This window comes from Pelodiscus sinensis, chromosome 24 (assembly GCF_049634645.1).
Source record: "Pelodiscus sinensis isolate JC-2024 chromosome 24, ASM4963464v1, whole genome shotgun sequence".
NCBI classification, from domain to species: domain Eukaryota; kingdom Metazoa; phylum Chordata; order Testudines; family Trionychidae; genus Pelodiscus; species Pelodiscus sinensis.
In genome coordinates, this window is record NC_134734.1 from 21,178,374 (window position 1) to 21,295,316 (window position 116,943).

The following is a 116,943-nucleotide window of genomic DNA, read 5'->3' on the forward strand; positions in this document are numbered from 1 at the left end:
ATAATTACTATACATAGAAAATTTGAATCAGGAACTCCTAAAGCTTCCATTACTCCTTCTGTCACTAATTTGAATTATTTTGTGATTTGTAACAGTAACCATTTTCTTTGTACTAACATGACAGTTGAATAGGCGACTTGATTTTAATTTTGTTAGCAAATACTTTTAAAGAACTGTAATCATAAGTCATGACTTTTTTTTTCTGATGAAGAGAAAAGTTATTTAAACCAGTGTTTCTCAAAATGGTCTGCGGACCCACTCAGAGAGCTGCTACCAGGCCACTCTGGTTCGTTTACTGGCTCTGCAGTCTCAGAGCCTTGTGGCTCGCATTGGCTGTAGTTTGCCCTTTGCAGTTAAGGGGAGCCATGATGCTTCGTGGCTTCGGAGCCAATAAGTAAACAAACCGGAGGAGCTTGGTAGTGTAGCAGCTTTCTCAGAGTGGGTTCGCAGACCACTTTAAGAAAGTGATTTTAAACCTTTCACCCACATATTCTGGTGTTAAGTAGTAGATTCAGCTAATTTAAGTGGCAGGATTGTTGATGCAAAATTTGGTAGCTGTAGGTAATTGTAAAGTATGGCTTTATTTTACACACACAAATCCACAAACAAACTCTTCAAACTATAATTGATTTTTCAAGGTTGGAACATTAGCTCTGATCCTGTCCTTTCATCTTGGGCAGTCAATTACAGCAGTGCAAAATGGATATCCAATACTGTCAGATCAGGGTAGTAACCTTTTATACCCATTTCATACTGGGGGAGTGACTGCACAAGGTAGAGGTTAGAATTGCCTAAGGGTATGTCTAGACTACATGCCCCTGGCGACAGAGGCATGTAGATTAGGCTACCCCGCATAGGAAAATGAAGTGGCGATTTAAATAATCGCTGCTTCATTTAAATTTAAATGGCTGCCACGCTGAGCCGATCAGCTGTTTGTCGGCTCAGCATGGTAGTCTGGACGCTCCGCGGTCAACATCAAAGGCATTTGTCAACCTCCCAGGTAAACCTCATCCCAGGAGGCATACCTGGGAGGTCGACAAATGCCTTTGATGTTGACTGCGGAGCATCCAGACTAGCGCGCTGAGCCGACAAACAGCTGATCGGCTCAGCGCGCCAGCCATTTAAATTTGAATGAAGTGGCGATTATTTAAATTGCCGCTTCATTTTCCTATGCAGGGTAGCCTAATCTACATGCCTCTGTCCCCAGAGGCATGTAGTCTAGACGTACCTTAAGGAGGCTGTGGAATCTCCCACCATTGGAGACATTTAAGAGTGGGTTAAACATCTGTCAGGCCTGATCAAGATGGTGCTTGGTCGTGCAGGGGACTGGACTTGATGCCCTTTTGATCAATCCCTTCCAGTTCTGTTGTTCTATGTTTACGAATGCAGGATCTCTGTCATCTTAATCTGGTGGTCCTGCTTCAGTCTGTAGCTGGAGTCAAACTTTCTGAGAATATACTCTGTCAGGACTTCAAGGGAGGAATAAGCAGCTCACCGAGGCTATGTCTACACTGCGCATTGTTGCACAATCATATGCAAATGAGGCACTGGGATGAATATTGCTGCACCTCATTTGCATACCTAATGAGCCACCATTTTTGCGGCACAGGCTTTTGCACAAGGAGCTGTCTACACTGCTCCTTCTTGCACAAAAAGCCCCTCTTGTGCAGTCATTCCACCACTTATTTTCAGGAAGAATGGCTCTGCGCAAGAGGGTTTTTTGCACAAGAAGGAGCAGTTTAGACAGCTCCTTGTGCAAAAGCCTGTGCTGCAAAAATGGCAGCTCATTAGGTATTTAAATGAAGCGCGGCGATTTCATCTGTACCTCACTTGCATATCTTGCGCAATAATGCACAGTGTAGACATAGCAGTAGGATCTGGGGGCTGGGCTAGATGGTTGGAGATAGATTTTTTTTTTTTAAAGCCATAATATGTTTGTTGCTAAACAATATGGTCTACATAATTCCGCTCCAAGTTTCTAGTAGGATTAGTCATTTTTGGCTGTCTTTTTGGCACACTAGTGCTTCTGTTTATACTCTTTATTTATACCCAGATGCTGATGCTGCTTACTGTAGCTCACTGTGAACAATGAAAGGGACTTAGTTCGGGGGCTTCTCAATGTAGGAAAGACTCAAGTTTGTATTAATCTCAAATTCTAGATTTTCTGTAATTACACTAATTCTCAGAGTAAGCCTGTCTTGCTCATTATATGACTGAGTAGAATCTAAGGCATGAACTTATGATGTGTGCACCACAGGAACAAAATATGAGAACTGAGGGATGGCTGGTGGTAAAGAGTGCTCCTTGTAACTTCCCAAAAATCATCTCACCCCTGTGACCTAAAGCCCAGGAACCACCTTTCAGCAATTAGCCTGCATTCTGCAGCACAAGCTGGCTTGAAGTACTCCTTCAGTATCTGCTCTAGAGCTTTAAAATATGCCGCTCCAGCATAAAGAGACAATCTTATTCATCCTGTTCTTTAAAAACCAAACATCCTGTTTCTTGAGCTATCCTGGTTCAATAACAATCTTAAATGTTAACTTTGTGTTGCTTGTTCTGTGTGTGTTATTTCGGTGGAGGACAGTATAACATTAGAATCCTGTTCTCCTTAAACTAGGGCTTTGCTACTTAGGTTGTACTGAATATGGTCTGTTAATTGCTGGGGGAGTTTAAATGTAGTGATGATGATGGAATTGGGAGGGCTAATTTCTTTTGTAAAAGTGGGTTTTTTGTAATGTTTAACAAGTTTAGCTATCTCCCCTACAGCTTGGGGAATGTTAGTCTGTAACTTGACAAACGAGCAATTCTGTGGTATTGTAGAGACTAACATGTTATATATAGTATCATGAGCTTTTGTGGGCAAAACCCACTTCTTCAGATCAGCTGGAGTGGAAGAAAACAGGAACCCAGATTTATAACAGGAAAAAAAAGGTGGGGGTGGAGCCTGTCAATTGTAGTACCAGTGCTAATGGAACTGCGGGGACTGGAAATGTCCCATACTTAGCTTTTGATGTAAATGAGGTGTGAAATGCACGGAAGGCTGGCTTCCGCTACAGCTCCTTTTAAAAATGTTAATTGTGGCTCTATATCTATCCTCTTTTCTTCAATCTCTTGTGGGATAGGCTGTGACACTATACAACATCCTGTTATCTCTTCCCACAACGGTCTGGTGCATGCCTTTGCAAAAAGGGGCTGGTGGCGAATGAGCTGCTGGGATAGTTGTGATGCTGCTCTCTGAGGCAGAAAATGGGTGTGAAATAGGTTGTCAGGCTTGAAAGAGGTTGGGAAGAAAGTATCTGAGGGTACATCACATCTACACAGCTACATTATTTTGAAATAACTTAGTCTGCACCTACCCAGCAGGCCGTTATTTTGAAAGAATGTTGAAATACTGGCAAGCCAGAGGACTTCTTACTCTGCCTCCTGTAACCCTCACTGTAGGAGGAGTAAGGGAAGTCGGAGGACGAGGGCTCGATTTTGAAATAAGTGCTGTGTAGATGCTCCCAATTTTGAAATAAAGTCTGTGGCCCTGTGCGAAGTACAGGGTGGGTCACTCCACACAGTGGGCAGTGGGGAGGTGTGTGTGTGTGAAGGCTGCTGGGAGGGAGCAAAAACCAAGCATGAGGCTGGGAGGAGAGTGAGAGCACAAGGGTGGGGGAGAGTGCAACCATGCTGGGAGCATGGGGGAGAGTGCAAAGGATGCTGGGAGCATGGCCAAGAGTGAGGGAGAGCGCAAAGGATGCTGGGAGCATGGCCAAGGGTGGGGGAGAGCGCAAAGGATGCTGGGAGCATGGCCAAGGAGGGGGAGAGTGCAAAGGATGCTGGGAGCATGGCCAAGGGTTGGGGAGAGCGCAAAGGATGCTGGGAGCATGGCCAAGGAGGGGGAGAGTGCAAAGGATGCTGGGAGCATGGCCAAGGGTGGGGGAGAGCGCAAAGGATGCTGGGAGCATGGGTCGGGGGGAAGAACGCAAAGGTTGCTCCAGGCCACGCCCTTTCCGGTACAGGCCCGTGACTGGCCTGACGCCCTCCCCTCCAAAGGAGGGGGAGGGGCCTGTTCATTTGTTCACGCTCTTTTCCCGCCTCACTCCTGAACGTTCCCCCCCGTCATTCGCGCATGCGCGATAATTGGAGAAAACGCGTCAGTTCACGGGCTATGGTTGTTTAGGAGAGCGGCTCGCATGCGCAGAAGCGTGTGTGTGTGCGGGGGGGGGGAAATGAGACCTTCGCGCATGCCCAATATACTCCCCAACGCTTACGAGAGGCTCCGCACATGCGCACACAGTAGGTGGCCTGTGCCTCTTGAGCGTCTCGCGGCCGGAGGGGCCCGGCGTGTGCGTAATTAGCACGGGCCAGAGAGGGGTTGGCGCATGCGCACGAGGTGTCTGTGGAATCTTGGTGGGGTCGAGAAACCTAGTACAAAATGGCGGCCGGTGGGCGGGCTCCGAGCTGTGGTGGGGATGGCGAGTAACCCAGCCCCTGGCAGCCAGCTAGCCGGATAACGCCTCGGCGAGCAGAGGAGGGCCCCGACCCCCTCAGGCGAAGGGTCCGAGAAAAGCCCCCACAAAAAGCGTGGGGGCGGGGCCTCCGAGGAGGGAGACGGCCTCGCGCGCCCCCGCGGCCATTGGCGGCAGCGCGGCGCTTCGCGCGAGCACGCGCACGGCCTGCGTCGTGCGCGCGCTCCGGCGAGGGGGGTGCGCGTGAGAGAAGCCGGGCGGGGGCAGAAGGACCCTTGGTGTGGCCACGGGGAGGGGGAGGGGCCCTCGAGCGCAGCCCGCGGACCGGACCCGCTGCAGCGGAGGGTGTCTCGCCGCCGGGGATCCAGAGCAGCTCCATTGGGGGGGGAGGGGGGGAGTAAAGCTGCGTGTTCGCGCCCCGCTCGCTCTTGCAGCGCGCGCGTGTGGCTGGCGGGCAGGCAGCACCCGGGGGCGGGGGAGCCGCTCGCCTCGGGGAGCCGGGGGGGGAGGTTACATGCAGCCTTCTTCGGACGCTGCCCCGGTTAAATACAGCACCCCCGCGCCGCCGCCGCCAGCCCAGCTCGGCCCGCGGGCGCGCGCCCGGGCGGCACGCTCCCTCCCCCGCGCGCGGGGGGAGGGGAGGGCGGCTGAGCGGGGCACGCGCTCCCGGCCGCGGCGGTAGCGGCGCGGCGGCTGCTGCTTGTGTGCGACCAGGGGAGGAAGATGGCGGCCGGCGGCGGAGGCAGTAGCAAGGCCTCCTCCTCCTCCTCGTCGTCGTCGTCCTCGGCGGGGGCCCTGGAGGCCTCGCTGGACAGGAAGTTACAGTCGGTCACCAACACCATGGAGTCCATCCAGGGCCTGTCGTCCTGGTGCCTGGAGAACAAGCGGCACCACAGCACCATCGTGTACCACTGGATGAAGTGGCTGAGGAGATGTGAGTGGGGGGATGGGACTCTGGGGGCAGCACGGTGGGGGGGGAGCCCCCCGAGCATCATCTGCCCCTGGACGAAAGGCCTCAGGAGAGGTGACGGGGGGCACCGGAGGGAGGTGGGGGGGGCGGGGCATCTCGGGAAATAGGCACCACAACCCCATAATTTTTCACGGCAGGAAAGAGGGAGGCCAATGTAATGACTCGCTGCCCAATCACCGACACAGGTTCGGCAGCGTCACGGGGGATTCTTCCTTCTGGGCTGCTGTGAACTCCAGATGGGGTGGTCCCAGAAAAGCAATCCCTAGGGATTATTTTGGGGACGTTCTCTGGCCTGTGTTATGCCGGGCAGGGGAGGGGATCACGATGGTCCCGTCATGGCTTGGGCTCCGTGAATGGGGGAGTGGAGGTTAGGATGGACGTACTGGGGGCAGAGAGAGACTCTGGGGAAATAGCCCCTTTCTTTCTTTCACTTGCTTCCATGTTTAATCCTTTCTTCCCATTTTCCAAACTACGTTAATGCAGGTATATTCCCCGACATGAATCCACCTGCAGTTATTCAAACCTTATAATTGAATTATGCGATCTCATGTCACTTATATTAGGATCCACCCCCACGCCTTTAATGTGTGTCTTGTTTATAGTCCCTCACTCTGCATCAGGTTCTCAGTGGCTTCCCTTAGATGTTTAAGCCATCCCCACTCCTACTCAAATGGTTCCTTTATTATGTTTTAGATACTTGGAAAACAAAACTATCACGCTATCTATAGTTGGTAAAATTAGAGATGTTTGCAAAATACGTTGGTTTTCTTGGCTTGAAAAATGCTAGTTCTTTCAGTAATTGATAAATGATTTGTGGTGATGATAGAAGTGCATGGTACCTCTTGCTATATTTTAGAAAAGATCTGTTTCAGTATTTAAAAAAAATACTGCTTTTAAATTTGTAGTGATCTTTTGGGAACCCAGTTATTTCGTGTGAATTTCTAAATTGATTGAAATTTTTATTCATAGCTTAAAATTTGTGTGTGTGGTATTTGATTCACAAGCAGAAATCTTCTGTTTTAAATGGATGTGAGTGTGTAACATTTATAGTAATATAGACATTCGAACACAAAAGTCCAGAAACTGTAGTGAGAATCTAACAGTGTTTGGGGAGGGGAGGAGGGAGTGTGGTACGGGTAAGAGGTTGAAGTGGAGGTAACTACCACCTTGTATTATGTTTCAAACATATTTAATAATTGATATATAGTCTCTTTCCAACTTTAGTTAAGAGTTAAGTCTCTTGGAGGCATAATTCAGAGAAGAAATTTTTGGAGCATGTAACTTGTAGACAAGCTGTTACAATCTCTTACAATTTTATCAGATTGGCATTATCAGTCCTGTGTTTGTTGCTTTACTATTCTAACCAGTAGCTGAGTGAGAGTCTCCAGAGTCTCAGTTCTGCTCTTATTTATACTTGCATCTGGAAAAATGTAATCTCTAATTCCATGGGGGGGGGGAGGGAGAGGATGTAAATCAACCTTCCAGAATATCCATCCTCATTTTTGGGGTCTAGGCACAGGCTTCATTCCTCCTCCCCAAAATAACAATCTTTTTAGATGTGGATAGAAGGAAGAGTATTGGATATTAAAAATCAAATCTAGAGAGCACCGGCCATTGCTCTTTCGTGGACTCTAGAGGAGAGATTAATGTTTTTTGCTACTCTAAACTATGGTTTAATCATCTTTGTTGGAATTGCTTTTTCATATGTCAGTAACACATTCAAATCTTGTCTTAGTATGAGTTTAAATAAGTAGCATTACAACTTTTTATGTTGCACTTAAAGTTTGAAGTAATTTATTTTCAGTATTAAAGATTGATTCTCTAAGTTGCTGAATGCCCTATTTCCCTCTAAAAAAACTTAAAAAACAATAATGGACCTGTAGCACCATGTAGACTAACCCCACCCCCCAAAAAAAAATAGTATCAAGAACTTTGGTGGGCACAACCCACTTGTTCAGATGACAAATACTATTTCCCCCTTTTGACTTGGATTATATTTGAGTGCTCTCCATGGGTGGAAAGCAGGATTGAGTCCTCATTCAGGAACTGTCCTGAACTTGCATAATTTATTCTAATCTGAGCATGCTGAGAATGCCTTGAATTAATTGGCAAAGTTGATTGTAAAGTGTCATGGATCTTTATACTTCTGAGGTGCCGTTATTAGGGTTTAATTTGCAGGTTTTTAGATGTAGAGATGATGGTGAGTAGTTATTACACACCGTTTTACTTGTTCAGATTTTTTAAATCACACCAATTCTTCTTAACAGTCTGAAAATCTCAACAGTAAGACTTGCTTGACATTTGGAATAAATGTCAATGAAAATTAAGGTTTTGAAGCAGTCTGCAAGTAAAGGGGCCATTTTATGAGGATGGGCCATTCGCAACCCAGCTAACATGGGGGTCCAAATATAAAATCAACTAGTTTGCTTGCCTTTTAACCAGAATAAAAACCACTTTACTGTTGAAATTTTCAACTTGACAGATGTCTTGACTTAATCACATACAGTTTAAAAGTTTAACATCAAAAGTTGTAAAATTAAACTCAGATATGTGAATTCTGAGAATTGAGTCTGTCTTCTAAGATTGTTTCTTTGTGTAGTTGATGGATTTCCATTCTGTACGGCTGAATGCAGTGCCTTGCATGTTCAAAAACTTCAGAGGGGTAGCCGAGTTAGTCTGTACAGGATAAACTTAAAAAACAAACTCGGCTACCCCTCTGAAGTTTTAGGATTGTGATTTCTTGGCAGAGCAAAATAAAATAGTTGTTAATTTTCTTCTGTTTCACTAGTTTGACAAGGAGTTGTCTCTTTTTAATGGTAAAATGTAAATATCAGAAAATTAGTTCTTAAGAAACTGCTTTTGTCAAAACCTTTAATGACCTCTTCTCTTCTTCCATTTTGCATCTGCCTTTGACACCATTGATCATGCTCTTCTTGATAGCCTTCCTGGATTGTGTCCTCTCTTGCTTCTCCTCCTGCCTCTAATGGCTCCTTCACTGTGGTGTTTGGAGCATCATTCTCATTGGGGATGTAAAATCACAGTTAAACTGTTGACCGGTTAAACAAAATGTTCAGCAAGTTAACTCTGATCCTTCAGTGGGGAAGCTGCTCTGGCCAGGCTGGAGTGCCCTGTAACTGCTGTTGCAGCACAGCCAGCTGGAGTTCCACCTGCCCTGCCTGAGGTGTGATGTGGCACAGGCCACCAATGTAGCACAGCCCAGCCAAAGTCCCGCTTGCCCCCGCCCTGTTCCTCCTGGGGCCATAGTGGCAGGGGTAGGAGTCCTGCCTGCCCTTCCCAGGCTGGGGTTTAGGACATGGCTGAGGTCCTGCTTGCTTCTGTCTGACACGAGGCTGCTACTGCAGGCCTGCCTGCCACCTGGCCTGGTTAACTGGGTACCTATCCAGGTAAGCTTAATGCTTACCATTTAAACAGGTAACTGTTTACATTCCTAATCCTCCTCATACCCACATTTCTGTGCAGGTTTCACAGTTTTCTGTCCTTGGGTCCCTTCTTCCTCTATATCTTATCCCTGGGTAATCTCACCTGCAAAGACAATTCAGCCGCTATTTCTCTTTGGTTATAATTAGGGATGTTAGAGTTTAACCAACTAACTGTTTAACTGGTTCCTGGGGGAGGCGGCTTCACTGCAGCAGGGCAGTGAAGGTTCACTGCGGGCTCTGCAGTATAAAGCTGTGAAATTTCAGATTTAAATATCTGAAACTGAAATTTGATTTTTAAATCTTATGAGCATGGATTTCACCAAAATGGACTCCGACATTTGGAAAGCCCTGAGCATCTTGAAAACGTGTATTTAGCAGCATGTTGTGCAGATGTGAGACATGGGTGATAACCAGGGCTTGACAAACGGTGGCGAAACCTACTCACTAGCCCCTCACTACGCATGCGCAAGACCTGCATTGTGCATGTGTGTGCCGCCAGTGAACGGGGTGGCCAGCTGAAATCTACTCGCCATGGTCGAGTAGATTCAGTGATTTGTCGAGCCCTGATGGTAACGAAAGATTCAAAGAGAAGGATATTGGTGTTGGAGAGGAGTTGTTATAGAAAGATCCGGAGAACAGGATGGATGCAGAAGGTCACCAATAAGGAATTATGTAGGAAGATACAGCTGAAAGAGAACCTGCTGCAGAAGATTGTACAACGGAAGCTACAGCTATTCGGGCATATCTGCAGAATGAACGATGAGTGAAAAGTTAAGACCTTGGTATTCAGCATAATGGATGGTCCGAATAGGCAGGGCTTGACAGACCGGGGCGAAATCTACTCGCCAGATCCACATTGCGCATGCGTGCGCAGCCGGTGAACTGGGCAACCGGCTGAAATCTACTTGCCCCAGGCAAGTAGATTCACTGATTTGTGGAACCCTGCAAATAGGAGAGGCAGACCCCACAAAAATGGGTAGATATAGTAGATTGGTACGGAGCTAGTCTACAGAAACTAAGCCACTCAGCACTGGACAGGGAAAGATGGAAGGAAATAGTCAGGAAGGCATCGGACACCAACGGGTGCTGAGCCCATGGTTTTTGATGATGATGATGAATGATGCAGCCTCCATCACCCCTACTTGATAGATTTTTCACTTACCTTTGTGTGTTCTTCCATTTTGCCCCTCAAGCTTTAGAGGAACTCCACATAAGCACCACAAAACTAATTATTCTCCTTCAAATTCTGCCTCAAAACTCTCCTTTTCTATCAACCCCACAAAAGCTGGGCAACAGTTAAATGACTGTTCTGAGTCCATTGCCTATCAGGATGATTATTTCCTCATATTCTCCTCTCTGCTCTGTATCCACTTGTTGTTCCTTGTCTTATATTTAGGTTATAATAAGCTGATTGGTTCACACACTGTCTGTCTGTGTTCTGTTTGTACAATGCCTAGCACAAATGAGTCCTGATCCATGAGTAGGTTAAATGGTACCATAGTAATACAAATAATAGCTGGCAACAATTAAGAAAATTTGACTTGCTTTTATTTTCTGAAGCTCTTAAATGTAAGTCCTGTAATTCTAAAACCCTATAAAAATATCTAATAGCTGTTGTTTGCTGAGCGACTCTTGCAAAGGGTAGAATCAATAAGTTGAGAGGTGGCTTTGTCCTAGAATTCTTAGTTTTTTGTAAGATTAGGATGAAGGTACTGTAGAACCCTGTTATCTAACCCCCCATTAACCCTCCTGAGCTGAACATAGCTCCAGAATTAGGTGATCTATCCTGAGCTCTCTAGATGGCACTGCAACCTTTTAGTTTTCCATTCTTTGGATTATCCACATTTTTTTTATTATCAAATTGTGCCTTGGCCCCAATCAGATTGGATAAACAGGGTTCTACTTGTTAGAGTCCTGTGTGAGACTATTCTTTAGTTCCACCCCATAGTTCTCATTTCCTACTGCTCCTGCATTGTTGAATTTCTATCCTGCTATTGAGGCAGCAGGTCCTGTGGGATCCTAGTCCCACTGCGGGGCTCTACTGCTTGTCCTCATATTGAACTTAAAAAAAAAAGCTTGATGTTTACGCTGCTTAGAGGAGTGAAGGTGTTAAAGAAAGCATTGTGCAATACCGTAGTTGGTATTTCTGAAATAACACTTGCCTTATACAGTATTTTGGGGGGATTTATAAAAGCATTGGACAAACAAAATTTTTTTTTCTATGAATTAGGGCCGTGGTCCCCAACACGGTGCCCGCGGGCGCCATGGTGCCCGCGGGGGCATTTCAATGCGCCCGCCAGGTGCTCGGGGCTGGCTTGGCCCCGGGCACATGGCGCACGGGCGCTTGCAGGGGGAGCGCGCTTGTCGGGGGGAGCGCCGGGCACTCGGCGGGAGGGGGGGGGCGCCGGGCGCGCGGCACTTGGCGGGGGGGGGGGGAGCGCCGGGCGCGCGGCACTCGGCGGGAGGGGGGGAGCTCCGGGCGCGCGGCACTCGGCGGGAGGGGGGGAGCGCCGGCTCCGGGCGCGCGGCACTCGGCGGGGGGGGGAGGAGCGCCGGCCCCGGGCGCGCGGCACTCGGCGGGAGGGAGGGGGGCCGGGGAGCGCTGGCCCCGGGCACGCGGCCTTTAGAGGGGGCGCTGGCCCCAGGCAGCGCTGGCCCCGGGCACGCGGCCTTTAGAGGGGGCGCTGGCCCCGGGCACGCGGCCTTTAGAGGGGGCCCTGCCCCCGGGCACGCAGCTATGGGGGGGCCCCGCCCCCGAGCGCACGGTAGGTGGGGCCCCGCCCCCGGGCGCGTGGATGGGGGGGGCGCCCTCGGTCCCCGCCCCCTGGCGCCCGGCGGGCAAACGGCCACGCCCCCTGGCGCCCGACAACCTAAAAAGGTTGGGGACCACTGAATTAGGGTATCATTTGTGGTGACATTAGCGCCACATATGCTGTTTAAAAACATAAACAAAAATAATTGATTTTTCATGCTTGAGGTTGCAAACTCTGGTCAGTAAGAAATCTTTCCACTCAAACCTGCCACTTGCACACTTGGCTAGATTCTCATTCAATAGTTTCTACTAGGGATGTTAAATATCAGTTTATTGAATAGTTGAGTAACCTCATGAATTCTTATTGGTTAGTTGACCAGTCTATAGTCCCCGCGGGTGGGACCAGCAGCCAGTGCATTCTGGCCTCACTCCTGAAGAGCCCTCTGCAACTGTGTGCTGCTGTGTCTGATATAGAAGCAGCAGCACGGAGTGCCAGGCAGGAGCTGGTCCTCGAGGGGAGCCAGTTTAAAAACCAGCTTTCCTGGCAGACAGGCTGCCTGTTGGCCAGTACTGCTGCCTCTGATAAAGAAGCAGCAGCACGGGATGGCAGCAGCTCCTGTCTAGAGGATGTCTGCACTCCTGGACCCAGCGTGACCCAGAACTAAGCTGCTCATGCAGCTCCTAATACACTTCAAATGTAGAGCCACAGTGGGGGTAGGTCCTGGACCTAGCATGAGCCAGGACTAAGCCGGTCTGTCTGCTTGCCCAGTTCCTTATACACTTTAAATGCAGAGCCGCAACAAAGTAGGTTCCAGACCCATCACAAGCCAGGAGTGATACTGGCGGGGGGAAGGGAAATGCATATAGTCTATTGTATTGATCTATATGCTTTTTCTAACCAATTAATTGACTACACTATTACATCCCTAGTTTCTACTAGTGATGTGAAAGAGTAAATGTTTACATTGGGGTGGGCAAGCTAAGGCTCAGGGGCTGGATCCGGCCCTCAGCTTTCCTGGATCCGGCTCCCCAAGGCTTGGAGTCTCCCCCCCCCCCCCCCCCCAGCATTGGGGAGCATGTGCTGGTGCTCCAGCCCTGCCATTGTCCCACCCTGAGGCTGGAGTACACAGAATCTACTGGCTTGGGCTCCCTTAGGCTCTAGCACGTGAAGGGAATGCAGGGAGTGTCTTTCTCCTCAGTTGGGAACCATGTCAGTGAGGAGGTTGGGGGTTTTTTGTTTGTTTTGCTTCTCACGTGTGTGTGGCCCTCAATTGATTTTTTTTCCAGTATCATCTGCCCAAAAAAGGTTCCTCACCCCTGGTTTACATGGTTACCTGATGAGCCTGGGCTCATTGATTAACATGCACTGTTACACGCAGGCCCTGCCCCCCCCAAGCTGCTGTCTCTGAGCCGTTACATGCGGTGAGCTGGCTTAAGAAGTGGGCAGCAGTGCGGGGGGGGGGGGAAGGGACATGCCTGCATGTAACCGGTGAGGTTTAACTGATGACCCTAGGCTCATTGGTTAACTGTTTACACTATTGCATCCCTAGAAACCAGTTCACATCCCTTTTATCAACTCTGGTTTATCTGAGCATACTTTTTTGTAGTTTTGAATTGGAAAGGGTTAGAACCAATTGTCCTAACTGAAAAAATAAATCTTATTTCTGCTTTCATGGATGTGTTAAAGTTCAACATAATTAAAACTATTGTGATGTTTCATGTGTTGGATTATCTGTGGCATAATTGACTTTAGCTGATTTTATTTGGTATGAAAAAATTTATAGGGTGGTTGGTTTAAATAAGCCTGAAACTTGATTTAATCAGCCTGTCAAAGCCAAAACAATTATTTTAAATAAATAAATAAATCCTTAAGTTATAATTTTCTTGCAGTCTGACTTTATTGCATTGCATAGAAGATTTATCAGTTTGTGGAAGCAATGCAATTGTGATAGTGCATCCAATGACCAACACATTAATTTAAAGAAGTGATATAGAATTGTTAATAACATAATGGTAAACCTTAGTGTGATGGGACAGTTGTATAGTAGAGGAATACATCCATATTTTAAAATTTGACTTGCTCTTTGTAATTGACTTATTTTGGATATCACTCATGTATTAGCACAACTCTACTGAAGAGGGAGTTTTTAAATTCAGAATATCATTTGGGGAAGGCAGCAGGCCTTATGGGTGGAGTTCTGCCACTGGCCTGCACTCTAGGCAAGTAATTGTTTCCCTGCCTCAGTTTCCCCATCTGTAAAATGAATAGAAAGATACTCTTGTAAAACCATGTTAAAAACCTGTGATAAAAAGCACTAAAGTAGAGCTAAGAATTATTTTTATTAAATAACAAATCTTAAATTTTTTTCATGTTGGTTTTTCTATTAAGTAGTTTAGGCCCCAAATTTATGTTTGTGTCCTGTTTCAGAACTGCTACAGTAGTTAACAACATCATGAAAACTGCAGGAAATCTCCACATTAAATAATTGCAACAATAACAGGCTATAAATACTTGAAAATGTACTTTTTTGCTAGTCAGTAACGATTGAAAAGATTTCCAACTGTACAGTGAGCCTGACATGAGTTTTGTAAGTTTCACTTTTCTCCTCCTGCTTGGACCCTCCTGTAGGCAGGAGCAGAAGAGGCAATAGACTGTTCTGTTTTTGCAGGATTTCACTTGGGGAAGGATCAATTTATCACCCTCCCATTAGCAGCCTTTACTGCTTCTGCTTTTACACTTGGGGAGCTGCAGTGACTAGGAGTAGAAGAGTCTCATATAAACCTCTTGCTGTTTGAGAGGGGCTAGACATGAAGACTTCATCTACACTGCTGGTTTTGCCTGCAGTGAGTATGCAGATGAGGCATGGATTAGCATATCACCATGCCTTGTTTGCATAATTTATGCACACTGTTTTTGTGCAAAGGGTTTTTGCAGGGGCAAAAAGTAGTGGGGATGGGTTTTTTTGCCCCAGGAGAGGCATAAGGATCTTGCACAAAATGGGGGTTTTGCCCCCCAAAACCTGTCCATGCTACTTTTTTCCACAAAAAAGTGCATAAATTATGCAAATGAGGTGTGGTAATATACTAATCCATGCCTCATCTGCATACTCACTGCAGGCAAAACCAGCAGTGTAGATGAAGCCGAAGAGTAAAGAGCTTCCACCTATTCCAAAGAGATTGCAGAAACATCAAAGGCAACAGACAAATTACTGTGGCTTCTCCATGTTTCAGGTCTGCAGGATGAGTAGCATAGTGAAATTTTACAAGTTTATAATCGGTTTCACTTCACTGATGCAGCAGCTGGAGGGCATCATCCCACAGGGAGATTCAGCCTCCCCTTCCCAAAGCTGGTGGAGTATGGGGTGGGCAAGAAGAAAAGTAGCAAGCTATTTAGATGGGAAGGGGAAGGAAGAGGCACTTGTGCATGCACATTCTCTCTCTGAATGCAGATACCCCACTCTTGTTGTTTTGCTCCCTCATTCTCATCAGTCAGGAATGACAGAGATAAGAGACTTCCTCCTGTTAGTCTACTGAACATAGCACTCCCTCTGTCATTTGCTAGCCGAAGTTGACACACAAGAGTGTATGTGAGTGAGCAGTAGCAGCTAAGACCACTTGGGACTTCTTGGTCAGAGCTTGGGGTGGAACGTTCAGTCTTTCTTAACTGAACACTGGCGTGTTAGTGTCTAGTAAAATATTCAGGTCTTCAAGTTAGTCCTCCATTGGATGTCTCCCTAAGTGATTATGTATAGTAAGTACCTATGAAGCAGAAGTGACTTAATGCTTCAGAAACACGTTAGTACTAGATGCAAATTCTTTGCAACTGGTCATCACACACACTTTTTAAAATAAGTCGCCATGGACACTTGCCACAGGTGAAGCCAACAGTGCTAAACTAGTTTTGACTAGCTTATGCTGTGGCTTTTCCATTTGATAGTTTTCTGGTTATGTACTGAAAAGATATTCTCATAACAGCTTTATTTTTAATTTTTGTTTTCTGAAGACAAAAGGTATAGAGAGAAAATTGTAGATTTTACTACTGTGAGAATTAATGCTTGTTTTCAGGTTTCTAATAAGGATGTCAGAGTTTGACTGACACTTTAACCAACATCATTAACCAGTAAGCATTAGCTTGTCAGTTGAACACAGCTGGCTCCCAGGGAGGCTTCGCTTGTGGACTTTGCAGTATAAAGCTAAGCTTTAATGTAGAGCCCACTGCATGCATAATCACTAAGATTTTTGGTGGCTACGTGGTTATTATATTAACATGTTTTAATATCTTTTGTTTTTAAATTATGAATATGCTTATGCCATACATAATGGATTAAAATCATAGATGCAACTAGTGCAGGGGCAGGGCATCCAGTCTGCCCTGCTAGACCCCAAAATGGCTGGCAGATCCCCTCCACCAGGGGCACATGGCACCTAGAGGGAGCAGTGAGATGCAGAGGGTAGGGGGGGACTTTGCATGCCTCCAGGCTAATTGGGACCTGTGGGGGGGGGGGGGGGTAGTGTGCAAAGTCTCCTCCCCTTTTTCTCCTATCCCCCCACCTTCTGCCAGGGGCACATGGTGCCTAGAGGGAGCCACCAGCTGTTAAAAATGGCTGGTGGTTCCCTCTGTGCACCACATGATTCTGGTGGGGACGGACGACAAGAGATGTTGTGCAGTTCCCTGCCCCCAGCTACGATGATCAGCCTGGGGGCAGGGGTGCATGTGAAATCTTCCCCCCGCCACCAGAGGTGCGTGACACATAGAGGGAGCCTCCAACTGTTCAAAACAGCCGGTGGTTCCCTCTACGTGCCTGACTCTTGTGGGAGATGAGAGGTCATGTGCACCCTCACTCCCAAGCCCAGCTTCCAGCTGCAGTGATTGGCCAGGGGAGTGCGCATAGTCTGTCACCCCCCAGGGGTGCACGGCCCTGAGTGGCACATGGAGGAAACCTCCTTGAGCAGCCTGGGACTGCCGCAGGAGGGAGTCTGCCTCCCGGATCCTGTTGAGCAGCTGGCTGGGAGCCTCCTAAGGTAAGTGACTCCTGGCTAGCTCCTGCCTCTTGCACCCCAGCCCCTCCCACTTCCTAACTCCCTGCCCCAGGTCATCATCCCATCCTGCCTTAGGTCACCACCCAAATCCACTGCACTCATATCCTGACCGAGGTCACAATTCCCTCATAACCTTGTACCCTCTGCTACACCCTTCTCCCAGATCAAAATTCACTCCTCTTCCCTCCTGGACCCTGCACCCCAAACATCTGCCACAGGTCACAACCCTCTATTTCACCTAAGCTCTCTTTCAGACCCCACTTCCTTTCTTGCACCTTACTATTTTCTTCCACTATTTGATCTGAGGAAGTGGGTCTGGCCCACAAAAGCTCATCATCTAATAAACCATCTTGTTAGTCTTTAAAGTGCTACATAGTCCTGTATTTTGTTTCTCCCTTCATGGGTGAGGCATACCAGTTCTGGTTAACTGGTGGGCGCTGGAGGAGCTCCCTACCCACCATGGGTAGGGAGCTGTTCCAGCCCCAAGGGGCCCACTGAAGCCAGGGGTGCTACAGCCTGGCCAGAGCAGCCCCTGGCCGCAACCACACTGAAGGCAGGGGCACTCCAGATCAGCTGTAGGGGGAGAAGGGGTGCTCCAGCTAGGCTGGAGTGCCCCCTCACCATCCCCCTTTAATCGATTAGCCAGTTAAACATCATGTTTAGCCAGTTAATCAGTTAAACAGTATTTCACATCCCTAGTGGTGGTGGCCTCTCCTTGCAGAGACCATTACCCTGTAAATATAGCTTCCGACCCCTCTACAGATTGTGCCCTGGCTCAAGAACTATAGCCCTTTCCCTAGGCTCTGTAGAGACTTCACTCTTCTTGGACAAGCTGCTAGTTGAAAGACCCTAGTTTGCTCTCTCATCTTCTCTCATGTAGTAATTCAAGTAAATGTCAAACCCCTGCTACAAAATGGATGTTCTAACTTGGAGTGGGGGTTGCAATATAGGGTAGCCCCTAAAAATAAATGGTGCTTACAAAACATGATTGAGTTTATAATTTGACACAGACCTATCCCAGTCTCACAAAGTTATAAACTTAAAAAACAAATAATATGGTAGCACTTTAAAGACTAACAAAACATGTAGGTAGTAGTAGAGAGGTAGCCGTTAGTCTGATCTTGGTAAAACAAAAGGAAAAACTATGTAGCACTTTAAAGACTAACAAGATGGTTTAATAGGTGATGATGAGCTTTCCTGAGCCAGACCCCCTTCCTCAGATCATATTCTGAAAGAGAATTGACATGACCATATATACCAAAGGAATACAATGAAAAAAGTGAACACATTATTAAACTGACAAATCAGATTTAGAACAGAAGGTGGGGAGAGGGAGGGAATAGCTGTTTATAAGTCAATGAATGGCTAATCAGGGGTGATAAGTGGGGAAGCTCTCTTTATAATGTGTAAGGTAATTAGCATCTTTGTTAAATTTGACAATGGGCCTTAAGCATGAATGAAAGTTCTGAAGTTTCTCTCTGTAATCTGGTGTTAAAGTCTCTCTATATCCAGGTAGTTTAAAATGCAAACTGACAGATTTTTCCTTGTGAAGTTGTCTGATTTGTGAGTATTAATTCTTTGGCGAAGTCTGTCCAATATATATAGCAGAAGGACACTGTTGGCACATGATGGCATAAATTATATTTCTGGATGAACAGGAATGTGTGTCCTTGATCGTATAACTGACATGGTTAGGTCCAGTGATGGTGTCACCAGAGTAAATATGTGGACAAAGTTGGCAACGGGGTTTGTTGCAAGGGAAAGTTCCAGGGTTGGTATTAATGTGGTCAGGGCTCGACAGATCAAGCAATCTACTCGGTCTGCGCATGCGCTTCTGCGCGGCTGGCGAGCAGGGCTCGCCGCCGCTTGGCGAGTCCTGAATGTGGTATGTCCTGTGGTTGTTAGTAAGAATCTTCCTGAGGTTAGGTGGTTGTCTATAGGAGAGTAGTGGTCTGTCCCCCAGAGCCTCTTGGAGTGTATCCTGTTCCAGTATAGGTTGTAGGTTATTAATAATGTGTTGGAGGGGTTTGTTGGGATCTATAGGTGATGACAAGTATTGTTCTATTTTTGGTTTTCTTGGGCTTATCTTGAAGTAGATGGTTTTTGGGTATTTGTCTGGCTCTTTCAATTTGTTTTTTTATTTTCCCCCAGTGGGTAATTGAGATTTACAAATGCTTGGTAGAGATTTTGAAGTTTCTGGTCTCTCGTCAGTGGGATTAGAGCAGATGCGGTTGTATCTAAGTGCCTGACTATAGAGGATGGATCATATGGTGTGTCCTGGATGGAAGCTGGAGGCATGTAGGTAGTGTAACAGTCAGTGGGTTTTCTGTAGAGTGGTATTTAATTTTCCATTAGTGATTTGTACTGTGGTGTCCAGGAAATGGATCTCTCTTGTAGAATGGTCCAAGCTGAGATTGATGGTGGGGTGTAGGTTGGTAAAGTCTCTGTGGAATGCGTCCAATGTTTCTTGGCCATGGGTCCAGATCATAAAGATGTCATCGATGTAGCTTAAGTAAACGGGGATAAAAGGGGACGGGAGCTGAAGAAACTCTGTTCTAAGTGAGCCATAAAGATGTAAGCGTACTGTGGGGCCATGCTGGTACCCATGGCTGTGCCGCTGAACTGGGGTATAACTTGTCTCCAAATTGGAAATAATTGTGGGTGAGAACAAAGTTACATAGGTCTGCTACCAGATTGGTTGTGGTATCCTCTGGGATAGTGTTTCTAATTGCTTGTAATCCATCTTCATGTGGAATATTGGTGTAGAGAGCTTCTACATCCATGGAGGCAAGGATGGTGTTATCAGGGAGGTTATCGATGTTTTGTAGTTTTCTCAGGAAGTCAGTGGTATCTCGGAGATAGCTGGGAGTGTTGGTTACATAGGGTTTGAGGAGAGTCTGTACATAGCTGGATAATCTGGTAGTGAGTGCCAATATCTGAAATGATGGGTCGTCCAGGGTATCCAGGTTTATGGATTTTGGGAAGCAAACCGAACAATCCTGGCCAGGGTTCAGGTGTTTTTGTGTGAATTTGGTCCCGAGTAGAGGTAGGGAGTTCCTTAAGGAGACAGTGTAGTTTCTTTTGTTGTTCTGACGTGGGTTCAGATATGAGAAGTCTGTAAAATGTTATATTGGAGAGTTGTCTAGGCGGTATCAGCCCACTTCTTCAGATGACTGAAGTGTTGGATGTCCAGAACCAAAATTAAATAGGAAAGAACAGAGGGAAGAGGCAGTGGGTATATAAATATCAAAGGGAAAACTGAGCTGGTATATAACAGGCAAAACTGATAGCCTATAAGCACCTAAAGCGGGGTTTCCCAACCTATGGGTCCGGACCCAAATATGGGTTGCCATTACATTTCAAAAGGGTTGCCAGGTGTCTCCCCAGGTGGCTCTTAAGGAGCCATTCACACTTTTTTAATTGCCCTGGATCACCAAGTCTTCCTGAATTGTAAAAATGGGTCCCCATCTGGAAAAGGTTGGAAACCACTGACCTAAAGACTGGATAGTTAAAAGAAGCAGATAAGGACCATTAGTTAGCATTTAGAGAGGAAGAGGACTAACACCAGAATCTACACAAAGAATCATTGGCACCTTCGTCGTTTGGTTGGTTGATAATGTCCCAGCCATCCAGGGATTCAAACCATTGGCATGAGAATTAAACTTGTGAATCACAAAGTGGTTCACTTAAGGCAGGCATGTCCAAAGTCCGGCCCGCGGGCCAATTGCGGCCCGTGTTCTGGTTTAATACGGCCCCCCAGGTAATTTGGCAATATCTATCTTTTATGGCCCCCCAACGAATCCATATGTATTGAGATGAATACATTGTAAAATCTCAGTTAAAGTCAGTTGGTCTAAATCAGTTATAAATATATTTGGACACAACATGTATATTTGGTGTTATGTTCCTGTTCATATCTTTTGAACTTAAAAGTTGACAGACAACCTTTATTACCAATAATATGTAATATACTTTACAATGTTCCTGACATATATTTCAGCTTCCTGGATTTTTTTTTTTCATCTGGCCTTCAGATATGAAAGGCAGAGTGATTTAACACCTGTTTAGATTGGTCATCCATGTGACGAAATGAAAAGTATGCCGTTTGCAATAAACTTTGCATAAAATAGTTAATTTGCATTTAATTTTAATGGTTTAAAGAATGTCAGGCAAAATGGTCGGCCCTCACGCATGTTCACTTCATCAAATCTGGCCCTCTTTGAAAAAAGTTTGGACACCCCTGACTTAAGGAGACATCTTCTAGCTAGGTCTCCTGCAATAATAGGATGTTAGAGATTATAACACTTTGTACACCAACAACTTATTCTAAACCAAGGTTGGGAAAGAATTTTCCTCAACTCATATTGGCAGCAACACTGAATTTTTTTTAGTCTCTCATATTGTGGAGCACAGATCATTTTCTAAGATAATTTGTGTATATCTCTGTTAATAACTGGCATTGGTTCACCTCAGTCCCTTTTTCTCTCTGCCTGTGCCACACACTTGCTTAGTCTCATGAGAGCTGTTCTACTTTGATCCTCATTCTAATTCTTGGGTATCGGGTTGTGTTCAGTGGCAAGTGATATGCAGAAGGTTAGACTCGATCTGGTGGTCCCTTGTTGCTTTGCATGCTGATTCTAGTAGAAGTGTCAAGTACCAACTATGATGATGCCATATGCTAGTGCTTTCTATTTGTCAAGCACAGACTGGTGAAGTTAATTGAGTTTTTTTCCAGTTTATTACAAATTGGCTTTAGCAGGGGGAAACAAGAAAGAGCTCATCTTGACAAATCATAAGATTTGTCATTATACTTTCCCTTAACTAAGGCCATCATCCTGTCACCAAGTTGAGCATATCCCTTGATACCTGTACTAGACCCTTCCTCCCCCTTCTCTAGATGCGTCTATGCAGGCCCACAGAGAAGTGATGATTCATTTAGCCACATCTCCTTTCCAGAGGTTCAGAAATATAACGTCCTACAAGTGTTTGCATTAAGCATCCTTAACTTCATTCCTTGGAATAAATATAGGGTGTGACCAGTTTCAGTAAATCAGGGACAGCAATTGTAAAAGAAATTTGGTCAGTGTTTAAATTTGCAACATGTGAATGACTGCAAAGTATTCTCTTTAGTGTGTGTTCACTGGCTGAACTACAGGGAATGATTTTTTCAGTATAACCCAAGGCATGGATTTAAACTAGGGATGGGCAGCCAGGAATGGTGGATGGGCTTCATGAGTGAGCCTCGTTCACCTCAGTGGGCAGCCTGTGGCCTACTGGGGTTCCATTTGCAGCTTCAGGGTCTCCCTATTTGCCCCTCCTTCCCTGCATGCCTCTCGGTTCCCTGCACTTCCTGCTCCTTCCCCCTCCCTCCCAACACTTTTTGAGGAGCTGCAAATCGCCTGATTTGTGCTCCATCCGTACTCTTCCCCTTCCCTCCCAGAGTTGGAATGCCACAGGTTCCCCACCACTGATTTAAACCAATGTAGTGATATTGGTATAACCCCCTGTGTCATCATTCTTTCTAGTACAAGACTGCTGTTTTTCATGTAGCTTGTTGCTTGGGATCCAAAAGTGAAAAGATAAATCTTCTGTCTGAATAAAAGTGTTGGGGAGGGCGCTTATCAGTCGTTTGAAGAAGTGGGCTGTGCCCATGAAAACTCATGATACCATCTACATGTTTTGTTAGTCTATAAAGTGCTACCAGACCATTTATTGTGTTTAAGTGTATCCTGTACAGACTAGCTCGGCTGCCCCCTGAAGTTTCTATCAGTATAGTGTTAGCGGATAAAACTACCTCATGGAGACAAGACCCTAAGATCTATAGGGTATGTTTACACTGCAGATAAACACGCATAGCTGACTTGTCAGCTGATTCAGGCATTTACAACTGAGGTTTAGATGCCTGGGCTTGAACATCTACGCAGCAGTTTTGTAGTCCTGTAGTCCAAGTCAGCTGACATAAGCCAGCAATGTGTAGACATATCTGTAGAGGCCTCTAGCCTGGTTTAGATCTTATCTAACATGTTGGAGACACTGCGAGTGAATACCTCTTAATTTGTGATAGATACGTTAAAGGTACTGTAGAACTTCAGAGTTACGAACATTGGAGTTACGAACTGACCAGTCTACTACACACCTCATTTGGAACAGGAAATATGCAGTCAGTCACCAACAGAACTAAAAGGGGGAAAAGCAGCAAATATAGTAGAGTACTATGTTTAAAGAAAGGGAAAGCATTTTTTCTTCTGCATAGTCAAGTTCAAAGTCGCGTTAAGTCAATATTCAGTTGTAAATGTTTGAAATAACCATAACATTTTTTTCAAAATTATGACATTTTCAGTTACAAACAGTCTGTCTTCCTGAGGTGGTGTTAACTCATTTTACTGTAACAGCTATTAAAATCAGAACATAGCATAGCTCCAAGGGAGTCTCTTTGGTCATCTGTGTCCAGAGCTGCTTCACATAATCTTTTGTTGTTGTTACTGTTATTTGACTGTTTACCTGATATATCTCTCCTAATCTCAGTGAACAATCCCATTGAATGAAAATTAAAATCTGTATTTCTCCTAGCACTCTTACTTTTGAAAGTTAAAATATCTAGCTTCTATGTCAGATGCAGTGCAGCAAAATAAAATAAACTTTACCTAGTACTTCCTGCACAGTCAAAAAATGACACAGCAGGGAACGACACAACAGCTAGGGGAGTGAGGGACAGAAGAGACATTTCATGGATCAGTTTAGGATAGTGGTGGGCAACCTGTGGTCCATTGGGGTCTATGTGTGGTCCACAAGTCATTTTGTTTACCACTGCCCTTGCATTCAGTTGTCAGATTCCACTGGTTTTCGTCTGCGTAGTTTTTCCTACCAGTATTACAAAAGTACCACACACTTAAAACCAGGGTACAGATGTGTGATGTTTGCCCACTAAGTTATGATAGTTGCGTGCTTTCTCTGCATCCAATCAAAGTGTTCCTATGGTTCATTCATCACACCCTGCAACTTCTAAGTATATAAGCACAGTTTGCAAAACTACCCTATCCTGGGAGACCATCTTGATTGCGAAAATCTTGCGCCCACAGAGATAGATGGCCACTTGTGTGGCCATTCGCTAGTCATGTCTGAGCAGCTCAGGCAGCCCCTGGGTCAGTCACTGGAGCATTCCCAGGATACGAAGCCCTATCCTCCCAGCATGGGTATTTTTACAGTAGGCCCCATTCCCCCAGCATGACTATGGGTTAGTCATGGGTATTTTTAGTAAAAGTCATGGATAGGGATGTTAAATTTTGATTTCACTAATTGAATAGTCGATGCAATTTGCATTGACTATTCAATTAGTTGATAAGGGTGCTTCCGCCTTTGAAGTGTAGCAACACTTCAAAGGCGGAAGTGCTGCGGGGAGCACGGGGCCAGCAGGGGACTCCCCCGATGACCCTGGGCTCCACACAGTGCTGCCACTTGAAAATGCCTTAGAGAGCCCGGCATCAGGTTCCACGTGGCGTGCCGTGTGGAGCCTGGGGTCAGCATGGGTATCCTCAGCTGACCCCAGGCTCCATGCTGCACTGCCGCTTTGAAATGCCACTTGTAACCCGGGCTCCCAGCTGGCCCTGGGCTGCACTTGGCATTTCAAAGCGGCAGCACTGCGTGGAGCCCAGGGTCTGGCCTCAGGCTCTATGTGGCACTGCTGCTTTGAAGAACCTCCTCTTCTCTTCCTCCCCGCCCCTCCAACTACCTCTTTCTGATAGAGGCAGCAAGGAGGGAGAAGCGACTAGTCATTCACATCCCTAGTCATGGAGAGGTTCTGGGAATTAAGCAGGCCTGTGCCCTGTCCATGATTGTATTATACCCTTGACTAAATCTTGGGAGTGCTTACGGGGAGGCCAGCGGGTGCTGGGTGGGGCAGTCTGGAGGGCACTGTGGAAACTGGGGGTTGGGTTGAGGGCGCAGGTGCTGATGGATATCTCAGGTGCTTGGGCAGGGTGATCTGGGGTGCACTGCTGAGGTGGGGATTGCTGGTGCTGGCAGGTTCCCTTCCTGGTTTTTCTAAAGCAGCAGCATCTATGCATTGGCAGGTCTACAGCTCCCATTGACAGGAACTGCAGTCAGTGAGAGCAGTGGGGGTGGAGGCAATGCATGGAGCTAGGAGCTATGGGGAAGGAGGGACATGTTGCCACTTTAAGGAAGCCCCACCACCCAGATCTCTCACTCTCTCCTGTCCTCCAATACCCAGCCCTGAGACCCCACCGAAACACCTTTCCTGCTGCTGGGGGGATGAGTCCCAGTGATCTGGGTTGGGATGTAATAGTGTAGTTGATTAACCAATAAGCAATGCCATAGACTACATGCTATCCTTCTAACCCCCTCTCTTCTCTCCCCCTCCCCTCCCCCCAGTAAATTTTTTTAGGCTGGCCAGCAGCCTGGCTCAGTCCTGGCTTATGCCAGGTCTGGGACCTAACCCCGCTGCAGCTCTGTATTTAAAGTGTATTGGGAATCGGACAACAGGCAGCCAGTTTACAGGTGTGAAATTAAAAAAAAAAAAAAAAACAATCTCTTTGCATATTAACAGTGTCATTATATATGATCATGTATGAGACTTGGAATAGCATCAACAACTAGAGGAAAAGTTTGAGACTGCTGTAGTGGTGGGCCAGTGGTTTCTACTGGCTGTGTATATATAGCAATTGTATATCCTTCTTCCCAGTAGAGAATATTTGCTTTCCTTGCAGGAAAGGGTTACACCTGTGCTTCTGACTGACACATGGTTCTTTTCTCAGTGGTGTTGGTAGGAGCATAATGAAATTCGGGAAGTCCTGATTGGAATTGTATTGCTTTGGATGGACAGTAGGGAAGGAGCTTTATATTCTGAACAGATGGTGGTTCCTTCTAGGGGCCCAAGCCCCTGGCCGCAGGAGGAGACTTCACATGCTCCCATCATGCCCAGGTCAATCAGGGCCTGGGGTGGGGGAGGAGGGCACAGGAAGTCTCTTGCTCCCTGCCCACACCCTGCAAGGGGGCGCCATGCTTAGATTCAACCACCAGCTGAGCAACAGCTAGCGATTGACTCTAAGCACCGCGTACCCCTTGCTGGGTGAGAGAAGACTTTGCGCTCTCCCCCTTCCTCCAGGTCTTGATTGGCCTGGGGGCAGGGGAGCGGCAGGACATCTGTGAGCCAGATGAATCCACTTGGTGGGCCAAATCCGGCCCATGGACCCTTTTGCTCACCCCTGGACTAGGCACACAGAGGGAAAGCAGCAAATGGCTGGCCTGCTTGTGTCTATCAGCTTGCTCTTTCTGATGTGAGAGAGAGAGAGAGAGGGAAGCAGTATATAATACTACTTTGGTGAAGCTGAGTGGTTTGGTGTGTGGGTTTTTTTTTTTTTTTTTCCATAACCGCCCTGAGTTGAATGAAGATGCAGCATGAGTAGTCTCCCGGGGAGTACCGTATCCATCCCTCTGCAACCAGAGAATTGCTTTGTTGTGCAGCCTTTTGTGGGGGGAGGGAATGAATGTGAAAGGAAGGTGGGAAGATTCTGGAAGCCTCCTGGAAAGAGAGGCTGAAAGAGTGGATGGGGTGTGGCGGTAAACAATGGTAAATTAGCATCTCATGTAATAACTCTTATATTGAATATGCAGAAGGTGCTCACATTAAAGAATGATGGACTGAGATATAAAACTTGAAAATAGATGACTTTATACTGCTCTGTACCCATAAATGGTACCCTCGTGTGCCATCTTATCAGTTCAAAATTTTTTTTAAATCCCATTTTTGTAAGCACCTTCAAATACACACTGAACACTTTCTAAACAATCCTTTACAGACATTTTTTCTCAATTTTCACTGCTTTCTGTTGATTAAGGATTGTTTCATTGAGGGGAGATCCTGCTATACAGGGGAGAGCAAGTAAACTGATTATCCACAAAACACTCTCAAATACAAAGCAAACGATCTGAAAAATGAAACTAAAATAGCAAAGAAAATTTACTATTTTATGGTTTATTCTACTTTAGATTAGAGACTGAGAATGTATTCACTTAATTGTACCTTTCATGAGAGGATTTTGAAGCAATTTCCAGGATGAAGTTCCATAATATACATGAGATAAATAAATTGTACCCAATTTTCAGATGAAGTGGAGGCAGTGAAGTGATTACCTAAAGTCACAAGCAAAACTTTAGCAGAACAATGCATAAAATTTGGGAGTCCTGACTCCCAGTTCCCTGTTTTAACTCCTAGTCTTGTCATCATTAAACCATTAAAAGAAAAATGTTGCTGAAAAAATTGTAAGATGTTTATAAAACTTCATCAGAAATGCTAATGGTACCCTTTCTTTGCAGTAAGACTGAATTTTGTTTTCATTTTGTCTTTAGCTGCTTTTCCTCATCGATTGAATCTATTTTACCTGGCCAATGATGTCATACAGAACTGTAAAAGAAAAAATGCAATTGTATTTCGGGATACATTTGCAGAAGTGCTTCCTGAAGCAGCTGCTTTGGTTAAGTAAGTGATGTTTTTGCTTATGGGTAGCTTAAAATGTGAATTTTCATTGTGATTTCCGTAGCAGATCAAGCTATATGGAAATTTTAGCAATATTTCAAAGGTATTTTCATATCTACTCAATACCATAAATTGTGCCACTTTTAAAAAAAATTGATATAGTACAAAGATTATTAATGCACACATCCTTATATTTATATTTGCAAAGAACAGAACCTCTTGCATTAGAACATTTGTTTTTATTGATTTAAAAAAAAAAAAACTTCTGCTGGAGGAGACATAAACACCATTCAACCAGTTGAGAATTTTGTTGGATGGGAATGGAAGTGTGTGTGTATTTGACTGTATAGAAAGTTCTTAAATGGTATGAAATGTTTTAATTATATGAAGTGTCTGACTAGAAACATGATAAAGTAAAACATGAACAAATTATCTGTAAAAAGCACCTAATAATCTATGCATACTATGCAAATAAGGTGTAATTTGAGGGCTTTTTTTGTCAAGGTTTCTTTTTTTCTACTCCCTTCTTTGTTTCAAAGAACATATTTTATAAAAACAAGTGAAGGAAGATAGAGGGATTTGGTTTTTAGTCATATTAATATCACTTTCTCTTATTTTGCCTTCCATCTTCTTGAGTTATGCTGTCATCCTGCTCTTTAACTCCTTATTTTTAATCTTAATCTGTATATGCTACTGTACTTAGTGTTCTTAAGGATTTAAAAGTCTTTCATAGAATCATAGAAATGCATCTTTGGAGTATCTGCAAAAATAACAAGGAATCCTGTGACACCTTAGATTAATATATCTATTATAGCATAAACTTTTGTGAGTAAACCCCACTTCATCAGGTGAATTGGAGTGGAAATTACAGATGCAGGAGTGTGTATGCATAAGGAAGAAGATGCTTGTATTAATGAAGCTTATATTCACATTTCCACACCAAATGCTATGAATGAGCCACTTCTACCCTGATTTGATTAACTTCATTAGCACAAGCAAGTGCCTTCCTCATTTCTACAGACAGGTAAAGAGAGAAAGCGAGGAAGCGACTAGAATGCCAAAATTATACCAGATATCTGTCACATCAGATGTCTGTTACTGAGGCAAGACTAGAACTTGACCTCTGTGCTGCCAGTTACTCAAGGTTGAGTTAGGTATAGGATATGTCTATACTATAGATCGGGTCAGCAACCTTTCCAAACCAAAGAGCCAAACTACATCAAAATTCAGAACAAGTGGTCAACAAAGAGCCGTATAAGAATGCTCATGTGCATTACTGAAAATATGCAACTTAATATTATTGATAATTGATATGATTAATAGCATAAATGAAACATTGTACTCAAACTTTATTTAATGGGACTTCTGCTGCTGCATCTTTTCGCATATTTCTTTGATGTTTATATCATAACTGGCAAAATCCAGCTTCATGCATGCATTCAGGCTGTCTTCTGTCAATCTTATGGCAGAGACTGGGAAGGTGGGGGTGCAGGAGTTTGGGTTGGAGTAGATAAGTGGCTTAAGGCAGAGGATTTGGGTATATGATAGACTTGGCGCACAAGATAGTGTGTGGGGGGGTGTAGGAGTGTTTATGGCAGCAGACTGGGGGTTGTGGGGTGGCTTAGGGCAGTGGGGGGTCAGGTATATGATGGACTCAGGGTTGGTGTGTGGAGGGGTGCAAGAGTGTTATGACACTGTGACCAGATGGGGACTGGACCCTAATTGGGGGCTTGTTGGCCAGGCTTCACTTTTAAATAAAGTAAAATATTATGTCCAACACACAAAGGTTTAAACATTGTCTTTATTAATGGCAGGAGTGGGGAGCCTTTTTTGGGTTGGGAACCACACAAATGAGAAGCAGGGAGGAAAAAAAAAACTGAACTCCAACTCTCACTGATGTGGCCCCCAACTGAAACACCTCACTCCCCTGGTGTTCCAGCCCCATGATGGAAGGAAGAGACAGAGAGGACTGAGGTTCAAGGCCTCAGGCCAGATTTGCTCTTCTGGGGTTCCAGTGTTTGTGGATTTTGGGTCCTCCCCTCCCCAGGCTCTGGGGTGGAGTAATAAATGAGGAGTTAAGTGTGCGGGACAGGGCTGCTAGTGAATGGGATGGGGATAGGGATGCAGGATCTGGGCGGGAGGTGAGGTGTGGGTGGGAGGGTGCAGGAACAGGCTGGAAGTAGGGTGTCTGGTCAGGGGGAGTGGGCCAGGGGCAGGAGCAGGTTTGGGGCAGACTATCTGGCCAGGGGACAGGGAGCAGGAGTGGACTGGGGGGCAGGGTATCTGACTAGGGGGCAGGAGCAAGCTGAGAGCAGGCTAGCTGGCTGGAGGGGGTGAGTGTGGGGTCTGGGCATGAGGGTTGGGGGGCCACTTATTTGCTTTCACGCCACATGTAGCATGGTCTCCTGCTACTCCCATGGGCCAGGCAGGATTTTCAGGGGAAGCCTGCAGGACGTGTTTCCCTGGGGAAAGAAAATGGCAGTGCACATGGAGCCATTTTTGGTTCCTGGTTCTCCATAGGCTGGGGGGAAGGAAAAGGCTGGTGCATGGAGCCATTTTGTTCCCTGCATGCTGGATCCAGCATGGAGACCCAGGGCTTTTTACCCCCGTTCCCTTCCCCCCTGTATGAAGCCGATACTAGCATTCCAGTTTTGCTGGGGGGCTGTAAGGCTGTAGCACCAGTGTTGGCTCCCTGCTGAGGGGGCTGAGTTGGGGCTCCAGAAGAGCCATATCTGGCTCCCTAGTGAGCCATATTTGGCTTGCGAGCCATAGGTTGCTGACTCCTGCTGTAGGTGCTAGACTAGTGCAGCAGCACCATATTGGAGAGCCTTGCTACTGCAACAAAGGGGGTTTTTCCATCACTGTATTGAATCCAGAGGTGGGGAGCCGTTTTTGGGTTGTGGGCCGCTAATCCACATCAAACTCAGTCTGGGGCTGCACAAAAGTGAGGGGGGAAAAACACCTCACTGACAGACGCAGAAAGATACCTCCCGCATTCCCTTTGCACACCAGAGCCAAAGGGACCTGGGTTAGTAGATTTTGTGGGCCCACCTAGGCTCTAGGATATGGCCAAAAATGAGTGATTGTTGCCAACTCTTGGAGGCAGAGTTAAAATTGCATTGCAGGGTTAGCATACCTTAACTTCTTATATTCTGGGTTTTAGAGGTTTAAGTTTACCAACTTGCCTCTCTTTGGAAGGTTATGAGGTAAGGATGTTAAGAGATGGATAATTGGCTAATCATGTGGTCGATACAATTTGTATCGACTACACAATTAGTCGATAAGGGAAGGCGCTCTGTCCTAGCTTTCGCTGTTCCAGGAGTTACCTCCGCTGTGGCTCTGTAGTTGAAACGTAGTAGGAGCCAGGTGGCTCTTATACATTTAAAATGCAGAGCTGCAGAGGTTCCGGACTGGCATGAGCTAGGACTGAGCTGGCCTTGCTCAGTCCCAGCTTGTGCCGGGTCTAGCAGCCCATGTCCACAAGGGATCCCAGTTGGGGCAGGGGCTGCTTTGCAGCAGCCTCCCCTACCCCCTGCCTTCCCCTGCTGCTACCTCTGGCTACAGTGGGTAGTGGGACAGGTGGCACCACGGAAATGGTACTGGGGGAACCGGCTATTAAGCCATTCTCCCCCTCCCCCCAAGCACTGGCTCCTGATACAGAGGAGGCAAGGTGGGGGAGAGGGGTGTAGCGACTTGTCAACTTGACTACCCAATAAGCTTATGCTTATCAAGTAGTTGAGTGCTCGCTTACATCCCTAATATGAGGCACCAACGGTTAACTTAATTCTTCATAAACTGCAGTTTTGCCTATGTAAGTTTAATATTGATGGTGCCTGCCAATGACGGAAATGTGTGTGCCTGGGCTGGTAAAATCCCAGCTAAAAAGTTAAGTGGTTAAATGGAATGTTATAAACATTCCATTTTAACTGGTTAACCTGGATGCTCCAGGTTAGAGGCTGCTCCAGACCAGCCTGGCTGGAGCAGTCTGCAGCGTGGTGCAATGGGCCCAGCCGGGATGGAGCAGTGCGAGCTGCTCCAGGCTGGCTGGGCTGCTGGTTAACCAGCTACCAGAAAGCCTTGCCCAGTAATGGTGAGGCTAACTGGGCTACCCGTTAACATCGCTAATACAAACTCTACTTTCCCACTTATACCACAAGACTGACTAGTGGTATTTTAATCATCTTTCAGAAAAGTCCACTCCAGGCAGCTGAGTGAGTAAAACTTTCAACAGGCAGATCTACCTGACTACCGGTTTAAATGGGTAATGGAAAAGCTGCTGCCTCTCATACATGGTTAGCCATGTATATGCATTTCAACTTGGGATGTGAACATGTACATGGTTAACTGATGAGTCTGTGCTCATGGATTAACATGCACGGTTACACACAGGGCACCCCCCCTTCCTCCATCTGATGCAGAGGCAGTGTGGGGGTGGGAGGTTGAGAGCCCATACGCATGGGGATCTGGCTTAAAAGCTGCCTCCCCTCCCAAGTGTAAATTTTAAGCAGTTATATTTATGTAAATAAACGCATTTTAATAGTCCTAATTTTAACACCCCTAGAAAACACTACTCACTCCTTTTATCCTCTCCCAATGCTGTATGTCAGGGTAACTTGGTTTGTCCACTCTTTAACTTACCTATCTTGGGGTATTTCTATACTTCAGTGAAAGGCCTGCTGCTGACTTGAGTCAGCTGCCTTGAAATCGTGGGACTTGGGTCGTAGGTCTAAAAATTGCAGTGTAGATTCTTAGGCTGGAGGCTGGGCTCCGAGACACTATGAGGAGGGAAAGTCGCAATCCAGGTTTCAGCCTATGACTGAGCATTTACGTTGCTGCACCCCAAGGACTGTAAGCCTAAGTCAGTTGATGTGTGCACTGAGACATGCTGTAGGTTTTTTTATTATGGTCTAGATGTACCTTTGGGGTATGTGTACACAGCAAAGAAAAACCTGCAGCTGGCCTGTGCCACTGATTTGAGCTATGGGGCCGTTTCAGTACTGTGTAGACTTCTGGGCTTGGTCTAGAGCAGGGCTACTCAACCCATGGCCCGATTGTTTGCGGCCCGTGGTGCAGTTTGGGTTGATAAGCATTTTAGTAGTTAAATTCTTGATCTGTCATTGCACATTAAAGGTGCTGTCGTATGAGTGGAAATTGGGTAAATATTGCATTTTATTAATATCAGCAGAACTGACTTAAATGGGGCTTGCATGTTATGTAGTCTTGCTTAATCTTTGTATTTATGCCTGTCCATGTGAAAGAAGTTGTTTGCACATATATTTCCATGTACATACAATCACATTTAAATTGTGGCCCTCGACGTGTGCTGTGGGTATCATTGTGGCCCCTGGGCTTCCAAAGTTGAGTAACCCTGGCCCAGAGCCCTATCTCTGGGACCATGGGAGCCCAAGTCTGGAAATCTACATGGCAATGAAACAGCCCCACAGCACAAGCCCCCAAACCTGCGTTTGCTGGCATAGGCCAGACATGGGTTTTTCTTTGCTATGTAGTTTTACCTTTGGAGATCTTTTCTGCATCTCTTGTATAGGGAAGAATGCAATTCTGCATCTTTCTAGGCTTGATGAATGATGATTCACAGTGCAAAAATTTATTTTGACTTTCAAACCCCCAAGCACAATCCTATTACAACCTCTCAAACTGTAAACCAATAGTACTTGGCTTCAAACTGATGGTTTCCAACTAACCCCTGTCAGTTTGTACCCATCAAAAGATGCTAAAAATACATCATCCCATTATCTGAGGAACTTCCCGCCATTGTTGAGTTTGAATGTGCACAGGCTGTAGATTAACTTCTGTTCTGTTGTTCAGTGCTGCTACTATTGACTGAGTTTTTGCCTGGCAAAGTATCTTAAACTGAGGTGAGTTGACTATAAAAAACATACAATTACAACCATTTATAGTGAACTTTCAGAGATGCTGTGGTGGAAAGGCCTCTAAAGTTCCTTGCAGATTAGTTTTGTATTTCCAATTAGTTTATTATTCTCAGGTTCTCTAGGGTAATTGCTTCTGCTGAGCAGGCCCTATGTTCATATCTGGCCACTTGAGATTTTACTGTATTATTATTGGAGCCTGTGTACATCATCATTTGCAAGGGATAGTACTCCCTATAGTAGCCAACAACTGATGATTAAGTGCTACTACTTGATTTTCTTTCCTCTCCTCTCTCCCCCACTAATTCTGCTCTCTCCCTCCCCCATGTTGTTTCTGGAATTGTTTATTTATACTTGAATTTTTGTATCGATTAAAGAAATCTTGGGGGTGGAAATGCTATTTCTGTTGGTGGTGTTTCAAATTTGTCTGAATATAGCCCTAGAGCAGAGCTGGGCAAAATAGACCCAGGGGCTGGATCCCGCCTGCGGGCCACCCTGCCAGGACCCTCAGGCACACAGCTTCTGCGGGTTTTAAAGTACAGTCTGCTCTGGAGGGAGGGGAAGGCTTGGAATGATCTCCCTTGCCCCCAGCCCAATCCTCAGCTCCTATTGGCCAGAAACAACTGGCCAATAGGAATTGACCCCAGCCAATCTCTCAGCTCCTATTCACTGGAAGCAACCAACCAATAAAAGCTGAGAGATTGGCCTGGAGGATGGGGGCAGCACAAGCCTCTTCCCTGTCCCGGAGCCAGTGGAGGGAATAGCCTGCAGCCCTAAGTGATCTGGGGCTGCAGGAGCCCAGCCTGCCTTTGGGGTGCTGGCTAGGAGATGCTTAGGTAAGTGCCTCCCAGGCAGAGCCTGCCTCTGGCACCCCTGTGCCTCCTGCACCCCAACTCCCTCCCCCAGGTCACCATCCAAACCCTCTGTACTCCCCTACCCCATTTCACAACTCTCTCCCAGGCTCTATCCTCTCCTGTACCCCTCCCCCAGGCCAGAATCCTCTCCTTCACCCAAACTCCCTCTCAGACCCCACACCATCTCCTGCATCCCAGTCCCTTACCCTGTGCTCCCTTCTGTACCCAGCCTCCATCCTAGACCCCACACCACCTCCAAAGAAAAGTGTTGCCCTTGACCACTTTCCAAAATCTTGGGGTGGCCCCCTCACAAAAATTATTGCCCACCCCTGTCCTAGAGTGTGTTGGCTAGTCCCAGCCATCACCGCTGCTTAAGGATGGATCTTGAGAAGCCATTAGCATTTAGGCCACATGTTCACAGTGGGGGAGATCGACGCTGCTGTGATTGATCTTCCAGAGTTCGATTTAACAGGAAATTGAGCTCAGAGGGTGCCACTGTCAGTGCCGGTACTCCTATTCCTTGCAAGGAGTATGAGAAGCTGATGGGAGTGTGTACTCCCGTTGGCCGCCTGCTGTGGAGGCTGCGCAGAAACTCAAATTAAGGTACATTGATTCCAGCTACATAATTAACGTAGCGGGAGTGGCTTTGACTTTCCCTTTTAATGTAGACCTGGCCATACAGGAAATTGCTGCCTTTCTTCACTGGTGTAAAAAAATCTCAGAATTGTTTGAGAGGGGAATTTTGTAGATTTCACATGACTTCAAGTTCCCAATTCTTGTCCCTCCTGTGCTCTCAGAAGAGGGCCACGGACATCCTAAAACCTTTTATGTCTTTGAGAAATCTAACTTTTTCTGTTAAATGTTAACATTGGATACCTGGTCAGGTAAAACCAGATCACATTGAGTCAACTGTAGTTCTTGATATCTGTGTGGAATTTGTCATTGTCATTTTTGAAGAAGCGGAGACAATATATTGAGCCATCTAATAAGTTTGTCTGATGTATTCTTGCGGTTAGGAACTATATCTTTCCCAAAGCTGAACATAATCTTAAGAAGTCACTGTCATGAATCTGGGAAAGTTAAAATTGTTTTGTGGGTTTTGTCTTTCAGAAGATGCTTAAAATACCTCCTGGGTTTTTTTCTGTCAGCCTTTCAATAAAATTAAGACAATCTCAAGTGCACTTCCTCAAAGTATGAACTCTTGTCAGTATTGACCTTGTTCCTGCTTCTCAGTTTGGTTACTGAGAGGACAACTTTTAAGATTAAGTCTTAAAGTTACTCAGTACTTTAGCTGAAAGATTTATAGCCTAGGAGAAAAATGTCTGTGCCAGAAGACTTCCATCATTTAAGAGAGCATAACAGCTATGCAATGTATTTGTGTGCTGTATTTAATTGTAACATTTTATTTAGTACATTTCTAAACATGTAATTTACTCTGCCTGCCTTTTGAATTTCCTTCTTCCCTGCCCTAGCTTCATTCTTCTCTTTTCATCTAAGATATTGGACAAGCTTTTCTTTAGTTATTTTAGAGAGACTGTTTTCTATCTTTCTCTCCCACCCGGTTATATCTTTGCTGAAGTAGTTATTCTTCAGCCACGTGTCTGCTTGTGGGAACATCAACACTGCAACGGTCAGTCTTCCAGCGTTAGATTTAGTGGGTCCAGTAAAGACCCGCTAAATCAAACTCAGAGGGTGCCACCGTATGCGCTGGCACGCCTACTCCTCTTGAGCAGTAAGGGAAATTGATGGGAGCAGTTCTTCTGTTGACCTCCTGCTGTGAGGACGGCACTGAATCTCAGCTTAAGTTACATTGACTTCAGATACATTTTTTACATAGCTGGAATTGCAGTCTTTAAGTCAACCTTTTCCCATAGTGTGACTCCTGCCCTGTATTTTGTCCATCCCATTTTCCCCCCAGAATGCTCAAAATACTTCTTTTTAAATGTATTCTGTTGATCTGACCAATCCATGCTCATTTCCTAGAAAAATCTACCGAATATAATAGCCAGGTGATAAAATTAACTGAAAGGCCCCAGTGCCACAGAAGGAATACAAAGGCAGTCCCCTTTCCCTCCAAATCTGCCATGAAAGAGGAGACTGTGTGGATTATTTCTGTGACCTCTGACTAATAAAGTGTCTGAAATTTGAAGCTTACACTTCCCATTTTTCTCACTGCTGGAAAGGAGATGCATTTTTCCCTCTTATTCTCCCTTCTTCACTTCTTATTCCAGAATTTCTCTAGCTTTTGCATGTATACTGGCGTGGAACTTTGAAACAATCTGTCCCTCTGTATTTTAGGTGCTCCTCCTCAGTTAACAGCTTCCTGCTGTTCTAAACTTTCACAAGCAGCAACAGAAAGAAGTTTAGCCAACACCTGACAATTTCACTATGGGCCACAGAGATTTGAGCCAGTCATCTGATGAAGTTGGTTTTGCCCATGAAAGCTCATGATACTATATACTTTTACTAGTCTCTAAGGTGTCACAGGACTACTTGTTTTTTAGTTACAGACCAATACCGCTATCCCTCTAAGATTGTGTGGCACTGTTAGTTCATTCTGCCTTTGATTTAGGAAGACCTGAGCAGAGGCATTTGAAGGTGTCTGTCTGCTAGTTTAGAGTAATATTTTTTCACATTTGGAAGGTGGTCTCTTCAACCATAAGGGCCACAAATTAAAGCTATTCTGCAAAAGTCAGGTGTATTTAGCAGAGAAGGGTTTCTGCTCACCCTGGATTAAGCATTAACTTCAACCTTTGGATACTAATATAGGGCTTCTATTGAAGTGCCCCTTGCCTGCTTTTGGCAGCAAAACTTGAACCTGAATCATAAAAGATACTTTTATGTTTTTGACAAATGGGAATGTATCAGTTGTAAGGATCAGTAAAAGCTCTGCAAATGTCTTCTAATTGTCTGTTTCAATGTATATTACAAAATACATTGAATCAAAAAAAAATTGACTGTGTTTTTGCCCTGACTGTGCTGCGTTTGCAAGAAATACTGTGTGGCATCTTAAATTGAGAGAATTGTGTGAATTAACTCGTGTGGTATCTGGATACTTTGAAAGTAGTTATTTGGAGGGAGGCAGGTTATTTCATTTTCCTATCAATTTACCCTTCAATCAGGAGTTAATAAGGCAAGACACTTGACTTGAAAGAATATTGATCTTGTGAGATGGTAATTAAATTAGTCTGTCCACCCTACATCTGCATTCCACATGGGTGGAATGGCAAAATCTCCAAAACTGAGTGGTTCTTAGAGGCACAGAAAGGAGAATATGTGGTCTGAGACTAGAATTCGCTGATCACAAAGGTATGCTCGCCACAGTAGTAAGATATCAGAGTATGCAAGGGGGATTCTGTGACTTCATGTCAATGTTAGTACAGTGCCTAAGGAGTTTTGATAACTGGTTGTTGAAATCTAAGACTGTACACTGCAGTTGTACTGCTGTAACTGCAAGGTATAGTAGCACTAGGCCATGTCTACATGGAGGAAATTGACTGGCATAGCTATTCCAGAATAATTATTCTGATGTAATTTAGCTCTTCTGGAATAACTCCCCTGTGGATGCTATTCTGGATTAAAAGTGATTTTATTCTGAAATAAGTTTCAGAGAAGTAGCCATGTTAGTCTGTTTTAAATAGGAATGTGAAAATGTAACTGTGTAAGCAGTTAACCAGTGAGCCTGGGCTCATCAATTAATGGTTACATGCAGGCTCCCTGTATGCACAGCACCCTGCGTGTATGTAACTGTGTACTCAATGACATTTTCACCGCTTACATGGTTACTTAATTGCTAAAACTAGGGATGTTAAAATGCATGCCAAAACAATGAGGCGTCCTATGGCACCTTAAAGACTAACAAATTTATTTGAACATAAGCTTTCATGGGCTGGAAATTCTGGAATAGTTACTGTATTTTGTGAGCAGACTAATTAAAAAGTCACTTTTATTCCAGAATAGTGTCTTTCATGGGGAACTATTTCATAATACCAATATCAGACAATATCTTATTTGTTCAGGGTAAAACTGCTAGTTTTCTATGTGCTAACCTTGTCCCAGTTCAACACATGCTTAATTTTAAGCATAAAAATTGACTCCATTGACTTAGGTATCTTATTGACTTGGTACTCACCTACAGACATATCTAAAATCTTTTAGAAATTTGTTTAAACATTGCAAAGATTACATTTCCATCATACAGTTTTCCATCGTAGAATAACGGAAAATTATATGGTGACAACACACTAAAATTGAATGCCTTTTTTTTTTTTTTTTTTTTTTTTCAGGGATCCATCAGTTTCTAAATCTATAGAAAGAATCTTTAAAATCTGGGAAGACAGAAATGTATATCCTGAAGAAACCATTTTGGCACTAAAAGAAGCTTTAAGTAAGTCCTTTATATTTGCCATTCTTAATATAAGAGCTAAATTACTATGTATAATAATTAAATGGTCTGAAGTCAATAAAACACTGTCACTGTTTAAATGCATTAATTGCTCTTTCTGCATTTTCAGGAATTTAAAAAGGGAAAGCTTAGAGTAATATGAATTAGCTTTTTAATTATTTGTTGAACAATTCTGTTTAAAGCCATTAAGTCCTTTGATTTTTAACTATAGTGTAAATTGTAATTGTATGAGTTGATAGCAAATATATATTATGTTTAAGGTATCTCTAGTGAGATAAATAGAAAGGAACATAAACACTGTCAAATCAAGTGTAAACATGTAATAAGAAAAGCAAAAAAAGATTTTGAGGAACAGCTAGCCAAAAACTCAAAAAGAAATAACAAAATGTTTAAGTACATTAGAAGCAGGAAGCCTGCTTAAAAAGCCTGTGGGTCCCCTAGATGATCGAGCTATAAAAGGAGCAATCAAGGACGATAAAGCCATTGCGGAGAAATTAAATGATTTCTTTGCTTCAGTCTTCACGGCTGAGGACGTTGGGGAGATTCCTGAATCTGCACCATCCTTTGTGGGCGATGAATCTGAGGAACTGTCCCAGATTGAAGTGTCATTAGAGGAGGTTTTGGAACAAATAGAAAAACTTAATGTTAACAAATCTCCGGGACCGGATGGCATTCATCCAAGGGTTCTAAAAGAACTTAAATGGGAAATTGCTGAGCTATTATCTGTGGTTTGTAACCTATCCTTTAAATCGGCTTCCGTACCTAATGACTGGAAGGTAGCCAACGTGACACCAATATTTAAAAAGGGCTCTAGAGGCGATCCTGGCAATTACAGACCGGTAAGTCTAACTTCAGTACTGGGCAAATTAGTTGAAACAATAGTAAAAAATAAAATTGTGAGGCATGAAGAAGAACATAATTTGTTGGACAAAAGTCAACATGGTTTCTGTAAAGGGAAATCATGTCTTACTAATCTATTAGAGTTCTTTGAAGGGGTTAACAAACATGCAGATGAGGGGGATCCAGTACATATAGTATACTTAGATTTTCAGAAAGCCTTTGACAAGGTTCCTCACCAAAGGCTCTTGTGTAAATTACATGGCCATGGGATAAGAGGGAAGGTCCTTTCTTGGATTGAGAACTGGTTAAAAGACACGAAACAAAGGGTAGGAATAAATGGTAAATTTTCAGATTGGAGAGGGGTAACTAGTGGTGTACCCCAAGGGTCAGTCCTGGGACCAATCCTTTTCCACTTATTCATAAATGATCTGGAGAAAGGGGTAAGCAGTGAGGTAGTAAAATTTGCAGATGATACCAAACTGTTTAGGATAGTCAAGACAGAAGCAGACTGTGAGGGACTCCCAAGAAGATCTCACCAAACTGAGTGATTGGGCAACAGAATGGCAAATGAAATTTAATGTGGATAAGTGTAAAGTAATGCACATCGGGGAAAAATAACCCCAACTATACGAACAGTATGATGGGGGCTAATTTGGCTACGACAAATCAGGAAAGAGATCTTGGAGTTATCGTGGACAGTTCTCTGAAAACTTCCACACAGTGCAGCGGCGGTCAAAAAGGCAAATAGGATGCTAGGAATTATTAGGAAAGGGATAGAAAATAAGACCCAGAATATCTTACTGCCCCTGTATAAAACTATGGTACGCCCACATCTTGAATACTGTGTACAGATGTGGTCTCCTCACCTCAAAAAAGATATTTTGGCCTTGGAAAGGGTTCAGAAAAGGGCAACTAAAATGATTAGGGGTTTGGAACGGGTCCCATATGAGGAGAGGTTAAAGCGACTGGGACTTTTCAGTTTAGAAAAGAGGAGACTGAGGGGGGATATGATAAAGGTCTATAAAATCATGAGTGGTGTGGAGAGGGCTGATAAAGAAAAGTTATTTAGTAGTTCCCATAATAGAAGAACTAGAGGACACCAAATGAAATTAATGGGTAGCAGGTTTAAAACTAATAAAAGAAAGTTCTTCTTCACACAGCGTGTAGTCAACCTGTGGAACTCCTTGCCAGAGGAGGCTGTGAAGGCTAGAACTATAATAGAGTTTAAAGAGAAGCTGGATAAATTCATGGAGGTTAGGTCCATAAAAGGCTATTAGCCAGGGGATAAAATGGTGTCCTTGGCCTCTGTTTGTCAGAGGCTGGAGAGGGATGGCAGGAGACAAATCGCTTGATCATTGTCTTTGGTCCACCCTCTCTGGGGCACCTGGTGCTGGCCACTGTTGGTAGACAGGATACTGGGCTAGATGGACCTTTGGTCTGACCCAGTACGGCCGTTCTTATGTTCTTATATGTTAAAGGAGTTCTGAGCATCATGCCTACACAGAAGCTAGTTGTTAACTATATGGAATTTGTGTCCTTGGCTCCTCCCCTTTATCTTGAGGTTTTGGGACATTCAGACTTTACATCTACAACTTCAGTTGATACCAAGAGTTCATCTGGGAAGAGCTGAGTAAAAAAAAAATCTTCCATTTTCTCTCCATAGAGGTTGAATATTATTGGTAAAATATCTACCATATTCGGGGGAAAAAATGGAAACCTCCATTATAGTATGGATAGTTTAAGTCTTCAATTGCTTATGTAAATATATTTTTTTAAACCAGAGATACCAAATATTAACTGAGTGGCATGCACAATAAACTAACTAATGGAAAATCTATTCTTTCTGAATGTGAAGGAGACAAGAGCATAATTCTGTTTTCCCTGATTATATTGTTCATAGTTAAAACTGTTTTTCTGTTGCTTGTTTAAATGTGGCTTTATCTGATGTCAGTAATTGTTACTTGAGAAATAGAAATCATGTACTTGCTTCCTTGGTGAACAAAAAGACGTTCACTTAAACATTACAAATCCATAAAAGCGAATTCCGTATGTGTGTTTGGTTAATGATTGGAATCTCATACAGGTTTTGTAATTTAGAAAAAAAAAAACCTTCTAAATTTGATTTAATATTTCTTAGCAAATAAGTTTGTCTTGCAACAAGCTTTTTAGTTGAATGCAAGTCTTTTTAATTTAGACTTTGGGGTAAGTAAATGCTCATTTAAATTTCAAAACATACCTTACTATTTCCCCTAAAATGTGTGGGGTTTTTTTCTATCTGCTTTTTTTCCCCAATCATAATTCACTGTTTGAGATTTTAAAGAGCAAATTGTCAGGCTCTGATTGTTGAATCCTCTGTTCTTTTAAAGGGGAACAGACTTTCTTTACAAATAGAATGACCATCGTAAAAGTTACTATATTCTTGAGTAAACTTAATTTGCCTTGGGCATTCAACAGCTCATCTAGGAAAGTTGTTTTATGGATTTTAAAACAAATTTCTGTTAATCTTTTACCATGCAATCATATGACACCAAAACCAGAGAACTTTAAAGGAATCCCATAATGCCAGACTGCAAAAAATGAAATGTTTTCCAGGTACCACTTTCAAAACTCAGAAGCAGCAGAAAGAAACTCTGAACAAACAACCGAATAAGCCGTGGAAGAAATCTCAAAGTAAGGAAACCATGTCAGCTATCTGAACTAATATTAAAAATGCCTTCTTGAGGAACAGAAGAATGACTAGTGCAAAACTGGCAAAGTACCTGGTCTCTAAGTATGATCAAGCATGTGTCTTCCAGACTTGTGAAGTTCCTTACTGGCATGTGTAAAACACCAAGGAGTTGCTGCTAGAAAATCACTTTTTAAGGAATGAAATGTGAATAAAACTTTAAAGAGCAAATGTTATGAACAGTATTAAAAAGATCTGGTGGAACTTCTTGGAGACTGGCATTAGAATATTCAGAAATGAAGAGAAGACAGAAATGATAACCATGTACATTGGCAACAGTGAAACATGGTGGACATTCCCTTCAAGTTCAGGAATACATCTTCAACAGCAAACTAGATTCTAAGATAATGGAATACTTACAGTGAGGCAGTGCAGTTAATGAATAATTGAAAACTATCAGGATTACAGTTTAGTAGCTGGAACCACATTTATAATGTACCAGTCTCTAACCTTGCAATAACTATAATATGGAAAATCCTTGAATTGGCAAGAAAGCAAGATGATGGAACATTAGGTGTAAAACTTGGCAAATGCCACTGTAAGAGTGCTGAGACTACTGGACTAGAAGGACAATAAAAGGGGACAGGCGGGTTGGAATCTTATTACCAGAAAAAAATCAGCCACAAGATGTGTATGGAAAATCATTTTCTAGACTAATGGCTAAGGGAGTTAGCATGTCTTATGCGATCATGTTGTTATTAATTTCTGTGCTAGTTAAGTAACAAATGGATTTAGATCTCATGAAATGTGATTGCATATTTTTTTCTCCGCAGTTTCTCAGTCTCTAAATGAAATGTTAGAACATAAGTGTAAGTGCAGGGAAATCTTTAAGGAAGGAGATTGGTTAGACCAAGTAAAGGTGTAAGTGATGCATCGTCCCAAGGAAATTCTAAACTCAGTGGGTCAGTTATCGGTGTCTAAAGTTCAGGAAATAGGATTTTCTTTTCTTCAGAAAATTATAAACTAGCACTCAAGGTTAGTGGATGAATCTTTGCAAGAAATGTATATACAGTAGAGCAGGAAAACATTTTCCACAGTAACTGTTTATGCAGTGCATAAATTATATGGAAAAATCTACAGTCTAACTTGTTGACTTCTGAATCCTAGCTCTGTGCTTTCTAATGTTTCTGAAAAGCAAATAACAGAGTGACAGCTGTGCAGAGGGGGAAGTATAATGAAATAACAAATTTCTATGTAAGATATACACAAGATGCTAACAAACGGTCTCTTCTGAGTTTTGACTGCAGTCAATACTGTGTGTTTGTTTTTGTAATTGATATCTTAATTTACACATTTTTATACCAACAGCATCCTCAAATCCAAAAGCTGCTCTAAAGTCGAAGATTGTTGCTGAATTCAGAGTAAGTTAAGCAAGTCAAGATATCTTTTGTATTAATCTCTGTCCTTTCACTGTAATGATCTCAACTAGTTTGTTTTACAGGCAGTCCCCGGGTTACGTACAAGATAGGGACTGTAGGTTTGTTCTTAAGTTGAATCTGTATGTAAGTCGGAACTGGCGTCCAGATTCAGCCGCTGCTGAAACTGACCACCAGTTCTGACTTACATACAGAATCAACTTAAGAACCCCAAGCGTCCCCAAGTCAGCTGCTGCTGAAACTGATCAGCAGCTGATTCCAGGAAGCCCGGGGCAGAGCAACTCTGCCTCGGGCTTCCTGTAGTCAGCGCTGGTCAGTTTCAGCAGCGGCTAAATCAGGACGCCTGGGGCAGAGCAGCTGGGGTGCTGCTGGGTTGCTCCAGTAGCGCCACTCCTCGGCACTACGGGACCAACCCAGCAGCACCCCATCTGCTCTGCCCCAGACGTCTTGATTCAGCCGCTGCTGAAACTGACCAGCAGCGGCTGAATCAGGACCAGAGCAGCTGGGGTGCTGCTGGGTTGGACCAGTAGCGCCCAGAGCGGCGCTGCGGGACCAACCGGCAGTACCCCAGCTGCTCTGCCACAGGCGTCCGGAGAAAAGCCTAGTCTGCTGGGGGGGGCGTACTAGCTGCGCCCCCCTCTCCCACCCCAGCAGACCAGGAAGACACGGGCGGCGGACCAAGACGCACCGCGGTCCCGCCGCCTGGGTCCTCCGCGGCTTTGCTCCCAGTCTCCCTGGTCTGCTGGAGACCAGCAGACCAGGGAAACGGGGAGCAAAGCCTCTGAGGACGCCGGCAGCGGGACAGCCGCGGGGCGTCTGGGCTGTCCCGCTGCCGGCTTCCCCCGCGGCTTTTCAAAGCCTCGGGGAAGCCGGCAGCGGAGCAGCCCAGGTGCGCCTGGGGTGCCCCGCTGCCCGAGCCCCCCTGCGGCTTTGCAAAGCCTCGGAGCAGCCGGCAGCGGAGCAGCCCAGGTGCGCCTGGGGTGCCCCGCTGCCCGAGCCCCCCCCCACGGCTTTGCAAAGCCTCGGGGAAGCCGGCAGCGGAGCAGTCCAGGCGCGCCTGGGCTGCCTCGCTGCCCGAGCCCCCCCGCGGCTTTGCAAAGCCGCGCGGGGGGGGGGGGGGGGGCGCTCGGGCAGCGGGGCAGCTACCCCGCTGCCCGAGCCCCTCCGCGGCTTTGCTCTGCGTCTTCCTGGTCTGCAGACCAGGGAGACGCAGAGAAAGCCCCAGAGTACACGGGCGGCAGGACCGCGAGGTCCCGCAGTCCGTGTACTCCAGGGCAGCCCCATTCGTAACTGTCGGATCCGCGTAAGTCGGGGACTGCCTGTATATCCAAGTGTTGTTGGGGCTTGATTTGAAACTATTGCCCTCCATGTTTATTTGTTCATTGCTGTATAGTGTGCACAATGCCCTGAGGCTGTAAGCTCTGCAGAGCTGTAGCTTGTTCTGTAATGTGTTGTGTATGTTGGTGCTATTTAAAAATAGGGTGTGGAAATAGAGCCAGGGAGTGGGGACAGGTCCCATTTTGCTATGAAATTAAGCAGATAGAGGCAATTAATTCTTTTACATAATTTAGAATTACCTGCTGCAAGAAAATAATTTGCTGCCTTGTTAAGAACTGGACCTTTTGTAATCACAGAGTATAATTATATGATTGCACATGGTTTTAATCGTAGGTCTAGAAGGGACCTCCAGAGTAAGGATGTTAAAATGTGTGTAATTGGCTAATCATGTAACTGGTTGCACAGTTACACACAGGGTGGCAGTCAGCTTACCGGGAGCTGTCTTAAAAGCCAGTTCCCAGCACACACCAGTTCCTGCCTGCCACTCTGCTCCTGGGGAGCCAGCTACTGTCCCGCCTACTGCTGCTCCCCAGAAGCCTGACTAGGAGCTGCATGTAACTGTTTGGGTAACCAGTAAGCTCATGCTTATCAGTTACCTGTTGAAATGGCTACTCTCTTACATCACTATTTCAGAGGTCATCTAGTTCTGTGATTTTCAAAGTCCAGGTCGCAACCCAGTACTAGTTCATGGAAAGTCAGGCACTGGGTTGCCTTGCTGTAAGGTGCCAAGGTGACTAGCGGGGGTTTTAAGGCTAGCTTCCTGCCTGTCCAAGCACTGCAGACCGTGCTGTGTCCTGGAAACAGTCAGCAGCAGGTCCAGTTCCTAAGTGGAAGCGAGTAGCAAACTCTCACGAGATTAAAAAGGCAAAACAAGCCAAAAAATGAAGCTGTGTCAAAATAAGCTCCATCCATTTGTGCGTGGCAATATCTGGAGACAAACAGGAACCAGCCAATGGGAGTGGGGAGCCACAGTTTGGGGTGAGGACAGCTGCTGGAGCTGGAGCTGCTGCTGGCCAGTGTTCTAGGACAGGCAGGAAGCTGCCTCGCCATCCCATTGCATCACTGACCGGGAGCCACCGGAGGTAAGCCTATGCCCCAACAATCCCCTATCCCAGCCCTGAGCATCCGTAAACCCAGAAATCCCTCCATACCTCAAACACCTCATCCCTCAACCCCATCCCATAGCAAAAGTTATTTTACTGCTATAGCTTAAAGCAGGTCCCTGAATGGAGTTAGCTATACTGGGAAATGGACTTTTTGCCATTATAACTGCATATACCCTAATGCTTTTGTTTGTACAGCTACGGCAGTTGAGGGTATAATTTTTTCCACACGCCTAACGACAGATGTAAATATTAGTTAAAAAAACCATATAGCGGATTAAAATGTTAATAAGTTATCCAGTTAAACATTTAACTGGGGAATTAGAGGTGCAGAGGGGTATTACAGTACACTCACATTTTACACTGGGGCTTCTGTCTGCCAGTGCCAAGGTAGCAGTAGAATCCTGGGCTTCAGCCAGCAGCTGAGTTTAATCGTTAACCGTTAACTGAAACTGAGAAGGCTGATGCTGTTTGGTTAACTGGTTAAACATTTACATCCCTACACCTAATTAGTATCTATGCCAGCAAATCTCTCATTTACCATACTTAGAGGTCTGATCATCACCTTGTGGTTTCAGTTCCGTTTGGTATGACTTACATGAATTCAGAGAAACATATGGTTTATTCCAGCATCAGTGGAAAAAGCCTCTGCTTTGATAAGTGGCAGTTTCTCAATGGAATACTTATTTGTTACTTAAAAAAAGGTCCATGGTGGTAACACTTCAAAATCATGGCTTCTCTTCTGCAGAACGTAATGAGGCTTTTGTTGTTTTTTCAGCCACAGTCCCTCGTTGATGAATTGTTGTTTTATAAACGTTCAGAAGACCAGATAGAGTTGAAAGAGAAGCAGCTTTCTACTATGAGGGTGGATGTATGCAGCACTGAAACACTTAAATGCTTAAAAGGTACAAGTCATGTTATCAAAGGAAACCATTTACGAGTAGTTTTAGTAATTCATTAGATTTCTGCCTTTGTTTGCTAATGAATTTCAGATTGTACTTTGACATCATTTAGCATTCTACAATTAACGCACTTTTGGAAGTTTCAACTCCTTTTATTTAAAAATATACAGTACTTCAGAAATCTGCTTTTTTGATCCAGTACACTACAGCAGTATTGATTGATAGCTGTTACTGTAATATTTCATAAGCCACAGGATGGAAATGTTTGATTTTAGTTATGAGCACATCAGCTGCCTTTGAATGTACATAATCTCCCAATATCTTGGGTTTCATGTATAGTAATCTTTTACAATGGTTTTTAATTAGTTCTCCTAGTGCATGTTTGAATGTATTTATTTTTCAAATAACTTTAAAATGCACATTGTGCCCTTATAAAGTACAAAACTCCAGAGTACTTGTCCCCAAGGTGTAGTAACACTTTCAGCTGTGAGATTGAGCCTGAGATCTTGTGCACCAGAAGCATGACTCTGCTTCTTGAGCTAAAGGTGTAACTGCAGATAGCCCAAATAGGCTGTAGCCTTTGTAGCTGGCTATGAGAGCGGGATGGAATATTTCATCAGTTTAGTACCTAGCTTGCATGGAGGTAAGAGCCATGGGCCAGATTTACAAAGGTATTTATTTAAGTGTGTAACGTTGCAGATTGGCATCTGGTGAGATTTCAGAAATGCCCACCTGTAGCTTTAGACACCAGTTGCTTAGTTCTTCAAAAAAGCTATAATAATTTAAGATTAGGGAAATTATGTAAACTTGAGTATCTGGAACAGAGTAGAGGGGGTTGACTGCAGCACCATCTACAACCGATTTTTGGCGTATCTTTGACCCACTAAGTTGACTATTGTGGCTTGATCTAAGAGCATCAATCCAGGCTGTTGTGTAGACACAATCTAATTATCTCCTAAAAACAGTGAAGCGCACATATCAGCTTACTGAGCATTAATTAGTGTGTGTGTGTGTGTGTGTAGAGCTGTGTTTATTCTAGGTGAGGTAATCTGCATAATGTCATTTGTCTTTAATATCTCTCTCAGACAAAACAGGAGGAAAAAAGTTTTCCAAAGAATTTGAAGAAGCAAGTTCAAAGTTAGAAGAATTTGTAAATGGTTTAGACAAGCAGGTGAAAAATGGCCCCTCACTAATTGAAGTGCTTGAGAATGCTGGTATCTTTTATGAAGCACAGTATAAGGAAGTCAAGGTAGTAGCAAATGTAAGTGCAAAACTTTCCCCAGTAGCAAATATCTTATTGGTATTGCATTACTAATAACAGGACCTAATGAAGTATACAAACTGGTATGATTATGGATTATAGAAATCTGTTAAATCATCAAGCCCTCTTAAAGTAATAACTTGGCTAAAACTTGGGGATATGTATGAAGATAAATGCTAAAATTATTTAGTTCAGTTTTCCAAAATGTCTTCTGAGTCATGCAGATAGATAATCAGGGTTTATCTGCATGTTAAATTTTGTATTAGATAAATGATTGATAAAATCTCCTTGTACTAATGAATGATGTAGAAATTTTGAGTTTAAAAAGAGAGCAGAAATGATGGAGGTCCACTAATGAGCTCATAATTTGACTTATCCTTTTTCTTGTGTTTTGCAAAGTTTTTGCATGTGAAGAAGGAAAAGTTTCATTTATTAGGCTGAGTGTAAAGTTAACTACAAGAAGTTGAATACCTTTAGTAATCAGAGATTGACCTTTGGGTCCTCATTTCTTGAAGCATTAACAAAAATGGATCTGAAAAGATTCTTCCAACAAAAACATTAACTAAATGGAAGAAGTAGTTACATGAATATCCCTTCTGAGGCCTTTGCTCTACCTGTCAGATTGAAAAGTGAAATACATAATGCGGGGGCAGAGTTGAACATGCTGCTATTGATACTATAAATGTTACAAAGATACGTTGTTTTCCTTTAGAAAAAAGGACACCAACTTAAATATGCTTTTTGTGTGTGTATTAGGCTTATAAAACATTTGCCAACAGAGTGAGCAATCTAAAGAAAAAATTAGATCAACTGAAAGCAACTCTTCCTGATCCTGAAGAGTCTCCTGTCCCTTCTCCAAGTATGGATGCTCCATCTCCAACTGGTTCTGAGTCCCCTTTCCAGGGAATGGGAGAAGAGGATGTCGTCCAGTCTCCAGTGGTGGAAAGTGAGACATCTCCCTCTCCCCAACCTGTTGCAGACAATCGGGATGTGGAGGACATGGAACTGTCCGATGTGGAAGATGACACGTCTAAAATCATTGGTATGTTCTGTGGAAGTAGCCATAAAATAGGCTTATCATTTTATACAATACTGTCTAGGCAAAACAGCTTTTCAAACCTCATTTAGGAGTAAGATGACGAGAAACTTTCCTTCTTTTGGGAACATTGCCAGTGCTCCAGCAAAAACAGGGAAGCTATGATGTTCCTAACTTAAAAAACCTCTCCATGTCCTGCTGTGAAGGCAGGGGACTGGACTCGATCTTTCACGGTCCCTTCCAGTTCTATTTTATTTATTTATAGATATAGATATAGATATATCTCCATATATGAGGCTGTGCTTAAATACCTAGCAGTTCAGTAAAGGGCATGAACAATGCCTTTTCCACTGAACCTTTAAATTAGTTTGTGTTAAACCTGGGACACACAGAGAAGCTTGCAGCTCTCACGCCAGAAGAATTCTGTGAAGCATATTGAACATTCCATGTTATCTCTTTTATGTTTGAATTAGTGGAGGAAAGGAAGGAGAAACAGGTTGCTCCTTCTTCAGCACCTGCAAAGACTGAAAGTGTCCCAAAAGCAACACCCTCCATAGTGGTCGCTGCTACACCAGCAGTAACAACTTCAGCTCCGACTCCACCAACTCCCAAGACAGTGAGCACAGTCCCTGTCCCTCCATCGCCAGCACTTGGTCTGCCAAACCTTGCCAATGTTGACCTGGCAAAGATCAGCTCCATTCTTAGCAGCTTGACTTCTGTTATGAAGAATACAGGTGAGGCTCTGAATTGCAGCTTGTGACTGAGTGTTGCTTTTCAGCAGAAACAGGATTCTGCAGTGTACAAGCAATAATTTCCTTGCTCAGATCTTTTTTTTGTTTCTGTACCATTTTAGAAGCAAACCATTGAATTGTAATTCAGTCTGTACTTCAGACAGAGAGCTGTAACTTACTGATACTAAGTGCCCTCTCATATTAGTTTTTAAATCTTCTTTCTAAGTCAGTGGTTCTCAAAGTGGTGTCCACAGACCATGACCATCTTGCAGGTGGGCTTGGGGCGTGGCCCTCCTCTCTAAAGCAGGAAGCCGTCACTGGCACTCCATCCCCATCATTCTCTTCCCCATCCTCCCCCACTGTAAAGTTGGAGTACCAGCTCTGGCTTCCCGCTGCAGGGGCATGGAGGGAGGCGAATCTCATGGGCAGGATCCAGCTTGGAAGCTTATCCCACTGCTGCCATTGGCTGGAATCCTAGCCTATGGGAGTGGCAGGAGGCAGAGTCAAGTAAGTGCCCCCATCCCCTCCGTGCCCAGACCCTGCACCCCCAACCCCTTCACACACACAGCTTCCCACCAAGACCCTGCATCCAACCTCCTACCAGACTCCCCCCTCATCCCCTAACCCTCACGCTGCTCCTGCAGCCTATCTCCTGGCCAGAACTTGCCCCCTCACCTTCTGCTGCGCCCATTTTGTCATCATGGGTGGTTGGCTGGTGGTCAGAAGAAAGCTCTGCATTGAACAGGGTGGGCTGTTCCAAGTGATTTAAGGGCATTTGTAGTGTGGAGTTTCAATGTGGAATGTGGTGCTACCCAGGACTATGCACCATAGTGATCTTAGTGTGTCTGTGCTAGGGTTCCTACTGCTAACACTGCAGTGGTGAAGGTGACAGTGTTAGTTGTAGTCAAGGCTTCCACAGCTGCTGTCATTTTTAATCATGTAGGTCTGTGTGATGCTGTTAAATGCTAGAGGCCTCAAGAACCTTAACCACACTAGCACTTTATTATAACTCTGATATTAGTAGCAGTATGCTTGAGCTGTATATTTATCTACTGTTTTCATTGCTCTTTGAAAGTAGCATTTTGTGTTTCTGAGCAGCAAATGTTTTCACCTCAGGGGTCAGTCCTGCATCAAGACCTTCCCCAGGAACCCCAACAAGCCCCACGACTCTTACTAGTGGCCTGAAGACACCTGTTGTGGGGACTCCATCTGGTCCTCCAAATCCATTGGCAAATATTCTTTCCAAAGTTGAAATAACTCCTGAAAGCATTTTGTCAGTTCTCTCCAAAACCCAGACCCAGACTGCACCAACATTGCAAGGTCAGTATATTGTGCAAAAGATGTGGATTTTAAATAAATAGCATCTATATTTGGATGGCAGCATCGCTGTCAAAACATTCTACTGTGTGCGCTTCTGAAACAAGAATTTATCTGGAAGGAAATTAGCTTGTATAGGTAATGCTTTTTCCAAATGTAAGTTACCTTTTGGAAGGTAGTGCATTTAGTATGGGCAAGTAAATTTTGCAACAGATTCAGGGAGTGTGTGTTTAATCTTTTCAAAATCTCTTTAAAATCTGTTAATGTTGGATACCATACTGGAATGTTTTATATTTGCTTTTTTTAGTTGCAACTTTTATGACCTAATTTTAGTCGTTGTAGTACAAATAACGTTAATATTTTTATTAGCTGAACTTCACCCTGGCTTTTCAGTTTGCCAATTAATTACGTTGAATGTGTTTCCTAAAATCTAATGTTGCATGGAAAAACGTAGCAGAGCAGGGGACCCACAAGTGAGTGCCTCTTGGATTCTTTTGCTAGCTCTGGGAGGGAGTTTTAGTGGTTTGAGCAGGGGGGTTAGGAGTGGAAGACTCCTAGGTTTCTGGGGCGGCGGGGCAGTGGAATTTTCCTCTATTGCTTGCTCATATGATCTTGGTTAATATCACTTCTACGGTTCTGCTTAACTATCTGTTACATGTACATAATGTCTACGTGGCTTATAAAGTATGGCATACGTCTATTGATAAAATAAATTTGAGATCAAAAGCCCTATGGAAATACAAAGTAATTAGTAATATGTAGAGATGGCAAAGTCTCTAACCATTTTGTTGGCTCAGATTTCAGATAGTTTCAAAAATTTAAGTTTGTAGTTTCTCTGCCTACAAAACCAATCACAATGAACGCTTAGCATGAGTTTTCTTTTGAAATGGTTGTAGGTTACTCTGTCTCTTAAAATATCTATTTAAAATATTTTGTTTTGTTTAATCTCCAGGTTTGTCATCCTTACTGCAAAGTGTTGCTGGAAATACAGCTCAATCAAGTGAAACAGCATCTCAGAGCACTTCAGCATCACCAGCCAATACAACTGTTTCTTGCGTGAAAGGAAGGAATGTTTCTTCCAATACTCAGTCTTTTATGTCCAAAAATTTTGGTTATTCTCCCAATTCTTCTACTGCTGAGGTCTCTTCAACTTCTGTTAACAAGGCTCCTGTTGGACATAGCCCAGGGCTTTCAAGTTCTAGTTTTAAACCACCAACAAATTCCCTTGGATTTGCTAGTACCCATCCTACTAGTCCTTCCCTTTTACCAACAGAAACCACATTGAGTCAGTCCTCTGAGATTTCAAAAACAAAGCTGGAGTCAGAACCCACCTCTCCAAGCCTGGAAATGAAGATACACAATTTTTTAAAGGGAAACCCTGGTTTCAGTGGTCTAAACTTGAATATTCCAATTTTAAGCAGTTTAGGGTCCAACATCACATCAGAGAGCCATTCATCTGACTTTCAACGTGCTCCTACCAGCACTTCTATGGATAATGTGGATGGGACACCAGTCCGTGATGAACGCAGTGGAACACCAACCCAAGATGAGATGATGGATAAACCGACATCAAGCAATGTTGACACTATGTCTTTATTATCAAAGATAAGTCCTGGATCTTCTACTCCCAGTAGCACAAGATCCCCTCCTCAGAGCAGAGATGATGGATATCCTCAAGAACTATCTAATTCTGTGCCTGCCTATAGGTCTTTCGGTCTCGGCAGGGATTCTCCAGCCAGCATGTACAAACAGTCCTCCGATAACATGGAAATACCTTCTTCTTTAATGGAGTCTCCTCAGGAGAAGTTTTACCCAGACACATCTTTTCAGGAAGATGAAGATTATCGTGACTTTGAATATTCTGGACCACCACCATCTGCCATCATGAACCTGGAGAAGAAGCCCGCAAAATCTATTTTGAAAGCAAGTAAGCTTTCTGATGCTGCAGAGTACCAGCCAGTTCTGTCTAGTTACAGTCAAAGAACACAGGAGTTTAGTGTGAAGTCGTCTTTTCCTCAGTCTATGAGGTCTATTCTTGATCAGAATGAGAGCTGTGATCCACTGTCGTCATCTTCTGGAGTGTACGGAAGTTACGGCCTACGAGCAAATGACTCTGGATCTGATGGTTCCCCTTCGCCTAGTAAGAATGATGTGTTTTTCACACCAGACTCCAATCATAATAATTTATCAAAACCTGTGCTACATTCTGGTCTGTCACAAAAACAGTATCCAGATTCTCCCCATTCACTTCCTCACAGATCACTCTTTTCTCCTCAAAACACTCTTTCAAATCCTGCTGGTAGACCACCCACATCCAGTGTGGAAAAATCTTTAAGTTCTTCCATTTCTGCTACTTCAACAATTGAGTTTAAGAACATGCTTAAAAATGCATCTCGCAAGCCTTCTGAGGAAAAGCATTTTAGCCAGGTTTCTAAAGGTAGCTCACATGAAGGGGTTAGCCTGTCTAGTCTCAGCCAGGCTGGAACCTCTACAGGAGACCAGCAGCAAGAGGAACACTATCGTATAGAAACTAGGGTGTCGTCATCTTGTTTAGACTTGCCTGATAGCACTGAAGAAAAAGGAGCCCCTATAGAAACTCTGGGTTACCATAATGCATCCAGTAGGGGAATGTCAGGCGAACCCATTCAGACAGTAGAATCTATAAGAGTTCTTGGGAAAGGAAATAGAGGACATGGGCGAGAGGCGACCAGAGTAGGCTGGTTTGAGCTGAGTAATACAGGTAATACTTTTGATAATGGGCCCTCGAGTGCTACAGAGCTGCCCACCATGAGTACTGGCAGTGGAATTGCCAGCTTTCAAACACAGTACAAAGAACACGTGCCACAATTTCAGGAGAGTGTAAACAGTTTCAGAACAAATAATTTCAGCACTGCCTTTGAGCGTCACATCCCACCTCCTCCCATAGAGCATGGAACTCCTTTTCAGAGGGAACAAGTTGGTCCACCTGCTGGGCCCTCATCTGCTCCACCCAAGGATCATGGAAGCCTGTTTCCTAGGGATCACTCAGTTCCTTCACACATGTCATCAGTGGATCACACTAGTCCTTTTTCAAAAGAAAAATCCTCTTCACTCTCATTGCCTCATGCTGCCCCTCCTCCTTCTTCTGTGGAACATAGCGGGGTTCCATTTCCTACTCCTCCCCCTCCACCTCTCTCCGTGGAACATGGTGGCGTTCCATTCCCTACCCCGCCGCCACCTGCTGGGGAACATGGTGGCATTCCATTTCCTGCCCCTCCCCTCACCGTGGAACATGGTGCTGTCACGTTTTCCAAGGATCACGGTACTATTCATCAAGGAACAATAAATGTGCATTCAGGATCAAGGGAAATTGTGGCCCCAGCTCAGCGAGACCACAGCGGTCCGTCCCTTGGTCGAGTTCGAGAAAATATAGGCCTAACTTCCCTTTCAAGAGATCAGCTTGGGCCAACCCATAGCGTTCCTCCCATTGGCCCACCTCAGAGAGACAATGTAAACCGGAGTGGAATGATGATTAGGCCAGACTTTAGGCCTAGGGAACCTTTCATAAATAGAGACCCATTTCACAGCTTAAAAAGGCCTCGGCCACCTTTTGGAAGGGGCCCTCCATTCTTTTCACCAAAACGCCCATTCTTTCCTCCCAGGTACTGAAACAGACCTGCGTCTCTGTAAGTGAAGGTATTTTGGATATTCTAGAGAGCAGTGGAAGTAGTGCTTTCACTTTTGTTTTTCCTTAAAGGGCCCCATAACATTTTTCTAAATTAAATATGTTCTGGTACTTTTTTTGGTTGTTTATTTTTTTAAGCCATCCAGTTGGCATAAATCTAGAAAAATGTTTTAACAAAAAATAAGAAATTTCCGAAGAGTATTGCCGTTGAAATAAAACTTATAGTCGTAAAAAATGAATGAATGTGCGATGTTGGGATGTTATTTTTAGCTGATTACCAAATTGTTTTGCCTCACGAGTCCTCTGAACCCATGTCAAAAGATAGAGGTGGGGGAAGGAACTCTGTTGCTACTATTGAATAACGAAAATAAAGGGTCCAAAATTACAAAGCCTTCCCTGTGGCAATAGAAATATTAACCCTTCCTTGTGCCTTTTGTTTAGGTTTATCAGTCACTTTTTTCACTGATGTCTGCTCAGTCAGTCCCTTGCTATGAAGCCTTGTACATCTCACTGCTTGTCATTTTCCCGCTTTTAGTGGTAGGAATAGGGACAGGGTAGTCAGCAAACAAGGTCAGTTTTTCAGCCCTTCTGTTTACTTTTTCTGCCTTTCTCAGAATGCAAAGCGGGGGGTGGGGGTGGGACGGACTCTGCTTTTCATGGTTGATGGTTTTTGTCACTGAAGATCTTTTTTCCTAAGTTGGGTTTCAGAAAACAGTCTCTAAACTATGCGTGCTTCCTATCTCCAACTTTACTTCCTTCCTCAACGCAAGAGGGTTATTTTGTGGATTATAAATCAAGTAATGCATTTAAAATAAGTGGATGCAGGAAGGTAGCTAGTGGTAAAACTCAAATCTGTGCTTACACATTTAATGTATACAGTGTATATTTGAAGCATATGCCTACATACACATGTACAAACTGTATCATCTTTTTTTGTCTTACACCACAGAGATAGGCCAGTTCTAGTAAACTATATTTACTTTTTTGCTAGGAGTATCATTGACTTACATGTACTCTTCACTTTTTGTAATCACACCTTTCATTGTGATTTGTTTGACGTACATAATTCCATGTAAGATATGAGAGAGACCACATGCAGAAATGTGGAACCAGTACCTGACCACTCTTCTGACATGTTCTCATAAATTCTCTTCTGCAGCCATGTGCATAGAGGATGTGTGGAGTTGGAATTACTTTATTTGGTTTTTTTGAGTGAGTAGAATGCAACATATTAGTGTTTGATAAAGGTATGGGGGAAAATTCTATACAAATAACTACAAAATGAGAAAATGGCAGAGCATTTGTGCTTGGGCTGTGTGTTTTATTTCACACACACTATATATATATATATAATAGGTATGATTCTATTTGCATACAAAAGTAAGTGAATGGAAGATTGTATTGGTGTATTCTGTTGAATGGCCCTGGGTTTGGAAAAAGAATGATGTTATAGTGCCAATGCATAAAAACCTGTTAGTTTTCTAACTTTAGAACAACAGTGTGTGTTCTACTTCATTTTGCAGTCAGCAGCAGATGTTGCTGCTGTTTATCTATAAAGGGTATATTTAGGCATCATCGTGGAATGGTACATCTTGTTGCATGGACTGTTTCAGTTAAACAGAATTCCTGAAAAAGTAACTGCATGTGCAATTCATGCAAACACTTGAGTATTTAAACTTTTTGGTTAATGTAATGGTATTCTTTTTCTGTTCCTTCTGAGTTCTGAAGACACTGCAGCTCCTTTCAGTGAGCCTTCAATATGATTATTAAATGGATAGCGCACCAAAATACCTACTGTGTAGGGTAGCTTGTTTAAGTTAAGCCTAATCTTCAGAAATTAAAAACAGCAGTAAAGATATACAGCAAGAAAACTACACAATAAGAGGTGAGAATTCACTTATCCCGTGATATGAAGTAAGATGCTACAACTCCGTTCCCTAGACACCAGCACTCAGAATGATCATATTTCTTATTAGTGAGAATAAATGTACTCGCCTACAAAACAACCCAAGATGGAAGAATGCTTAGGTAAGCATTAGTTTCATTATAGTCCCAAAGTCCACCCATACAGCTCTTACATTTTAGGATTTGTAGCTCATGGATTTTTAAAAAAATGTTTAATGTTAATCTCCAGCACTAAAAAAATGAAAACATTTTACAGCTTTTGATGTATACTGGAAGTGACACATAGCTTAGCCCAACTTCTTTGCTCTACCGGAACATTTTAAATGAAGCTTTCTGTACCAGCCTGGCATTCTGTTTGCTTCAAACCTAAACTACGTAGTCCCATTACTTTAATACCTATGCTGGCTTGAAGGGACAGTTTCAGAGAAGTCATAGCTTAAAAATATTTTGTTGGAGGAAACAGAGGGTGAAAAGATGCAGGAGGTTCTGATGTAAGAATGAAACCAATGTTGAATAGAAAACAAAATGCTCTAGAATAAAAGAATGTGAATTATTTCTGCTGCTCTTGCTTAGTGGTGATTTCAAGGTAAAAAATTACTAAGATCAGATGGTGACATCATCTAAACTCCTCCTCCTTGCCATCTGACATGCCTGGGGAGTGGCTCTTGGAAGTGGCTTTTTTGGTAACTTGTAAAGTAAAATGACTGATTTAAAAAAAACTCTCTGTAAAAAAAGACTATTTTAAAAACTTCATGTTTTTGTTTGAGACTTTTTGTTTTATTCTGTGCTTATTACTTTAAACAAATTGTCTACAGTAAGTGAAGACACGTGTACATATGTAGAACCACACAACTTATATCTGGACATGAAGGCATTTATTCCTGTGTCTGTGATTTAACTCCCCAACCGCTCTTGAAATTTTTGTATTTCACCTTATAAGAGAAAGAAATAAACATGTATTTTTTAAATAAAGCATGAAACAGTCTCTCTCATGAAGGACATAACTTCATAAAGAAGAAAATCAAATTGCAGACAGCCTTCAATGTTCAGTCCAGCTGTTCTAGAAACACAGTGAGGACAAACCAAACAATACATTGGTACAGCTTCACAGCAGTCAGTAGAATTAATTTTTACTAGAGGTTATAAAGACTTAAAATGTTTCCCTGTTTTAGACTTCTTCTAGTGTAATACAGATGTCACCAGATTTATGAATATGAACCATTTAGATTTTTACTGTCTCCTCAGATATGCAATATGCATGCCTGCCTCTTTGGAAAAATTCCAGATATGTATGGTGTGCATTTTATATCAGGGGGGAGAGTCTACAGCTGTGGATGACTGTGATCTGAATACATTTAGAGACTTTTTACCCACAAAACATTGTTCAGGTGTGAGAAACCTGTTTAGATAATGTGAATAATAGTAACTTTTTAAAAAAACATGCAGAATAAATGATCATATGCGGAATTTAATTATTAAAAATAAGCTGCAGTGCTGTTGTTTCAAAACTGCTGTAAATATTGGCTGCTTTTTTGTGTGCCTGTTAAGATTAATTAGATATGTTGGATTTATATTCTCAAGTGTTCCATGTGAAGAAAGCAACATGCATTAGAGGAAGCAACAATAAAACTGCAGATCATTTTGAATTGTGTATTAATACATTAATAAAATAACTAGTTCTAATGTTTTGATATTCTTTTTTAACCGGAACTTCTTTTAAGTGTACAGGGGGCGTAAGATTGGCTGGTCTGTGAAAATGATCAAAATATTGGGCTGAAGAGAGAACATCAGGTTTTTTTGCTCAACATTTGCAGTCTACAACAGCAGCCAGACTTCATCTTTGCTGAATTATAAATTTAGGGTTAGTGTTTTTAAAAAACAAAGAAGAATCTGCCTCCAGCTCTGGCTACATGACCATGTTTTGAAGAAGACAAATGTAAAACTATTGTTGGAAGATGACTGTTTCTCTTAATTGTACATAGAGGCCATGTTAACTAGCAGAGCACAACACAGAAATGGAATATCCTACCAATACTTGTAGGCTGAGACAACACTTAATTTCCCCTGCTCCCATTTATTTTTGTATTGCATAATAATAAAGTGTATGTTACTTTGTGTGGTTTCCTTTCAGAAGAGTATGTTCTTTGCACCACTTTGCTGGCTACTGGCCTCTTGATCATACTCTTGTCATGTAATTTTGAAGGATAAAAATGTTGATTATTCAGGGCTTCTGGTTCTTTTTTGTTGGCTGAAGGATTGAATAACTGGCAACACACCCTTGAGAAGCTGTTCAGTGACATCTAAAATGTCGCTTTGTCTATTTGCATAGCACAAGAAGCAATGATGTAAAGCAATTTAAAGAGTGTAATATTTTAATCACTTCAGAGGTTCCTGGTCATTAAGATTTAACAAATTGCTTTAGTTGGGCTAACTTAGATTATCAAAATGGAAAAAATTGGAAACAGTGATTTTCTTTTTGCCATTTATGTTCATTGGCTTCTTTTTGCATTTCACTCCGTTAGGACAATAAGTATAGCCCACTAAGTTCTGTGCTCTGGTACAATAGTAGAATGTAATAGTAATTTGGCTTCCAAGTGATTCAAAGGCATACATAAATGAGGAATTCGTATTTGAAATTGTTTCCAGAATAGAAATATTTTATTTTCCAAGCTACAATTTTTTTATCTGAACTTTATGTCCACATGTCACTTTGTAAAGATCACTTAGATAGTAGCATAACTATTCAGGGAAAGTTATGAATGCTCTTAAAACAAGGCAAGATTTAAAAAAAAGGAACTCATTCCTCCTTTGTAGGAATCAGTACAAAAATAAAACAAAAGGCCCTTTCTAATCCAGCGTGTCTGAATCTAATGAATACTCACCCCTAGTTTTGAAAACATGTTTTGTTACTGTATTTTGTGCTTTCATATGGAACTTCTAGTCTTTCAAGCTTTTTGTAACTGAGGCAAAATACTGCTGAATTCAATACAGCTGTGAAGTAGCACACAGGCTCTTAGAAACTTAAATCTCCTTAGGAGTTTGGAAATGTAAAAGCCCCTCATTAGCTCAGGTGTCATGCAATATTTGGTCAGATTAAAAATATGCCAGCCCCTGTTTAGCAGCTGCCATGGTTAGTGGGAGTATAATTTGTGATTCTATTGGGATGTTGCATCCCTTCACCCAAGCAAGGGCACTTACTCTTTTTGTCTCAGCATTTTCCCCCCTCTCCTTTCATCTCATTGCTTTTGATACCATTTCTCCTCTTGAGAGGATTTCAAAAAATCCTTTCCAATGCTTCAGAGAGGCCACACTATGGAGGTACTAATGTGGAACAGGTTACTTGCTACCCTTCTCTAACAAGATTCCTCACCAGTTCCGAGGGTGTTCCTAAATCTACTTGCTCTTGAGATGAGTCCTGCCATGCAACTGTTTTCATTTTCTCTTCTTTCTGTTCAGACCTGCCTCTCACTGTAGGGTTTCATGTTTGCACTTCAGTGACACAAAGCTCTTCTTTTCAAGTTAAGATGGGTGTGGAGATTTTTTTTTTTTAAATGGCAGCCCTGAAAACACCTTGGAGCTGAAAGTCAGGCTGGTTTCTGCTGGACTGATGCATCAGAACCATGCATCGGGCTGAATTCTGCAGAGGGAGGCAAAATTATCGACTGAGTTGCAATTGAGTAGATAACATGATCTTTATAAACAATAAAATCCAGCAGCTCTCTTCTATAGCTGTGTTGGCTCTGCAAGGTCAGTCAGAAGATGCATGGTGCTGAATATGGCGGCTGGGCATACCTGTTCAGTCTGTGCTCACTGTGCAGAACTACAGTTTGAAGCATCACCTGTGCTATGGTGCATTCTCTTGCAGTGCTGATACTGATCCTGATGCAGACAGCACTGTAAAATCTAAAAGTAGAGGCCTCAGAGAAATTCTCAGAGATAATGCTGCCATCAGTCTTTCAAAGGGAAGTGATCCCTTAGGCTCAGCCCAGCATTGGAACATGCACAGGATAAAGAGATCTTCCCAGCATGAATAAAACTGGGGAGGATATTTTAAAATTCCCTAAACTGCAGGTGGTATCCCTTGAGTTGTGGTTAAATGTGGGCTGCTATGAGTTAGGGCAGTAAGGGAAGTAGTACTACAAAATTTTCCATCCTCTCAATTCCATTTTAATCAAACCAGTTATGCTTAACTTTTTGAGCTTCCAAAAGATTATGGTGGTTTGTTTTTTGTGTTTTTTGGCAAGTTTTCAGCATCCTGGGCATTCAAACATATGCCAGCCCAATGTAGCAATTTGGCAGGATCTTGAAAGCTGTCCTCTTCATTTGTTGACACGGATGCAGATCCTTCCACTTTCATACATCAGTGCAGCCCCTGGGACTGTTGGTCCTGTGCAGTTCTATACCTTCATTAGCACATGCCAAGACCATGTGGTGACCCACCTTATGGAACTCAAGGGCAGCCACAGGTTACACTGCAGAATGTGGGGAAATGCAGTTGTTCCATGGTCTGAATGCTTGGTACCTTTGGTCAGATGGGATTACAAAACCCTTACATGACTGGGAAGGTGGGGCAGAGGAGAGGGGACTGGGAAGAGACACATTCTTTACATGTAGACTGCTGAGCTGCACTAAATTTAGGCAGTTTGCCATTTTGAAGTGACATTGGTGTGTTCCAAGGCATAATGTGGCAGGGAGGGGACTGCCTTCTCTCTCTCCTTTTGTAAGAATGTGCTGAAAATTCGTGTAGTTCTCTGTGCTTTGTTGGGGGTGGTACATGCCGGAGGTGTGGTGTATTGTTCCTTATTAGAGAGTAGGAATTTCTTGAACAGCAACTTAGAGCGAGCAACCTAATGTCCATTATTCCCTTGTCCGCTTTGGACCTTGAAAAGCAAAGGAGCCCCTTGCGCAGGTGGAATTGTGCAGCATTCTGTTTGGAAACTGATGGTACCACTTTGCAAACAGCCAACAGAGGCTGCTGTATGGCAACATGTAACTTTCTCTTACAATTCATAGACACCTACAATTCATAGACACCATAGTTTAAGAAACCAGGCCTGGTAGTCAAGCCCTTGTCCTGGGTAGCAGTGCAATTTCCTTGAGAAATGGGCATTATGCTGCTGCAGTCTGTGGGCGATGCCAATTCTTTGCCTCCTCCCTCCTTTACCCTGTCATCCATTGCTAATAGTCAGGGTTGCATGCAGTGTTCCCAGTAACTTGAGCAGTTGGGTGGCCACCCAGGAGAGATTCAGATGCTGCCCAGCTGATCAGCAGAGCGCCCATAGCTGGCGGCGTGTGTTTCTATTGGTGGTGCACATAAACATTATTCTACATGTGGATAAAAAAATTGGAGGGAACATTGGTTGCACTCCCCGCATCGCCAGTGTCTTTTCTAAAAATGTTGGTTTCTACTTACAGATGCTGGCAAGAATAGCTTATTTGTGGGGGAGGGTAAGTAAACATTTGCACCTGTAATTCTGCAAGGTCTTACCTTTGTAGACCTGTTTGCTTTGCATTTGGGTATCATGCTAAAGCACTATGTTGCTCTAGTTTTCCGTGTGCTACTAATTGGCAAACCAGTCAATGTGCTGAACATTGACTAGCTACCACTTCGGCCTCTTTCCCCTCCCCCATATGTCTAGGCTTGACTGAGATTTCTATTTGACTTAAAATCATACTTCCCGTTTTAAAACTCTGGTAAGCTTCTAGCCTTACCAGGAAATAGACACTGAAGATTGATCTCCCGGAGGTCGATTTAGCAGGTCTAGTAAGGACATGCCAAATCAATTGCTGATCGTTTTCCCATCAACTCTGATACTTCACCAGGTCGCAAGGAATAAGGCAAGTCAATGGGAGATTTTCTCCCATTTATATCCCCCCTCCCCCATATCACAGTAGGAGTGCTGTGGTAAGCCAAACTATGGTGTATCGACTCCAGCTGTGCTATTCATGTGGCTGAAGTTGTGTACCTTCGTTTCATTTGGGTCAGGTCTATACTATGGGGCAAAGACATTAAAAATATTAGCAGACAGTATTTTGGTGTTGGGGCTTTCAATCTGATAGTATGGGTTTAAGGCTACCCCAGTCCCATTTGAAACTGAATTGGCACCTAAGTCTCTTATGCTCCTAGTATTAAATTGTTCATTTATATTCCCCTTACAGTTTGCACAGCTACCATCAACTTGGCTTGAGGACATCATCTTACAGAAGCTTAGACTTTTGGTAAAATTAGAAGTGTCAAGTCCCGTTTTGCAAAACCATTTCCCTGCAGCTTAGTGAAAAGTGTGATCTGTGTTTAAGACTTGTCTGGGTGCAACATGGATCATTGTTACAATCAGCCCTGCTGGAATAGCACAGCCCAGGATGGCTGCGTTTTGCAGCCTAGATGTCCCTTTTACTGCATTCTTCCTCCACTTTTTATGCTCTCCTGGATTTGTGTCTTGGGCCACATTTATCAAATAACTGTTCAAGTACCTTGTATATTAAGCTCTCTGGGCAAGAATTGGGAAAACCCTGGCCTTAGCAGGTCCCCATTCTTACCACCCCTTCATAGTCTCCTAGGGCACATCTATACTACATGGAAGGTCTATAGAACTCAATGGGTGCCCCCATTGGCACCGATACTTCTACCCCTTGTGAGGAGTAAGGGAAGCCAATGTGTGCATTCGCTCCCATTGACTTCCCACTGTAGATGGGGATTTAATATAGTTCACTCCAGCTACGTAATTTATGTCACTGGAATTACGGTCTTGCATGAACCTGGGGAGTTGCAAAGGTACATACAAGCTTCATAGAATAATAGGGCTTAGGTTTTTGGAAAGGCCAGAAAGGGTCACTAGGATCATCCAGTTGGCTCTCGTGTCCCACAGATCAGTGATGGCTGTATTAAATGCACTCATGGTTGAGTTAGGGCTGGTGGTCTGGATATGTGTAACTGCTGTAATAAACCAACAAGGATTCTAGCAACGGCCTGCTTGTGGACGTGAGGTTGGATTGTCCTGTAAGATAAGGAACTCCTACCTTTGATGGGAGTTTTAATGTAGTTACTGTCTAGCTGGAGGAACAAAGAGTTACCTCTATTTGGAGCCTGTCTTATTCCCATCAAAGCGAGGAGAATAAGCAATGGCTCTTGTTTTTCTACACCACACTTAACTCTCGTAAAGAGCTGAGTAAAACAGCTTTTAGTTTTTTATTCTCTTGTCTTGTTCTAGCCAAAGCCCAGTGGCACTGGAGTGATTTTCAAAATGGGTGTTCTGAGTCATTGAACCAAACTGTAAATCCTTTATAGAGTGGAAACCACTTCTAGTCAGGCTGCGCTGCCCCATAGCACCTATGCCAAAGCATGCTCCACCCCATTCCTAGCTTCAGTCTCCCAGTAATTAAACAGCAGCTCTCTTCTTTCTGTTGTTGAAGTAACAGGGATCTGGCACCAAAGCACTAAAACAAATAAGCAATGAGTGGTATTTTTTAATGGAAAATACGCACGGTGGGACTCTTTCAAAGCATCCACCCCTGGTCTCAATTTGCTCCAATTGACTTTAAAGGAGTCTTGAGTTAAGCCAGAGCTGGATGTTTCTAAAGATCCTGTCCATGGTTCTTGAGGTTTGATCTCATTAGATGAACAGATTGCCCAAGTGGAAGACCATGGCTGAACCTTTAGTTGAAGTAGATTTGTAGGAGTATCGCCATAATGCATGGAGACCTGACTCTAGGTCAAGGTCCCCTTATGGGAGGTGCTATACAAACTAATAAGGCAGGCAAAGGATGGGAGGACAAATAGGCATGGAGCAGGGGAGTGACTTGCCCAAAATCACAGTGGAGGCCAGTGATAATCAATCCTGATCCAATACCCTAGCCACTGCCCCAAGCTGCCTCTCCTGTCATGGCAACAGATGAAATTCACATGGGATTTAGTCATCTAGCAAATGTTCATCTTGTGGGGAGAGGGAAACTTTTTTTTTAAAACAAATACTTTCTGCCACTTAGTGAACAAAATGCAAGAAATGGTTGGTGTCCATTTGAGTATTAACTCTCACTTGTGAAGCATTGTACCAGAGGAGAAATAAACAAATTATATTTTATGTGGATAATAAAGTGGGTGTGCAGAGAAGGGAAGTCACTGAATTAAAACATTTTCTGGAAGCAAAAACTACAATCCAATCCCAGGAATGGTAATTCCAGTCACTAGTGACTGGAAATTACATGGTCTGATGGTGGGTTGTTTGCCTGTGTGACAATCACTGGGGGTCTGGTCGCCATGGAACAATATCTCCATCAAACATCCTTCCACTCCCATCCAAAACAACTCAGCCAGCTATTTCTGACACTTAATTGGCAGCCTTAACGGGGCCACTAGGGCTAGAATAGGCCTTAAGAAGTCATCTGGGATAGGGTTGAGACGCATTTATAATTGGAGCAAGTGGGCACTGCCCATATCACTCCCCTAAGAAAAGCCAGGTTGGGTCAGACCTGAGGCCTGTTTTGTCCCCTATCCTGTCTAGAATAATTTCTCTCCTCACTGCCCCAGAAAGGCCTTAGCCTGATCTCTAAGACTCAGATAGGTTTAAACCCTAAAACATGAGTTTTAATATCCCTTCCAAAACCTCTTGTTATGGTTAAGAAGCCTAGATGTTCTTGCTAGCTGTATAAATGCCCAGTCCCTGCTTGAATCTTAGTAAGTTCTTGGCCTCTCCATCCTGTGGCAGTGAATTCCACACTCCAGATATCCACTCTGAAAATAATATCTTTGTATCAGCGTTGGGATTCCCATTTTTCTGTTTCATTGGCTGTCCACTTACGTGAGTTGAGACCTAGGGAAAACCATCGTATTTGTATCCTTGAATCATCCCCTTTCCAAGGTTACAATCCCAGTCTTGTTATGCTCCTCCCAGGAGAGCTTTTTCATACCCTCGGCTCATTTTCATCATTCTCTGAATCCTTTTTAGTTCTACAATATCCTCAAGAGATGGGGCGACCAGTAGGGCGCACAGCATGCAGACGTTGACGTATATTAAATATCTTAGCTCTGTGTTCATCCCATTTCTTATTCATCCTACCATTTTGTTAGTATGTTTGACTGCACATAGGGGTCACCGTAAGTTAAGTCAATGTCAGCCTTCTTGTCTTGATCACTCCGTAGTCAACACAACTACTAGAATTTCAATCTCATGCTGTCAGTGTCTGTCCTTTTACCAAAAATAGGTTCTTGAGGATCTAAGTCAGAGTCAAATCAATGGAAGTTAAATGCCTAAATACTTTTGAGGCTTTGGGCCTAAATTGTGCTTAAGTTGCATGGTATGAAAATAGGCAAATCAAAGACTTATCCAACAAAGCTAATGAACCCCCCAGCTTTGTGTTCTGTGTTGTATAGTGTCAAGTCTCATGGGATCTTAGGTGCTATTGCTGTAAAATACTAAGTAACAAAAGCAGTTGCAGATTGTGTGTTCAAATGTAGGGCTGGACTCTGCTCCCCAGAGTTATGGAGTCACTCCACTAATCTCCACGAAATGGCTGGATTTACCCCAATGTAGCAGATTTCTGAATTGGGACCTAAGTTCTCCTAAAGCACCTAAGCATATGCCTTGAAATCAATAGGTGGTGCTTGGATATGTAAATAATTTGCTTAAAGTTTTAGCCTTTAATTCCAAATACACTTTTTAGAACAATCTATATATTGTACTCACCAGGAGAGAAGGTGGTAACTCCACAGAAAAAGGATTTAGAAACAAAAAAAAACTTTTAAAATGTCAGACATGAGAATGAAAAGAAAAGTATCTGTAGGCTCCCAAATCTGTACACACAGGATGTGTTGAGCATTAAGGCCAATAGGAGCTGTGAGGTTCCAAAGTTTGTTAATTATTGGACAAAAAGGTGGAGAGCAGAGACTGGAGACTTCTAAGCATGCTGATAACCTGACTTATATGAATAGAGCCATAATTGTGTGCTGGATCGGGTCCATAGGCCTTGATCCTGCAGTTGCATCCATTACTGTAGAACTGTGCACCCATCCAGAGCCCCATTGATTCAAATGTATGTCCACATGAGTATGGGGATTCATGTTGATGGATCTGATTGTTGCAGGCTTGGGGGCCTAAAGGTGACAGACAAATGAGGGGAGGAAGGCAGAACAGGACTGTTTAAAGTGAGCTCTTCACCCCTCCTTTTTCCGATACCCTTTTATCATAAGCAGTGTCGCATTCCCTGCCATTTGGTGAATGCATCCAGACTCCTCTTGCTATCCAGATGTATTCCATGTGTTTCATGATGCTAGGATGATCCAGCTTGTCCTTGAGTGTTACTACAGCTGCATGGAGCAGTTGTGTCCTCCGCTTAAGTGTCCATACCCAAAAGAAAACAGCAGTGATTTGGGTTATGTTCATCTGGCTTCCTGCTCGAAAAAGTTGGCCAAAAGTTTTTGTTTGTCCATGCGTAGGCTGATTTGTGCTTTCGTATGAAACGTGTATCATTCACTTCGTAAACTGCCTAAAGCAGAGAACCAAGGAAGCTGAACAATGGAGCTTTCAGAATGTTTTTTGTTAACTGTTAACATTAACCGTACCCATTTGTATTCAGACACTGTTCAAAGCTGTCTAAACTGTCCCCTCTTGCGCAAGAAAATATGCAAATGAGGTGAAGTGAATATTGCCACACCTCATTTGCATACTTAATGAACTGCCATTTTTGCTCAAGGGACTTTTGCGCAAAAAGGAGCTGTCTACACTGCTCCTTTTTGCACAAAAACCCCGTCTTGCACAAGAGCCGTTCTGCCACTTTTTTTCAGGAACAATGCCTTTTGCATAAGGGGGGTTTTGCACAAAAAAGAGCCATGTAGATGGCTCCTTTTTGCCCAAAAGCCCCTTGTGCAAAATGGCGGTTCATTAAGTATGCAAATGAAGCATGGCAATATTCACCGTTTTGCTTCGTTTGCATATTTTCTTGCGCAAGAGGGGGAAGTCTAGACATAGCTTTAGAGAATGGCTGACATTTGGCCTGACCTGGAGGATCTGGGCTGTCTTGTGCTCATGGAGGATAAAATTTTGGGATTTTTCAATGCAGGAAGTTGGCATTTGAAGATGTGTAAGAAAGCTGAAATCATCCCTATCCCTCTCTTTTGTCTGACACTTGCTAGAAAGATGGTGAGATGTGGGAGCAACACGGAAGACGACTTGCTTTAGCAGTGGCGAGAAGATTGGAAGTGGGAGAGAGGTGCAGGAAGGAGAAACTGGGGCAGCGGAGGGAGAGGTTGCATTGGGAGCTCCAGTCTCATCCGCACAGCGGGAAATGATGGCCCAGAGGTTATGGAATCACCCTAGGGCCTAGGGAACTAAGGTTCGATTCCTTGATCCAACACAGCCGCCTTATGTGACATTGGGCATGTAAGTGTGTCTGCTCTGCAAAATAAGGTGTGTTCTTACCTGTCATTAGCCAGCTTGGGTTAAAGGAGCATACGGGGCCCAGCAACCTTAGTTCATCTCCACTTTCCAAGATTCCATTTGCGTGACTAACCTGAGCTAAAGGCAGAGTTGCTACATCTTCATGGCTACTTTAACCAGAGTTAAGAACTCCTGCTTTTGTTCTTGCTGTGTAGACCTGCCCTTCAATGTCTCTGGCCCTGATCCACAAAGATATTTAGTCTTCTGGAAATTAGAATACCTTTGTAGATCTAGGCCTCAGTTCTCCATCCTACAATGGGGTGATATCAGGATTGGGAAGGACTCATGCCAGTTAAGGACCTTGATTGGCTGCTCACGTGTTACAATTACTAGATACCTTATAAAAGTTAACCTATTACTGATATTTCAATAAATTACTAACCTCTGTGATTTCCACTCCATCCACCTGACAAAGTGGGTTTTACCCACAAAAGCTTTAGTCTTTAAGGAGCCACAGAACTCCTCCTTGTTTTTGCAGATACAGACTAACACAACTACCTCCATGAAATGTACTGCTTACATCTGTAACAGGTTTACAACACCATCTTAGCTGGCCATTTGGATATGGAACCTTTTAAATATAGTGTGACAGGGAAGTTTAGGTAGAAACTTAAGCTTGATGTGTCAAATCATCCATAGAAATAAATAGTGCTAATCTGGTTGGGTTTTGGCCTGAAAAAGCCAAAAGGGGGTTGGACCTTTTGCCTGGAGGCTTAAGTGCAGGAAAGCACTCTGTGGTCAATGTGACTTAAGCACATGCTTAACTTTGAGCAGATGTTTAAATGCTTTGCAGAATCAGGACTGTGAGAAAGTGCCTACTCCTGATGACCTGTTGCCACTGTTGCAATCAGGTGGATCAGCCATACTTTAAGAGAAAGGGCAAGTAATACAGTGTCCCCCCTGCAATGTGTGACTCAAAATAGCCCTGGTCCATTTTTTTTTTCAGGCTACTCTGGAAGTTGTGTCTGTTTGCACATGCTGCTGCACAGAATGGAGTCTGAAGATCAGATCTGCAAAGGGAGGAAATGTTTTTGTGTTCTGCTGGCTTGTTTCACTTGATTTTGTTTTTTGTAATCTATGGCAAGAGCAGATGGAGCCTTGATTAGATTTGCACAAAAGTAAAAAGAGGCTATAAGTTCTACATAACAACATGGGCTCAGAATGGGCAGACGTACAGTGTTCGTGGCAGGATCAGACTAGCAGATGTGCTCTTGTGTTAATTGAAGATCTTGTTTATTCTTGGAGCCTCCCTTTGCTAAAACCTCCCCCCAAACATCTTGATTTACTAGCTACTGGATTTTCTTCAAGATGACCCATCCTTTTTATAAGTAATGCCCTAGAGCTGCTTGAAGAATGGTAAGTATTTTTCTGCAAACACTTTTTTTAAATTATGTGGCTGTTTGAGGTTGTTGGTTTGTGGGGTTTTGTGTCTGAGGGGGAACTTTTTGTTTTGTTGTTACTTTATGGGTAGAACTTTTAAAATAAACCAAATCACTGTTATTTTTCAAAATCAACATGTTTTGACTCTGTTTTCCCTTGAAAAGCCCTAGAATTTTGAATGAAACAAACTCTTCATATATCCCAAAAAAAGCCTTTTCTTGTTGCAAAAGGTTTCAGTGGGAACATTCTAGTCAGCTGTAACACAACTCAGAGCAACGTAGAACCATGGTTAGTTTTTGATGTTATTTGATATGTAATGTATTATAAGAAATTAGGACAAAAAAAAGTGAGTGCCAAATTGGATGAACCCTTTGGTCAGCACTGAAAATATCAGCCTTGAAACTTAAGGGAACACTCTTAGCTTGAAATTTAGCTAACTCTAAAAGCAATAATTATGAGTAATTTCCTGTGTTGCAACTTATAATTTTTATCATTTTTTTGTGATATTAGGTGTGTGTTTTTTCTTAATGCCACAGCTCCTGGAGTCGTGATTGTGTCAGAATCTCAGCTTTGGTTTGAAGAAGAATAGAAAAAAGTCGAGCTTCCATGGTTGTGGAGAAAAGCTTGAAAACATGGTCCTTAAGGATTCAAAAAACCAGAAGGTGAATAAAAAGAATTCCCCAGATGTGGTGTTTTTGAAAATTCCATGACATCTATAATACACTATTATGAGTTACAATTTATGAATTCTTGGGTGGATGGTACTGTTGGAGGAGTCTCCATTCTATTTTCCCTGCCCATCTTTGTGGTTTAATAACCATATTTCCATTTTATTTGTTCTTTCTCAGTGCTGTGGAAGACCCACAAACCCAGGAAACTGATCAGATAAGTGGTGTCATGTCCTCTCGAGTTGCTGAAGCTACAAGAATTGATGGTAGTGGGCACTTTACAGAAAAATGGGGGAAATGGTTTGTTCCTGTTTCTGATTATTCAGTATGGTGTGGTGCTTGGTATCTTCCTTTGCTTTGTTGTATTTTTAAGTGTGTGTCAGACTAGAGCTTAGCAGAATAGACTGTAGCATGCTCCACACAGATGTTTGATTCCTCATTTATGCATCTAAAGAATAAATGTAGAAAACAAACTGAGCGGAAAAAGGGGAAAGATTTTTTCCCCTCCTCTAATTTTTCCCCTTTCTTGAATTAATCTTATGACAGTGGCCATGCTGAGTCAGACCAAAGGTCCATCTAGCGCAGTATCCTGTCTTCCAACAATGGCTAATGCCAAGTGTTTGAGGGAATGAGCAGTGATTCCTGCTCCATTGTCTAGTCCCAGCTTCTGGCAAACAGAGGCTAGGAGCACCATCCTTGCCCATCCATGCTAATAGCTATTGCTAGGCCTATTTTCCATGAACCCATTTAGTTCTATCAATGTCTTGACCTTCACAACGTCTTCTGGCAAGGAGTTCCACAGGTTGATCATTATTGTTCTAACAATGGTGGGTAAATAGATGCTCTAAAGTGGGGTTGTTTTTTTATGTCGTGTCCTTTTAAAGGTTTGAGAGAGAGCAAATAGGATGATGTATGGGGATTTGACAGCAGCCTTCACCTACTTGAACAGGGGAGAGGGGTTTCTCAAGAGAATGGAGTCAGGCAGTTCAGTGGTAACAGATGGCAGAAGGAGGAGAAAGGGTCTCAAGATGCAGTGGGGGATGTTAGGACAAGATATGTCCAGAGGAGGGCGGGGAAGCACTGGGATGGGTTCCTGAGGGAGGGGGAGGAATCTCCATCCCTAGAGCTGTTTAAATCCTGGCTGGGATGAGTGAGATGGGGCTGGACTGGCTGAGTCCTGAGCGCCCCGCCCGCCCTGGGAGTCATGCTGACGAAGCGGGGGGGGGGGGAGGCGGACGCCCCGTTGGGGCTGGCTGGGCGCCCTGCCTGACACTGAACGTGAGTCTTGTTTTCTAGCGAGAGGACAGAGCTGCGGCTGCGCCCCGGGCCAGACACAGAGGATTGCACGGGGCTGGGGAGGCGAGCGACCGGCCCGCGGGCCGTGCGGGGCGGCCCGCGGGCGCGTGGGAACCGGCCTGCGGGCGCGTGGGAACCAGCCGGCCGGCGCTGCGCAGGGAGGCGGGAGCGCTGGGGAAGCCCCGCTGCGCAGCGATTGGCTCGGAGGAGCAGCCAATGGCCGGCCCGCCCCGCCCCCGGAGAGCGGGGAGCGCTTCCGAGCGGCCGCCCTGCGCTGCCGGGAGCCCGGGGCAGGAGGAGCGTAGAGCGGGGCCATGCGGGGTCTCTCGCCCTGGGGGAGGATCCTGGCCGGGGCGGGCCCTGGCTGGAGCCGCAGGTGGTACAAGGTGCGTGAAAGGCTCCTGCTGCCTCCCCCGGGCCCTGCGCGCTCTGCTGCGCCTGGGGCTTGGCCTTTGGCAAGCTGGGGGGCAGGCTCGCAGGGCTGGGGGGTCTGGCTGGGGGGCGGGCAGGGAAAGGCCCAGGTTGCTCCCTGAGGCTGGGCCAAGCTGACTGGTTGCTGCGGCTTTTCCCTGAGGCTGTGCTCTGTACTGCAGAGGCACCCGCAGGCAGGATCGGGGCCACAGTGAACTGCATGGGACTGGGTATTCCGGGGGGCTGCCCAGGCTGCCCCCGCCCCTCAGTGCACGTGGTTCTGTTAGGAGTGCAGGGGCCTGGATCAGAAACTAGTTGAAGCCCGAACCAGCCCACACCCTGCTGTAATCGCTGAACTACTCTCCTCCCATTAGCCCTGGAAAAGGGACCCAGGAGTCCTGACTTCCTCACCCATCCTCTTCACCCCGCCCCTCTCCTGTCATGGGCTTCCTTCAGTCCTTCTCTGGCTCTTTTTTTCCAGGCGGGTGCCCTCTCGCCCCTCCTGGCCGAGCGGCTGGGTTTGTACGAGAAGCTGAAGGCTGCCTACGATGAGCAGTGTGCAGACCGGGCGCAGAAGGCAGGGGGACCAATCCGGATCTCCCTGCCCGATGGCCAGCAAGTGGAGGGGGAGTCCCTAAGAACCACGCCGTATCAAGTGGCATCACAAATCAGGTACTGGGTGCATTGCGTGTTCGCACCCTGCGAACGGTCGTCTGCTTGTAGATCCTGGGGGGGGGGAGGGGGGGTTGCCTTAGGCCAGGAAACCAGGAGCATCTGCCACAGACACGAACGTGCTGCTGGTTGGCAAATGCTGGGCATAGACTGCTGCATCCGGTTTGGCTACGCTCGGCTGGACTAGGGATGTAAAATCCCCTTTAAGCTGTTTACCGGTTAAACGTTAAATTTAACCAGTTAACCGCTTAAACAGGGACATGCCCATGGCGTGGCACGGTGGGTCTGGCTGGCCCGGAGCGGACCCACTGCATGGACTCCAGCCTAGCTAGGCCACCAGTTCATCTGTTAAGGGTGGTGCTTACTGGGTAAGCAGTGACATCACTAAGAAGGACTCTGGTCAATGGGATTTGGGCCCCAACTCCTCCTTTGACAGCGTGGCTCTGTCCCCGTTTAGCGACGGCTGGTCCACATGGAAGGCCGGGGCTGACGGAGCTGGGTCTTTCAGCTCCTGCTCTAGAGCTTGTGCTTTCAACACCAGAGATTCCTGGTGCCCATGACCTGCCTGGGGCGCAGCGTGAGTGGTGGCTCGTGAGCTGGGAAGACTCCCTCCCTCCCCCGTGCCCCCAGCGGGGGTGAGGTGCAGCCTCTGCCCTAGCAGCCCCACACTGGGCGTTGGCAGAGCCAGTGCTGCACTGAAGGGTGGTGGGTCGATGAGAAAGGGGTTTGTCTGCTGTAGCTGGTTGGTTTTCGGGTTGCAGAGGCCCCCTGGGAGCTGGTGCGAACTGGCTTCTTGCTGGCAGCCTCAGCCGAGAGAGTCCTGGGGAGAATGGGTCTTAGAGACAGTCTGTCTAGCTCAGGGTGGGGGGTACAGGAGAGAGCTCACTGTCTAGTTCCCCCTGGTTCCAGGGTCCCTTCCCTGCCATTAAGTCCCCCTGTCTGGCCGGTCACATGCCCTGTTCTGAAGTGTGTTCTGTCGCGTCTCTCCCTCCCAGCCGGGGCCTGGCTGAGGGTGCCGTGGCCGCCAGGGTGAACGGGGCTCTGTACAACCTGGATCGCCCCCTGGAGAGTAACGCCACCTTGGAATTCGTAGGCTTTGATTCTCCGGAGGGGCAGGCGGTGAGTGTGTCTGGCATCAGGCTGATCCTTTGCGGGGAAGGAGGCCCCTGGTGCTTGGTGGGAAGGGAGCCAGGACCGTGTCTCATCTGGGCTGTTTCTGCGGCTTCTAGTTTCTGCCCCTTTAATGCATCTGCCGGACTGTTGGGGTCGCCAGAGAGGCTGGGCCTGATGGGCGTTCTTTGTAACTGTGCTTTGCAAAAGCATCTCGCGACCGTGCCCTAAAAGCCCCCCCTCCTGCAGCTAAAGCAACCACCCAAGGTGCGTAAAGGTCAGATTTTGATGCACCTGGTTTTCCTGCATGGGACTGTGGTTTGCGGGCCTTGATTTACAGAGTCAGTCAGGCGGGCTCAGGATTTCCTGCCGAGGGATCCTCGCAGCTCCCTGGCTCCGTCGAGGAGGATACCAGAAGGCTGCGGGCCTGTGTGCTCAGTGATGTGGGCCGTGTCCACTTGGGCACTTAATCTTCATAGCAGACCCCAAGATCACACACCAGATAAGAATCAAAGGTGCCAGGCCAGGGTTAGTGTGAAGCAAAGTACAGTCACAGCTGTCAGTAGGCTCTACCGAACCACTACGCATATGTCCCCCATAACAATGGAATGACTCAGTTGGAGAGGCCCCACTGCCCCCCTGGTCCAAAGACTATCCCCCCAAGACACCACTTTATAGACAGACAAGTTACACATCATTCCTGACGTGTCTGGTTGCCACCCTCTGACGTGGTTAGGTTACCGCTCCCTGACACTCCTATATACCACCCATCACCCTGCGCCTCGTGGTTTGATTACATCATCTCTGTCCATCGTGCTGTCATTTTAGACCCTTTCCTGAACCTGGGTTTGTATCTGTGAGGAGTGTGGGTACCAGGGTCCTTTTTAGTGAGCTGGTACTGCCATGTGCTTTCAAGCTATGGCCAGTACCAACTGCTGTTGTACACCTGGGCCTATTACCAATGAGTGTTTTGCTCTCTCCACCCTGTTTGTGCCAAGTTGTGTGAGCAGGGGCCGGCCTCTTGCTCACAGCTTAGCTTTGCTTTATTTTAACCATGTTTGGCCATTGTTAGCTAGGTCTCAGGCCAGGCCTGTGCTACATGGGCTTATGTTTTAGGCCTTTATCTTACTACATTCCCCCACTTTGTTTTTTCTGGAGAGGGTGTTTTCCCGGGAAAAGCACAATGCTTGGACTAAAGGTGACTCAGTGGTTTAAACACAGTTATGTGGACACTTTACCGTTCACACATTCATGCCCCGTCTGTCCTTTAGTCTGCACCTTCCCTTGTACGACTGATGGACAGATTTTATTTGCTAGTTGTGTTTAGTCCCTTATGTTAGGCCCGGGACACTGACTGAGGAATGTAGTTTATGAAGTCCTCCCAAATCATAGCTGTATAGGGGCATATAGTATGTTTGTGCACATACGGCACAGACATATAACAATTTATTTTCTTATTTGCTGTACATTTGGCCCTTCTGATACTGCAGGTAGCACAACCTCCTATTAGAGAATTACAGTTATTACCTGTATCATTCTAGGTAGTGGGGTGAGTGTTATGGAATACGGGATAGGCATTGTGACAGTGTGTCCCATGAGATACTGTGTATGAAGTAAAACAAATTTGGAGTAGTGACATTACAAATGAGGCCTTGATATGTAATTGTCTTGTAATTATTTACTTCTCGGTACTGTCCTTTCACGTTCTGGGTTATCCTTACTGCTGGTGTCACCCTCTCCGATAAGCTTTGCTGGGCAGGAAACAGGAACGGTGAACTTCTCTGTTTCAGTGCTCTGTGATACGCTGGTAGTTGACATAGGTCCAGTTGTTTCTTACGGATGCTGTCTTTCAGGTACCCTACTGAATGGAGAGGAATCAATTTGTCAAATATTGCTGTATCAGCATTTAGCATAGGTGTCCGGACTAGAGATGTAATCGTGCAGTCAATTAAGCGATAAGCAAAAGCTTAGAGGTTAATGCTATAGACTACACGCATGTCCCTCCCTGCCAACCAGTAAATTTTTTAGCAGGCTGGCCAGCAGCCCAGCTCAGTTCTGGCTCACGCCGGGTGCGGGACCTACCCCGACTGTGGCTCTGCATTTACAGCGTATTAGGAACCGGACAGGCAGGCAGCCCGGTTCAGTTCCGGTTCACGCTGGGTCCAGGAGCTCAGACCCCGCCCTCCGCAGACAGGGTCTGCTGCCACCCCGCACTGCAGCAGCACAAGGTGACAAGCAGCTGGTCCACAAGAGGAGCTGGTTTTTGAAGTGGCTCCCCACGTGGACTAGCTCCCACCTGGCACCCCACGTTGCTGCTGGCCCTGCCCCTGGTGACTAGAATAGTCGACTAACCAATAAGAATTTATGAGGTTACTCGACTATTCCATTAACTGATATTTAACAGCCCATTGCTCTGCCCACTAGATAACACTGCTCCCTGGGAACAAGCAGACCCCGCCCCGACAATAGGTGATGGCTTTTGGCTCCCACACTGAGCGAGCGCCCCATATGTGAAGGGCTGCAGGGGTTCTGCATTAAGCCAATGCTGGGCGTCATTGCTGAGATCCCAACTGGCCGGAGCCGTGTGGGGCACAGTGGGCCGTCTGTGTGACTCCAGCCCTCTTCCCTCCCCAGGTTTTTTGGCATTCCAGCGCCCACGTCCTGGGAGCGGCAGCGGAGCGATTCTACGGAGCCCTGCTGTGCCACGGGCCCAGCACAGAGAACGGCTTCTTCCATGACATGTACCTCTCAGGCCGGTAAGGGGCTGGCGTAGCCCAGCTGGGAATCCTTGCAGAGGGCCCGGCGGCATCCTGGAAAGGGGTGCCCAGCCAACGCTGTTGCGAACAGCAGTTGCTCTCAGGAGCCAACAGATCCAGGCTGTCAGGGCTGGACTAAGGGGTGGGCGAGCCGGGCAGCTGCCCAGGGAGCCAACTGATGGGGGGCGCCTGATGACAACTGTAAGGGGCGCGCGATGTCCCTTACAGCTGCCATCAGGCGCCGCACGCCCGGCTCCTGCAGCACCGGCCTCTCCGCCCTCCCCCCATCCCCGCGGCACCGGCCAGCAGCACCCTTCCCCTCATCCCCACGGGGCCCTGCACGGCCAGGCGCCACACACCAGCAGCGATAGCCGGGCTGGGCTGGGCAGCGCATGCGTCGTGCGGACCGGGGGCGGGCCTGTGCTCCCTGGGGGGGGACCCGCACATGTGCCGTGCGCCATGGGGCAGCGCCGCACACCCGGGCCCGGGGTGCCAAAATGGCTCAGGCCGGCCCTGCAGGCTGTAGATGGGATCTTGGGGTCTCTTTGGAGGTAGACAGGTACGTGCCAAGGGGGCCCAGTCGGAGGTGCGTGTAGAACTCTGCTGCCTCGCTGCACGGGAGCAGAAGCTGCAGGGAGCAGCAGGAGAGCTTGTGCAGGGAGAGCCGGGGCGAGCTAACTAAGGCCCGTGGGCCAGATCCCGCCTGCGAAGCTGCTGGATCTGGCCCAGTGAGAACCTCGGACAGGCTCCCTGCCTGCTGCGCCCCAACATGCAGCTCAGAGCAGCCGGTCGCATGTGCCTCTCTGAGCACCGGTGTGAGCCGGGGAGGGGAGGGGAGTTTTGCTCACTGCCCCGCCCTTGCCACAGTCTCCCAGCTCCCCCTGGAAACCAGCCAATGGGAGCTGCCTGTTTGCAGGGTGAGCAGTGCACAGTGTCCCCTCCTCCAGCTCATGGTGCTCAGAGCTGCACGTGGCCCCTCCGCTGGTACAAGGCCGGCAGGGAGCCTGCCTGCTGGGCTGCTGGCTGGGAGCTGCCTCGGTAAGCACCTCCCATCCAGAGCCTGCCTCTCTCACCCCAACTCCTCCCTCCCCCAACCTTCTGCCCCACTCCCAAACCCCTGCCCCACGTAACCCAAACTCTCTGCGCCCCTGCACCGATACTCCCTCAAAAAGGGCTAGAGAATACGACAGAGAATATCTTACTGCCCTTATCTAAATCCATGGTGCACCCACATCTGGAATACAGCGTACTGATGTGGTGGTCTCATCTCAACAGAAATACATCGGCATTGGAAAAGGTTCAGAGAAGGGCAACTAAAACGAGGAGGGGTTTGGAACGGGCCCCATGTGAGGAGAGAGTAAAGAGACAAGGACTTTTCAGCTTGGCAAAGAGGAGACAGGATAGAGGTCTATAAAATCATGAGTGGTGCAGAGAAAGTGAATAAGGAAAAGTTATTTACTTGTTCCCATAATACAAGAACTAGGGGCTACCAAATGAAATTAATGGGCAGCAGGTTTAAAACTAATAAAGGGAAGTTCTTCTTCACACAGCGCACAGTCAACCTGTGGAACTCCTTGCCTGAGGAGGCTGTGAAGGCCAGGACTGTAATAGGGTTTAAAAGAGAACTAGATACATTCATGGAGGTTAAGTCCATTAATTTCTATTAGCCCGTATGGGTAAGAGGGGGTGTCCCTGGCCTCAGTTTGTCAGAGGGTGGAGATGGATGGCAGGAGAGAGGTCGTTTGATCATTACCTGTTTGGTTCACTCCCTCTGGGGCACCTGGTGCTGGCCACTGTCGGGAGACAGGATACTGGGCTGGCTGGACCTTTGGTCTGACCCAGTCTGGCCGTTCTTATGTCCTCCCTCACCCTGCACCCTCCTCCTGCCCTAGGTCACAACCCAACCCCTTGCACTTCCTCCTGCTCCAAGTCACAACCCCCTTCCAGACCCTGCACCCCTTCTCTGGGTCAGAATCCTCTCCTGCCCCCAGCACTCCAGTCCCCTAGCCTGAGCTCCCTTCTGCACGCAGCCTCCATCCCAGACCCCGCAGCGCTCCATGAAAATCTCGCAAGAGGGCAGCCCGTGGAACCGAGGCCTGTGAGGTCCAGCGCAGTGGGAGCAGGAGGCGCTCGGCACAGGGCTCACGATGTAACGCCGTAAGCGTGTGTCTGCGCATCTCTGCCCCAGCTTTTGCTGGGCTGGGGTCAGCTCCGCCAGCTGCCTGCTGGAGGAATCTTGCAGCACGTGGTACCACATCCCGGTCGCAATTGAGTCCCCTTTCTAGCTGCGTGGCAGGCTGATTTGGGGCTGGGGAGGAATTTCCCCTTCAAGTCAGATTGGCAGGGACTTTGGGGTGGTTTTTTGCATCGTCCGGGTGCATCCCACCTTGTCCATTCCCTGCCCTAACATGGGCTTGCTGACTGAACTGGCTTCTCTGGGCACGTGGGTGAATTCTCCGGCCTGTGCCTCGCGGGAGGTGGGGCAGCAGATTCAGTGGCCCCATCTGGCCTCAAACTCTATGAAACCAGGATCTCGTGGGGCTTGTTTCGTTTCCCTTCCGCTAGGTGGCATCCTGGATTAAGCTCCCATGAACTCAGCTGCAGTGTTACATTAGGCTGCATGGACAGCATGGTAGGACCGCACCAGGCCGTGCCTGCTCCCTGGAGCCCCCTTACACCAGTGTGGGGCCTTTGTCCCTGGGTCCTTTCCTCCAGCGGTTAGTGTTGGCTGGGTGCACACATGGGTGTGAAGACACCTTGCGAAGGACCCTCGCGTGGCCTGGCCTCCAGCTGGGATCGGCAGTCACGGCCTGGGGTTTTAAAAACGTCTCGCTGTCCCCGCAGAGCCGTGCTGGGCAGCGAGCTCCCCGCCGTGCAGGAGGCGTGCCAGTCCGTCGTGCGAGAGCAGCTTCCCTTCGAGAGGCTGGAAGTGTCCCGCCAGGACCTGCTGGAGCTATTTAAGGTGGGCAGCTGTGCTCGTACGTTCCGCTGCTCGCTGCAGCCGCCTTCGCGCCAGGGCCTCTGGGTCAGCTTCAGGGCAGAAGTCGTCGCAACCCTGAGCCCCGGGCCACGTTCCGGTTGGGCAAATAGGGGGAGTCCCAGCCGCCCCCTGCAAGAAGTGGTGGGAGTCCCCTATCTGTTGGGACTAGACAGGCCCATGGCCAAGAAGGAGCCGTCCTTAAGCCCCGGGGGTAAGTCTTCCTTCCCCTCTGGGGTATGCAGGGTGGCTGGGTTGGTTGCCAGAGCTGCCTTCTGAGCTGACCCAGGGCTAGTAACCTGCCGGCACGTGCTCAGGGCATGTCTGTCATCCTCCCCAGCTCCTCCCAACCTAGCCAGGCCTGCCTGCTTCTACGAGCTGTGGGATCCGTATCTCCTGCCTGCCTGGGGTTGCAGGGCCTGAGCACCTCAGCGTCTTCGCTAGGCTTAACCTCACCCCTATGAGGCAGGGCCGAGCCGTCCCCGTGTTACTGATGGGGAAACTGAGGCAGGGAGGTCAGGCCTAGATTTGTAAAGGTATTTGTGCACCTAATTCCTGCGGATTTCCGTGGCATTTAGGAGCCAAAAGACCCAGAGAATCTGACCCCAGGTGACTTGCTCAAGGACACCCAGGGAGCCTGTGGCCGGAGCAGGTGCACCTGAGTTCCAGGCTACACTCAGACCACTGGCTCATCCTCCCCCTAACTCAGGGAAGGGAACCTACAGATCCGGCCTGCCGCTTGCCTTGATCCAGCCTGTGAGGCTTGGGGCTCCCCTCCCTCCCCCTGCAGGGGTGCGAACTGGCGCTCCAGCCACACGGGGGCACGGTGACTGGAGCACCATTGCCAGCTCCCCACTGCAGGAGTGGAGACCTGAGCTTCCCAGGGCAGGATTTGGCCCGTGGGCTTTGCCTGGCAGGGGGGAGGAAGCGGCCAATGGGGCAGTGCCGGTGGAGGGGTGGTTCCCTGTAGCGCCCAGACACACACAGCCATGTGCACCAGGTAGGCGCCTGCAGCCCCATCCCCTGCCCCCTCCCACCCAGACCCTGCACCCACCCCCTGTTCCTCCAGACCCCCACCCCAATCCTGCATCCCCTTCCAGATCCCACCTTCCCTCCAAACCCCGCACCCCCAGCCTGCTCCCACACCCCGCCTCCTGCCCAGGTCCCTGAGGGGTTTTTTTCTTCTTGGCCCCTGGCTGATCTTTCTGTCTGTCAGTGGCCCCTGCCCCACAGAGGCTTCCCGCCCCTGCTCTAGCCTCACAGACGCGCCTGGCGCACTGCGTGCATGTGAAGAGCCAGTCTCTGTCCTGAAGAGTGTGCTGTCTCCTTTCCTCAGTACAACAGGTTTAAGCTGCAAGTGATTGAGGAGAAGGTGAAGTCACCGACTGCTACGGTGTACAGGTGAGGAAGGCCCTTTGCACACCCGGGGGGCCGGGCCGGGTAAGGTCTGTGACTCCTCTTCCTCCAGACTCCCGGCCCTGGGGTGAAAGTGGCCATGCCGTGTCCCAGTGCTTAACGTGGTCAGGAAAGGTCGGGGGAGGGAAGGGGACAGTGTTCCCTCTAAATTTGTCCATCCATGTGCAGAATAAACATGTGCACCAAGGCGTGTGAGGATGTGCACCGCCAGTAGAAACACAGGCTGTGGGGAACTGTGGGCGCTCTGCTAATCAGCTGGGGGGCACCTGAATCTCTCCTGGGTGGCTGCCCACGAGCACAGCTTACAGGGAACGCTGGTGTAGGGAAGGGATGTGAACAGGTATTTAACCTAACGGGTGATGCTTACCGGTTAACCGCTACCCCGGAGCAGCCCCAGGCCCTCCGCAGCCTCTCACGGGGGTGTGGGGACAGACGTGGGCTACCAGCTCCCAGCCTGCTCAAGCCTGCCGACGCCCAGCCCACAAACCCCCATGGCTGGGAGCTGGCAGCCCTCCTCCCCCGCCCTCTGCTGCGCCTTCTGGCCCCCCTCTCCTTCCCCGCATGGCTGCCAACTCCCTGTTAACGAATCAAACAGGCTTTTACGTCTGACTCCCACTTGAAATTCAGGGGCAGACAACCGGCAACGCCGCGTATACGCCTGTTGTGCGACAGTCGTCCGGGCCTGGAACGGTGTTTATCTGTTCACGGGTGTTTGGGAAGGAGGCGGTTTCTCTGTCAGCACTTCCAGGGAGGCGCTCGCCGGGGTGCATTGCTTTGTAGCATTCACGCATCGTCCTTGGCTGCCAGGGGCGATGGAACCTGACCCAGCGAAGCATCTTCCACCCCCTGCCGCCCCCGGACTCCATGAATGCTGGTTTTCCCTGCAGCCCCTCCCAAGTTAAGCACCTCCGTGCCCTGCCGTTGGGTTGTGCTCTGGCCCATATCTAGGTGCCACTCTCAGCCCACTGGCACTGTGGCTTCCTGGTACCCACTGTGAGGCCAGGAAATCCCAGCTCCTAACCGATGGGGGGCTGGTGGCAGGCGTTCCCTGCACGTTCGCAGGGTGGGGGGCTGATGGTGCTGCTGGAGAGCAGAGGCTTTGGCCTTGCCTCCGTGGGTCCGACGGCCCCTTTGGGAGGGAGCGCAACAGAATGGGCAGGAAGAGGGCAGAATCGGGCCCTTTGCACAGCTGGGAAGGAGCTGTAGGTGTGAAGCCATTCTCAGACTTCGGCCCAGGTTCCTCTGTTGCACCTATCGACGTGGCATCCGAGTGCCATCGTGTGAGCCGGGTGCACTGCGGTGGTGCCTGAGAGCTGAAGTCACAGACCCCCCCCCCATTGTGCCGGGTGCTGTACAAACGGAGCAGAGAGGTGGTCCCTGTCCTAGAGAGCTTACGTGCTAAGTCAGCAGCCACTTTGGACCATACGGGACGCTCTGTTAATTCCCCTTTTGCGCTCTCACACCAGCCTGGCATTTCTTGCCCCACCCTGAGATCCGAGGGTGCCAGGATGGCTGAGCTGCCTGCGAGACACCCGCCGTTTGCTCCTGGCTCGCTCTGTCTGTGCTCTGAGCCCCGGCTCCTTTCCTTTCCCCAGGTGCGGGGCGTTAATCGACCTTTGCCGAGGTCCCCACGTCAGGCACACGGGGCAGATCCGAGCGCTGAGGATCCTGAAGGTTGGTGCTAAGCCCAGCTGCTGACACTGGTGGGAGAGAGCCTGGTCTAGTGAGCACTGGGTGCTGGTGGGTCCGGCTCTGTTCCTGGCTCTGCCACTGGGCAAGCAGCATGGATCTAGAGGAGTCTGTGCCTCAGTTTCCCCCAGCTGTAAAAATCACAACAGAGGAGATGAAACGCTTTAATATAAAATGCCCACTATGGCCATGCTTTGTGCTTTGTCAGGACCTCTGGGTGGCTTAGGAAAGGCAGAACTACCACCCTGTCTTACAGGTGGGGAAACTGAGGCACAGAGCAGACTCTGGCGTTTCATAGCAAGCCCGTCACTGTAGCACAGAACCCAGGAGTCCTGACTCTGGCCACCAGACCATGCTGCTCCGAGAGAAGTTTTTGCCTTTCTGGACCTTATGGTGGGGTAGGCAGTTCAGCTGCATGTTGATTGCAGATTGCCTTATCCCAGCCAGCACCCTGCGTGGGGCTCTCCCAGGCCCTTCCTGGGGTGCTAGCGCTCTGCCCCCTTCTCCACAGAACTCCTCCGTCTTCTGGAAGGGCAACCCCGCCCTGGAGTCTCTGCAGCGGGTGTACGGGATCTCCTTCCCCAGCCCCCTCCAGCTGGAGGAGTGGGAGCGTCTCCAGGAGGAAGCAGCCACCCGTGACCACCGGAGGATCGGCCAGGTAGGAGCCGGTGTGATGGCTGCAGGGTCGTTGCATGTGCATCTGGACAGCCCAGCCCGCTGCCCAAACGGGAGGGACAAGTGGAACAGAAGGCCTTGAGCCATGGTTACCTGGCCGATTGGAGACCCCTTGGGTTGGACAGAGGCCCTGCAAGAGCCAGCTCCCTGCCTGCCATGTCTCTCCATCTTACAGGTCCCGAGAGAGGCTTCTGAACCTGCTGCTGTTTGCTCAGGTTTAGTCCGTAAGGGCCCGGGTTTGGTCCCCCGTGTGGGGGGCGGTTGCGTGTCGACACCCCCTGTCCCGCCTCCCTCTTGCAGCGGCGCCCAAGGGACCTTCTCCAATTCCCTCCCCAGGAGCAGGAGTTGTTTTTCTTCCACGAGCTGAGTCCCGGGAGCTGCTTTTTCCTGCCCAGAGGCGCACACGTCTACAACACCCTGATAGACTTCATCAAGGTAGGGGCAGCCGTGCTGTCGGGCGTGGCCGAGGCTGCCTCGGCGCAAGGGGCTGGATTTGCGAGGTCCTGTCCTGCGCGTCTGTGACTCCTCTGCACAATGGCCTGTAGGTCTCCCTGTACCGATCCCCTCCGTGCAGCTGTGACCGTCAGCCCGGGCTCTGTGCCTCCTGGGAGCAGAATCACACCAGAATCGCCCCCAGGTCGCAGCACAGAGCAGCGCTCCCGCACTGGCTCCCTGATCCACAAGGCCGGGTGTTTGAGCCCGGCTCTGCTCTAGGATTCCTTGGGCAGGCCAAGGAGTTCGTGTCCCTAGCCACGCAGATGATGGGGCTGTGCGCCAGGCTGGCCCAGGAGCACGGCTGTGCCTAGTTAACTCAGTGAGTTTGGGTCCCCAGTTCTCAGTGAGGTAGCTCGCGCGTTCCTTGGGGAGCATCCGTCGCCAGATCCCAGGAGCGCAGGCTTCCTAAGGGGCATCCGCATCCTGCTTGCAGCTGGCAAATAAACTGGGCCTATTGGTCATGGGTCCTTCCGGCGCTGTGGTGTGTGAGCAGTGTCAACTGGGGAATGGATTTATTCTCACCCATCACCCACCCCTGTGAGGCAGGGCAGAGCTATTCTCTCATGCTGCTGGTGGGGAAACAGGCACGGAGTGGCTGAGTGCCTTGTGCAAGGTCACACACAGACTTGGCAGCAGAGCAGGAATCGAACCCAGCACTCCCATTTGCTAAGCTGGTGCCCTATCCCAGCCCGACGCGTCCTCTCCTCCCCAGCTAGCCACAAAGAAAAAGGGGGATCTGACTCCCCTGAAAACTGCAAGCACATGCCTCTCCCCGGTGGTGAGCCCGTGAGAGAGACGTGCACAGACGTCTCCCGCAAGGCAGCTCCCAAGTCTAGCCCCAGGGGCTGGGGACTCTCCTATTGTACCTCCCATTCTCAGCTGGACCCCAGCCCAGGAGACACTGGTGAGCGTCGCGCTTTGTCTCCGCTGCGGGGAGACTGAATCGTCTTTTCACCTGATCTCGGCCACCCGACCAGCCTCTACAGGACCGAAATCTGCCCCCACGGAAGTCCTCTGCATCCGCCTCCCTGCTCCCATCTGCTTCTCAGCCTCCATCATCCTCAGGGCAGCCAGCGTGGCCCCTTGGGAGCAGTGTGCCGATGGTTTGATCTTCCGTGTCGCTCAGGCCTAGTAGTGCTCTTCCTGGCTGCGGGGTTTGGGCCCGTTTGCGCTGGGGAGGAGGCAGGGCTCAGAGCCTGACCTCTCTGGCTCACATCCTGGGGCAGGCTGGCTGTGCAGCAGCTGTCCTGTCTTCCTCACCCAGTGTCTCTTGTGCGCTCTCCCTGCCTCACCCAGCCTCTGTGGTTTTGAAGGGTAGCCTCAGCACCGTGGCTGTTTATCCTGCTTGTGGACAAATTCCACTGCCCCAAAGCCCAGGCTTGCCGATAAAACCCGGCCAGACTGGTTCTCCAAGCTTCCCCTCTCCCATTCCCCTAAATAGGAGCTTTCTGGGTTCAACAGCCTGCTGCTGTTCCTGGTGTGGGCAGTGTGTGGGTTGACTCTGCCTACCCTGCGGCAGTCCAGGAAACCAGCATCATAAGATTGACCAGAGTTCCTGAGTTGCCAGTAGACCGATTCCCCACTGGTCATACGCTGCTGAGCCCCCTCCTTTGGGGAACTGGAGCCGCTGCCTCCTAGAAATCAATGAACATAGGACTGGAAGGGACCTTGAGAGGTTGTGAAGTCCAGTCCCCTGTCCTTGTGGCAGGGCCAACCACCCTGTCTAACTACACTACCCCTGGCAGGAGTTTGTCCAATGGAGATTCCACCACCTCCTCAGGCAATTTATTCCAGTGTGTAACCACCCTGACAGGCAGGAAGTTTTTCCCAATGTCCAACCTCGACCTCCCTTGCTGCAGTTTAAGCTCATTGCTTGTCCTAGCCTCAGAGGCCAAAGAGAACAATTTTTCTCCCTCCTCCTTGTAACACCCTTTTAGGTACTTTAAAGCTGCTCTCCTGTCCCCTCTCCGTCTTCTCCAAACTAAACAAGCCCAGGTCTTTGTCTTCTCGTATAGGTCATGTTTTCTAGACCTTTCATCATTTTTGTTGCTCTACCCTGGAGTTTTTCCAGTTTCTCCACATTGTTCCTGAAATGTGGTGCCCAGAACTAGACACAATACTCCGGCTGCGTGCAGAGCAAAGCGGAAGAATCGCTTTTCATGTCTTGCTCTGAATACTCCTGTTAATGCATCCCAGAATCAAGTTTGCTTTTTTTGCAAGAGTGTCACACTGTTGGCTCATCTTCAGCTCATGTCCACTGTGACCCCTAGATCCCTTTCTGCAGGACTCCTTCCTAGACCGTCGCTTCTCGTTCTGTGTGCGCGCCACGGATTGTTCCTTCCTAAGTGGAGCACTTTGTCCTTATTAAACTTCATTCTAGTGACCTCAGACCATTTCTCCAGCTTGTCCAGATCGTTTAAAACGTTAACCCTGTCCTCCAAAGCACATGCAGCCCTGCTCAGCTTGGTGTTATCCACAAACTTTATAAGCGTCCTCTCTGTGCTGTGATCTAAGTTATTGATAAAAGTATTGAACAGAACCAGTCCCATAACTGATCTCTGCGGAGCCCTACACGTGATGCTCTTCCCGCCTGACTGTGAACCATAGAAGGTCACATTCAGTCAGTTCCCAGACTCTCCCTGCCTCTCTCTCATCTTCCATGATCATGTTCTGAGGCCCCTCTTACAAGGAGGGTGCTACAGCACTTCCAAATATCTGTGCAGTGAGAAGAGGACTCAGAGGGACTGTGACAATAATCGTCTCTAACTTTTCTCAAAGCACACTACAAAGGAGGGTGGTATCATTATCCCCATTTTACAGGTGGGGAAACTGAGGCATGGGGTGTGACAGCAGCCCGGGTGGTGACGTTTTGCTCTGGTTATTTTCCGATTGCCAGAAAGAAAGGGGACTGGGTCCAAGACGGTCAAACATCTTGGTTTTCAAGATCAAATTTTGGGTGGTGCATCTGACCTCGGTCACCCCACCCTTAGAGTCACACAGCTGGAACCTCAGACACACCTATTTCCACATAGCAGTGGACTTGCCCGCCGAAGGTGTCTGTATCCCATTGCCAGCCCAGGAAGAACAGGCTGTTCCGTCCTTCCGCAGCCCCAAGGTGGTTCTCAGAGTGCCTAGCAAGAAGCAAGGACGCAGGAGGTTTCCCCATGCTTACGCGACTGGCTTGTTCATGGACAGACCAGTGACCGTCTCCGCTCAGCTTTCCCCTCCCTAAGAACTGAGGGTCGCGGCAGAAGGCAGCGTGGGCTCTGCCGCGAAGGACAGAGTTCATAGAAACTGCTCCACGACAGCAGTGGCCTTCCTGCTGCAGGCGAGATTTCAAGCCGCGTCAGGCCTGTCGCCCCAGACGTCCCTGAGAACTCATCTCAGGCCCAGGTCCCGTGGCCGTAACTCCGTGTGCCAGGCTTCACCTGCATGGTAGATGTGTGTCGGCTACGCAGGCACCACCGGCTTCTCTCAGGACGTGTCCCTGCTCTGAAAGACCCTCAGCCCCGTTCTGCTGCTCGTAGAGGCTCCCACAGAACGACCCTCGAATGCGAGCTGCGGGGAAGACTCCACACATGTTCTGGAGCTAAGACGCACGAGTCGGGCACACACAGCTTGTCACCTGCTCCTAAAGGGCTGATCTGTCAAATCATGCTTCACTAGACGTTGCCCAGGCAGGCTTAATACCTCCCCTCCCCTGCCTCCCCAGCCATTAGCTCCACGTTTCATCATACCCTCAAATCCGCCTTTATAATTTGGGCCGGGAGCAGAGAGATACAGGCGCTGATGGCAGGACCCCTGCACGCAGTTTGGCACAGGCTGGGTGTCCTTGCAATCTTTTGTCAACTGCAATATCTGACTTGCCTTTAAATCAGGTCAGTCCCTCCTCTCCGCCCCCCCCTCCGCCGAGCCCCGTAAGCCGTACTCCGAGCAAGGTGAGGTGCCTGCACCCCAGATGTCCTCGGGTACACTCCTCCTGCATAGCTAGAACAGAGGCGTGAGGGGACCCTCGGCCGCTCGTCACTTATGGGGACAAGGAGAAAGGTCAGGTCGCTTCTGCACAGAGGCTTTCGAACCGGATCTTTGCTTGTATCAAGCTGTGCGAGGAACGATCCAGCGTAGACTCTCCAGTGACAGGCGTAGCTCGCGCTGCGGGCACACGAAAAACTTCTGTGTTGGTTATACCTAGGGCCGCTGTCTGGGATTTGGTGCACATGCGGATCTGGCCTTACAGCATAGGGGAAGTATGACGCTGTGATGCTAACCATGCTCAGGCTGTCTTACAGCCAGGCTGCGTACAGGAAAAGTTTTTGTACAGGAAAAGTTTTTCCGTTAAAAGTATTTGCACAAAAGAGTGTCTACACTGGCACGGACGCTTTTGCGCCAAAGATATCTTTTGCGCAAAAGCGTCCGTGCCAGGGTAGACGCTCTCTTGCGCAAGAAAGCTCCGATGGCCATTTTAGCCATCGGGCTTTCTTGTGCAAGAAATTAACGTGGCTGTCTACACTGGCCCTCTTGCGCAAGAATACTTATCCCTAAGCAGGAGCGTCGGAGTATTTGTGCAAGAACCACTGATTTCGTACAGTACAAAGTCAGTGTTCTTGCGCAAATTCTCGCGGCCAGTGTAGACAGGCGGCAAGATTTTGCGCAAAAGCAACTGCTTTTGCGCAAAATCTTGCTAATGTAGACACAGCCCCACTGTGGAGGTAGACTCGTGCGATTTAGGATGCTGATGTGAGTCTGCAGCCGTGGCGAGAGCGTGTGTGTCTGTGTACACAAGCAATCGAAGAAGTGACAGGAGTTCTTGCCTTATGGTGACTCTGGTACTTGGACGTGTGCTGTCCGTATGCACTCCCTGATCCTTCCTTCGCTGCTATGGACACTGGTGGCAGACGGAGTCTGTATTAGCGAAGAAACGGTGATTGAGATCGCCCCCTGTGCCCTCAGTTAGAAGCATGAGGACGCTTGCAGGACAGGCACAGCCCCCACAGACACTGCTGGCTGAATGAATCGGAACTGGAGTGTGCTGGGGATAGGTGCACCGAGCGTGGAATGTATCTGTCTGCTTGTGTGTGTGTAGAGCCGGGGGAGGGGGGACCTTTTTGGGTCAGGAGCCGCTGACCCACCGAAAAATCAGTCGGGGGCTGCACACAAGTGAGAAGCCAAAAACAAACCAACCCTCACTGACGTGGCCCCCAGCTGAGAGGGAGAAAGTCAGTCCCCACATTCCCATACCAGAACCTAAGGGGGCCCAAGCTACTAGATTTTCTGTGCTCCTACCCTGTGGTGGGGCAGTGTGGGTGGGATGGGGGCTGGCGTGCCGTTGCAGTTTCCCCAATGCTGGGGGGGAGGGCTCTTAGACTCGGGAGCCGGATCTAGGCAAGCCAGGGGCCACATCTGGCCTCTGGGCCTGAGGTTGCCTACCCCTGGTGGGGAGAGAGAGAGAAACCACATATCCTTAAGAACCTTGTTGTAAGGCAGTAACCATTTCTTTTAATCCCACTTCTGCCGCCATCATTCATTGTAGCCCTCAGGCAAGTCATTGCTACCTCTGCCTTAGTCTGCCCCTTTAAAGCAGGCTAGAGCTGTGCATGAGGGCTGTGCTCTGAAGATGTAAAGCCCCGCGTCATTATTGTGAAGAGCCCCAGGTCTGTGCTCCCATGCAGAGGCTACATCTGTGTTTTCTGCCGCCACTGCAGAGCGAGTATCGGAAACGTGGGTTCTCGGAGGTGGTCACCCCTAACATCTACAACGCCAAGCTCTGGGAGCTGTCTGGCCACTGGCAGCACTACAGCGAAAACATGTTCTGCTTCCCCGTGGAGAACGACACCTTCGCCCTCAAGCCGATGAACTGCCCCGGTCACTGGTGAGCGAGGGCTGCTGCCAGGTGGCCACTCAGCGAGGCAGATCTGTGACGGAGACGGGAGGGAGGGAGGTCTAGAGGGTAGAGTGGGGAGGCTGCGGGTCAGGTTCCGTTCCCAGCTCTGGGAGGGGAGCAAGGTCTAGTGGGCAGAGCCCGACTGACGGAGGATTGTCCTTGGATTTTGCTAGGAGCTGTAGAATAGTTGCCTCCCATTCAGCTCTCTTGCCAGGCGGGTGGGCGAGGGAGGTTCTACATCTTCCTAACGCGTGTTTCATATAAAGCCACAGCCGGCTGGCCCTGCCGCCTAGACCAGACATCCAGTTTGGTGCCCCATTGACGCCCAGCGTGGGGCGCCCCCTTGCAGCTCTGTCTCCCTGGTGCGTTTAGGCCTCGGCAGCCAGGATGGAGAGACCACGGAGCCGTTCAGCTGGGGCGTCCCCCGCTCCTGTGGGAGGCCCCTGACTGGTGGCTGGGTGGGAGCAATCCCCTTCCCGGCTCTCCTGCCAGAGCAGCAGCAGCAGGGGGGCTGGTTGGAGAGCAGTCCCCTGCCCTGTTGGGTCCTGCTGCCACGAAGTGTGTCTCGGGGACTTGGACAGGCTGCAGCCAGACTCTGACTTCCCCCTCCCTCCATTCTGCCCGTCAGCCTGATGTTCGCTCACCGGCCCCGCTCCTGGCGGGAGCTGCCCCTCCGCCTGGCCGATTTCGGGGTGCTGCACCGGAACGAGCCCTCGGGGACCCTGACCGGCCTGACCCGGGTGCGGCGTTTCCAGCAGGACGACGCTCACATCTTCTGCACCCTGGGCCAGGTGAGCGCGTGGAGCTGGGTACCCCCGAGGTGTGGGGTTAACTAACAGGCCCCCCAAATCTCCTTGGGGTCGGGAGCTGCCTTCCATCCTGCCCCCCAAATCCCCTTGTCTGGTGTGTTCCTTCTCCAGCTGGAAGGCGAGATCAGCGGATGCCTGGATTTCCTGCAGGCCGTGTACTCGGTGTTCGGCTTCTCCTTCCGCTTCTACCTCGCCACCCGCCCGGAAGGATTCCTGGGGGACCCTTGTGTGTGGGAGCAGGCCGAGCAGGTGGGGTGTGCGCCCCCTTTCCAGTGAATGCAGCATTGGTTGAGCCCTGGCCCGCGCGCCTCCTGTGCCCGGATACGTGGGTGTCCCGTGCTAAGCGGGGTCAATTGCTGTCCGCCGGTTGGATGGGGGAGAACGTGCAGTGACGGGGTCGGTTCAGCAGGGGGTGCTCTTGTCCCCACCTCGGTATTCCCCCAATGGAGCATTCTGCGGCTTGCACTGTGCATCTTCCTGCTGGTGTTGAAGCAGGGGACCTGGCTGCTGCTCATTGAAGACCCCGGGGCAGGTTTTTTCAGAAATTCAGGTTTCAGAATCCAGGCATCCTGGTGAAATTCCCGCCTGCATCCTGGCCCTCGGAGCTGAGCACAAGGGCCGGCTTGTGATTAAGGCTCTCCGCTCAGGTTCTGCAGACCTGCATAATTCTGAGCTCCGCCACTGACTTTCCTTGGTGACCTTGGGCAGGTCACTTCATCTTTGGGGGAGGGGATTTGCTTCCTCTCCCTATGTGGCTGGTGCACATTAGTGATGGCTGATGCTTGCCCACCCTTGCAGGTGTTGAGAGGCTGATGTGTTTGGGGGTGAGAGATTTGACAGCTGTTTTCTGGGGCACAGAACAGCACATGAGGCATGGTGGGGGAGTTGCCTGGAGTTCAGACTGTACGACCGACAGGCCTCCTTGTATGCTGCAGCGGCATCAGATAGACCCGTCTGCTCTAGCATGGTCTGCCGAGGCAGGGTCTGTCTGCTGGTCGGCAGGGTGAAGGCTGGTGGCTTCTTGGCTCGACCAGTGACTTTCAATACTGAGTCTCCTCCGCTCAACCCTGTGGCTGGCTGGCTGGGACTGCGTATCCAGGAGTGACCCGGGGCAAAAGGCATCTCTTCTCCTAACCCCCCCCCCCCCCCCCTTTACCTTCCAGCAATTGGAGAAAAGCCTCAATGACTTTGGGCAGCCGTGGGAGCTGAATCCAGGCGACGGAGCGTTTTATGGGCCCAAGGTTAGTGAACCCTCGAGCCGCCATCAATGGTTGGAGCCAGGATGCCTGGGTTCCCAGCCTGCGTCCGACTTGCTTTGCCTTTGTGGGCGGGTGGTGGGCGTCCCTGCTTTCTGCCTCAGTTTCCACTGGGGATGTTAAATATCGGTTAATTGACTAGTCGATGAACCTCATGAATTCTTATCGGTTAGTTGACTATTCTGTAGTCCCCAGGGGTGGGGCCGGCAGCCAGTGTGCTCTGGTCCCACACCTGAGGAGTCCCTGCCACCTGGGGTGCCAGGTGGGAGCTGGTCTGCCAGGGGAGCCAGTTTAAAAACCAGCTCCCCTCGTAGACCAGCTGTCTGTCATCCTGCGATGCTGCCTCTGATACAGAGGCAGCAGTGCGGGGTGGCTGTAGACCCTGTCCAGGGGGTGGGTCCTGAGCTCCCAGACCCAGCGTGAGCTGGAACTGAGCCGGGCCGCCTGGCTCCTCATACACTTTAAATACAGGGCTGCGGCCGGGATAGGCCCCAGACCTGGCACAAGCTGGGACTAAGCTGGGCTACTGGCTGAGTGGGAGATAAATGCGTGTAGTCTATAGCATTAACCGATTAGCTTTGCTGATCAGTTAATCAACTGCACCGTTACATCCCTAGTTTCCACCCTTGTAGCGTGAGTGTAACGACTCTCCGCTGTGAAAAGCAGGAGGCCCCATTGTGATGCTCTCTGCCGACTTCCTGCCTAGCTCAGGCCGGAGAAACCTGCCCAGTGATTCCTGCGTCAAACCCAGCACTTGCTCTTGAGCTAGAGCATCCGTGATCCCGGCCCTCTGTCGGGAAGCAAGTGGCCAGCTCAGCACAACAGGTTTATGAAGCTACACCCAGGGGCTAGAATTTTGGTTAATTCGCAAAACAGCTCAATTAGTAAAGCTAAGGCAGGGCCCAGAACTGGATGCGATCTTGTTTATGCCCATTCCCCCCTCACACGCAATTTATAAAGAATCAGCAAACTGCGTGAGATTCAACCAAGGAAGACTAAGGGCTCGATCCTGCAAAAGCTGACACGTTAACTCACCTGTGCAAGGAGCTGCAGGATTGGGCCCTCAGGTGTAATGTGCAAAGGAGCTGCAGGGTTGACCCTTTGGGCTCCTTCTGACCCAGCTGTGGTTTCCGAGATGCAAACGCAGTGATGGTTGGACTTTCCCCCATCTACAACTCTCCGTCCCCCCGGGCTCAGCTCATTGCAGTGCAAGGTTCCTCGATGAATCTTTGCAAACGTGGCGCTCTAAGGACCAATGGAGCAGGTGTTTTAAATGGCTTAAGGCTGAGATCCCAGCCCCACTGGAAAACTGACTGGAGTGGGGGGGGATCCCTTTTGAAAACAGCGTCCGAGTGAAAACTTGGGAGGTTTGAAAAGAACTCTTCAGAGGTAAATTCAGGGCTGTTTGCTGGGAGTGCATCCCATGAAAACGACTCTCTGCAAACTCAGGGCTGCCTCTTGGTCCAAGCACACAATCAGCCGTGTGCTGGGTGTTTCCTGGGACTTAATCTGCAGCTGGCGCTGAGATCTGTCGCCTGGGCTCATCCCTGCTGGTCAGGAAATACCCCAGAGATCCTTGCTCCTGCTGAAGCCATAAATAGCATGGAGGGGGTAATGGTTAACAACCCGTTTCCTGTACCGATAAGCCGAGTTGCATCTCCATGGAGACGGGGTTCCGTAGACGGTGCTGCCTCCAGCATTCCAGGTTCCCCGGGGGGGGGGGGGGGCTGAAGCTCCGGGGGTGTGGGAAATGGGCGACACTCGAAGCGAGTTCACGCTCTGTTTCAGATTGACATTCAGATCAAGGACGCCCTGGGCCGATACCATCAGTGCGCCACAATTCAGCTGGACTTCCAGATGCCCATCCGCTTCGACCTGACGTACAGCAGGTACAGGAGGAGGTGCCGGGGGGGGCTGCTGTGGACTTGTCTTTACAAACAGCGTGTCAGCAGCGAGCTGTGGGGCCCGCCTGCCCCTTGCCAGCCCGCTGCTCACGGGCTGTCCCTGTGGATGCCTCCTTGGGCCTTTCAAAGCCAGGTATGTCAAAGCACAGCAGGCGGAAAACTGGTTGTGCTTAGTAGCAGGGGCCGCACAGACATTTCGTGCACCGCACACTAGCCTGAGGTAGATTTACACCCCCCGCGGTGCTGCAAGCCAAACGTTGTGGGTGAGTCCTTCCCGACCGGGTGGGAGTGGCTTTTGGAAGGGTTGTAGTCCTCAGGTAGCCTAGTGGTGAGTCTCTCTGGCTCCCTCCCGGTGCCTGATCTCCAGGGGATATGAGCTTGCTACCTGCTTTTAAGAACCCAAGGGCGACCAGATTGGGTCAGACTCTGGTGCACCCAGCCCAGTGTCCTGTCGTCTTGCTGGTGCCAGGTGCTTCAAAGGGGCAATTATCCAGCGATCTGTCCCGTCAGCCTGGGTTAGTTTCCGGCAGTCAAATTCTGAGAGACAGCCAGAGCATGGGGTTGCCTCTCTAGCCATCTTGGCTAGTAGCCCTTGATGGACCCGTCCTCCAGGAACTTACCAGTTGATGAACGTTCAACCCAGTCGTACTCCTGGCCTTCCCAACGCTCCTCGGGTTGGCTGTGCGTTGGGTGAAGTACTCCCTTATAATGCGTGTTACACCTGCTGCCATGTAGTATCCCCTGGCACGTGTGTTCTGTGAAAGCGTAAAGAACACGTCCCTTTTTACCTTCTCCACACCACTCACCCTTTATAGACCTCTCTCGTGGTAGCCTTCGCTTGCCTCTTCTAAGCTGAACCGCCGCTCTTGTCAATCTCTGCTCACTAAGATGGCTCTCAACGTGTGTTGGTTGTTGGGACGTAAGAGCTGCCATCCTCATCCCGTTCACACAGAGACAAAATAAGGATGGGGAGAGGCATCTGTATGGACACAAGCAAAGGCAGCAGCCCCACTCCCGTCTTGACATGCTGCCACCGCTTTACTAACCTGACTGCGAGTAATGGGGCAGTAATGTACCTGGGTTCATAAAGGAGCAACTCTTAAGGCTACCGGGCATTTCACTGTTTTGTGCAGGGCGGATACCAAAGCCACTTAAGTGCCAGGAAAATGCCTCAAATACAATTTGGGAACTCGGTGAAGTGCAGGAACTGACAGGATTAGAATGGAGATAATGTGCATTCCCACCGTTCCTACCCACTTCCACGATCGCCTAGACCCACACAGAGGGTCCTCAAGGCGGAACAATGCTCCAGCGCTGTACTGCCACAACAACAACATCCCTATGAAACTACACAACCAAACCCATCGCCTGCAACATGACTCAGAATTCACAGACATCATCCTCTTCATATGAATGACTGCCATGATAATAGTGTTCAGCACTGGGTCTTCCATGCCTGGTGCCAGCTGGAAAATGGAACCAGCAAAATGGATGAACAGCAAGAGAGGAATCACTGGACTGTTATTTTAACACCAAGTCCTAGTATTCCTGGAATTTCAGCGTTCATCAGATGTGCCGTGAGAAAAAACCTAAAACAGAGAGCAGAGTGATAGAAAAGTGCACTGAGAGATCTCCCAAGAAGGAAGAGCAGGACATTTGAACTAAGGCAGAACTGTGTGAACTTTATGATTAACAAAGAAAATACAGTGTAATACACGCTGTGGCTGCAGTGCTGTTCACTGCCGTTACATCGCTGCATCTTAGAGCAAGCAAATTACATCACTGCAACATCACAATAGACACGACTTCATTTTATACTTTTTTCTTCTGTCTTGTATTAGTTGGCTGTTACTTAACCCAACTTTACTCCTGAGTGAGAGCACGTGCATATGGCTGTAACCAGCTGTCAAGGGGCAACAACCTCTTGTAGGTCCCTAGAACTTACCCTCTTGACTAAGCGTCCCAACGGCCACCTAGGCTGTCCAGAGAAGATCCCAGTGGCTTCGGTCAATATGTCTGCCCCCTATATCCACAGTACTGTGGCCCAGCGGTTTGTCAATATAAGTGTTGTTGTATTCAGGGTATCACAGCCCAGTGGCCTCAGTCAATATACATAGGAAAAGCTCCCTCTTCCCCAGGATATTCGCATGGCGCCAACATTAGCATTATTTCGGTGCCAGGCTAAAGCCACCCTTTTTACTCAAGCTTTTATTAGCGTTTGCATCTGCGGGTGGGTGTTACAAAGGCACCTCCCAACACGGAGCGACGCAAAGGCAGACGCATCTCCCTCCTCTTGAGATGTCTTAGCAGGTTCTATGTCCCTCTGGGGTCTCTCGTATTTTAATTTTTTATATATAGTTATATTGTGTTTTAAAAAATTTTGTCAGCCGCCTCGAATATTTTAAATAGAGAGGTGGGGTAAAAATATTTTAATTAAATAAATAAGGAAGCTGTTTCGTACCCATAACCATTTTTGTTGGCCTTCTCCGTCCTTTTTTCCCCCAATTCTCATGCATCGTTCTTGAAACGAGGTGACCAGAACTGCCTGCGGTATTCAAGGTGAGGGTGTCGCATGGATTTAGATTGGTGTTTCTTAAATTTTTTGAGATCACGGAACACCAAGCAATTTTTTTTTTTTATTTTAATGTGGAACACCTATGAAAATTTTCTTAAAAAAAAAAAAGTCAGACAAACAAGGACAAAAACAAAGAAGCGGTCGCGGCACACCTGCGAGTTGTTCACGGAACATAGTTTAAGACACACTGATTTAGATGGTGGTATTATGATAGTCTCTGAGTTTATCATCTGTCCCTTTCCTAAGGGTTCCTAACATCCCGTTAGCTTTCTTGACTGCTGCTGCGCATTGAGCTAGAGCTAGCCCCAGTGACACCAAGACCTTTGAGTGGTAACAGCTCATTTAGACGCCGTCATTTTGTATGTGTCATGGGGATAACGGTTTTCCACTGTGCGTTATTTTGCTTTTCTCCGCACTGAATTCCATCTGCCTTTGCGTTGCTCCGTGTTGGGAGGTGCCTTTGTAACGCTGCACAGTCTGCTTTGGACTCGGCTCTCTTCACTCCTTTGGTAAAGTCTGCAAACTTTGCCACCTCGCTGTGTACCCCTTTCTCCAGGTCGTTCAGCCCTGACCCCTGTGCAGCTCCCTGGGGGAGCTTGCTATTTACATCTCTCCGCTGTGAAAACTGACCCTTCGTTCCTATCCCGTGTGTCCTGTCTTCTAACCAGTTACTGATCCATGTGCAAACCTTCCCCTTATCCCATGGGTGCTCACTTGGCTTCAGAGCCTTCGGTGAGGGACCTTATCCTGCATCAGTCCCTTCTGAGCCAGCCAAGACAGTGGCCGTCACACTAGCAAAACGCACCGTGAGCTCTGCATTCCCCACGAGCCCAGAGGAGCTGGGAAGACCATAGGTGTTGGGTTCTCAGTCTCCCTGAGCCCCCGTCAGCGAGTCCAGCCCTGAGAGTTTCAATTTACCAACAGTGAACAAATAGAATCCTAGTTCTAACCAAATCCTGCCCGAGTTCCCCCTGCGTTTCCACCCAGTTATGCTGTTCTTAGGGTCATAGGAATGGATAGGTCAGTGAGTCCAGTCAGCCACTGTCCCAGGCAACCCCCTCTTGTTATCTCATTCACAAACAAGTCAAGCTACAGCTTCCAGCTAGCGAGGTCCTTACTCCCCACCTCTGCCCCTTATGGGAGGCGGGTCCGATCCCTCCTTCCTCGGGAGGTTAGAAACCTTCCTCTCATTCCCGTCTTCACTTTATTCTGGCCCGGTTTGTCCCCATTCATTCTTCGCTTGCCATGTGCTGCTCATTAGCTGTTGTGTTCCGCTCCAGAGGTGGCTGCATTTCAACGGCCCGTGATAGTTGCAGTACGGAATGCCCGAGGTTTATGAAGCCAAGTGGCTAAGGCATTGTGGGATCCTTGGGGAAAAAAGCATCCTATACATATTTGGTTTTTTTCTTCCTGCAAATCTGGGCACTTCCTGACAGTCCCCTATTCAGCTTAAAAGGCCTCCCCCGGATGTTAGTGGCAAAATTCCTGCTGACGTCCCCAGGAGCCGAGCTCAGCCAACACTGAGAACTTCAGCCACTCCAGGAACCTTGAGCCCTTAACTGAAGATGTGACTACACCTGATGCATTTTGCAAGAGCTGGAGTGTTGACCCCGGTGGTCTGGCCCTGTCCCAGAAAAGCTGACGCATAAGGACCTGCCTCAGAACTCCATGTTTCACATTAGCTGGGGATTAATTCACTTCCTCTTTCGAGCTAAGGACAAACGGAGGTTTGGCAAAGAGTGTTGTAACTGTCTCGCCCAAGAGCTGGCTGCATTTCCGCGGTGGGCGAGCGGGTGATCTCCCTGGAGGGAGAGGCTGACATTTCTATGCCCTTTGGAGTGTTTTGAGGCACCGTTCCTGCTCACGTCAAAGAGAGCTACGCCAGTAAAAAGCCCACGAGTGGCTGAGGGGGAAAGTAACCTCATCCGACAAGGGCTCTTGGAGTCTCTGTAGCAACCTCGAGTGGCGCATCCATCACGTATAAACATATTGTCAGGCAGTGAAATCAGCCCCAAACTCTTACGTCCTCCTCCTCCTCCTTTTCTGTCTCGTGTTAGACCCTGGGACTCATCACTCTGTACGTTGACCACTTCCCATGATCCTTTTCACCCACAGCAAAGACGGCAGCACGCGCGAGAGGCCGGTGATGATCCACCGGGCGGTGCTGGGCTCCGTGGAGAGGATGCTGGCCGTGCTGGCTGAGAACTACGGCCGCAAGTGGTGAGGGCGGTCGAGCTGGCTCCTCAGTGTGGGTTGGGATTTCTCCCCGGGTGTCCCCTTCTGCCGCAGCTACCCAGTGAAGGTCTGCTGGGGCAGAGGAGTGGTTCTGAGTGGGTGTGTCCGGTTAAGGGATCGCGGCGAGGAAGAGAAGCCAGGTACCCTGATGCCCAGAGCTCCCCTCCTGGATGGGGCAAGGGCTGGTGCACCGAGGTTGGGAGTTCTGTTCCCAGCTCCACGTTGGGCCCGTTGCATAAGCATTAGAGACCCGTGCTTTTCGATGCGCTCGGGCTAGGTTCAGTCCCTGCCGAGAAGCCGGCCAGGACTGCCAGTGCATTAGCGACTCGTCCTGCGTTAGCAAAGCTCGTGGGAGCAGGACTCCCCAGCTGTGAAGGGGGCGGGGAGGAGAGGGCTCTTGTGTGATGAAGTGCAGGGAACTCAGCCTCTCTCTCGCTTTCGCAGGCCCCTGTGGCTGTCCCCTTGCCAAGTCATGGTGATCCCGGTGGGACCCGACACGGAGGCCTATGCCCAGGAGGTGAGTGGCGAGATCCGGGCCCCACCTGCGCTGCCTGTGGCAGGGATCTCTGACGCCTGTCTGTCTGTCTCAGGTCCGCGAGACGTTCCGCCAGGCGGGGTTCATGGCCGACGCCGACACCGACTGGGGTACCACCCTGAGCCGGAAGATCCGGAAGGCCCAGCTGGCTCAGTACAACTTCCAGCTGGGTGAGAGCGAGGGTGTGAGCGTCCTGCAATAGCCACGTCCGGCCTGGCCCTGGGCGCGTGCCCGGCCGCAGCCAGACAGCCATGCCTGGGGCGTAGGAAAGCTGCATCGTGCTTCCCCTGGATGCCCCATCAGCCCCTGTCCCGACGCACGGCGACTAGCCGCCGTCCTGGGCACGTCTCTCTGCCGCCTCTGTGCGCCCTGGCTGGCGGGACTCTCGTGCGCAGGATCCCTCGCCCTCATGGGACGGAGAAGGGGATGCAGCCGTCTCCACGGCAACACCCGTCACTCATGCACACACCCCAGGATGCCCTCAAGCGGGGGGGGGGGGGCAGCAGAGTGGGGAATGCTTGGCCTGCCCCTCCCATCAGAGGACTAGCAGCTCCCAGCTGGGTTCTCTCTTCCCTGGAGTTTCCTCCGGCTGGGGGGTGGACCTCGGTGCAGAGCAGGAGGGTCCAAGGCCTAGGCGGAGGGGCGCTCGGTGCATGGCCCTGCTCTTGCAGGGAGCTGTGGGGAACGGGCAGGCAGGATTCTGCTCTTGTCCCTTCTGTAGCTCCTGGGGGTCGGCAGGCCTTTTCCAGCTTCCTTTCCTTGCCCTCTGTCTCCCTGGGAGTTTAGGGGGCAGAGGCAAAGGCTACTAAGCCAACCTCCCCCGGGTTCCACAGAGGCAGCAGCTAGTCCAGGGGCCATGTAGACTCCAACCCCGTGGACGTTTAGCTGGTTATTGTCTGAGCTGCCTGAGGGGTTTGAACCCCCAGCCAGCGGGAGCAGAGTGTCCAAAGCCCTGAGGTGGCTTTTCAAATCTGCATCTCCATCCGGTTCACTCCCCCTGCCGCCTGTTTCCCCGCGGCCCTCCCCTCCGCTGGGCCGAGCCAGGCTGGCAGGGCCGTTTCCCTCTGGTTCCTGGCAGTGTCACCCCGGTGATGTGCACGGACACGGGGCTGAGGCGCTCTCATTGGTGCACATACCGAAAATCACGGGGTGGCGGGGGTGGGGCCAAGGGGTTCGGCACGTGGGAGGGGGCTCAGGAGTGACGGCTCCGGCTGGGGGTGCAGGCTCTAGGTGGGGGCTGGGGTTGAGGAGCTCATGGTATAGGACAGAGGGTTGGGGTGCAAGGGCTCCGGTGGGGGTGGAGGCTCTAGGGTGGGTGGGGATGAGGGGCTTGGGGTGCAGGGTGGGCTCCAGGCTGGGGAAGGGTGTGCGGGGGGGGGGGGTTACAGGGCTCTGGGCTGGGGATTTTGGGGTGGAGCCGGCCATGAGGCTTTGGGGTGTTCGGGCCTGGTGGGGGGACTCAAGATGGGGTAGGAGCTGGGACTTACCTGGGTGGCTCCCTGCTGGGGCCAGCAGACGGGCCCTTCCCGCCACCTGGGGCTCAGGCTAGTGGGGAGGGGCCCTTCCCTGCTGGCAGCGTCAGGGCTTGGGGAGAGATCTGCCCCTGCACAGGGCTTAGTGGGGAGCCACGCCGCTTCGGGGGACGCAGGAGGCCGCACGAGAGCGCCTGTCCCCAGACTGCACCCGACCAGCCCTCGCACCGTAAGGGGGAGCTGAGCTGCACAATTAGCTGAGTCGCCGGCGGGGGCAGGGGAGGCAGAGCCGGCTCTTTTCCACCGGTCAGCACCGAGTCACAAGCAGCGCAGCCGGCTCTGACTCAGCAGCAGGTTCCCCATTTTCCTCGGCTCTTCGGGGTCGGGACGGGCCTGGGTCGATTCTGAGGAAAGGGCTGAGTCCTGCCCCCGCCGGGTCTCTGCAGCCGAGCACCGCAGCTGTGCCGGGGTGACACTGCCAGGAACCAGAGGGAAACGGCCCTGCCAGCCTGGCTTGGCCCAGCGGAGGGGAGGGCCGCGGCAGGGGGAGTGAACTGGATGGAGAAGGAGATTTGAAAAGCCTCCTTAGGGCTTTGGACACTCCGCTCCCGCTGGCTGGGAGTTCAAACCCCTCAGGCAGCTCAGACAATAACCAGCTAAATGTCCGCAGGCCTGGAATCGAAGTGGCCCGGTGGACAGGGCACAGGAGAGGGGGTTCTGGTCCAGCTCTGCCACCGGCCTGTCGGGTGACCTCAGGCAAGTCACGGCCCTCCCGGGCCTCAGTTTCCCCACCTGTAAAACAAGCTGACGAGACGGACTGCCTTTGTAAAGCACCTCGCCCGCTCCTCTGAGACGAGCGAGGGAAGATCACTAACCTGACACGGCCTCTTACGTTTCCCGAACCTCAGTCCCTCCAGCCCCTGCGAACTCCCCTCTTATTCGGCATTACGGCCCGCGGCGGGGCAGTCGGCACTCTTGGGCTCTCTTCTCGTCTCTGCCCCCGACGGGAGACGAGCGCGTCATGCGAGCAGGGTGCAGAGAGGTGGAAGCGGGTTTCCTGCCCGGGGTGTGACCGTCTCCCCGCCCGTGCCAAGCAAAACATGCCAGCAGCCCACCAGGAGAAAGCTGGCTGAGGCTTCCTGTAACAGCCGGCTGCTCCCGGCTGAGTGACACACCTGGCCCCAGGCACTTGTCAGGGAGGTCACAGGCTCCAGCTCCCCTCCCCCATCTCTTGCACTTTGGCTCCCAGGCCTGCGCTGAGCGTGGGGATCCTGAGGGAGGCGACACGGCTGCCCCGCCCATGGCTCTTCCCTTGCCCCCACGGTGGTTTTGGTCTGTACTAGGCGGCGATAGCGTCACCACGGCTGCAGAGATCCGGCGGGGGCGGGACTCAGCCCTTTCCTCGGAATCGACCCAGGCCCGTCCCGACCCCGAAGGGCCGAGGCAAATGGGGAACCTGCTGCTGAGTCAGAGCCGGCTGCGCTGCTTGTGACTCGGTGCTGACCGGTGGGAAAGAGCCGGCTCTGCCTCCCCTGCCCCCGCCGGCTGGGGGGCACTGCCTGGGCTCCGTGGAGAGCCCTTTGTGCCCGGGGGCCGAGGGGGGCTGAGTCGTGCCTGGCGCCGGCCGCAGCCTCCTTGTAACTCAGCGACGGCCCCTTGGTCCCTGGGCTCCACTTGTCCGGGAAACCCAGACATCTCCTGGGAACGCGCAGCGGCAGCCCTCCGCAGAGCCCGGCGGGGGGAGAGAGCGCGGGGCTCCCCTATCACATCGCTGCCCTGGGGCCGGAGCTGAGCTCAGCTCCCCGCTTCCTCCATGTGCCACGGGCTGATTAGCCACGGCCCAAACGACAGGGGCCTCCCGCGCTGCCTCGGCCGCTGCTACGGCTCCGTGTGCGCCGGCCCGGCTGCAGCCCGGGCGAGCAGGATGCCCCCCCTCCCCGCCTGCCCTGCCTGCATTTTAAAAGTGAACCGGGATCCAGAGGGCTGCTCCACCCAGGCTGAGCCGAGCCCACCATGCCGTGGGGAGGGGCTGCTGGGGCCGGGGACTGAGCCCCCCACCCTCCTCCGTTTGGGGCGGGACACAGTGGGTCCCGCAGCTGGAGCCGCTCCCCCCACCCCGGGGCAGGCGGGGGTCGGGGGCTGCTCCAACGGGTGATGCTTAGGGGGTAACCAGTTAACTCTTTGCATCCCTACTGGGAACTTGAGCTGTTTCCCCCGGGGCTGGCTTGGCGCCTGTCTCCCGAAAGTGCCACCTTGGAAGCCCTGGTGCCTGGGATCCTCTGCCCCCCACGGGGGTGCACATGGGTCACAATGGGGCAACTGCCTCCCCCCTCTCGCTGTCCCGTCCATGTGCCTCAGGCCGGCCCTGGAGGGACCCCAGGGGCGGGAGTGCCCAGGCCCGGGCTCGGTGCTGGGGCTGCTGACCCAGGGAAGGGGCAACAGGCCATGTAATTGCTGCACCCACCCCCATTCCTCAGCCGTAGCTTGACTCTCGTCCCGTCACTTCCTGGGGGCGCTGGAGCAGAGCCGGAGCCACCCCGCAGCCTGTCCCGTCAGCAGTGCACGGGGGCTGGGTCCCTGCCTTCCCCTGGTCTCCGGCTCTGCGGGAGACGAGGTTGCTGAGAGCCTTGCTCGGTCCGGCTGGGTGCTTTGCCCCTTGCAGGGAGCTTTGTGCACAGGCGAGGTTGCCAAGGGGTGTGCGGGGCCGGGGAGGACGCAGACTGCCCGTTGTAGTCTGCCCTGCCTCAGGCTCGCTCTCTCTCCCCCGCAGTGGTGGGCCGGAAGGAGCTGTCCCGCCGCACGGTGAGCGTCCGCACGCGGGACTCCAGGCAGCACGGGGAGCGCGGCCTGCAGGAGGTGCTGCTCAGGCTGCAGGAGCTGCGGGATGCCCGGCTCAGGAACGCCGAGGAGCTGGTCTGAGCCCGTCCCTGCTGGCTGTGGCCCTTGCCACTGGTTCGGCACCGCTCCCGGCCCAGGGAGGCGACGCCGGCTGCTCTCCCCGAGCACCGTCTCCACGCTGCAGCGTCCCCGCCGGACACCCTGCTTCCCCACGGAGTCCACACGCGGGTGGAGGCCGCCCCCCGTGCACGCAGAGATCTGCCGGAGCTGTCCCCCACCCACAGAGCAGGAGCCACGTTAAGGGCTGGGGCCAACTGAGCGCGTCCTTCCCGGGCGCCAGGGGAAGAGGCAACACACGTGGGCGCTGGATCGGAGCAGGGACTAGAGCCCAGCCGGAGGAAGACTGTTCCTGGAACTCGTTCGCTGGGCCTCAGGTCCCCTGGGCTGATTAAAACGTGCGTTGAAGTCGAGGCAGCGTGTCACTAGTGAGGTCTGGCAGGGCCGCTCGTACGCTGCTCGCTCCCGGCCGGGGCCCGGCTCTGAGCGGCTGGCGCGTGGCGCCCGGCGGGAGCGAGTGCGGCAGCTAGACGGCTGGCTGTCCCCTGCTCCGAAGTGCTGGGGGGCTGCAAGTCCTTCCCTTTGCCGCCGAGGATCTCCAGGCCAGGGGCTTGGTGCACAGTAATCCGCGCCTCCCTGCCTGTGTGTGTCTGTACCAGATTGCCCCGGGAGGCAGGGCTCCAGCGAGGGCGGATTCTCCCACATTCATTCCTAGGGGGTTTCTGCCCCTTCCTCTGCGCTGTCTGGTGTCCCAAGACGAGACTCCTGGTTGGGGGCCCACGAGCCTGATCCGGTCTGGTGATTGGTATGTTCTGTTGAGTCAGGATGCCTGGGTTCTCTCCCCAGCTTTGCTCCCGGGTGACTGGGCAAGTCGCTTCTCCGCCTGCCTTCCCTGTCGCGCGTTATCTCATAAAGCCCCCAGCTCTGACGGGCTAAGTGGGCCGCACCTACTGCACCTAGCTTCTGCATGGGGAAACTGAGGCATGGCATGATATTGCACCCATACACGCACTGGGCCCACGGGTGCTTGTGCCAAGTCACGCGGCACGTTGGGAACAGAATCCCAGCCCCCTGCGTTCGCCCCTGGGCTGTGCCCCCTTTCGAATGTGGGGTCATGCAGAGCTGGGCCTTTGGATTTACTGGCTGGGGAGAGAAACCAGCTCCCCTGCACACGCCGCCCGTGAATGGCTGGATTGTGCAAGCCCGAGTCACGGTGGGGAACGACCGGCGTCCGGGCCGCGGCGGCTCGCTGGCATGAGTAACGGTTGCACAAGGCCGGGAGGTGCCTTTTCCCATCTGTGGCTGCTGATGGTGCGTTCGAGTGCTTGTGAACACGCGTGAGACTTGCTCAATTTGAGCCAGGCAACCGCAGGGGCCTTCCCCAAAGCCAGGGTGGCTGAAAGGGTGATGCAGCAAGGGGGGGCGGCCTTAGCTCGCCAGGCTGCTGGGCTGGGGGGCTTTTGAGCTGAGCTAAGCAGGGCAGGACGTGCAGGGGAGACGTCTCAGGAAATCCTGAGCCAGGGACCGTCCTGGGTGGTTGTACGGCACCTGGCACCCGAGGCTTGGAGGCCCTACGGCCGCCGTCTCCAGCCTTTGTCAGCACAAGCTCACTCTTTGAATTGAAGTCAATCCAGGGTCAACCTGAGGCCCCTCCCTGGTCGCTTGGCGGAGATGGGGTACCAGGGTGGAGGGAGGAGACACTCTGACATCAGTGCCCCCTTCTTCTTCCCTCGACCTGCAGAGCGAGGCTCCAGGGGAGGGGGGCAGCTCCAAGGCAGAGGGCAGGAGCGGCACAGCAGTGGGGTAGGGGCAGGACTTGTCTCCTGGCCAAGCCAGTCAGGATCACCTGTCCGAGGCTCCGGGATGGACTGATCGATCCCGATTGACAGGTTGGTGGTTGCTGCCCTACGATAATACAAATAAACCATCATAACACGTCACCCCAACGGGCCTTTAGGTCCCTTCGCAAAGGATTGGTGCAGCCAGTTCTGGGGTGGAACATGGGATGCTGTATCCAGCTTGCAGCACAAGGGGAGACACGGTGGAGGGGGGAATATCCATTCTTGGACCAACTCTGTGGATGGGGGAGACCAGCTTTCAAGTGACACAGATCTGCCTCCATTCTGGGGAAGGTGCTTGAGGTCACAGCTCAATACAAGACCAAACCAGCTAAGTAGTTAGCACATCTTCTAAGGGCCATTCACAGTAGGGCAGGCTGGGAATACCCCAGTGGTCGTAGGACAAGAAGTGGGGATAGTGGGTTACGGAGTGTGGTCGTAAGCCGTCATTCCAGTGGCTTTGTTCAGGCTGTGATGTGTGGGGTGAGCAGAGCTGTGACCTTAAGCTCCCATGCTGGTCTCTGGAGAGCGGAGTGCAAGTGTCCTGTGAGGGCTGAGGTCACATACAGAGCAGCTCGCTCCCAGGTTGTAGGGTTCCCTTCCCCCCGAGAGTTCATTCAGGACCGCAGAGATTGTCTGGTTTCACCCTGACGGCTGCTAGCAGGGCGTTTCCTGGGGCGTTCGATATTGATTAATTCAATCATCATGGAACTGTACAACGTCTTAGCAGTTACCTGATTATTTGATAGTCCCTGGCCGTGGGTCCGGCAGCCAGTGCTCTCCCAGCCGCTCTCCCAGGGAGCCTCCTGCCACCCTGCGCTGCCTTTAAAAACTGGCTCCCTGCACAGACTGGGTCCCACTTACCGACCCGGGCTGCTGCCTCTGATACAGAGGCAGCAGCAGCCCCTGTCCACGGGGGGGCCAAGCTCTCTGTAACACAGGCTGCATCGGCATCCCACCTGTGCCTCCCTTCCTCCCCCGCACTGCTGCCTCTGTATCCGAGGCAGCAGCGCCGGGGTGGGGAGGTGGCTCCATGAAGCCGATGCTCATGGGGAGCTGGCTTTTAAGCTGTCTCCTCCCGGAGCACTGGCTCCTGCTTGCGTCTCCCAGCGTCTGTGGGAGGCAGCAAGGGGGGCAGGAGTGGAAAGCTGGCTCCCTGCACATACTGGCTGCCACCTGCCCCCCCCTTACTCTTTGTGCTGCTGCCTCTTTATCAGAAGCAGCAGCGTGAGGATGGGTGGAGCAGGCAGCTCTGCAGAATTGGGTGCTCGTGGGGAGCCAGCTTAAAAGCCAGGTCCGCACAGCTCCTCCCCCTTGCTGCCTCTGATACGGTGCGTGTTGTCGATAGGATTCACCAGTAAGCCCAGGTTTACGGGTTCATTGTTTACTCGCCTGTATGCTGACCTCCCCAGTAGTGCAGGGAGGAGGTGCGCTGCGCATTGTGATAGGCAGCATGAGTAGAGCCCTGCATGGATACAAGTTTTGTGTCTGCATCCTCACCTGTATCAAGCGGGCCTCCACGGGCGTGCAGGGTTCTGTGCATGAGACCCTTGAATTCAGAAGGCGTGCAGGGCTGCCCTAAGGGTTATGGGGGCCCTGGGGCTGGTGGCAGCTGAGGAGGGACAGTTTTTTAGAGATGTGATTTGATCGTCTTCAGCAACACACCTTTGAAATATTTGAAATCACATTTTAAACTCCGGGCCTGTTGTCTGACTCAGTCAGTTCAGACACGGACAGTCTAGAGCTGGGGCTGGCACATGCCTGGGAATGGGCTTTGTTCCCGCTGGAATGGCTTTCCCGGGTTCTGCTAATAGTTCTGCCGAGCTGTGTCACTTCTAAATTAACAAGATCCTCTCCGGAGGAAGCTGAGCCGCAGGAGAGGGACAGGAAGAGGCAGGTGGGTGGATATGAAGACCCAGCGGTGCCCCAAATTTTCAGGTGCCCAGCACAGCTGCGTATTCTGCCTGTGGATAATGACAGCACTGAAAGTGTGCCGGGGTTGGGGATAGGGGAGGGGGGTTGATCCTCGGAACTGGGCTGGGTCTGCAGGTATTCTAGCACTGGCTGTGAGTAGGCACCTGCCCCTCGTGAACCCATTGACAGTTATTCGGGGTCAGTGTTCGGTTCTGTTCTGGTGCCTGTCCTCGCAGCATCTGAGCCACCTCTGTCTGTAATAAATTTATCCTCACAGCCCCCATATGGGGCAGGGTCATGCTCTTACTCTGTTAGGCAGCTGAAGCTTAGGGAGATGCACCTGCAGATGGAATTCAGAGAAGATAAATGCAGAGTAAATACACCTGGAAAACAATCCCAACTCTACTATCAAATGATAGACTCTTAAGTTAGCTGTTACCACCCAAGAGAGAGAGGGTTCTCTGGAAACAGCCACTCAATGTGCAGCGGCAGTCAAAAAAGTGAGTAGAAGATTGGGAATCATTAAGCAAGGGATAGAAAACAAAAGAGAAAAATTAACTCGCCTCTTCTAAATCCATGGTGTGCCCACATCTTGAATACTGCGTGCTAATGTGGTCACCCCAGCTCTGAAAAAGATACTGAACTTGGAAAAGGTTCCAAAAAAGGCAACAAAAATGTTTAGGGGTATGGAATGGCTGCAATGTGAGGAGAGATTAATAAGCCTGGGCCCTTTCACCTTGGAAAAGGTGGCTTAGGAAGACAGGATCGAGGTCTATAAAATTGTGACTGGTGTGGAGAAAGTAAAGAAGGCGGTGTTATTTGCTCCTCATAACACAAGACCTAGGGGTCACCAAATGAAATGAACAGGCAGCAGGTTTAAAACAAACAAAAGGAAGTATTTCTTCACACAGTGCAGTATTTCTTCACACAGTGCACAGTCCACCTGTAGCACTCCTTGACAGAGAATGTTGTGAAGGCCAAGCCTATAACAGGGTTCAAAAAAGAGATAAATACGTGGAGGATTGACTTAAAAAAACAACAAATAGCTTTGCAGCACCTTAGAGACTAACAAAAAATGCTGATGGTATCATGAGCTTTCGTGGCACGACCCACTTCTTCAGATGAGTGGAGTTACAGGGCGCAGATTGCAAATAAACAGCAGAGAAAGAGAGAGGATGGGGAGGAAAAGAGAAGGGAAAAAAATTGTCAATTAGAGTGTCCACGGCAGCCACTCAGAGTGGGTTCTAAGCACACGATAAGTAGCCCGTGCTTGGCATTTCCTGTCAGTAGGGTGTGGCATGTAGCGGGTCATCCAGTTAAGGTCTCTATTACAGGTGTCAAACTTGTAAATGAAACCAAGTTCTGCAGCGTCCCTCTCCAGCTGGAGTTTGAAATTACCTTCTAATAATATGGTCACTTTTAGATCCATGAATCTAAAAGTTAAAATGTTCCCCAGCAGGTTTCTGTGTGTTACCATTACTGATGTCTGATTTGGGTCGAGTTTGACCAATATCCCTGGCAGAGGGCCATTGCTGGCACTTGAGGGTGTAGATCACATGGGTGGATGTATGGTTGTATGAGCCTCCGATGTGATTAGGTCCTGTGATGGTGTTGCTGGTATAGATGTGTGGACAGAGGTGGCACGGGGGGCTGATTGCAGGGGTAGGTTCCTGAGGGAAAGTGTTGGAGGTGCACTGTATGGTTGCTGGAAAGAATTTGATGGAGGTTAGGGGGTTGTCTCTATAGGGGAGGACTGGCCTGTCCCTCAAGGCCTGTGAGAGTGAGGGGTCATTTTCCAGGATAGGGTGTAGAATGATTGTTAATGATACTCCAGAGGGGTTTAAGTCGGGGGCTGTAGGTGATGACTGGTGGTGTTCTATTGTTTTCTTTGTGGGACCTGTCTTGAGGAGATGGATGCCTTAGTACCTGTCTGGCTCTGTCGCTCTGTTTTTTCCACTTCTCGGGGTAGGTATTTCAGTTTTAAGAATGCCTGATAGAGATCCTGTAGGTGTTTGTGTGTCTCTGTGGGATTGGAGCAAACCCGGTTGTATCTTACGGCCTGGGTGTGAACAGTTGATTGGGAAATGTTTCTGGGAAGGAAGGTAGGGGCATGAAGGTAAGTGTAACAGTCAGTAGGTTGCCTGGATAAGGTGTGGTGGAAATGTGTCTGTCAGGATTGCATTGTAGTGTCGAGGAAGTGGATCTTTTGTGTGGACTGGTCCAGGCTGTGGTGGAAGTTGTTGAAATCCTTGTCGAATTCTCCTTCCCAGGGGTCCATATGATGAAAATGTCCATCAGTGGCTGGTAGCCATGGTGGGAACGCATGGTGTCCCTGACCTCTGTTTGCCAGAAGCTGGGAATGGACAACGGGATGGATCATGTGAGTCCCTCTGGGGCACCCAGCGCTGGCCACTGTCAGCAGACAGGACACGGGGCTCGATGGACCTTTGGGCTGACCCAGGCTAGTTGGTCTTGTGTAAAGCTGCGGCAGAACAGGGAGCTGCCTCCTAGATACACCCAGGCTGGACGTGAGCTGGAGGGTTTTTTAACAGTGAAGGTAAGTAACCTTGGAAACCACGTCCCAAGGGCAGTGGTGGATTCTCCATCGCCGGCAATGTGGCCGTGGAGACCGAGAGAGGATCTGCTCTAGTTCAACCAGGAATTATTCAGGGGCAGATCTGTGGCCTGTGTTCTGCCGGAGGTCAGACGTGCTGGTCACAGCGGTCCCTTTGGCCTTGGGCATCTGTGAAAGCCATCGGTCCCAGGCCCTAGACTGCCCACCCACTGGCCCGGCCGGCTTGTCACAAGGGAAGCTGTGGTTTGTCGGTTTGTCTGTGTTTAGACCAGACGCAGGCCCCTGGTTCCAGTGTATTTGCCCCATGCCTGTGTTTGTTGCGACAGGCCTGCTGGAGATTTCAACACACCGGATTAAAAAAAAAAAAACAACAAAAAACCTGTTCGATCTTTCAAAATCCAGAGCTCAAGTCCTTTGAGTGTGCTTAGTAACAGCCCAGGTCACTGGTGCTGCCAGTTTCCTGTAAACATGTCCCTACCTCCTGAGAGACCCTGCTCCCAGGGGGGGCGAGATTCCTTCTTTGCAAGGCTCAGAACATCCGATAAGTCTGAGTAACTTACCCGGACCTGCCGTGACTCAACCTAAACCTCTGTTGAAAGCCCTTAGGGCAACCTCAGCTTATCTTCCCTGTATTGAACGAAGAAGAGTGCTTCTCACGGTGACTTGCCTTCCACGGAGCCCCGCCGTGCTGCACTCGGCACCTCGACAATGCTCGGAAACGTGGCCGGTAGCAATAACGGTGGTGCTGGTGCGCTTGTGTTCTGAAAGGTACCAGGACGCTTTCTGAAATGCAGCCACTGCTGGGGCGGAACGAGGCGTCTGTTTAACCACAGGCAGCAACGCTGCACCTCGCTTTGGCAGCGAGGGACCCTGATGGAAAGCATAGGGACGTGGCCTTTGAGCGGAGCCCACTTACGACGCATGCCGAGGGAGTTTTAATAACCTGGAGCACCTGGCAAAGAGGTTCTGGACCTGGTTTATGTTTAGACCTTTCCAGCAGAGGGCCCTAAATCTCCTTGAGAACCAGGCTGAATTCCATGCTTGGTAGGGTGGCCTGTCTCCTTTAGGCACACACCTGCCCCCCCTTCGCTGGCTGCTGAGGGCCATCCCTCATGAATTTATCCCTGGCCGGCAGGACAGTACAATTATTCCCATTGGACAAGGAAGACTAAATAACTTGCCCAGAGTGTCACGGAGAGGGACATTGGTTCCAGAGCTTTAGGCTAGTGCCCTAAGCCAACCCCATCCTTCCCCCTTTTGCTGCCTGTCCCCTCCCTCCCCAGAGCTGGCTGCATTTTGCCAGACAATGGAATGGTGGGAAACCTGCAGTTGCTTCAGAAACAGTGAAATTGCTCCCACCCTCCCCCCGAGTTGTGGCTGCCCATAACCCACTCCACTTCTTCCTGGCTGGGAACTGGGGGACTAGCTACACCGCCAGCCCTGCGGCTCTTCTGCCCTCTGCCAGTCTTGTCAGCTTCCCCTCTGCCAGTCTCATCAGGAAGCCCATGGAAGGAGAGTGGCAAACAATATTCCCTTTAATCTTTTCCATCCATGTGTGGAATAATTTTTTCAGGTCCACTAAGGCACATGTGAATGTGCACCACCAGGAGACACAACAATCCTAGCTGGGCGGCCTTGGACTCTCTCCTGAATAGCCGTGTGAGCACCCAGCTTACAGGAGCCACGAGACTAGCAACTGGGGCTGGGGTGGGTTGTGGGTTTGGGGCAGCGTCATCCCACAAGCCTTGCTCAGCCCCAGTCTCACCCCTATTCTGCCTGCTGGGCTGCTCGTGTCATCCCAGTACTGAGCCTTGGTGGAAAGCGCTCTATAGACAAGCCTCTAGCCGGAGGGGGTGCGACACAGAGGGTGCCCGTGTCGGCTTGGCCCCTCTCGTTACATGAGCCAATGTTTTCCTCCTCCCCAGAGCTGGGGCAGCAACTGGCTCCCTGGAAGCCATGGAGTCGCCCTCCTCTTAATAGCCCTTTACCCAGAGCCGGCTCTATTCTGCTGCCCCACGTGGGTGTAGTCCGGCACGGCCATGCTGCGGCTCGTGTCCACCTGGAGTACAGCTCACAGAGCCCCCCGTCTCCGCACGCCCTCGTTCTCATGCGCTCGCGACCGCCACCGTGCAGCGGGGTGGTGGGGTAGGGGCATCCGCCTGGGGGGGGGGCCAAGGGTAGCAGGTGCCTCCCACCAGTGTGCCCCTGCTCTCGAATGTCTGTCGGCTGCAGCTCGAAGGGCCAGCAAGCTGGGCCGCCTCGGGTGTCGTCCATCCCTGCTGCCTCGTGCCGGCCTGCTGCTCCTTGGGCGCATACGGCGTCTGTGCGTGTCTCCTTTAAGGAGCAGAGACGCTGATCCCGGTGCTGTGCAGTCACTTGGCGGGCGTCAGGACGGCTGCCAGGAATGTGTTGTCATGGCACTGCTGGTTTCCAGCCCGCCCTGCCGGGCCCCCCCTCCGGCCTCCACCTGGCCAGGAGCAGCAGAAAGGACAGAGCAGGGTCACTTCCCACTACGCTGCTCGGGCCGCGGGCGTCACTGGCGCAAGAGCCACCACCACGGCCTTTGAGAGAGGCCGCCAGCTGGCGCTCTGTCCTGGCAGGGGCGCAGAGCACAGCAAGGTCCCGAGAGAGGAAGCGACTCGCTCCAAGGCCCGACGAGGCAGGGGCAGAGCCAGGAACGGAGCCCAGTGCTCTTCCTCCCACCGCAGCTAGTTTCAGGTGGGACCGGTCGTGCCTGGCTTGGACGCAAATCCCCCGTCCCGCCCTCAGGCCCAGAGCTGAGCCGGCTCCCTGCCTGGTGGTCGTCTGCCTGCAACGGCTGCCAATCCGGCCTGGGCGTAGCCTCCTTTTCCACTGCGCTTCCCAGCTGCACGGCTTGCCCCGAAGGGATGAGCTGGCCCAGCGGCGCCCCGGCCCTGCCATCTCCTTCCCGGCAGTTGTCTTGTAATGAAGAGCACTTGGAAAATAACACGCCCCCTCCAGCTCCCTGAGTCTAAGCCGAATCCCGCCGCAGCTCAGCCCCCAGCGTTTCCCGTCTCCCTTGCCTCTGAAATCGCCTGCCCCCCTGTACAAGGCCTTGCTGTGGCCAGGAATGCGCGTCAGGAGCCGCAGGAACCCCACGTAGCAGATTTGGGGGAGGGGGCAAGGGAAACTGAGGTACAAAGGAGAGGATGTGATTGGCCCAAAATCCAGTGGCGGAGCTGGAGCTGCGGCCTGCCTCTTCCCCTGCACTCTGAGAGGCCGCACCATGCTTCGTCCGTTACCAGAGCAGCCTCGCCCCAGGCTGAGGGAGAGACTTGGCGCGCGGCAGCTGGTTTAATGTGCTGATAAAACTCAGTCGGTACTTTCCCAGGGTCGGCAACAACTTCCCTGCCAGCTGGCGGACGCCAGGGTGACTCACCTGGACCCTGCGCCCGGAGCCCTTGGCACAGGTGTAGCGACTGCACAAGGTGCCAGCTGATGGAGAAGGGCCCTGAGAGCCAGGTCCCGTTGTTAACGGACGTTTCGTGGCCTAACGGAGCAGACTGGCCCCGCTTGGCTCCCCCCCCCACACACAAAGCTCCTCTCCTACTTCCCGCAGAACGGTTCCTGCCTTCGGGGCTGCCTGCGGGAGGCAGTTTGCCCTGGTCCCCCTGTGGAAAGGGCCCCGGGTCTGTGCACGTTGGCACCTGGATTGGCCAAACCCGAGTGGCGCTGTGCCCGGGAGCCAGGTGACAGGGACTAGGGCAGCTCTCCCAGGAGCCGGGTCTCCTCCAGGTGGGAGCAACACCCCCCCCCCCCACGCCGAGCAGATCTTTGCAAGCGGCACCCAGAGCCAGGGTGCCGTAGGTGTGAGATCTAAGCATGGGCACCCCCAGGTTTAAGTTGGGGTTCTGCTGCTGTCCCGCTCCCCGTGCCTCAGGTCCCTGGCTGCCAGCTCCACCGTTCCATTGTCCTTGCCTGGCACCCCCCGGCTTGGGGGGCAAACGGGGGCAAGAGCGCTGGCTTTCAGCAGCCCCACTAGCCTGAGTGCGCCTGCACCGCTGCTAGTGGCACCGTGCCCAGGGCTAGAGTTGCGATTCCTGCCCTGAGATGCCAGCTGGCGGCAGAGCTAATGGGGGCAGAGGGACAGCTGGGCCCCCTTTCTTGGCCTATAGGTATGTGGGGCACCTTTTCGCCCGGGGCTGGAGAGCAAGCCCACCTCATGCTCTCCTGCCAGAGGGGGCACCTGCCTGACGGGGCTTGGTCTGGCTCCCTCCTCGGGGCCTTGTGATGGAGAAGTGGCAGTCCCTGAGCGGCTCCATGACCCTGGCGCCAGGTCAGAGGTCTCGGAGCAGGGAGCCAGGCCCAGCTGTGTCCCTTAGGCTGGTCACTGACGTGCCCAGAGGGCCTCCTTATGCCTCCCTCACAGCCAGGTCCCGCTAGACCAGAGTAAATCGGGGGCGCTCTGCTGACTGACATCAGTGTCTGGGTTGTGGAGCCAGCGTGCGCAGCGACTGTAGCAGGGGAACGTCCTCTCCGCTCGGCTCTGCTCTGCGCTCAAAGGGCAATCCCTGGAAGTGCCCCGGTTCGCTGTGGTGTGTCATAGTTCTAGGACTGGCTGCGTTCGTGCTCGGCCAACCAGATTAGCCACTGTGCTTTAATGTCACACCCTCCCTTAATCTGAATTAACTGTCTAGTGTAGACGAGCGCCTGCCGAGACTCCATTGCGAGGGCTTGTCTCTGCAGCATCCGGCACAATCTAATTAGGCCGGGCTGGCACCGTGTGGGTGGGAAAATGATTTTGTCTAAGGTCACCTAGCAGGTGAGTGAAGAATGTCCCGTCCCGCCCACGCCAGTGCCAAAACCACTGAGCTACACCTTGTTCTCTCTCGCCTGCTTCTCTACGGGTGCAGTCCCACAAGCGCATCTTGCAGGAGCTGGTTCAAGGCAGGATCTGTTCCTGCATGATCTCACCAGCACTTCAGCTGCTTCCCCCGGGCCCTGCTTCTCAACCTGCCTTCTCCTGGAATTGTCGTTCGCAGCGTGAGCATCAAACGCTCCTGCCAGCCTGAGCGGAGCGCGCCGGGGTGAACCCCAGCCTGGATGCCTCCCCTTGGCTCCCCCCGCTGCCCCACTAGGCCATCTGTATTTTATTCCCAACTCTGACAACCACTCGCTGGCTGACCTAGGACAAGTCACGTCCCCGCTCTGTGCCTCAGTTTCCCCGTCTGTTCTCTGGGGCTAATGACACTGGGTTCGTTCATAAAGTGCTGTGAGATCTGCTGAGGGAAAAGCCAGGTGGTGGTATTGAACGGAGCGTGATGGCCACTTTCAGCTCCCTTTGCCCGGCCCCAGTAGCGTGAAGAAGAACCAGGTTATTTCTTCTCTGCCAACAGGTGCAAAGTGCGTTGAGAGCAACTAATGAAAAGCCCCAGGTAATGACCAGGGCTGACGATTTTCAGTCAACTGAGTGGCATGCACTGCCAGCAAACCCAGCAGCACCATCCAGTTAGGCAAGTCGGCGCTGTCATGGCTGCTAGGCAACTGGGGAAACTGAGGCCTGGATCCCGGGGAAGTGACTTGCACCTGGATCCCCAACAAGCGGAGGAAGAGCCGGGTGTGCCTGCCTCCGCTGTACCAAGCTGCCATGATTCAGGTCAGAGCGCCTGGTCGCGCAGCTTCTGTGACCAACTTCCGCAGGGCGTGGGGTGAGGTTCAAAGGAGGAGCCGTATCTGGGGGTTTCCTCAGAACACAGTGAAGAGTGGATGGCGCCAGAGTGGCCGTCTGAACTCCTGGATTCACCCCACCCCTTATTCACTCCCCACTTGCTGTCCCCAGATCCCTCTGTACCTCAGTTTCCCCACCTACTAAAGAGGGATAACCTTAATTAGCCTCATTAACACGGGTCCTACAATTGACAGGTACTTCTGCTGTTCTATAGATCTCTTGGTTTCTGTTATTTCCACTCCAACTCATCTGAGGAAGTGGGTTTTGCCCATGAAAGTTCATGATTCTATAGATTTTGGTTAGTCTCTAATCTAAGTGGCCGCAGGACCGCTCATTCTAAAGGGAGCTGAGCTGCAAGAGACTGACAGTGTCTGGGATATGCTGAAGTCGTGGTGGCGAAAGGCTTGGCGTTCGAGTTTGGACTAGGGACTTAGGTTCTATTCCCGGCTCCGCCACCGACTTGCTGAGTGACTTTGCAGGAGCCTCACTCCTGTTCCATGCCTCACTTTCTCCATCTGTGCCATGGAGGGTGGTGACCATCACGTGGTGTGTGTGCGACAGCCCGTCATGGGGCCAGGACTCCATTAGTGCACGAGCCAGTGTGCAGACACAGACCCACCCCGGAGACCAGTCAGTACATGTTCTGTAAGGCCCTGTCTCCTCCTGGGTGGATGTACAGCGCCTAGCGCATTAGAGCTCCAGGTGCCAGTCAGGGGAGAGCGAGCCGGGTTCCTGTCCTGTTCCTGTGCCAGGAGTGCCAGAGCCTCTGGCTGCTACGGGGCTGCCTTGGTTTCCCTGCGCTCACATTGTCCAGAAGAGGGGTTTTTGCATTTAGACTCGGGGAGCTACCAGGCAGCCCCCGCCGGGATGGGTTTATTTCAGACATTCCGGAGGTGGGAGCAGGAAGCGTGGGGAGGTCGTGGAGCTGCTGCTGAGATGAGCGCAGATAAGGCAAAGCACTGAACAAGGGCGGGGGGGGGGGGGGGAGAAGTGGCCTCTCTCCCCGGGCGTTCAGGTCCCAGTTTCCATGACATCAGAGGGTCAGTTTCGGACTCGTTAAAGGGGCTGGATTGCCCAAGGTCTGAGCGTCACTTTCTCCCACCGACTCCGCTCAGGGCGCTGGCACCTCAGCAGTCAAAGAGGGGGGATGGTTAGGATGCAAGTCTTGGGACTCTGCTTTCTAAGGCTCTTCCCCGCCCGCCCCCTGCTCTGCCACAGCCTCCATCTGTGACGCTGGGCAAGGCCTTTAGATGTTCTGTGCCTCGGTTTCCCTCACCTGAACCTGGGGGATAATAGAGGGTGGGGGTGAGGCTAAATCCAATAAAGTGCTCTGAGGCTGCAGTGAGTAGGACCAGAGATGTCTCTGAGAACGCGCACCAGGGCAGAAGGAGGGCCAGTATTTAGACACCGAGCAGCATGAACAACGTTAGTTGGGTGCCTCACTCCCCTTGACTGTCAAAGGGAGTTGGGCACCTTGTAGCCCCATTAGGTGCCTTAGTACCTGACTGGGCGTTAGTTCAGAGTCTCTGCGCTCTGGGAGGATGCAGGAAAAGCTGGAGGGAGCGGAGAAGGAGGGTTCGGGGAGCTGAGAACCTGCTCGTGCTCTTGTGACCTGGCGTGTGGGGTAATACTGGGAGGCCCTGGGCCCCCATCCACAGCCAGAGCTGCCTCCTGGCCAGCTGGCAGAGCAGAAGGTTCCTTAGGGACACAGCATGGAGCAGCCTGGGAAGCTGGAGCAGCCGGTACCACCCGACTTAGTGCTGCTCCAGAGCTGGGTGCCTGGCCACCAGCTGCTGCTTGCCAGCCGCCCAGCTCTGAAGTGCAGCAGTAGGGGTGGCAATACCATGGAACACCTCCCCTCGCACACAATCGGCGTTCGGGGCATGGGGCCCCCAGTT

At 49.3% G+C, this 116,943-nt stretch overlaps 2 protein-coding genes across 4 annotated transcripts; both read left to right on the forward strand.

The window, feature by feature from the left end:
* Window positions 1-4,935: 4,935 nt before the first annotated feature.
* Window positions 4,936-58,613, forward strand: RPRD2 (regulation of nuclear pre-mRNA domain containing 2). 2 transcript variants are annotated; one of them, XM_075907407.1, is made up of 11 exons: window positions 4,937-5,388; window positions 27,022-27,151; window positions 38,177-38,277; window positions 41,728-41,805; window positions 43,169-43,221; window positions 46,456-46,582; window positions 47,665-47,840; window positions 48,597-48,882; window positions 49,350-49,610; window positions 50,724-50,927; window positions 51,877-58,613. In XM_075907407.1, exons 1-11 carry the CDS (start codon window positions 5,178-5,180, stop codon window positions 54,570-54,572), a joined length of 4,323 nt encoding a protein of 1,440 aa, XP_075763522.1. In that variant the 5' UTR covers window positions 4,937-5,177; the 3' UTR covers window positions 54,573-58,613. The 2 variants fall into 2 exon arrangements, with proteins under 2 accessions (XP_075763523.1, XP_075763522.1); XM_075907408.1 differs by lacking the exon at window positions 41,728-41,805 and having other exon boundaries at window positions 4,936-5,388.
* Window positions 58,614-69,843: 11,230 nt separating this feature from the next.
* On the forward strand, window positions 69,844-103,442 carry TARS2 (threonyl-tRNA synthetase 2, mitochondrial). 2 transcript variants are annotated; one of them, XM_075907410.1, is made up of 18 exons: window positions 71,422-71,652; window positions 72,159-72,349; window positions 73,345-73,468; window positions 76,094-76,215; window positions 79,060-79,177; window positions 80,529-80,593; window positions 82,204-82,282; window positions 82,809-82,955; window positions 83,309-83,407; window positions 89,170-89,336; window positions 89,977-90,139; window positions 90,269-90,406; window positions 91,321-91,398; window positions 93,202-93,302; window positions 98,008-98,112; window positions 98,572-98,644; window positions 98,718-98,832; window positions 102,905-103,442. In XM_075907410.1, the coding sequence occupies exons 1-18, from the start codon at window positions 71,581-71,583 to the stop codon at window positions 103,051-103,053; spliced, it is 2,106 nt and encodes a 701-aa protein (XP_075763525.1). In that variant the 5' UTR covers window positions 71,422-71,580; the 3' UTR covers window positions 103,054-103,442. The 2 variants fall into 2 exon arrangements, with proteins under 2 accessions (XP_075763526.1, XP_075763525.1); XM_075907411.1 differs by lacking the exons at window positions 98,008-98,112; window positions 98,572-98,644; window positions 98,718-98,832; window positions 102,905-103,442 and adding exons at window positions 69,844-69,964; window positions 94,451-97,992 and having other exon boundaries at window positions 70,151-71,652.
* The last annotated feature ends 13,501 nt before the right edge of the window (window positions 103,443-116,943 follow it).

What these genes read in the sequence shown, in the direction of transcription:
- TARS2 (XM_075907410.1), top strand. Translation starts at nt 71,581, where the DNA reads ATGCGGGGTCTCTCGCCCTGGGGGAGGATCCTGGCCGGGGCGGGCCCT. An exon ending in TCTTCTGCACCCTGGGCCAG is followed by an intron (nt 90,140 to 90,268) that starts GTGAGCGCGTGG and finishes TTCCTTCTCCAG; the next exon opens with CTGGAAGGCGAGATCAGCGG. An exon ending in GAGAACTACGGCCGCAAGTG is followed by an intron (nt 98,113 to 98,571) that starts GTGAGGGCGGTC and finishes TCGCTTTCGCAG; the next exon opens with GCCCCTGTGGCTGTCCCCTT.
- RPRD2 (XM_075907407.1), top strand. Translation starts at nt 5,178, where the DNA reads ATGGCGGCCGGCGGCGGAGGCAGTAGCAAGGCCTCCTCCTCCTCCTCG. An exon ending in TGACACGTCTAAAATCATTG is followed by an intron (nt 48,883 to 49,349) that starts GTATGTTCTGTG and finishes TGTTTGAATTAG; the next exon opens with TGGAGGAAAGGAAGGAGAAA. An exon ending in GACTGCACCAACATTGCAAG is followed by an intron (nt 50,928 to 51,876) that starts GTCAGTATATTG and finishes TTTAATCTCCAG; the next exon opens with GTTTGTCATCCTTACTGCAA.